The sequence below is a fragment of the Rousettus aegyptiacus genome, unplaced genomic scaffold (genome assembly GCF_014176215.1).
Source record: "Rousettus aegyptiacus isolate mRouAeg1 unplaced genomic scaffold, mRouAeg1.p scaffold_m13_p_9, whole genome shotgun sequence".
Lineage (NCBI taxonomy): Eukaryota > Metazoa > Chordata > Mammalia > Chiroptera > Pteropodidae > Rousettus > Rousettus aegyptiacus.
Window position 1 is genome coordinate 58,767,619 of NW_023416312.1, and position 144,179 is coordinate 58,911,797.

The 144,179-nt window shown below is 36.9% G+C and overlaps 3 protein-coding genes and 1 pseudogene across 6 annotated transcripts; 3 read left to right on the forward strand and 1 right to left on the reverse strand.

Moving 5' to 3' along the window:
- Positions 1-1,732: 1,732 nt before the first annotated feature.
- On the reverse strand, positions 1,733-37,321 carry TRMT2B (tRNA methyltransferase 2 homolog B). Its single transcript, XM_036226549.1, is given in 15 exon segments — positions 1,733-3,503; positions 10,501-10,600; positions 10,830-10,947; positions 11,722-11,809; positions 11,979-12,091; positions 12,093-12,198; positions 12,517-12,543; positions 12,545-12,744; positions 13,775-13,921; positions 32,833-32,899; positions 33,886-33,989; positions 34,793-34,862; positions 34,864-34,919; positions 35,544-35,598; positions 37,058-37,321. Coding segments are annotated over 15 exon segments (1,617 nt in total). The 5' UTR covers positions 37,297-37,321; the 3' UTR covers positions 1,733-3,376.
- Positions 22,620-22,738, forward strand: LOC118608549 (annotated as a pseudogene).
- Positions 37,322-53,737: 16,416 nt separating the features above from the next.
- TMEM35A (transmembrane protein 35A) lies at positions 53,738-63,594 on the forward strand. The gene is made up of 2 exons (XM_016132180.2): positions 53,738-53,995; positions 63,123-63,594. The coding sequence occupies exons 1-2, from the start codon at positions 53,876-53,878 to the stop codon at positions 63,525-63,527; spliced, it is 525 nt and encodes a 174-aa protein (XP_015987666.1). The 5' UTR covers positions 53,738-53,875; the 3' UTR covers positions 63,528-63,594.
- CENPI (centromere protein I) lies at positions 53,902-118,611 on the forward strand. 4 transcript variants are annotated; one of them, XM_016132179.2, is made up of 21 exons: positions 53,902-53,995; positions 68,590-68,825; positions 69,451-69,588; positions 72,616-72,734; positions 73,020-73,127; positions 81,985-82,033; positions 82,322-82,368; positions 84,911-85,000; positions 85,326-85,454; positions 85,675-85,842; positions 85,996-86,116; positions 87,249-87,340; positions 88,769-88,886; positions 88,979-89,043; positions 93,487-93,581; positions 102,194-102,329; positions 103,203-103,327; positions 104,333-104,381; positions 104,511-104,729; positions 116,655-116,696; positions 117,383-118,611. In XM_016132179.2, exons 2-21 carry the CDS (start codon positions 68,603-68,605, stop codon positions 117,482-117,484), a joined length of 2,235 nt encoding a protein of 744 aa, XP_015987665.2. In that variant the 5' UTR covers positions 53,902-53,995; positions 68,590-68,602; the 3' UTR covers positions 117,485-118,611. The 4 variants fall into 4 exon arrangements, with proteins under 4 accessions (XP_015987665.2, XP_015987663.2, XP_015987662.2 ...); XM_016132177.2 differs by lacking the exon at positions 53,902-53,995 and adding an exon at positions 63,497-63,594; XM_016132176.2 differs by lacking the exon at positions 53,902-53,995 and adding an exon at positions 66,816-66,930.
- The last annotated feature ends 25,568 nt before the right edge of the window (positions 118,612-144,179 follow it).

Below are 144,179 nucleotides of genomic sequence, written 5' to 3' on the forward strand. Positions count from 1 at the left end.
TACAGCACACAAACATAGTCAGTAATATTGTAATACTGTGTGTGGTGCCAGGTGAGTGTTAGACTAATCGGGGTGATCACTTCATAAGGTATATAAATATCTAATCATTATGTTGTACACCTGAAACTAATTAATGTCAACTATAAGTAAAGAGTAAAGAAATGAATAAACAAATAAAGGACTAAAGAGATACCACACCCAAATGCAGCATGTGAACTAACCATAAAAGACACGTAAGGGACAGCTGGGGAAATCTGAATATAGAGCAGGGCTACTCAGCCAACCCATAGATGTAAATGAACTTTGTCACTAAGCACACCATTTAATTCGCCTAACATTTCTGTGGTAGTAAGACTTTCTCAAAGAAGGATGTAGCACACTGATACACACTGATGCAAGCTCCCTATCACCCTGTGAACCATCGAGCAGTCTGCAGACCACACTTCAGGCAGGAAGCACAAGACTAGATATTAAATAATACTCGTGAAGATCAGTGAGGTACTGTTATTTAATTTTTAACCGGGTTTATGGTATTATGGTTATGTAGAAAAATGTCCTTATACTTAGAAGATGTATGCTGTGGTATTTAAAGGTGAAGTGCCATGATATCTAGGTCAGGGGGCTGCACAGCAGGAGGTGAGCAGTGGGTGGGCGAGCGAAGCTTCATCTGTATTTGCAGCCGCTCCCCAGCGCTAGCATCACCATTGCTTCAGCTCCACCTTGGAGCATCAGGCATTAGATTCTCATAGGAGCACCAGTCCCTGATGCCAAAAAGGTTGGGAACTGCTGGTCTAGAACTTACTTTCAAATGGTTTATCAAAGAATAGATACACACATAAATAAAGCAAATATGGCAAAATGTTACCATTTGTTGAACTTTGGTGGTGGATCCACTGGTGTTCATTGTTTGAAAACTGAGAATAAAGACATATAACATACATTGCCATATAGCATTCAAATTAGTCCAAAGTGAGATTTTCTTTTTTTTTTTATAGTAAATTGCCTTTTTTTTTTAATTGCGGTAACATTGGTTTACACCATTATGTAAGTTTCAGGTGGACAACATTATAATTTGATATACAAGTTTTCTGACAACCTAAAAGAGTGATTTAATACTGTTTGGATTTTGAATGAGTTTCTAAGTGTGTTGTGTCATTTTTAAAATAGAGAAAAGCAAGGAATACTTACAAGGCTTATCTGTATCAACTAATAGTTTACTAATTCAAATGGAAACATGCACATTAAAATGTCACTGTTGACAGCCAAAATAAATTACGGAAGCATGATTCTAAAACTATCTGACTTACAAGATATAATGCTAACAAAATTATCAGGAAGTTGATTATCTACAGGCAATCCAACATTTATTCTGTAGCTATTCCTTGGGGAATAACTAAGTTAAAAACAGAAAGATGAGTAGAGTTAGCCAAAAGAGGTAAGAAAAGCACATTAGATGCCGAGGAAGCCAAACGTGAAAAGGACCAGAATGGAAAAAAAATTGTCTTTTTCAGGGAAAGGAATTCAATGTGTATATGGAAATGAGGTTGCCCAGCTTATGGGAGGGTTTGAGGCTGCATTAAGAACAAAAAGACAACCAACTGAATGGGAGAAGATATTTGCTTATGATACATCTGATAAGAGGTGAGTATACAAAATACATAAAGAACTCATAAAACTCAACAACAACAACTAAACACAAGCAATCCAATTAAAAAATTGGCAGAAGACCTAAACAGGTATTTCTCCAAAGAGGAAATACAGATGACCAGTAGTTTAGCATTTTAGAAAATACTCTGGCTATAGAGAACAAAATGGATGGAGACAAGAGGAGATGCAGCAGCAATTGGGAAGATGGCCCTTTCAGTAATAATTCAGTGAGAGATGATGGTAACCTGCAGAGATTGGGACTCAGTGACACACTGGATGGGGGAGGGGTAGAGAAGAGGGACTCAGTATCCCCAGGCTTTTACCTTGGGTGATTGATTGGTATATTCATCAAGATTGGGAATATAGGAGCAAGAACAGGTTTCGGAGAAAGATGTGAAGCATTCGACATGAGATATGATGCGTTTGAAGTACCTAGAATATATCCAGGTGGAATCTACCTTGTAGGCAGCTGGATACAAGAATAAGAAAGATAACTCTGTTTCCAGCTTTGGTAAGTAATACAAGGGATTAACATTTACAGATATGGGGAATAAAGGAGGAGAAAATAAAAGTCACTTAACATTTAAATTTTTTTAAAGTTTTAATATAACCCCATTACATAAAATGAAATGTAGGGAAATGTAAATAAAACGTACATGGCTACCATAAATCAACACTTATCATTTTTAGATTATCTCCTGGTATTTTTAAATGGATATTTACATAGTAGCTTTAATAGACATATTTTTCTGAGATGGGGCCTTCTCTAGAGGTATTGAGGATTGATAAGAGTTAAAAATACTAGTCGACCTGATATCGTTGTCAATCAGACAATGCTTGCTAAGTTGCACGTCCCTAGGCTGTTAAAAATTCAAAACCTAATCTAACTTGTTGGGTAAGTATCCAAGAACAATTCCGGAGTTGAAGAAATCATGGACTTGAGAATATCAGTTTCAATAGCCAGTTTATTACAGGATATACTGGATCATTAGTGGATACTGAAGCTTTCTGCCTCCATACTACACAGCACAATTATAGGTATTCAGTCTCTTCTTTGAATATCTCCTTTCCCATAGGGTCTCTACTACAACCAATTCTCCCTCCACAGGTGCGAGCTAATTGGTGCTATCACTCTTAGGAATAACTGCATTTTTAAAGGGTATTCTAGAAGCCAGAAATCTGAGAAAACCCAAAGGAATGAAGGTCTACTGAGTTCACGCAGTCACCCTGCAATCACTCCATAGTTTACTCCACTTTTTAAAAAAAGCTAGACTTGTTTCTAGTTCTAATCCTTGGCTACCTCATGAAAGCAGAACATATCTAATAAAATCTCTGGACAAACACAGAGACCTGAGTCACTGTGAACTTATTACCAGCTGCTGAGAAAAGCTCAGTTGTCACCACACCACAGGCAGAGTTAGACAGAGACAAGCCTATAAACTAGGACCAAAGGAGCCATGACAGGCTGACAACAAGAGGAAGGAACAGTCCACATCCAGGACCAAGGAGTGGTCGCAACCAGACAAATATAGATGAAAGCAAGGGAACCTAAAAACTAGGGTTATAAATCCACCTCAGATAGGAGGCCTGCTATATTCTTCCTGCTCGCAATCCAAAGAGTGGTTTCCCAAGAATGATCTCATGGTCTGCAATGTAGCAACAAGCCAAACCTAGAAGGTTGCTGAAACTTCAGGCTTAACAAAGAGCCTGCCATCTTGTAGAGGGCTGCTTATCGAGTTAAGAGGAGCTCCAGCACACAGCTTGGGCTGTGGGGGAATATATGCACAGGCAAAGTTTGTCTCAGGAGGAAAGGCTCACCGAGGGGCTTCCTAGGAGAGTTTGGAGGACAATACAACCTGTAGAAATATATCATACCAGGTCCTAGAAACCGAGACCTTCCAGCCACACAATTTCTTAAACTTCAAGCCCTTATTCCCTGTTCTTGCAGCCCCATGTTTCTCTCTGTAACAGCATTTATCGTATTTAATGTTAACTACCTGTTCTTTTAAAGCACCTTCCTCAGTGGAGTATAATCTTTTGGAGGGTAGAAATGAGGCAAAATATACTTATTATTCATCTCTGTATTCCCAGTGTGTGACACACAGTAGGGGTTCAGTGATGAATAGAGCGAGAAGCCCAGGTCATATACTTTTCTGTATGATTAGCACAAAGCCCAGGTCATATACTTTTCTGTATGATTAGCACAAATTAATAAAAACTACTGCATTGAATTATTCTATTAAAAAATTTCAAAGAAGATTAATTTTCCCCTTATTTCAAAGGCAGTCAAGCAAAAATGAAAACAATTCAACTAGAAACTCACCATTCAGAGGATAACCACTGCTAACTTTTCAGAATGTATATTTCCAAAGAGATATATATATATATATATATATATATATATATATATATATATATATATATATATATATATTTAAATTGTATAATTAAATTGATTTCTTAAAATGGAGTCACACTGTATATATACACTGTACATACTGCTTTATGACAAGTTTCTTCAGTTAATAATATATCGCGAGCATCTCTCCACTATATTATATATAAAGCTACCTCACTTTTATTGTCTATATGGTAGTTCCTTAAGTAAATTGAACACAGTTTAGTTATCTAATTCCTTGCTATTGGAAATTTAAGCTGTTTCTAACTTTCGTCTATTTCGAAAAAGTCCCTCCATGAATCTTCTTATAGCTATATCTTTGCACACATTTTTAGTTATTTAGCGGAAATGATGAGTTGAAGGGCCTGTGTTTCTTAAGGACCTGAGATATGTACCACTAAACTATTCTAAAAAAAATCTGTAGCAATTTACACTCAAACGAACAGAGCAGAAGAGTTATTTCCTCAGCTAACCCTCCATAGTTTAGCACTGTCCCATTGAAAAAAGGAACAAGTTTGTTTTGTTCATTCATTGCTTTTATGTTATGAACCAGTGTTATCCCAATTAATTTATAAAAGTAAACAATAAATTTTTGACTTTAGTTAACAATAATGTATCAATATTAGTTTACATAATTTTATCAAATGTACAACACCACTGCAAGATATCAAAATGGGGCAAGTAAGTGCAGAGTGGGGAGAATATACATGAACTCTGTACTTTCTGCTTAGTTTTTCTGAAAATTTAAGACAGTTCTAAAAATAAAGCCTATTGATTTAAAAAAAATAAAAGTCGGGAACAAGACAATATTTTCACGATTATTCTTATGATGGAATATTTTCTTATCCAATGTAATAAGCAAAAAGTATTGGAAGGAAAGAAACAAAACTGTTTTCATATGGTGATTTTTATGGTATAAAATCTTTATACCAAGAAAATGCAAAAGAACCAACTGAAAAATGAAAAAAAAACTAATAAAAGAGTAAGGTAGCTGGACATAAAATTGGCAATAACCAGTTAGAAAATGTCATAAAAAATGTCCCATTCATAATAGCAATAAAAACTTTACAATATCTTGTATTAACCTTAATAACAAAGATCTATATTGGAAAAAAATTGTCATATAGCTTTAGAGAATTATACACATCTACAGTAACTGAAAAGATATACCATATACTCAGACAGAAACAATACTGTAAAGGGTTCCAGTCTTCCTTAATTAATTAATAAATTCAATGCATTTTCAATTATAATCACAAAAGGGCATTTTTGGTAAGTTTATTCTAGAGCTCTGTTAGAAATCACATGAAAATGTTAAAACCATATATCCTTTAACCCAGTGATTCCACATCGGGGATTTATCTAATACACACACACACACACATATATATACACATACACACACACACACAATCACATATACTTATTCATCACATATACATACACTGTGCACATATATGCAAAGGTATATATACAAGGATATTCGTTGTAACACTGTGGTAACCAGAGTAGAAACAACCTTAAAATTCATTAGCAAGGGACCAGTTAATTAACGTGCAAATATAAGTTAAAACTATATATAGCCTGTTTAAAAAATGAAATAGGTTTATAAGTCTTGATGCAGATTCTACATTATTGTGGAAAAATCTCCTCTCCAAAATCTATTGTTAAGTGAAAAGCAGGGTGCAGAACAGTGTTTATAGTCTGTTTCTATTTGTTAAAAAAAAAGAGAGAGAGAGGGATGGTAGGTACATATACATGTACATATGTACATGCATATAGTCACAGAATATCTTTGATAGGCCATAAAAGAAATTGGTAAGAGTAGTGACATCTGAAGGACTAGGGGTCAGGAGTAAAAAAGAGACCAATTTTTCACTGCAGACTCTTTTGTATTGTTTGATTTTTTTTCTACCATATGCATATACTGTTTTTTTCAAAATAAATATTTCTTGTTTTTGTAAGACCACATTTATTGTTTTACTCAGCATGAGCATTAGCAGAATCTTAGCTTAACTCTTAATCATTGCATTTTAAAACTTGCTTTTCACAATGAATATTTTCATTTTATCCAAAAATAAAACATGAAAAGGTATGTGGTGAAGTCTCCTTTCCATAACTCCCATCTCAGCAGTTCTCCCCTACAGTAGATAACAATTATCAGTTTCTTATATAACTTACCAGTTTCTCTGTATGTATGCAACCAAATACAAATCTATATTCTGCCCCTTGTTCTTTGTCCCTTTTTACAAAGCTAGTTTCTATTATATAAATAATTCTGTACATCTTGCTATTTCTACTTAATAACATACCTTAGAACCAAAATTGCAAGCCATTAAAGAAAATACAATCTGGACATATTCAAAATTAAGTATTCAGGGTTCAAAGGACACCATTAAGAAAGTGCCCAGAGAACCCACAGAATGGAAGAAAGTTTTTGCAAACTATGTATCTGATAAGAGATTTATATCTAGAAAATACAAATAAATCTTAAAACTCAATACTAAAGAGACAACCCAATTAAAAAATGGGCAAAGGATTGGAAGAGACATTTCTCCAAAGATATACAAATGGCCAATAAGCATATGAAAATTAAAACAAGGGAAATGCAAATGAAAACCACAAAGAGATACTACTTCTCACCCACTAGGATGGATATAATAAAAAAGACAGAAAATAACAAGAGTTGGTGAGGATGTGTAGGAATTGGAACCCTCGTACAGTGCTAGTGGGAATGTAAAATGGGACAGTAGCTTTGGAAAAAAGTCTGGCAGTTCCTCAAAGGGTTAACATAGAGTTATCATTCGATCCAGCAATTCCACCCAAGAAAAATGAAAACACATGAAATGAAAAGCTTGCAAACAAATGTTCAAAGCAGTATTATTCATAAGAGCCAAAAGGCAAAAACAACCCACATATCCATCAACTGATAAGTGAATAAATAAAATGTGCTATATCCATATAACGGAATGTTACTCATCCATAAGAGGAATGAAGTACGGATATGTGCTACAACATGGATGAACCTTGCAAACAGCATGCTCTCTGAAAGAAGCCAAATGCAAAGAATCACATATTTTATAATTTCATTTGTATGAAATAGTCATAATAGGTAAATCCATAGAGACAGAAAGCAGATTAGCGGTTGTGTAGGGCCAAGAGGTTGGAGAAAATTGGAGAGTAACTGGTGAGTGGTGCAGTTTCTTTTCGAAGTGATGAAAAAGTTCTGGAATCAAATGGGGTGATGGCTACACAAGTCTGCAAACATACCAAAAACCATTGAACTATACACTTTAAATGGATGAATTTGTGATATGTGAATTACATCTCAATAAAGCCATTATTAAAAAATAATATACCTTAGAGATAGTTCCGTATCAGTACAGACAGACTATCTTCACTCTTTTTGATAGCAGCACATTATTCCATTGTATGGATGCAGCATAGTTGATCTAACCAGTTCTCCACTGATGGACTTTTAGGAGATTTCACTGTTTACTCTTATAATATTGCGATGAATAACTTTGAATATATGTTATTTTACATGTGTGTCAGTCTATTCGTAGGATAAAGCCTCAGGAATGGAATTACTGAGTCAAAGGGTATATAAAGATTTATCATTTTAATCTGTTTTGTTAAATTTCCCTCCATAGGGATAGTACCAATTTACGCTCTAAGCAATGAATTTTTAGAATTCATGTTTCTCTTTAGTATTGCTAATGGTGCATTATCAAATTTTGAACTTTTGCCAATCTGACATGTATAAAGTGGTAACTCAGGGTACTTTTAAATGGTATTTTCATTATAGTGGAATAGACTGAGCATCCATTCATGGTTCATAAACATATTTATATTTTCTTTTCATCTCTTCTATTCATTTTTTTGGGCTGTTGTTCTTTTTCTTATTGATTTCCAGGAGTCTGTTATAAGTTAAGGAAAAAAGGATTTGTGATATGAACTGAACATTTTTTTCCTGTTTTTATGTTGTCTCCTGTCTTTGCTTTTAGTGCTTTTTATCAAGCAAGTTATTGATTTTTTTAAACTGTTTTATTGAAATAGATGTCACATATCATACAGCTCACCCCTTGATATAGTTCATTGGTTTTTAGTATATTCACAGAGTTGTGCATCATTCATAGCAATCAAACTTGAAATATTTTTCACTAACTTAAGAAGATATTATATACCTCATTTCTCCCCAACCCCCCATTCTCAGCCCTAGGTAACCACAAATCTACTTTCTGTCTCTAGAGATTTTCCTACTCTGGACATTTCCTATGAATGGAATCATAAAATATATGGCCTTTATGGCCTTTTGTACCTGGCTTCCGGATACTGGTCTCTTATCAGATAAATAATTTGTAATTATTTTCTCCCATTTTGTCTTTTCACATTCTTGATGGTATCATTTGAGCACAAAAACATTTTTAAACTTTGATGATGTCCAATTACACACATTATTTATTTATTTGTTTTTATTTGTTGTTGTTGTTGTCATATCTAAGAAATCTTTGCCTAACTCAAGGTGAAACTGATTTACTCCTATATTTTAAGCTCTTACATTTAGTTCTATGATCCATTCTGAGTTCACTTCTGTGCACAGTGTAATGAAGGGAGAAGTTATTTTTTATATAACCAAATTTAACAATCTTTTTTTATTATATGGCTTCTGAATTTTCATAGTTAAAAAGGGCTTTCACTCTCTAAGATTATACAGAAATTCTATGATTTCCTAGGGTACATGTATGGTTTTCTTTTTTATGTTTAAGTCTCTGACTCCTTTATAATATATCCTGGCATACAGTGTGAGATACAGATCCAACTTTTTTTTTCACCATAGCTAATGAGTTGTCCACAACCATTTATTGAATAGTCCATCTTTTCCCACTGATTTGAGGTGCCACCATTATCATATATTCAAAAACATTTTTAAACAGTATAATAAAAATAAAATAAAGTACAAATGGAAGAGTAAATATGCAAGAATAGACAAGAAAGTAAGATTCTGAAAACAAATGGGCCTCACACTATTATTTTGGGTAGAAGAAGCTCTTTGACAACTCTCAATTTTTTTCTGTGGTTACTGCTCTATTTAGGTTTACTATATCTTTGGGAATTAATATTAGCCATTTGCATTTTCCTAGAAAATCGCTCATCTAGGTCTTTGAATGTTTTGCAAGGGAGGTGTACAGTGTACTTCCTTACCATTTTTAAAACAAGTCAGACAGAAAAAGTTGAGAACCATACTGAAAGTAACAAACAGACTCATGGACACTGACAACAGTTTAGTGGTTACAAGAGGGAAGAGGGGGAAGTAGATAAGGGTAAAGGGTCAAATATTTAGTGACGAAAGGAAATTTAACTTTGGGTGGTGAACACACAATGTAATATAGATATGATGTATTATTGAATTGTATACTTGAAAACTATATGATTTTATTAACCAATGTCACCCCAATAAAATTAAATAAATAAAATATTTTCTTCACATTTGTAGTTATGCCCTTTTTCTCATTTAAGACTTCATATTTTTTTCATTCTATTCCTTTCTATTCTTGATTAGGTTTATTTATCTATTTTATTTTCTTCCAATAACACCTTCTTGTTCATTTGTCAATTCTACAGGCTTTTTGCTTTGTTCATAGTTGTCTGGATTTTTTTAATGCTACTAATTTCTTCCTTAAGTTTCCTTTAGATTTATCGTTCTTTTTCTAGCTTGTTGACTTGAAAGCTCAAGTCATTTACTTTTAAATCTCACTTGCTTTATCTAGGCATATCATCTATACTTTATATCCACCTATGTGGTTTGACTATTACAAATAAATTGTATTACTTATATAAAAAGAATAAGAGGAAGATGAGAGAGAGAGGTACTACAAGAAGAAAACAACATTTCAAAAATCAAAATAACTGACCAAGACTAGAACTGAAGTGAAGCAAGAAGCATTCACCTTGGGTGGAAAATTTAAGTGGGTGCCAAAAAACTCAATAATCAAGATGAATAACATTTTGATGCAATATTTTGGAAACTCAAATTGGAAAATTACAGGCTGGCTTCCTACTTTTATAAATAAAATTTTATTGGAACCAGGGCCAGGATTAGGGTAAGGTGAATAAAGCAGGGTTTACCAAGTACAAGAGTAGATCTCATCTTTCTAAAAATATTACTATTTTGTTTATCATGGATTTTCATACTAATTTTGATTTCTGAAAATACTGCATAAAAATATATCTTGATTACTAAGATTTAGAGCATCCCTTAAATTTTATATCCGAAGTGAGTTGCTTTACTTGCCTCATCTGAGACCCAGCCCTATAGTTGATCTTGGTAGCAGTATAATGCCTTTTTTCCTGTTTCTTTACATTTCTCTGCATTTTCCAAAGTCTGCACAATAAGTGTGGATTACTTTGATTATCAGGGAAAAAAATAATTTAAAAAAGAGGTCAAGACTCACGCAGTGATGTTCCTTGTGTTTTCACCATGGGGCTTACAGGAAACAAACACTAGTGTGTGGATGGCCCTGCTGTTTCGAATGGCCTGAACCACCTGGTAATCTGAAGGAAGAAATACAATGCTATTGATATAATTAAACTAACATGGTCCAGGTTATCGCAAACTCCAAACTGGCCAGCACCTAGGATTGGTGAGGAACAGAGGAGAAGCAGGTTCAGAGACAACCCACTGGGAGCACCCTTTGCATGGTGTAGGAATGAGGGACTAAAGCTGGTAGACATCATAGGAACACCCAACTAGTTCTGTAGCTGGAAGGCTATTCATCCTTACACAGTCCTGCCCGGGCTGGGTTCACCACAGCAACAATTAACTGTCCATCTCCCTTTGACTTTAGCAGCTGTGGCAAAATCTTCCCTGCTTAGCCAGCATGAAATTCAGTTGGTGATGCCTGCAGAACAGAGGCCCATTTAAGTTTTGACAGAACTCAAAAGTCAAGCCCAACAGTGGGCACAGGAGCTTCAGCTTTATAGAAATGTACAGGAGCCAGAGCTCTGCCATTTTCCTTTGGATCTAGCATACCTTTGCATAATGATGAAAAAAATGCTTTTGGACTTGCTTCATTTTTCCCAACATGCTTTCTCTTGAAATATCTCAGTAGGTCTTTCAGCATGAGAAACTAGACAGTGTTATTTTACAACTTTGTGACTTACACAGCACGTAAGTACCTGTACCAAGAAGAGAAACTTGACTTTTACTCAAGTGCTCTTTTGCCTACACTGAAGGTTTTCACACAGAGCCTCAAGAGCTGTGTGGAGGTGAGATAGAAGGGACAAGGGGATCAGCTTTCTACACTGCAGTTTGGCAAAGGATTATGTTCAAAGAAAAGGTTCTGTTGCTAAAAATAGTTTGAAACTCATTATATTATCCTATGATGTCTCATGAATCTAATGTCAAGAAGGCTCTTGTACATTATCCAAAGTTTTGCCAAGTTTCTTTCCTATCAGCTAGGCTTGTTCCTTCCCTCAGCCTCTGCTTCTGGATAGAAAAAAAGATACACTATTGGGATCTCTTTCAGAAAACTATCAGGACCCAACTCGGACCACTCTAGAACACCCTCCCTTTCTCTTCATAGGTCATGGATACAGTAGATGCCCTTTCCCACACAACCCTTTCCATAGCACAGAAATAGCTGCAGCTCTTAATTTCTCTCCAGACTGTGAGCAGTGTACCTGGCATTCTCTACTGCCTGCTCCACCAGCTCAATCCCAAGGACCTGAGAGGTATACTGAGCCAGAGAGAGGCCAATCATACTTGGGGAAGTAACAGAGAATAACAGGAGGGTATTTTAGGGCTTTAAATAAATGAGGTTATACCTACACCACTACCATCTCCTTCCCACATTGGCTGCAAGGATCCTGGGTGCTGGATGGACAGGGTTTGGGAGCTAAGCAGCATATAGATTGTGCCCTGGGTGGCCGCTTGCCAGTTTCACAGCAAATGTCAAGGAGGATGGTGTTAGGGTTCACTCTACTCAGATCCCCCATGGTCTGATACAGCATCTCTGCACCAGCAGTGTTAAACTGGAAAAAAGACATCTAGAAAGATATAGATCTTCAAGCCCAGGAGATCTTCAAATATATGAGGTTCCCCAAACGGGAGCTGGTAGAGGGACTGCTGATGACTGCAACAGGTCATGGTGCTGGAAAAGAATAAAAGAAGAAAGCATCTATCTCCAGTGGTTGGCTGAAGGAGGATGCCCCAGCATCTCGGCTAGGAGACACAGCCTTCATAGCATGGCCATGAAAGCTCTGGAGGAGTTCCCCTTTCAGGAGATGGAGGTACATGCAAACACTCTCATCTGCAATCTGGCCTGGGTTCCCAGGCCTGGCTGGTGTACGAGGGCCAGTACCACTTAGCCCAGACCCTCTGTGATCAGCAGCCTTGCCTCAGCAATCTACAACCCAGATTATGGCAAGACATCAGTATTCTGCTTGCTGTTTGGCTGTCCCCGGTTTACTTTTCTTGGAAGTAAAGTGATCGAGTCACAGAATGCTCCTGGCCCTCTGGTGAAAAACTCCTTTACAGTCCCCTGAACAGAGTTCCTCTTGCCCAGACCACAAAATCGGGAGTCAAGCAGATGCATCTCTGATAAATTTTCTCTCCTAGATCTACAGTTATCAGCCCTGCAGTATTCAGACAAGAGGGCACATTTCTCAAATCCTATTATAAATAACAACATAAAGCAATGTTATGTAGGACAAAAACATAAGCTATTTTCACATCTCAGTAGAAAAGAGACATTGCTTTGGTTAACGGCTTTTGACAAATCCTGTGTAACAGACACACACTTTGCCTGGTCTGAGCCCCTTTAATAGTTCTCTAGAGAAAGTGTGAATTGTTCTTGTTGTAAACTGGAGCTAAACTAAGGTTTTGCCCCGTCACGAAGAAGCAGTAACCTTTCAATTCCCTTCATACTTCTCCACTTCAAACATCCCAACCACCCACCCAAACACCACTTCAGAGGACATGCGTGCCAGGAGAAATAAAAGTGCTATGAAGAGAATGAGCATAGTAAATAAATCCTTTCTTTGAGTTCAGAACATTTTAAAGTTCTTGCAGCACTACAGAGAGCCTAAACATTTGCATGACACAGGATATATCACAATAAATTATGTTGGAGCTATAGAGTTAAAAGGCCAGGAATCAGTGACCTGAGGTCAAGCCCCAGCTTGGCTATTTTCTGGTTTTTTAACCTTGGGCATTTCTATGCCTCCATTTGCCCATCTGTGAAATGAGGATGACAACACACCTCCTCCCACCTACTTTATAAGTTGGTTGAGATAATCACATAAGTACAGGAACGTTTTAATATGGGAATGTTTAAAAGCTCTAAGTACGTTACAAATATAAAGTTATTATTTGGGTTATGAAGTTATGACTATAATCTAGTCTCTACTGAATTGGTTTCTGGATTCAATAGAGTATCTACTAACTTCCATGGGCAAAGTTCTTGTGAAAATACTGAGGGGTCCTCATATGATAATTAACTTGGTAACCTTGCCTCAGTCTCAGGGGTCTGATTGTGCCAGCAGCATGGTTAAAGAGTATCCTTGCCATCTCCTTCTCCTCACCCTAACCCCTCTGCCTGACCCACATAGATATTCTGTGGATGTGTAGTTTCTTCTATCTGCCCTGAAACACCCCAAAACCAACTGCAGCATAGTAATAGTAAGGGCTACTTCAGAAGCTACCCCTTATTATCCTGTGAATCTCACCTGCCTTAATTCCCGAGGATGGAAAGTGATGATGGCCATTGTGAGCCCTTGGCTATTGGTGTGGACTGTGAGCTCACGTCAGTGTCCACCTTCGTGAAACAGAAGGCAGGGTTTCACTGGGGACTGTCAAAGGAATACTTCGTAGTACTAGAGGGGAAAAAAACGGTATTATTACACAGACAAAACTAACAAGTTCCACAGCTGATTATTCACACTGGGTGACTGCTATGGGCTGAATTATATCCTCCCTCCAAAACTCATATGTTGAAGCCCTAACCCCAAGTACCTCAGAATGTGGCCATATTTTGAAGAGATAGTTATGTTCAAATGAGGTTATTAGGGTGGGCCCTAATCCAATCTGACTGGTGTCCTCATAAGAAAAAAATTTGGACACACAAAGAGACATCGGGATGCACATACAGAGGAAAGATCATGTGAAGACACAGTGAGAAAATGGCCACCTACAAGCCAAGGACAGAGGCCTCAGAAGAAATCAACTTGTCAACATCTTGGTCTTGAATGTCTACCTTTCAGAACTGTGAGAAAATAAATTTCTGTTGTTTAAGCCACCCAGTCTGTGGTATTTTGTTACAGCAGACCTAGCAAACTAATACAGTGACATATAGAAGAAACATGATCGCTGCCCTTTGACTTTACAAAGGGATACTATCCATTGTATTCTAAACAGTAAGCTCCATGAAGGCTTAGAGTTGTATCCTTTGTCTGGCACATAAGTTACTCAATAATTATTATTGAAAGAAGGTGTGAATGGATGAACAGGAAAGGTATTAATGTGTATTTAGAATCTCAGGTGATTATACATATAGTATGGAGTGCAATAATCATCCATTTCTGTTCATTTATCTTGGCAGAAATTCCTAATATACTACTAAGATACTATGATTACATTCTTACAACTTCCTGATATAAGCCCATCATTTATTTCTTCATATAACCAGGTGCCAACTATACCATAGCTTAGTTGGCTCCTTCATTTCCGCCTGGTGAATACAAGTCAAGTGCAATCCTGACTTAGCTGTTGAGGTATCAAACACCCTTAAAGACAATTTTTTTCAAACAGAAGCTTGTTGCTACCACAACAGGACACACTGTCTGATTTACTAGGTCCTTTTGTTTTTATAATACATGCATTCTAAGTCTACTGTATTTTCAAATAATACCAAAATTATGCATGGAAGGGGTAGTTATATGAGAAAATTGTGCTGCTTGAGAGGGTAAACTCAATTAAGGCTGCACTTGATCACTTTTGCTATAATTTCACATAAATACAATATAAGATATACTTAATTATGCTGAACATATTTTCCAAATTTTGAGGTTGGTGATTTAAAGAAATATTGGTTCAACTCTCGTTTACTGGCTAGTTGGAAAGGAATGATTTTTAGAAGCAAGATTCAAATGTCATTGAGGTCCTAGAAGGAAGGGAAATTGACCTAGTCTGACCTAGCCCATAATGGATAAGTAAATATGAAATACAGTTTTTCCACTGTATGAGCTCAGGCCTTGGTTTCTTCACTTATAAAAAAGAGACGGAAATTCCTATTCTTATATAGAAATGCCTAAGCATTAAAAGTAAAGGGGCTGGGAAGATGGCAGTCTAGGTAAAAGCAAGGTTTGTCTCCTCCTAGGTCCACATTGAAATTACAACCAAATTATAAAATAATCAATGTAGAGAATCACCCGAAGTCTGGCTGATTTTCAAACTTACATCTGATAATATAAAGAAGCCACATCGAAGGTGGTAGGAGGGGCAAAGTTGCGAATCAGGCTGGACCCACCCCTGTGGGTAGTAGAGGAACTCCAGGAGGGAGAGGGAGGCTGCAGAGGCTCTCCTGAAGGAGAAGTGGTCCTGGTCTCATCTAGGGGCTCCCTAGCCCCAGGGACCCAGCCCAGGGAAGAAGAGATTCTAATAACTGTGATTGTAAAAACCAGAAGGGATTCTGGCCTTCTGGGTGAGATGGAAGGAGACTGAAACCCTAGATGCCCTTTGAAGTGCTGTAGGAAGCAACACCTGATGGAGGAATTTGGACATTCAGGCAACTTTGTTAGAGGAAAGAGAATTTCTTGTCAGCAGAGCGCGTGAGGCTTAACAACACCAAAGCGCTGAGCTCCCCTTGGTTAGATTTCTTAAAGCTTATATACCTCTGCAGTGTCCATGCAAGGGGCATGTGATTCATTTGTCTGAGGTTCTCCATGCACCTCATGACTTAGGATGGGGAGGGGGAGTTTCAAGTGGGGGCTGCAAGTGAGATGGGGACATCACTTGTAAAATTCTTAATCTTTTAGCAGGAAATGAAATGGGACATCTCTTGCAGAGTTAACCATTTTAGTAAACCTAGTTAAGATTTCTTCCCTCCTTTCTTTGGAAAAAGGCCCTTTCCCTCAAATCCTGTTAATTGCCCTGGCGAATTGGATCCTCTGGCTATTGATAAGGGTCATCAGCCCCTTGCTAAGCAGAAATGGTGTTAAGCCAGGCAGGGCTTTTAGGGTCCCAGAGGGTAAGGGATTTTAGGCCAAAGGTCTTTTTACTCTTTAAGAAACATATTAACCAAGGCTGTTTCCCTTTACTCACTTAATAGGCAAATCAATAATAGAAATTAATAGATATATGATTTAAATAATAAGTTTGTATCTTCTTTTCCTTGTCTAGGGACTGAGGTGGCACTTCAGTAGGAAACCCAAGACCCCACCCTGGCTGAGGGAGAAAGGGAACAAACTCCATGAAACCCCCATAGGCAGGGACTACAGCCATTCTCAGCAGGAAGCAGATATGGAAGAAGAGACCTCCCGTCCCTCAACATCCATATTAATAATAAGGGGGTTCATGGCTCTTAGAAAAAAGGTAGGCAGGAAAGTTAGGGGGTTTCCAGTCTGCCTGCAAAGACATTGAGGTCATCCTATGCTAGAATGGTCTGCCCTAATCCTCCCACAATTAAGCAAGCCAGAAGGCATTTTTTAACTCACACAAACCGATAGGCAGAAAATTAGGTACTAGTTTAAGTCGGTCACTTGCAGCTGCACAATGAAGACCCCCAACGACCTTCAACTCACCTGAGCCTCATTATACCATCATTAGAATATGCTACATATGCCTAGAAGTTCATTAATATCATTAAAACAGACTGAATTCTGGAAACACACATGTGCAGAAAGCAAAATGATGAATCACTGAATCCTGTCAGTCTTAGTTGTCAATCAAGGAAGCCCACTCCTCTAAGAAAAGTAACCACCCACAACAAAAAGGGATAAAAACCCTGAAGTTTTTGTTACCAGGCCTTTTGAGCCACACTTCTCTTGCTCAGGTCCATTTCCATGTCTGCAAGTGTACTTTCCCTTCTAATAAAACTTTTCTTTTCTACTGTATTTCGGTGTCTTGCTCAGTTCTTTGTTCAAGACATCAAGAACCTGGACAACGGGCTGGGAGAGGATCCTGCTCTCCTCTCTCCAGTAATTCCCAGACCACCAGTCCTATCTATTTACAGATCCCTTCTCTTATAGGTGTGACACAAGTGTCCAGAAGGCCATTCAGAGATCTATAGGATGTGGTTCATCTATAACCAGCTGAGTCGGTCATTTCTGTAAGCTCTTCCCTTTGCATTTCTCAGATGCCTCCTCTCTTAGAAGGACCCACACACAGACTTTTTGACCTGCGGACACTCACTCAGAAAACCAGTAGTGGGTCAGAGGCTCACATGGAATTCATACTGAGAAAGTCTGCATTACTTGGCACCAGACCAAAGGCTGGAAGGGCAGCCACCATTGTGCCTTAGACCAGCCCCCCTACCAGGCAAGCTACAGACCATGCCAGCTAGACTATGCAGACCCCTCCCACAGGGCCATTAGGAAGCATTGGCCTGAGGGGATCAGTGCTTCCTCCCCTCCCCGCCACACACACACACCTAACCTGCAGATTGCTGGGGCTTTTGTTGCTGGACAGCTGCTATGCCAAACATTCCCAGTGGGCTGCCAGCACTGCTGTTAGCTGCATTTCTGAGACAGGGTCATGGAAAATCACAGGTGCCAATACAAACTTGGGTGGATCTTAGAGATCTGTGGACCAGTCGCAAACAGCAGCTGGTCTTGTTATGATTTTGAACTTCAGCAGGAATGCATGAACAGTTAACAAAGTTGCAGCAAGACTGAGGCTGTATTGATCTGACCGCCATTGTCTCTCTGAGACCCTGTCCCAACCTTCCCACAAATTGCCCCAGGGGGCCCATTGACAGTGAACTGCCACAGTCCTACCCCTTCCCAATCCACACAGGCAATAAACTTTGGCTCACACGAGGCTGGCACTGCACAGAAATCAGCAGCATGCAGACCTCTGCTGCCTGCAACAGTTGCAATATTGTGTACAGGGAGCACAGGAGTCTTTGGGACCACCCCAGACAGCAGCTGGTCTCACTGTGATCTGTGACTACAGCCAGAACACCCAGGCACAGAAGTTGCATCAAAAGTAAGGCTATATTGGACTGACTACCCTTGTCTCCCTGAGATCCCACTTTACCCAAGCCACAAAGTGCCTGCAGCCCATTGACAGGCAGCCTCCCGTGCCCTGCTTGGTTCTGTGGTTACACAGTCTGCTCAGGCAACAGGCCTTAGCTAGCACAGTGAGTGCATTTTGGGGAAAATAGTTGTGGGCAGACCACTGCTGCCTGTACAAGCTGCAATATCTCTTGAGGGGATCGCAGGGGTCTATATTGACCTGATGGCCCTTGACTCCCTGAACTCCTGCCCTATCGGATACACAAAGTGTCTGCTGCACATTGATAGACAGCTGCCCCTGCCCTGAGGTGACACATCGAGGCCCAAGGTGGGCAGTGACTAACCTTGCTACAATTGGAAACTTGTACAGGGAGCCACAAAGGCAGCGTTGGCATGTAAACAGACTGAAATGGCAGGGAGAAATTTTCTCAGTAGGTTCAGGAGACTCCCAGGGTCCCTGCACCACCCAACATGCATATCACCCAGAAGCTCTTCCAGTTTCAGAGACTTATAGGCAACTGACAGGCAGTGTCAAGCCTTGAGAAGCACTGGTTCCTCTGATAAACTGCTCTAGGTCAGGGACGAGGGATAACTGACCACTGCCTACAGCGTTATCTCATCTACTTACCTATAGATCCAGCATAGGCAACAACCATCTACGGACCACTTTCTAGTCCCCACAAGGTAGCCCTGAGCAATCAAAGGCAGCAGCTGACCTTGGCCTACTGTGGAGCCCCTCCCAAGGGGACACAAAACCAACACATCTGGAGGCTTGCACCAGACCACCATGAAGCAACTCCTGACTAGTTCTATTAATGGTACACCCAAAGGGTGGTTGCAACAAGTACACAAGCCAGCTAGGGTAAATCACCCTCAGTGGAGTCAGCCCAAACACAGCAACTCTTACCCTGTGGTTCCAGCCAATTCCCACAATTAGTCACCCTGAGTGTTAATCATATCCACTGATGTACTAACAACAATAGAGGCTTGGCGACAACAAAATATCACACGCAACCCACACAAAGATCACATCCAGAGCCCCCAGAATAGGGGATCAGGGAAAGTGCACAACTTGGCCACACAGGACACCTTCCACATTAGTCCATCTGGCCAAGGCTGAGAGATGAAATGAATATGCATATAAACAAACACAGAGAAGCTAATAAAATGAGAAAACAAAGAAACATGACATTAATGAAACAACAAGAGAAAACTCCAGAAAATGAGCTAAATGAAATGGAGGCAAACAATGTACCAGAGACAGAGTTCAGAATAATGGTTATAAGGATGCTCAACGAACTCATGGGGAGAATGGATGAGCACAATGAGAACCTCAAAAGAGAAATAATAAGCACAAAAAGGACATAGAAACCATAAAAAAGAACCAGACAGAAATGAAGAATACAATAACTGAAATGAAGAATACACCAGAAGGATTCACCAGTAGATTGGATGAAGCAGAAGACCGAATCAGCGAATTAGAAGACAAGGTAGCTGAATCCACCCAATCAGAACAACGAAAAGATAAAAGAATTTTAAAAATTGAGGACAGTTTAAGAGACCTCTGGGACAACATGAAGCATAAAAATATCTGGACCAAAGGAGTGCCTGAAGGGGATGAGAGAGAGCAAGGGATTGAGAATCTATTTGAAGAATGATGACAGAAAACTTCCCTAAACTGACAAAGGAATTAGACATACAAGTTCAGGGAGTACAAAGAGCCCCAAACAAGAGGAATTCAAACAGACCCACACAAAGACACATCATAATTAAAATGCTAAAGGTCAAAGACAAAGAGAATCTTAAAAGCAGCAAAAGGAAGACACCTAGTTACTTACAAGGGTACCCCCATAAGAAAGTCTGCTGATTTTTTCAATGGAAACTTTGCAGGCCAGAAAGGAACGGCAAGAAATATTCAAAGTTATGAAAAACAAGAATCTACAACCACTAATACTTTATTCAGCAAGACTTTCGTTTAAAATGGAAGGGGAGATAAAGAGCTTCCCAGACAGGAAAAAGCTTAAGGAATTCATCACCAACGAGCCAGTATTATAAGAAATGTTAAAGGGACTTCTGTTAAAAGAGAAGGAATAAAAAAGAAAATAGAAATAACAAATATAAATAATAAAATGACGGTAACTATGTACCTATTAGTAATAACTTTAAATGTAAATGGATTAAATGCTCCAATCAAAAGATACAGCGTAGCTGAATGGATAAGAAAACAAGCCCCATGCATATGCAGTCTACAAGAGACCCACTTCAGATCAAATGACACTCAAAGACTGAAAGTAAAGGAATGGAAAAAGATATTTCACACAAATGGAAATGAAAAAAAATAGCCAGTGTAGCGATACTATTATCAGATAAAACAGACTTTAAAACAAAGTCTATAATCTAATAAGAGACAAAAAAGGGCATTACATAATAATAAAGGGATAGAAAAATCAAGGGAACATGACCCTGGTAAATATATATGTACCCAACACAGGAGCACCTACACACATAAAGCAATTATTGAATGACATAAAAGGGGAGATCAATAGTAATACACTCATAGTAGGAGACTTTAACATCCCACTGACACCAATGGACAGATCTTTCAGGCAAAGAATCAACAAGGAAAAAATGAAATCATATCAACTGCCTTCTCTGATCACAGTGGTATAAAACTAGAATTCAACTACAAGAGAAAACTGGAAAATACACAAACACATAAGGGGTAAATAACATGCTACTAAATGATGAATGGGTTATTAATGAGATCAAGGAAGAAATCAAAAGATACCTAGAGACATATGAAAATGAAAATATGACTCAAAATCTATGGGACACAGTAAAAGCAGTCCTAAGAGGGAAATTCATAGCAATACACACCTACCTCGAGAAACGAGAAAAAGCTCAAATAAACAATATAACCTTACACTTAAAATAACTAGAAAAAGAATGGCAAACAAAGCCCAAAGTGAATAGAAGGAAATAAATAATAAAGATCAGAACAGAAATAAATGAAATAGAGCCAAGAAAGGTAATACAAAAATTAATGAAACAAAGAGCTAGTTCTTTGAAAGGATAAACAAAATTGACAGACCCTTAGCCAGACTCATCCAGAAAAAAAGAGGACTCTAATAAATAAAATCAGAAATAAAAGAGGAGAAATAACTAAGAACTCCACAAAAATGCAAAGGATCATAAGAAAATACTACGAGCAATATATGCCAACAAATTGGACAATCTGGAAGAAATGGACACATTCCTAGAAACATACAAATCTCCCAAGACTGAGTCAAGAAGAAACAGAAAATCTGAACCGATCGATTACTGCCAATGAAATAGAATCAGTAATCAAAAACCTCCGAAAAATGAAAAGTCCTGGACCAGTTGGCTTCATAGGGAAATTTTACCAAACATTCAAAGAAGAATTATCACCTACTCTTCTCAAACTATTTCCACAAACTCAAGAAGAGAGAAGGTTCCCTAACTCCTTTTATGAGGCCACCACTACCTTGATTCCAAAACCAGGCAAAGACATTACAAAAAAAAGAAAACTATGGGTCAATACCTCTTATGAATATTGATGCAAAAATCCTCAACAAAACATTAGCAAACAAAATTCGGCAATACATTAAGATATCATACACCATGATCAAGTTGGATTTATTCCTGGGATGCAAGGTTAGTTCAATATCTGCAAATCAATTAATGTGATACACCACATTAACAAATTGAAAAATAAAAACCATATGATCATATCAATAGACGCAGAAAAAGCATTCAACAAAGCCCAGCATCCATTTATAATAAAAAAAACTCTCAGCAAAGTGAAAATAGAGGGAATATATCTCAACATAATAAAGGTCATATATGACAAACCTACAGCTAACATCATACTCAATGGGGAAAGGCTAAAAGTATTTTCCAAAAGATCAGGAACAAGACAAGGATTCCCATTTTCATCACACCTCTTGAACACTGTATTGGAAGTTTTAGCTACAGCAATAAGACAAGAAAGAAATAAAAGGCATCCGAGTTGGAAAGGAAGAAGTAAAACTCCCATTATTTGCGGATGACTTGATACTAGATATAGAGAAACTTAAATATTCCACCAAAAAACTGTTATAAGTGATCAATGAATTCAGTAAAGTAGCAGGTTACAAAATAAATATTCAGAAGTCAGTGGCATTTTTATACACCAATGATGAACTTTCAGAAAGAGAAATTAAGAAAACAATCCCATTTACAATTGTATCTAAAACTATAAAATACCTGGGAATCAAATTAACTAAGGAAGTAAGAGTCCTGTTCTCAGAAAATTATGTCATTGAAAAAAGAAACTGAAGTCTTCGGCCATGCTACCCTGAACAAGCCTGATCCCGTCTGATCTCAAAAGCTAAGTATGGTTGGGCCTGGTTAGTACTTGGATGGGAGACCACACAGGAAGATCAGGTTCTGTATGCATAAAAAAATTTTTTAAAAATAAATAAAGGATTGTAAGCTGACAAGGTCCTTGCGATCTGTGAGGCCAACCAAGGGTTGTCTTGCCTAAAAAAAATTAAAAAGAAAGAAAAAGAAAAAAGAAATTGAAGAATACAAATAAATGGAAGTATATATCGTGCTTATGGGTAGGAAGAATCAATATTGTTAAGATGGCCATACTACCCAAAGCAATCTATAGATTCGATGCAATCCCTATCAAAAACCAATGGCATTTTTCAGAGAGCTAGAACAAATAATCCTAAAATTTATATGGAATCATTAAAGATCCCACATAGCCAAGGCAATCCTGAGAAGAAGAACAAAGTTGAAGGTATCACACTACCTGATATCAAACTATACTACAAGACTACAGCATGGTACTGGTATAAAAACAGATACAATGATCAATGGAAACAGAGAGCCCAGAAATAAATCCACACCTATACACTCACTCATGACAAAGGAGGTAAGGATATATAATGAGGTAAAGACAGTCTCTTCAATAAATGGTGTTGGGAAAAATTGGACAGATAACTGCAAAAAATAAAAATAAAAGAAGCTAGATCACCTTCTTATACCATATACAACAGACCTAAAAAGGATTAAAGACTTAAATGTAAGACCCAAAACCATAAAACTTCTAGAAGAAAACATAAGCAAATAAATTCTCTGATATTATTAACAGGAATTTCATTTCAGATATATCTCCTCGGGCAAGGGAAACAAAAGAAAAAATAAACAAACGGGACTACATTGAGCTAAAAAGTTTTTGTACAGCAAAGGAAACCATGAACAAAACAACCAGACAACCGACTGATTGGGAGTAGATATTTGCTAATGATACATCTGATAAGGGGTTAATATCCAAAATATAAAAAAAAACCACACAACTCAATAACAAAAAAACAAATAATCTAATTAAAAAATGGGCAGAAGACCTGAACAGACACTTCTCTAAAGAGTAAAAACAGATGGCTAACAGACATATGAAAAGATGCTCAAGGTCACTAATCATCAGAGAAATGCAAATTAAAACCACAATGAGACATCACCTCACACCTGTCAGAATGGCTATCATCCATAAATCAAAAAACAACAAGTGTTGGCGAGGATGCAGAGAAAAGGGAACCCTCATATATTGCTGGTGGGATTACAAATTGGTACCGCCACTATGGAAAACGGTATGGAGAATTCTCAAAAAATTAAAAGTGGATATACCTTTTGACCCAGCAATTGCACTTCTGGGTATTTATCCAAAGAAAACAAAAACAATAATTCATAAAGATCTATGCAATCCAATATTCATGGCAACACAATTTACAATAGGCAAAATATGGAAGCAACCTAAATGCTCAGCAACAGACAATTGGATAAATTATGGTTCATATATACAACGGAATATTACTCAGCCATTAAAAAAATGAAATCCTACCATTTGCAACAACATGGATGGACCTAGAGGTCATTATGCTGAGTGAAATAAGTCAGACAGAGAAAGATAAACGCCATATGATTTCACTGATATGTGGACTCTAAGGAACAAAAAGAACAAACTAATCAAAGACAGACTCACAAATATAGTGGACAATTTGGTGATGGACAGAGGGGAGGGTGTTGAGGGGCTGGGAGGATGGGGTGAAGGGTTAAAGAAGTACAAATTAATAGTTGATAGATGGTCACGAGGACGGGGAGCACGGTATGCAATTAGGGAATGCAATTAACACGAATATATTGGGTAGGTAGAAAACCAGAGGAGAGAAGGAGCAATTAGGGGGATCATTTTATAAACTATATAAATGTCTAATCAATGTAGTGTATACTTGAAACTAATTAAATAATTTTATAAATTCGTATAAGTGAAGGGGCCAGTAATCATACTGAAATATATAAATGTATCTGCACGCTGTACATTTTAAACTTATACAATGTTACAAACCAATTTTATCTCAAAAAATAAATTTAAAAAATGGAGCAAAGGGGTTTTCTGGATAAAATAACAGAATATTCATCCTAAAAATCTTACAAAAATGAAACGATGGAATAAAAAAGACAATCTTATTTAAGCTCATTGTTCCACCAGTTCTCCCTTCTCTCTCGCCTGCAGCATCATTTTTCTCCCTCACTACTGGATCAGTCCAATCAATATATAAGCATGCTCTTACCTGCCCATCTTTAAAAAGAAAGAGGCTGGGTGAAAATGGTAAAGGTATTAAGAAGTAGAAATTGCCAGTTGTAAAAATTCACAGGGATATAACATAGGGAATATAGTCAATAATATTGTAATAACTATGTATGATGTCAGGTGGTTGCTAGACTTATCAGAGGGGATTACTCCATAATTATATAAATGTCTAATCACTATGTTGTACACCTGAAACTAATATAATATTGCATGTTAACTTTAATTGAAAAATATTTTTTTAATAAAAAGAAAGGGAACTTTCTTGGCTTCACTTTCCCTACCAACCACTCTTCCATTTCCCTGCTCCTTTTTGTAGCAAAACTCTTCAAAAAAAAATTGTATATACAGTTGAACCTTGAACAAGGGTTTGAACTGTATGAGTCCCCTTAAATGCAGATTTGTTTCAATAAATATATACAGTACTGTTAATATATTTTCCCTTCCTTATGATTTGCTTAATAACATTTTTCTTCTCTAGATTGCTTTATTATAAGAATACAGTATATAATTCACATGGGAAACATGTTAGTCAACTGTTATTATTGGTAAGGTTTCTGGTCAACAGTAGGCAAGTTTTGGGAGTCAAAGTTATGTGCAGATTTTCAACTGCATGGGCGGGTGCCCCTACCCTCACACTGTTCAATGGTCAACTGTATTCACTGCCTCCCATTCCTCTCCTATTCATCTGCTCAAATCAGGTCCCCACCACTCCACTACAACAGTTCATATTAAGGTCACCAATGACCTTGTTATGTAGTTAACAGTCAATTCTCAGTCCTTGTCTTACTAGCCCTATCAGCAGCATTTGACACAGCTGATGAGCCCCTCCTACTCAGTTCACTGTTTTCACTTGTCTTCCAGGACCACAGCCACTCTCCTGATTGCCTCTGACTTCACTGGCTGCTCCTTTTCAGCCTCTTTTATACGCTCCCCATCTCCTCCAGACTGTTTAAAATAAGAGTGCCCCTAAACAAGATCCATGTTCCTGTTTTCTTTCCTATCTACTCTCACTACCTAGGTGACCCCTTTCATTCTTATAATTAAAAAAAACACATCTACATGTTAACAACTCTAGGATTTCTAAATCTTCAATTCCAGACTACTATTTCCAACTACGTATTTAATATATTCTGTTATCTAATAGGTATCTCAAATGCACCATTCCAAAATTGTACTAATCTCTGCCCATGCAAATCTGTTCTACCACAGTCTTTCCCTTTTCAGTTGATAGTAACTCCATCGTTCCATTTACTCCCCAAAACACCTGGAGCCATTTTTTGCTCTTCTCTCTCATACCTCTCATTCAATCCATCAGGAAATCCTGTTTTTGTTCTACCTTCAAGATATATCCACCTCACTGCTACTACCACTGATCTACATTCTCTCTCACCTGAATTTACTGCCAACAGCCTCCTAACTGGTCTCTCCCTGCTTCTATACTTCCCAAATAATCCATACACAATATAACAGCCAGAGTGAGCCTATTAAAAACCTATATCATATCATGACATTGCCCCCATCAAAACCTACAATGGCTCAGAGTAAGAGCCTCAGAGTAAAAGGCACTACATGATCTGGCCCCTATTAGCCATCTTACCTTATGTGCTACTACTCTTCGGGCGTATTTTTAATCCCTTCAAAAAGCCTGCCACACTCCTATCTTAGGGCCTTTGCCATGGCTGTTCTGTTGCCAAGAATGTTCTTCCCTCAGATCTCTGCATGGCTCACACCCTCACTTCCTTTAAGTCTTAATTTTAAGGTTTCTCAACCTTGGCACTATTGTCATTTTGGGGTGGATAATTCTTTGTTGTGATGGAGCTGTTCTGTGCATTGTAAGATGTTTAACAGCATCCCTAACATCTATCTACCCTTCTTCCACCACCGCGGTGCCTGTTATCTCCAAATTCAGAGCTTTTATGAGTTCATTTTCTACTGAGAAAAAAATACTCGTCTCCTCATTCTTGGTAGAATGAGGATGTTTACCAGTTTTATGTCCAGACTTTTCAACCAAACCTTGCTTTTTAACACTGTTCCCTGCCTCATCTCTGCCTCTTCTAGTACCTAGCACCTTCAAGTTTGAGTTTCCCCTAGGGTTGAGTGAACAGATAAGCCTTACATCTATCTCATCAGCTCTCCCTTTGTAGGTAATCCAGATATAGCTTCCTTCATCTTTGTAAGTCAGTTGTCACTCCAATCTGCTTTCCATCTTCTAAGACTTTACTTAGCTTGTCTTTTTTGTCTTTATCTTTGTTCTTTCATTTATTCATTCAACAGATACTATTGAGTACCCACAAGTGCCAGGCACTATTCTAGGTGCTTAGGATACAACAATGAAGAAAATATTCCTTTCCTTGTGAAACTTAAATTTTAGTAAGGGGAGATAGATTTTTTTTGAAAAATGCAGTAAAGTAAATTGTATGGTATGTTAGAAGTTGATAAGTATGCCTATCGTTAGGACTTAAAGTAGCATTTAGACTTATACAACAACACTGGTGGCCAGATGACAATGAAACCATGTCTTCATATTCGAAATCTATAAAAATCTCAGTCATATGTCAGGAAAGAAAAAAATATATTAATAGATATTCAAAGACCCTAAAATTTTACCTCCTCAGGAAGCTCATGGAAGCCATACACCAGCCAAATGAGGGTATATACCAGAAAAATAAAGACAGGGACCTAAGAAACAAGAGAGACAGACAGGAGAGCCACCAAAAGAGTCCCAAGATAACAGCCACACAGAAGTCCATGGAAGCCTAAGCTGCAAAACTCCAAGAAAAAGGTCTTCAGGGAAAAAAAATGAACTCAAGTGTTAAGCATATGGAGAATACTAATGAATGCTTGACAAAGCTCTTACAGCACCTAGAAAAAATTAGCATTAGGCTCATAGAAAACTAAGCTGATGGAAAAACAAGGTAATTATTCGTACCAATAAAAACAAAAAGTTGTAAAATCCATCATACCAAATAAGACTATGTAGCTATAAAAGATGAAGTATACTATTACATGAAAAAAAAAATAAAGTGCAGAACAGTGTCCATATTAAGCTACCTTTTAGCTAAGAAAATGGAGGTACAAATATCTTTTCATTTATTAAAATAAGCAAAAATGAATAAAGCCTGTTATCCATAGGAAGAAGAAGGAAACTGGCTAGAGGGAACAGAGGTGAAAGCTAGACCTCTCTAAATGCTCTTTTATTTTGTAGACTTGACTTTGAAACCATGGACTGGACTTCTTCTGGGCAGAAATGCCAGTGGCATACATCGTCCCTCTGTTGAAACCTCCCGCATCCCAGTGTGCGGACTCAGTGCCGCCATAGCCGTGCTGTCATCAAACCGGTCGCTGTGCCCAGAAGATTCCATGAAACTCCGCCTCCCCCAACTCGGGGCCCCACCCAAGCCACATGCAGATGTGTCCTTGGTGAGTCAGGTGCTCCTCGCAGAGCAACACCAAGACTCAACACTAATGGCAGCTGGCCTCGGTTTCTGATGTTGGCCTTTTGAGGCGACTACAAGCACAGCATCTGTGGATCACCTGCTGAATCTTAACAGGTGGCTCTGGAGGAACACAGGCTGGGGCTAAACTTGGCCTGCAGCTGAAACTTTCTCAGGACTGGGCCAATGGACACCTACTACACAAAGCCACGCTAATAAGACCGAGATATTTAGGAGCTTTTCTTAGTATACAGAAAGAGACACAGAAACGCAGCCAAAATGGGAAGACAAAGAAACAGAAACCATATGAGAGAACAGAACAGAGATCCAGGAATAATGGAATCAAACAATCTAACAGAAACAGAGTTCAAAACACTGGATATAAAGATGTTCAATGAACTCAAGGGAAGTATAGATGAATTCAGTGAGAACTTTAACAAAGAGATAAAAAAAACATAAAAATGGAAATGGAAATTATATAAGGGAACCAGTCAGAAATTAACAATACATAATCTGAAATGAAGAGTATATTAGATGGAAAAAAACAGTGGATAAAGAAAAGGATTGGACCACCGATACAGAGGATGGGGAAGATGAGCATACTCAATCAGAGAATGGCAAAGAAAAAAAAAGCCAAGGCTATAATAATAATATAAGGAGCCTATGGTACACTATTAAATGTAAAAATATCCATGTCATAGGGGTACCTGGAGGAAAACAAGACGTTCAAGAGCTATTTGAAGAAATAATGATGGAAAACTTCTCTCACCTGGTGAAGGAAATAGACACGCAACCCCAGGAAGCTCAGAGAGTCTGAAGAAATAGGTACCCAAAGAGGCTCAGACCAAGGCACATTGTAACTAAAATGCCAAAGGTTAACTACAAAGAGAGACTCTTAAAAGCACCAAGAGAAAAGCAGTTACTTACAAGTAACTGCTTATGGAGCACCCATAAGATTGGCAGCTGCTTTCTCAAAAGAAACCATGAGGGACAGAAGGGCTTGGCACAAAATGTTCAACATGATGAAAAGCCAGAATCTACAACCAAGAATACTTTATCCACCAAAGCTAGCGTTTAGAGTCCACGGACAGATAAAGAGCTTCCCAGACAAAAATAAGCTAAAGGCATTTATCACCACCAAGCCAGTATTACAGGAAATGTTGGAGGGGCTTCTTAAAGAAGGAAAAACATGTATCGAAAATAGAAATAAAAAATTGTAATAACTACATTCCTATTAATAAATATCTCAAATAGAAAAGAAGTGCTCCAACCAAAAGATAGAGTGGTTGAATAAGAAAACAAGACCCCTACATATGCTGCCTACAAGAGACTCACTTCAGATTAAAATACACACACAGACTAAAAAGAAGGAGATGGAGAAAGATATGCTTTGATCGACCTAGAGGGTACTGCACTTAATGAAATGGATCGGATAGGGAAAGGCATATCACATGATTACATGTATATGTGGAATCTAAAGAACAAATAAACAACAACAAAAGAATAAACTCATAGATACAGAGAATACTTTGAGGAACTTTTTAATGAGTGGATCAGGCTGATGACAACTGAATCCACTGTTCAATCTTAAGGTCACCAATAGAGAGCCCATCAGACATGTACACATAAAAAATATTCTTGCCAAAAATCAAACCCGAATCTAAGCAACACTCCAGATCTACCAGTTTGTAGGAAACATAGGGAACAGAGGCAGAATATTAAATGACATCATGGGGATTCAATCAGCAAAATCTGGAATGTGAGAATCTCCACAGGAAAACCAACTGGCTCCTTCAAAAAAATAAATTACAAGACAAAAAAAATTTAAGAGGGAGGGGTTACTTACAAATTAAAAGAGACTAGAGAGAGGTGTTAATTAAATGCAATGTGTTTACCTTGTTTGACTAGTGATTTGAATAAACCAACTATAAAAATCAAATCATTTATGCAATAAATTGGTGTCAAATCTAAACATCTGCTGGATATTTGATGATATTATGGGATAAATGTTTATTTCCAGGTGTAATAATAGTATGAAATTATGTTCTTTTAGAACTCACAGTGATGTATTCACATTTTTTATGATATAATGTCTGGAATTTGCCTCAAACTAATCCAAAGGAGTTGGTGGAGAGTAGGTGAGAGTATAGATAAAATAAGATTGGACAGGCATTGACATTTGTTGTAGCTGGGTAACTGGTACATGAGGTTTGTTATACCATTCTATACATTAATATGTTTGTCATTTTCCATGATATAAAATGAAATAACAAATGTATAATAAAGTAAAATAAAATCTTATGTACCTACTTGGCTCAAGAGTGAATATCTACACAGTCATAAAAATATAAACACTATATATTAATTTAACCAAAAATTGTGCCATAAAGATATAAGAGGAAGGATAATTTGTAGGGGGGACAAAATAAGAGAGAGAAATTCTTATATGCTGTAACTGGAAGTCAACATATAATATGTAAATTTGATAAATCAAGATAAATAGAATAATATACTATTTAGAAATATGGAATACCAGAATAAGTAGCTAAAATAACTGCTATTGTTTCTGCAGAACATGACTCAAGAATAAGGAGGGGTGAGACAGAGGAGCACCATTTTTCCTTACTAACCTATTAGTACTATTTGACTTTTAAAATTATGTACTTTGTATTTCTTTGATAGTATTTTATTTAAGGACCACTTCTTAGGTCTTGGTGCTCTGGCTGATCTCTCTCATAAAACTCACATTTGACTCAAGCCTTAAGAGTAGATATTTAAACCTCAAATCAGGACAGACTAGGGTTATTCTATCATCATAATGGACTGGAATGACACTATCAGTATCAAGGAAAGAAAAAAACAAAGGTATAAACATAGAACAGCCCAATGCATGCATGCTTGCTTGCTTGCTAGCTATCTAGCTATCTAGCTAGCTATCTAGCTAGCTAGCTATCTAGCTAGCTATCTAGCTAGCTAGCTATCTATCTATCTAGTACTATTACTATTACAATGGGCATCTGCCTTGTATTCGAGTACCTACTGGATTGGATCTTAAGTCCAGAACAAATTTTGCAGGGAAGAGGAATTCATCTGGATAGATGCAGAGGACAGAAGGTTGCCCAACAGAAGATAGAAGAGCGACTAACTTGGGTAAATATTTCAAAGAGGTATTCATTTACTAAAAACTTGATAAGTACCCACTATGTGTATGAATTTGTGTTAAATGCCAGGCTGTAAAGATAAACAACACACAACCTCTGCCTCCACAGTCCAGTGTAGAAAGCAGAAATGCATAACAATGCAATATGGTGTAACAAGTACTACAACAGGAGATATGCAATGGAAGATGCAATACAGAAGATGGGAATCCCTACTCAGATTGAGGAGTCAGATAAGCTTTTCCACAGGATCTGCTGCTTTGGAATGAATCTTTGAGCATAAGTACAAGCCAGGTGAAGAAGACTGAAGGCATTCTAGAGCAGGAGGGAGATAACCTGGCAGGATAACTCTAGTTCAACCTGAATGGAAAGAGGAAAGCATGTGAGAATGTGGCAGAAGAAGAGACTAGGGACTTATCAGGAAGATTCCTAAGTGCAAAGGTAAGGAATTTAAAGCTTATTTTAAAAGCTATTGGGCAATTACTGCAAAATCTTAAACAAGAGAGTGGTAAAATCTTATTTGCATTTTAAAGACAGTTCTGGCTACAGTGTGGAGAATAAGAAAGGTGACAATTTCTAGAGACCATCCTATGAAAGGAGCTGTGTCTTAGCAGGGAAATCATGGAGGTCAAGAGGTGTCCTATCAGAAGGCACCACCCAAGTGTTATAAGTCTGAATCATTAGGAAGGTGGGTGCTGGTAAGAATTGATAGGTAATAGAGTGTTAGTTGGGAGTCCTGTTCAGTCCTCACAAGTAAGGTTCTTGCCTTTTTTATTTAAAGTTCTAGGAGGATAGGCACCATGTCTATTTGAGTCACCACTGGATCCCCAGCACTTAGCAAAAGCCAGACACATAATAGGCACTCAATAAAAAGTGGGTGCGTGAAATAGGATATAAAAATGCCTCAGACGCCAGCTCTGTGATGTAGAAACCTTATCACCACTCTTACATCTCTCATATTTCTCAATTCTGTTCTGCTGAAAACATTAGCCTTCCAAATATTTCAGACACCTTCCACTTGATATACTGACCTCATCAGTATCTCTCTTTCCTAATACTTCTCTCTTATTAAAATTCCTTGGATGTCTGACATTTACAGTAATGGCCACAGTTTTCTCTCCTCTCCACCCTCCCTGAAACGAAACATTTACGTTTCCTCTACCTTAAGAGGTATGCTTTCAGAACAGAGTCCCTCCTCCCCAGTTGCACTAGAAGCAGCTCTATTATTAAAATGTCAGGGATGCTGCTGTTCCAGACTGCAACACCACACATCATCTTCGACCCACCCATGTTCCTTAATACCTGTGCCACTTGACTGTGTTTCTCGGAGATGTTTTTCAGATGCTCAGACTATACACAGACGATGTTCCTGTTTATGAAAAGAAAAAGATTTTGATTTATACAGTTTTTTTCTAAAGTATTATTTAGAAGAAAATGTCTGGCAACTCAAATTTCCTCCTTCAAAGAGGTATATGCAGAAATGCAGAAGCAAAGTACCTCCTTCAACCTCAAAGCCACTTTTTGGAGAAAACCCGTTTCCTAGTTTAGCCATTAAGAAGCTTATTCTTCATTGAGCTAAGTCCACAATATTCCCTCTCATTCCACAAAGGAGCAATATGACAATGTCTGCTTTCTGTTCAGATTTTAAAGAGGGAAGTAAAATGTAATGAGATTTGTTTTTCTGTTACTAAATAGAATGTTGACGTTATATACTCACTTAATTCTGCACATGGTGGTGGGGGGGGAGGTGGGGATGGGGAAGCCCAGTGCCTGCCCTAATGAACTGTAGTTTAAGGGCATATGGATATTAAACAGTGTGACTAATATGAAATGATGGTGTTTCAAGTGGATTAATTGAAAATGGGCAAATGAAAAGTTCAGGAATGGAACCTGGGAATGGATACCGGAATAAGTCTTACAAATATGCCAGCACTTACCTCCGCTACCAATTTTTTTAAGGTAGATTCATTACAGAAAGCTCTAGTTTTCAGGAATATGGGGATGTAAAATAGAAAAAGCAACTCTAATAAGGAGGAGACTGCTCCCAGTATGAAAGTAGCACAAAATGACGACGACGACCACGATGAAAGCAGCAGCATCAATATTAAGATTTACTAAGCACCTACTAGGTTTCAGGTTTATGGCTTTTAGAGGGAACACTCTTATGCTACCCACCAAAAAGTGTCCACAATTAACCTTGTGATTAAGTTTGGCGTCAAAGACTTCCAGTTCAGCCTTCTCCTTGAAGGCTACCATGTTTCCTACTCCTCTCCACTCCCACTGACACTGTTCCCTATGCCCTTCCCTAGCCTCTCAGTCCTTGGTTTGTTATTTCTACTAGTCATGGCCTTCAACAGACCTCTCCAAGTTCTTAGATAGTACCCTTCAGTCTTCGGATTGCCATCTGGGCCTTGGTTCACAGAGAAGGTAGATTTATTCTGGTAGCCATCGATGATAGGCTGGAGAACACAGAAGGAGAGGAGAGAGACAACAGGTCAAATGAAAACAAGGAGGACAACAACACAGGAAATGAAAGAATGTTCTCTGGGTGGGGACAAATAAGTGATGCTTAGAAGCTATGACATAGGTGAAAGTCCATGGCTGAGAAGGTCAAGACACTCTATAAACACTCCATAATATGAAGGAGCTCCAATTTTGCCATAAAGCAGGTGTCAGCAAACTATTTTCAGTAATGAGTCAAGTAACAAATAATTTTAGGCCTTGCAGGCCATATGGTCCCTGTTGCAACTACTCAACTGTGCCATTGTAGTATGAAAGCAGCCACAGACAATCCATTAACAAGTGAGTTTGGCTCTTCCAATAAAACCTTATTTACAAAATCAAGCAGCAAGACAGATATGGCCCATGGGCCATAGTTTGCCAACCTCTGCCATAAATTAAAATTTGCCTCTATGAGGCCTCATTATGTTTCCAATGTTGAAATCTTTCTAAGGAGGAAGTAGTGTAGTGGTTGAGAAAGTGGGCTTTGTATCAGATAGGCCCGAGTGTGAATCTCAACTCTGGCATGTTCTAGATGTGTGTCCTTGGGCAAATTACTTAATCTCTCTGAACCTCAATGTCTTCACCTATAAAATGATAGTGCCTACCCTTCAGAGTGATTATAAACAGTAAATGAGACAATAATGCATACTTATCATTTAGCATAAGGCCTGGTCCCCAGCAAGTAACCAGAAAGTACTGACAGATATTATTAGCTACTAAGGGTACTCGACAGATAAAAATGAGGGAGGTGAGGGCTTACAGAGGATATAATAGGATAGAGAAGACAACAGAGCCTGTCTGATTTGGGTGCAGTGTTCTCACTTTGACTCCATGGAGAGGTAAGACTCTAGTCTTTATAAAATGTTCTTCTGAGCTTCAAAATTCACCTGAAAAAAGAATATAAGCAATGAAACAAAAGACTTTTGCAATATTACCTCAAAGAATGGAAAATGAATAGGATAAGAAAAGGTTGTCTCACAGATTCTTGGATCATGGTCTCAGCAGATAAGGAATCCAGAATGATGGAACAGCAACAGATCTAATAAGGTATTGAGCTCTGTGTAAGCTTATCATTTTATCTGACCTTTCGGAATGAATACTCAAGCTATATGTCAGCACTGTCCAGTAGAACCTGCTGTGATAATGGAAATGTTCTATTTTGGTGTTACATTCTATGTAATATGGCAGATGCTAGCCATGTGTGACTACTGAACACTTGAAATGTGGCTTGTGTGACTAAGGAGCAAAATTTTTAACCTTAATTAATTTAATTTACTTAGTACAATCACCTCTGCCATAACATAAGAGTTCTTAAATCATACTATGCAAAATTACACAAAAGAAAACACAGGGCTCACGGGAAAATTAAAGTTGGGCACATTCCAAAACTGTATCAGTAATACACACAGAAAAGATAAGAACCTAATAAAATAGTATAGTTTTACATGTTTTACATGTTTAAAATGTTAAAAAATGTATAAATACTACAACAAGGATGGCACTTTGCCAACCTTGAGCTGTTCTTCATAGCTCAGCCTCCAGAGTGGCATCACAATATTAGCCATTCTTGGATAAAATAATTCAGGCACTTCGTTCATTACATAAATATGTACTGAGAACCTACTATGCAGAACTACTCCCTGCTGAAATTTGCTTGTGAAAGTAGCTGTCCACATGTGACTTATCATAAAGTGGTGAAAGGAGAGTCATGAGTGGGATGGAAAGTTCTAATGGGTGTGGCTCATCACACACTCAGAGAACTCAGAGAGCTGGTAGATGTCTGAGAGGTGTGTGTATGTGTTCATTCTGTGGATTCTCACACAGCTCAGTTCAGCTGGGTGTAGTTTCTTTCTTTCAGCTCATGTTTCCTGTGGAAGAAATCACTGCTAAGTGAATGTGAAATCTGCATTATATTCAAATTGTTCCTTAATACATCAATCCATTGGAACATATTTCTGTTTTCAAAATAAATATTATAGCAAAATTGACTATATTTAAATTTAAATAGCCACATGCAGCTAGTGGCTACTGTGTTAGAAAGTGCAGCTATATATAAAGCAGCAAGAGCACTCACTAGTCACACACCCAGAGCTATAATAAAAAAGCAAGGAAGAAAGGAAACAGGTATTTATATACATGGCTCTAAAGTTTGGAAAACATACTGACCTAAAGTTAAAATTTCAGAGTCATTAGCATATTGAGTTTAAAGACCCATTGGGGCATTCACTTGAGGAATGGAGTTGTGAAGACTTAAGCTGGGTACCAGCCTTGAGCTGTTCTTCATAGCTCAGCCTCCAGAGTGGCATCACAATATCAACCAGCCTTGAATAAAATAATTCAGGCACTTCATTCATTACATAAATATGTACTGAGAACCTACTATGCAGAAGTACTTCCTGCCACCATTTTCTCTGGCATTTTTCTTATTATTCAGAAGACCTAACTCTCATGCCCCTGGGGAAATAGAGTCTGGGAAAAGAGCCCATTTTGGTGCTGTCTACTTAACAAAGCAGAACAGATGGGCAAACTTAATATAAGAAAAATCCAGATTTATCAAGAGGTAATTAGTCATATTACAAAAGGCTTCACTGTTGGGTTCCTTTAAATAGCTAACCTCCCTAATGCTTTTAAAATATAATTTGATTTAGAAAATACATTTGTTGCATAAAATGAGGTATATTTGTGTTTGCATGGCTGCAATGGGACAATTCATTTCTAACCTATCTAATCTCTCTCGAGGTCCCTGGTTTTCAGTATACCTGCCCTGGACCTTTTTAGAAACAAGGTCCCAGTTCAACATCTCCTTTCTGAGAAATTACACCTAATAGCAAGGAGAATATTTTCTGCAAACCCAAAGCATTTCCTCAAACATTTCTAAGATGTCTCAAGTTTGCCCTGGGTAGTCTACTTGAGGCATCCTTTTGAATCCTTGCATTACCACATTGGTTACATCAGGAATACAGAATTTCAGCAGGCTCGGAGATTCAGAATCGCTAAGGGGAAAAGACATTGGCCTAGGCCTTACCTTTCCTGCCAGGAACCATGTAGTGGTCCAAGACAGCTTAGTTTCTTCTGACGTTTTCATACTCTTTGATATTTCTTGACGATCCTGTGAGTGAAGTTTCTCTTCCATGCTGAGCCCGAGAAGAGCTGTGGCTAACCTGGAGGTTTTCTGGAACACCGGGGGAGCAAACCTAGTTTGGAGAAGAGACCTACTCTGGAAAAGTAGCATCTCGGGCTGTACATTGGGACTATTCTCTTCATATGTGGCACCCACACAAACACTGAGACTCACCTGCATGAAAAGTAGACAAACAAAAGCTGGGAAGCAGAAGCATACCTCCCAAACCCCTTCATTCATTTATAAACCCTTATAAACCTAGCATGGTGCCTGGCAAAGAGACAACAATTGGTAAAAGCAGGCCTGCTGAGCAGAACGCAACTATTGCAGGTTAGACATTAGCTTAGGCTCCCAAAATAAAAAGATGAGGAAAATACAGTCTTTGTCCTCCAGGAAAGAGTTCAACTCTCTGGATATACTTCTATGGCCAGTCTTTTTCCATATTCTACCCTCCCACCCAACAATCAACCAATCGACTAATTTTCAGGAAGTGTTTACTATGTGCAAGGCACTGTGACACACTAGATACTGGAGGAGTTACAAGGGTTACAGTCTAATTGAAGAGATCATTTGTAGACACAGGAAAATATGATAATGACTAACATGATATGCTTGGTTCCTGATGAGTGCCAAGGAAAGGCTTCCTATGGCATGTAGGCCTTGCACTAGGTTTTAAAGGATAGCAGGAAGGTGAATCAGATGTTTGGAGGAGAGTGGCTTAGAATGATCTGACTAAAACAGTAGTTAATTTTAGGGAATAGAGAAAATAAAGATTAAAAGTTACATTAAAGTGATATCTGGAAGAACTTTAATGCCTGAATAAAATATCAACTCTATTGTGAAGGCAACAGTGAGTTGATGTAGGCTTTATGTAGAGAAATAAAGATGAAATAGGAAGGCTAATAAAAAGCAAGTTCATGTTTGAGGCACATATTTGAAATGGTAGGGAACTAAGCAAATGGAAACGTCTAACAAGTAGAGAAACAGTAATACATGTCAGGAGAAAAGTCAAGGCTAGAAATCTGGTCGAGCGTCTATAAGAAGTAAAAGCTGTAAGATGTTTTAAAAAGTTTTCAAGAGAAGAGCAAAAGGCCAATGACTAAATCTGAAAGAAAGGCAATATTTTGAGAAAAAGAAGAGATGCTGGTGACTCAGGGAAACCAGGAGAATGCTGAGGTTGGAGGCCAAGGAAGATGCCTTCCAGGAAGGCACCGACACATCCAGTAAGTCTGAAGTGAAAGAAATGGAAAATGGGCATTGAGAAGTAGCAGGCAGGAGGGACAAATGAAGGTTTAAAATCTCAGGCATGCAGACCCTAAATTCAGGCAGACTTGGGCAGTCCCGTGGCTCCTACTTACTAGCTAGGTGGCCTTTGCGAAGTTAATCATTCGTTCTTTTCTTTATCTGTAAAATGGAGATAACAATAGTAACTATCTCACATGGTTGTAAGAGTAACTATTTCACATGGTTGTAAGAGTAAAATAAAGGATAATAAAAAGTACTTAGATGATTAAATAGAGATGATGTTTGCAAAGCTCTGAGTACAGCATCCGGTACCTGGCAAAAACTCAATGTGTTAATTTTAACTGTCTTGATGTCTAAAGACGATATGGGACTGAGTAGGGGTAGCAATATTGAAGGAGGGGAGCAGGGGGAAGACAGGCATAATTCTAAGGAAAAAGCTAGAAGAGTTAGAACAGGGAATATTATTTTGGAAAGAGGAAGGAATCCCTCTTCCTCAAAAACAGGACTCTGTGTTGTTGCCCATTTACCTTATGTTGCCTGATCATTCGTTGCTATGGACCTTTTCTGAGTACCCAGGACACATGAATGAACTTGACCAGATACCTTACTAATCTGTTATGAAAGTGCCTTTTTGCCTTTGCTCTCTATCTTGGATCTCATCTAAATGTCAAGTCATACCTTAATTCAGAATGATATACATATATTTAAAAGTCCAAGGTATGTAATAGATTTATTAACTAAGATTCTTCCATGGCTCCCACTGTTACTGTGAAATCAGTATGCCATGATCACTAGGTCACTTAGAGGAAGCTGACATGGGTACTATAATATTTAGCCCATATATCAATTTGTATGTTTACAGAGTACTTTAAAAAAAGTAACTGTCACAATATGGAAGCATTTGGGTGGGGGAGGATTTCAAATTTCTAACAGAATAAATTTAAGCTGGCCCAGAGCTTAGTTGGGTGATAGCACCCTCCACCCAATTCCCAGGAAAAGGCAAATCATTAAGAATATGAAGTTTGGAGCCATGTTCTAATCCCAGCTCTACTTCTCATTAGCACTGTGACATTGTGCAAGTCATTTAAGCACTATGAATCTCAGTGTCACCATCTATAAAAATAGAACTGATGACATCTACCTTTGAGGGTTGTGGTGAGAATTATACGAGCTCATATATATAAAGTGCTCAGGACTGTGCCTAAGACAGCAAGTGTTCAACATGTGTCACTGCCCTTCCATAGGCTCTGATTTGAAACCTGCCATTTGACTTATTTGTGCCAACATATCCAATCTGAAAAACTGGAGAGATGTAATAGTGTACACATACAAGTGGTGTGAGGATAAGTACAATTATGTGGGAAACTTAAAAAACACACACACATAAGCTTTTTCTAACCTTCTGCATTATTATTGTCTGCTGGAACATAGTGAGCTTAAGGCCTTGGCTGGGCCACCTGTCAATACTACGAAAAGTATATGACCTGTGACAGGTATTTTTCCAAGCTGAGACAAATGTATGTACTTAATATTGTTTAAAAAGCAAACTCCGGTGAGAAAAGTGAGTGAAGAAGCAGGAGACAGAGTAAAGAATGTTTTTTTTTGGGGGGGAGGCCCAGTCTACAGGGGGAGGGAGTGGTGCTGCTCCAGATAGGCCCTGTCCCTCCAGCTGGCAGGAAAGGATAAAGTATGCTGCAGGTCCATTTGGAGGTTGGCAGAGGAGAGAAGGGGGAGCTTGGGAATTTTAAGACAGCTATCCCTACCCCACAATATTTAGAAGTTTTATGTGTGGGTCCTCTCACTGGTGACTGCCACCATGAGACCATGCTCCACTTGACCTGCATCCCAGCAGAAGTCCCCTTGTCCACGTAGGTTTCTTCCTCCAAATTATCCGATATGGTTTAAAATAGGATCTTACTATTTCAGGGTGCCAACCAGCCATCTCTCCTGGTAAAGAGCCTTTCGTCATATTTTGTAATCTCTGTAATGAAATATATTTTTCAAGGGAGCATTGTAATAGCAGTCAACGTGAGTTATTTTTCTGTTTCATACCAAAGAGGGCATTTGTTCACAGAAAAGAGTATTTTTATAGTTTTTCTTGCTTTAAATAAATACTTGAGTTTTAAGAAGTCTGTGACAATTGCTCTATTTCTGTCTTAGGAATTGATCAGAAAGGGATCCAGGGCCCAGAGCTGCTAGACGGGAAGGTAGACTAACTCTCTAGGGATGGAATGGCTAACCCTGCCTGAAATGTTCAGGGTTCAAATCAGAGACTAGGTGAGAGGTAGATTCACGCAGGACCAAAGATCTTCTTGGAGCAAACTGATCACCCACAGGAAAGTCCTGCTTACATTCTCTGTTCACCTTTAGTTGGCCTGGCCCCATAAATGGTTCCTGGCTAAATGAGACAGATGGGTTTACTGCTTGCCTTGACTGCAGCCCATCTTCAGTCAGGTGCTTCCTTCGACCAGCCCCTTCACAAGCCCCTCCATTCTCCTCGTCTTTGGGCAAGTTATGCCCACCGCGTCTGTTGGGAAGGGTTCACTGGGAAAGGTTACCACTGAAATTGGGCAGGCTGCAGGGCCAGGGGAGGCCTGAAAGGGGAGGGTGGAGGAGTTGGGGGGGGACAGGTCAGACCACAGATGGACTCACGGCTAGAGGTGACATTGTATAGCCAGCGTTGGGTCCGGTCGCGCCCCTGTCCCCTCCCCCGGACCCCGGGCAGGTTGGGGCAGTCACCAGTTTTCTGTATGGTAAAAGTTAAATCGTGTCTTCTGGGCTCTCCATTTAACCCCCTTTGTAACAAATAAATCCTCTTACAAACCTGAGGCGGCAAACGAAAAAGCCTGAATCGTTGCAGCTAGGGAGAGTCACTTCCTGGTGCACTGGGCGCCTGGATTTCCGACGCATACGCAGGCGGACTAGGGCGGGCGCAGCGGGACACGGGGCTCCTCCCAGGCGCCAGGCAGCCCACTTGGGGCCGCTAGTCTCGGGGAGACCCTCTCCCTACTCTGCAGGGGGTCCTTCTCTAGAGACCTTCCTCAAAAACACTCATCACCCCACTGCCCAGCGCCTTCCCTCCACAAGTTCTTCTCCCTCCCTTCTGCTCCCCACAGCTCCCCAAGTTCTCCGCCCTCCCCGAGACCCCGCCCATCGCCTGCTCTTCTCACTGTCCCATTGGTGGGTCTGGATAAACCTCAAAAATCACGTAGACATTCACACTACTGTGTCAATAGTGCTGCCCGTCTCTGCGCGGCTTGTGGCTTAATTCTTTCAGTGAAAAGAATGGTTTATAAATGGTAGAATTGCAGGCATCTGATCCATAATGGGTTGGAAGATTGGGAGATGAAGGAGGTTTTCTCAAATCGCAACCGTTTGTCAAAGTCAGCCCCAATTTGAAGCCATAGGCTTTTTCAGAAATTCGTTCTCCTTCTATTTTACATTGTATCCAAAAAGTATTATGTTATTATGACAAGGTAAACCTGGTTTCTCAACTGGATCCCAGGCAAGGCTACTAAATCCTAAAACCTCAGCGAAAGAATGTTTGTCTTCAACTACAGAACTCAGAAGGAGGCCAGAGACCACTAGTTCATTTACCAGCTCCTGGACTATATTCAATGATTCCGCTGATTTTTTGAGAGGTGACGAGCCCAGCCAAATGAGTAAGATAACGTTAAAGGATGTACACATGTGTGTGCTTTAAAAAATTGTTGCTTTAATGCTCTAAAATTTACAGCAAAGTGAACCTATATTTAATGACACTTTATTTGTCTGCCTAATAGTAATTTGGGTTTAAATGGAAAGCATTTTATAGTCAACATTTCAGTTATATTGCCTGTTTTGCCTGTTTTGTACTAGGCAATGCATTAGCCCTATTAAGTACAGCAGTATATTAAACATGGACCAATACCTCAAATAACAGTAAACGTTAAGTCAGGTGGACCAAGGCTCAAAACCCAGATCTGCTACTTATAAACTGTGTAAACTTGGGCAAGTTACTTAATTGCTCAATGCCTCAGTTTCTTCATTTGAAAAAATGTCCATAATAATTGCACCTACCTCACAGTCATGATAAAGATTAAATAATTTAATACATGCAAAGTGCTTAGAACAGAACAACCACACACAATAAATGTTAGCTATTATTATTCAAAAATAGTGTGTGCATGTGTGTGTGTGTGTGTGTGTGTTGTATACACATGCATGCAGACAAGTGCATACCATTTTAGAAAAGATATTTTACTTCCCATTCTAAAGGCTTGAGCTTGTAAATGCTTGACTCAAATTGTGGCTTCTTCCTAATTACTTTCATGGCCCTTATGCAAAATATGAGTTCAAACCATTGCTTTGAGTTTCTTAGCATACGCAGTTGTAACAAGTGAAACTAGGCTACAGAATGCACCTTTGGTGCTCTTTCCCCTTTCTCTTATTTTAATCCCCTGTTATTCAGATAGCCAGCTCTACTCCTTTCCTTACCTCTTCTTCCCCTTTCTTCTCCCGGTTCCTTTCTGCTCCTTTATCCTTTCTCTCTTTGACATCCTTCGTTGTGCCTTGCACAGAGCCAGGTTTCCAGTAGGGGCTCAATAAACATTTGATGAATTGAACTGAATCCCACCTTGTCACTCATTCTGAGCATCCAAGCAAACTCATTTAAAGCAAGTCTGTCATTGGAGAAGGCAGAACCAAGACGGTTAAAGAGGGAAAAGACCTATTAGAATAGTTATAATCAACAGAACAAGTAACAACAAATGTCGGAGAGGATGTGGAGAAAAATGAACCCTCATACATTGCTGGTGGGACTGAAAATTGGTACAGCCACTATGAAAAACAGTATGGAGGTTCCTCAAAAATTGATCTACCATATGATCCAGCAATCTCTCTACTGGGTATTTACCCCAAGGACTTGAAAACCCATATCTAAAAAGACATTTGCACACCGATGTTCATAGCAGCATTTTCACAGTGGCCAGGACATGGAAGCAACCGAAGTGTCCTATGACAGATGATTGGTTAAAGAAGCAGTGGTACCTATATACAATGGAATATTACTCAGCCATAAGAAGAGATGAAATACTGCCATTTGCGACAACATGGATGGACCTTGAGATAATCATGCTAAGCAAAATAAGCCAGACAGAAAATGTCGAAAATCATATGATATCACTTATATGTGGGATATAAACCTAAAAGCAACAAATGAACAGGACAAACAAACAGAAACTCATGGACATGGACTATAGACTAGTAGTTACCAGAAGGTAGAGGGTGGGGGCACAGGGGAGGTAGACGGGGTAAAGAGGGTCAAATATGTGGTGACAGAAAGAAATCTAACTATGGGAGGTGAACGCACAGTGGAAATATATATATGCCTTACTGTTAAAGTATACAGCTGAAACTTATTGAATTTCATTAACCAATGTCACCATAAAATAAATTAATTTAAAAAGAAAAATTAAAAAAAGAAAAGAGATAAAGAAAGCTATAATGTAATCATTTAGCCATTAATTTTATGTTTATTTAATCTGATAAAGTAGGTTCTTCTATAACAGAGAAATTATTGCATTCGTAAGAGGGAAAAGAAATATCCATATTATAGAAAAGGTTAAACTCTTCAACCAGAAAGTTAATAAACATGTCACAGGTGCTAATATTGTTAAATTAAACAAGAACTGAAAATTTTTTGTAACTTTGTTATTAGCAAACCAAATGACAACAAAGCGAAGTCTCTAGAAATTTGTCAAATATTCTCATTTTGGTCCAAGCAAAATATTTCTGAAAGACTACAGCACTAGCTCTCATAAATAACATGTATTAAAATCACTCGGCAGGTAGGGCTGGTTTAGTTCCATTAACTACAGTACTTTCTGCTTTGGCTGTGCTTTCCTTTCATTTAGGACTGTGTTAGAGGCTATGAGGGATAGATACACAGACCATGCCCTTGAGATTGTGTGACCTGATGTGGAGATAAGACACATAAAGTGAGAATACACAACAATGGGCTTTGGTAATTCTAGGATAGCATTGATCTTTTTGGTAGTCAGGGAAGGATGAGAAATGGGGAGTTGAATGCATAGTATTTGAATAACCTAAAAGGAGAAAGGGGCTGCAGCATGAAAACAGGAATCGGCAACAGGTGTCCAAGGCTCTTGAAGAGGCAGGTCTGGCTAGATGGGAAAGTGGTTCCAAAGTCATTGGAGATCCAGCTGATAAGATCGATAGATCTAGGAAGATAATAAAGGGCCTCGAGTGCTGGGATATGGGGTTTGGTCTAGTTTTCAGAGCAATGGGCAGCTAATGAGGTTTTCATGAACTATTTCTGGAAGAGAACTCTAGTAGCTCTGTGTAGGTTGTATTTTAGGGTGCAGTGACCTGGAAGCTGAGGCAGACTGCTGTAGTCATCCAGATTGGAGGTGCTAAATCTCTGTACTAAGGCAGGCCACACTACATGCTGCAAGTGTTTCTCAAAATGTGGACAGGGGCCCATCTGCAATGTAATCAGCTGAAGTGATTGTAATAAATGCAGGTTCCTTAACCCCACCCTACACCTATGGAATCAAAATCTCAGAGAGTTAGGCTCAGGCGTATCTGGGTTTGTAACAAGCACTTTGGGTGATACCCATTCAAATTTCAGCCTTACTACCATGCAACAACTGAAATTCCAGATGAATTAGTTAAAGGTCAAAAAATGAAATCATAAAAGTCCTAAAATAAAATATAGATGACTATGGTAAAATTTGGCTGTAGGAAGACTTTCCAAACTGAAAGACAGTAGGAAAAAACTACCATGTAGGTAAATTTTACTACATAACCCTTAAAAACTTTTATATGACAAAAATATAATTAAACAGAAACAACAAAGAGAAAAAGATATACAAGTATGGCAAAGGGTCATTATCATTATTATTTAAAGAGCTTATGTAAACTGATAAGGACAACATCACCTCAATAGAGGCAGATGCTCTCACACATTACTGACAGAATTCTGTCAGAAAGCATTTGGAATTAAGAGCCTTTAAAAGTTCAAACCATTTGCCCCAGAAATTCCATCTCTAGGAATCTATTCTAAAGAAATAGAAATGTGGACAAAGATATATGCCCTAAGGGTCTCCCTGTTGAAAATCGAAACAAACAAACAAACAAACAATAATTCATAAAGATCTATGCACCCCTATGTTCATGGCAGCACCATTTACAATAGCCTAGTTATGGAAGCAACCTAAGTGCCCATCAAGAGATGATTGGATAAAGAAGTTACGGTTCATATATACAATGGAATATTAGCCATTAAAAAAAAATGAAATCCTGCCATTTGCAATGACATGAATGGACCTAAAGGTTATTTTGCTGAGTGAAATAAGTCAGACGGAGAAAGATAAATATCATATGATTTCACTTATATGTGGAATCTAAGGAACAAAAAGAACAAACTAATCAAAAATAGACTCACAAATATAGAGGACAATCTGGTGATGGCCAGAGAGGAGGGGGGTTAAGGGTCTGGGAGAATGGACTGAAGGGTTAAAGAAGTACAAATTAGTAGTTGATAGATAGATGGTCATGGGAATGGGGAGCACAGTATAGTGAATGCAGTAAGCATTAATGTAAAGGCTAGATGGAGAGCCAGAGAAAGAACAATTAAGGGGATCATTTTATAAACGATGTAAATGTCTAACCAATGTACTATATACTTGAAACTAATAAAATAAAATTTATTTAAAAATAATAAAATAATTGAGTTTGTTTATAAAAAAAAGCACCCTCAAAGTCCAACATTAGGAAAATGGGGAATGGCTACATAAAACGTGATCTATAGACTAATCGTAAAGCCACTAAAAATTACATTTATAATATGGTGTTAGAAGTAGCATGTCATCACCTTTAGACTGTGGGGAGTGGCTGGCAGGAGGCATATGAGGGGGCTTCTGAGAGCTGATAATATTCTGTTTCTTCATCTGGGTTCTGGTTATACAGGTGTGTTCGCTTTGTGAAATTTTTTTGAGTTGTATTCTGGATGTGTGAACTTTTCTGGATGTATGTTATAGTTCTATATAAATTTATCTTAAAATTATGTCTTTGAAAGTTTTTAATGACATGGAAATATGTGTAGAAGGCAATCTTAATTGAAAAAGGCTGGATGAAGAATTGTGCATCAATATGATCTGAAATTTGTAAATAAAAGTGCATTGAAAGGTAATATACCAACTGTTTACTCTAGATGCCATTTACTCTAGATAGTAAGTTTGGGGGCGATTCATCTGTTGGCTTCTTTTCCATTTCTGTAATTTCCAATTTTTCCACAATGGACAGGCATTACATTCATAATAAGAAAAAAGTTAGATATCAGAGAAAAAAGTGAATTGATGAATCTTGGTGAAACCCCATGGTTCAGACTGTGAAACTGAGAACTAGATTTTATCTGTTCCCATGGAAGGGACTTAAAATCTGAGGGACTAATTTACGCTAAGCAGATTTATAGGAGACTTACAAGCCAAATGCCAATGAGGAATATAGTTTCTAGTGACTGAAATATTCTTATCTCCTATCTTGGATTATACCTACCAGCTATTAATGTACCTGAGAAACCAAAGTAGCAATCAGAAGGTCACTTGTAATTTGAACATGTGGGGCTGAATGGTTTTGAGAATTCTTTGTGACACATCTACCAGAACAGTGTTCCTGTTGCTTGAACAGTGCTGGATAAACTAACTCCAATGTTCTTTTTTCCACCATCTCTAACTAGTTACTAGAAAACTCTATCGTTACAATATTACCTGCCTCCTATCCTCATTACATGTCACAGTTGCCAAGGTAACAGCTCATCTTATATGGATTGCATTCTAGGTTGGTAGCTCCCAGGTGAGATATTGGGAAGCATCTTAATTTCATCTGCAGTATATCTACAAATTGTATTTACAAGAAGTCTCTTTGGGGAGAGTTACACATGGCTAGTTTCATCCACTGTGAGCTTTTAAATTAATTTTTCAGTTGGAGTGTCTATCATTTCCTGATTTATGTGTCTAAATTTTTTTTTATAAAATGTATCTCTTACGTTTGAAGATAGGTAATACTTTTGGGGCCCTTCGGTTCATGATAAACATCAAGGGTTTCGACAGCAGTACTTAGGAGAATGGCACTGGCAACTTAAAAAATAGAAAAGTCAGGGAAAGGGTCTTTTGGGAGAGGGAGATGACAGTGGATGTTTAGTAGATATATGGAGAAAGAGTTAACATAATAGGAAAGCTTAATGTTGTATATGGGAAGAATTACCCTGGAAACTGTCGCCAGACTACCTACCTACATTCATGTTCTGGTTTCTAGGATAACAGATATTTACTACCTCAGATTTACATGGCTGGTGCTGATGTTCATTTTCTCACTTAACAAGGTTCCCAACCTTTGCTTTTTATAGTGTTGAAGTTGTCAATTCGATGTTAATAGCATTTCAATCAAGGCAGCTTGTGCCTCAGAGCTAGATATAGAAAACTAACATGGGGACACCTATCCCACATCCTGCTCCATACTGAAATGCCACCAGTGCATGATCTTTGGCTTCACGCCTGGGACTTAGCACCAAGGGCATAAATTCTACAACTGACCGGAGGCTATAATTTAAATTCTCTCTAAATCATCATCCTTAGCTGCTCATCTCTAATTTGTTCCCTGATGCTATGCATCGGATTTCTTTTACAAGCTATTATTAGATTGAATAAACTGGTAGGACTAGATTGCTTTCAAGATACCCCTCCCTTTTTATATTCAATGATTCTGTGAAGAAATTGGTAGATGAAATACTTTCTGCCCCATCCCCATTGAGTTAAGACAGGCTATTTGGTTTCTGATCTTATAATTAGGATCTTTTTCAAAGGAATCCAATCACATTGGAAATGAAAGTGATTATCAAGAAGGTCCCTTATAATAATAATAACACAGTATTCAATATTTATTGAATCTGTATTCTGTGTCTTGCACTATGTGCATTATCCCATGTTAGTACTTATTTTACAGATAAGAAAATCAGTAGCTGTATTTTACAGATGAGGTAACTGAAAGATAGAGAAGGATCAATAACTTGCTCAAGGTCACATAGTAAGAGGTAGAACCAGAACTTGAATTTAGCTGTCTGATGCCTGCCTCTCCTCTTTTAACCTTTTAATTTTTAACCAACTGTTTTCAAATTTTAGTGTATATCAAAATTCCCTGGAGGGCTTGTTAGATTGCTGGGGCCCATCTCCAGAGTTTATGATTCGGTAGGTCTGGCCAGGGCCTGAGAATTTGCATTTCTAACAAATTTCCAGGTAATGCTGGTGTTGTTGGAGTAGAAGACCTGCACTCTGTATGCCATGGCCTCTGGTCAGGGCAAAAGAGCCAGAGCTGCAATGAAGTGCAGAGGGTTGTGCTCTCCTCCTAGCTCAGTGCTCAGGGATTCTGGGAATGTTCTTATGTGCAGATTCTAGTCACTGCCTCTGCCGCTCCTCATCTGGAAGACCAGATGACTGGCTAGAGACACCACCCTCGAAAGAATACAGTGCATAGGCTGTGCTCACAGAACATAATATGTCTAGAAAGTACTGAACATATCTGGGTTAGGCTCAGTTTCTTAGTCTTGATAGCTACAAAAAGCTGATGCATGTACAGTATGATCTTGGTTTTCTTTTCAAAGCAACTCAAAGAGTTAAAGAACGGTATTTGCTGAGTATAGCTACCTGTCAGTTGGGATTACAGTATAACCAACACATTCAGTCCGATGCTGTATAGGATCTTGATTAGCACTACTTGTGAAGCTGAGGCAAGAGCCATTAATTACTGCAGCGGTCCCCAACTCTTTTGTCACCAGGGACGGGTGCTCCTGTGAAAATCTAATGCCTGATGGTCTGAGGTGGAGCTGAGGCGGTGATTCTAGTGCTGGGGAACAGCTGCAAATACAGATGAAGCTTCACTTGCTGGCCTCCTGCTGTGCAGCCTAGTTCCTAACAGGCCACAGACCAGTATCAGTTCACAGCCCTGGGGTTGGGGACCCTCGTATTACTATACAAAGTCTCCTCAGAGCTTGCTCACACTTACCTTGTAAAGAACTTATGTTACCAACAGTAGACAGAGAGAGGCATAAGTTGAACATAACACTCACTCCACCAGAAACTTTGTTTCTCTTTTTACTTTTCATTCAGCTCCCACCATGTGCCTTGTATTTCCCTGAGATCAGCTGAGGTCACTATGTTTTGTGGCAAGGAAACAGGGTGCAGTGTTCATTAGTGTGGCTATAAATTAGAATCACTTAGATCTTTTTTCAAAAAAAACCGGCAGTGATGGGGACCTCTCCCAGACCAATTAAAACAGAATATCTGCAGATATGCCCTGCTTATATGCATTAAAAACAACTTTCCAGGTGATACTAATGCCAGCCGAAGTTAAGAGCCAATAACGGTCTAAAAATTCAGCTCTGCTGTTGGGCAGACTCCATTTCTAGTCTTGCCACTTATGAGAAGACGACCTTGGACAAATATCCTATTCTCCCTGAGCCTCAATTTCCACATCTATAAAAATGGGCATAATAATAGAACCCACTGGATTTGTTTCACAGGGCTGTCTCGAGGATCAAACGGGTTGGTATATGTAATAAACTGTAATTATATTATGGCTAGCAGAGAGTGCTTGCTCACTAGATGATAGCCAGTGATAAAATTAAGATAACTTACTTCAGCCTACAGAGCAAGTCACGAGACTGTGAAGATATGGTTGTTGTACCCACTCTGATGTGAATCTCACGGTCTTTCAATCAGGACCACTGTGACAAGGCAAACGAATTTGCAGAACATTTACCTTGCAAACCTCTTCCATGACAAATGAGGAAAATGATGCTTCTTTGGGTAAGTAAAAGTAAACCAGAAACAAAGTAATGCTAATACTCTAAGAGAGCAGGCCACAAATTACCTTGAGGAAATAATGGACCACTTAAGGTTCTCAGACCACACTTTGAGAACCACCGAAACAATGCACAATGGCCTGCGCTGTGTAACTGGTGGCCTCATTAGTAGTAATCCCAGAATTTCTAGAGTATTCAGGGGCACAAAACAAATCAAAACAAAATAAACGAAACAAACTGTAATACCTGTTGCCTAACATCATACTGGATTTACACATTTATACTCACTCTTCACCCCCTGTAGGCATGTGAGTTTGTGACCCCTGTACAGTCACCATCCAGAGATCCCTACAATTGAAGCAAAAACCTACAAATATCCAAAATGTAGGATGTAAGGAACTAGATATACCAAGAACAGAATTCATCATGTCCCAAGAGACAATAAAGAGGGCTGCCTCTTCATAGGGACCGGGTACTAGATCTCAGTTTAGTTTCAAGTTCAAGTTTAAAAAAATCTAGGTTTCTATCCCAATGCCAGAGCTAAATAAAGATAAAGAATATCCATTTCAAGCCAATAGCCAAAATTATGATAAATGATAAAATAAAAGTTAGTAAAATGTAGTAATTAATAAAAGGGGCTTTTGATTTCAGACCTACCTGAGTTTCAAATCTCACCTCAGGAATACACAGGCATGTAACTTTGAGCAAGTTACTTAATCGAAGCCTAATAATGATAGTTCTTACTTTGGGGGGTTATTGTAAGGAATGAATGAGATGATGTACGTAAAGCATTTATAATGACACTTGACAAATGGTAAGCCCTCAATAAATGATAGCTCTTTATTAACTAAAAGTATTTTTACTACCATCAAAGACAAAGCTAGGCTGTTGCCATTTAAAAGTGCTTAATAGTGTTCTGAGTAACCAGCATCATTCTTATACCTGAGCAAGGGGGGCTTCTGCTCTGGGACCCATACTTTTGGAGGATCCTTCATATTACAAATACACAAAAATAAATTTATTAAAGAAGATATGTGCATTTGTGTCACTCGGGATCCATCCAGTGCACAACACATAACCCTAAACCTCTGTTCTTGTGATTAACATCATTTCAATAGTAAGGGGAGTATTTCATATCTCTTGCCCTATGTACTTGACACAAAAGGTAAACACATCCGAATTCCATGAAGGTTTGTGAGTTATGCTGCTGCTGATGTCAGACACTGCTTTAGTGTGCAGGGAGAATTTCAGCAGCAGAAATGCTTAGTAAGGGGGAAAAAACAGGTTTATTCATCTTCCTCTCTCAATAGCGATAGATTCTTCCATGACAGTGATTGTTTCCCAATAGTAACCATTGGATTTCTTGCTTCTCTTTGTGTTCCAATTCATGGTTCCTTGAAATGTAGTAAGTGGGACTCCATTTGTACTCTTGCCCCAGGCCAGGAAAATGTTGGAAGCTGGTCTGTACCTAACACAGTAAGATGCGACAAAGAAATGCGGTGTAACTATTGGAAGGGAGACAAAATCACCATTATTTGCAGCTGATTCCATTGTCTAGCCAGAGAACACCGAAGGGAATCAATTGAAACACTCACAGATTTAACGAGAGAGTTCAGAAAAGAGATCAGCAAAGTGGCTGAATACCAATCAATAACTTTCCTGTAAGCCAGCAACAACCAGTTAGAAGATATAATGGAGAAAAAAAAATCCACTCGTGATGAAAAGAAAATAACATAAAATCCCCAGAAATAATTTTTTTTAAATGAATAGGCTATACACAAAGAAAACAAGGATATTTGTATATCTCTAAGCAACCACGATTTGAATAAATGGAAATTGATGCCATAGTTTTGGATGAGAAAGCTATAAATTAATTACATGTTTAATTCAATCTGGTCAAAATTCGAAGTTATTTTACCTTGCTAGGGTGATTATAAAGTTCACCTAAAAGAATATAAGGTAGAATGGCAAATAATTTTTTGAAAAAGAATAACAATGTCGCAAGACTTGGCTTTTAAGATATTAAAATGTATACATAAGTTATAATATTTAAAACATTATAGTACTATTACAAAAATCAACAAACAAATCAGTGGGACAGAACAGAAAGCCTTGAGACTGACCTAGTAAAAAGATAAGAACCTGATGTGCAATAAAGGAAGCGTCGTAAGCCAAAGAGGACTGAATTAATCATCAGTATTAAATGTAAAATAAACAAAGAAACATAAAACAGCTTTAAGAAAGTATAGGGCAAGCGTTTAATCTCGAGATTGGGAAGAAATTTCTAAGCATAAAACAACAGAAAGTATCATAAAAGTGTCGCTAGATTTGATTCCATCAATTTTATTGGCAAACACAAACTGGAAAAAAATATTTAAAACATGATTGATGTCAATATGATATAAAGTGTTTTTATGAATATATCAAAAATGGAAAAGGATGTAAACAGATGATACACATACAACCGATAATGTGAAAAAAAATGTTCTAACACACTAATATCCCATGAAATACAATTTTTTTTAATGAATGAAATCAGTGAAGATGAAAAACACACTGAAATTCTCAGTGTAGATTCGATGATGTGTACATAGTTCTGTACTGCTGATGGGAGGGTGGGGCTCACAGTGTTGCTGTAAAGATTAATTGAGCCAGTACAAGTAAAGGAAAGTGTCTAGCACTTAGTAAATGGTCAATAAATGTTGGTTATTATTACAGGAAATCAGAGGAGGAAGAAATCAAATCCAGCTGGGATGGATCAGAGAAGGCTTCATGGAGGAGGTGACATTGAAGAAAAGGTTGAATGTTAGTGAAGAGCGTTGGAATAGAGAAAGGGAATGTAGGGGAGGTGGGACAGCTCTGGTTGTATGGGGCTGTGAGCAGATAGGAAATGAGGGCTGGCACATGGCAGTGGAAGCTATTGGAAGATACACCTCCAAAGAGAGGCAGAGGTCAAAATGTGTAAGATTTTGAATGCCAAGTTTAAAACTCTGTCGTTAACAACTGGGCAATGGAAGCCATGGAAGTTTTTAGAAGACGAGGAAGAGAAAACCTTCCTTGGCAGGAATCAAACCTGAAAACTTTGCAGTTTTATCCTTGAGTGTTACCAACTGCAGAAAACAGCAATTCAGAGGACTAACGATTTGATTGAGGGAAAGGAAAGGGAAGAAAAAGAGAGAGGTTGAAAAGAGGGAGTAATAACTAGAGGACTGCAGAGATGAAAAGTGCACCTGCTGAGAAGGGGTAGAAAGGAGGTCTTCCCTAAAGTCCTCATCCCAGAGCCCGCTCAGAGACCAAGCTCAAAGCATAACCCACTTTTTCCCCATTTAAGACTTGACATTTCCATCTCAGTTAACGCCTTCTTTTAACTTCAAGACTGTGCTTTTGGCCAATGAGAAGCAAACGTAGGGCATTAGGACCCAGCGATTATTGTAGTGAGAGAGGGTGAATCTGGATCTCTCAATTTTTCTCTGGAGCTCCCTCCTCTCCCTTTGTCATTCTAGCTGCCTGCTGCCTCCGCAGCGTCCCTCTCATACTCTCTGTGCTAACTGCCTGCGCTTGAGACTGACAGGGTGCGCAAAGCAGAAGGATTAGTTGGGACCAGCCTTGGTGACCCCATGGCATCCCCCAGAACCATAACTGTCGTGGCCCTCTCAGTGGCCCTGGGACTCTTCTTTGTTTTCATGGGGACTATCAAGTTGACACCCAGGCTCAGCAAGGATGCCTACAATGAGATGGTAAGTGAAGCGAACGGGTGATGAGGAGCGCGCCCCCAAGGGATTGCGAATACCTCTCCCCTTCTTTCCTTTCCAGTACACAGTCCCATGCCCTTAACCCCCATCCCCACCCCGGATCCTCCCGTCTCCCCAACAACTTTGCAGCTTAGAAGGAGCAGCTGGACAAGAGCGATTTTATTTGTGGGCTATGCCGGGAGCAACTGCTTTGGAGCCACTGAATGCCAGTTGGGGGAGGGGTTGTCCAGCGAGTACCCCCCCCACACCCCCAAGTAATCCAGAAGGTTGAGACCTGAGTAACACCTGTCACTCACTGGCAGGAACACCTCCTTTCCTCCAGCACACCCAAAGTCCGGACGACCAGTCTGCAACTCTGATTCCTTTCCCTCAGGGCTAAGAGTTTAGCAAGCGGGAGAGTTTATTTATCTTCAGGAAGAACAAAAGGAAGGGAGGGGAAGAAAGGAAAGGGCTGGGAGAGAAAGGGCTACAAAAAAACAAGCAATTCTTAGGGGCGGAAAAGGTCTTCCTGATCCCAGGCGGAGAGCTGTTGGTATTCCCCTAGTAGCCTGGGAGCTTGTCGGTATCCTTGAGACAAAGCAGTCTTGGCCCAAATAAAGGTCACCCAGCGCTTGCTTCTTCCCCTTCTCTCAAGAGAGAGCTTGATGTTTTATTTCGTTTTGTTTGTGGACTAATCTGCACTAGCCGCAAAGTCTGCCTTTTCTTTCCTGAAAAATAGTCCATAATCCCTACTTTGCCTCCTGTGGATGGCCAGGGCCAGGCCCTCTGCAGGTTTTCCCCTCTGCAGAGTTAGAATCACTGAACGTGACTGGCCAAAACATCTCCTCTGCAAACCTGGGGGCTGGGCTGCTCTCCCCATTTGGGCATTAAATGGACTAGTTCCTTTGCTGTGGAGTACGACGAGGTGGCAGGGGGATGTTTCCAGCACTTTTGGTTTCTCGCCTCTCCCCTTGTCACTTTGCCTCATTTCCCCATTCCAGCTGAAGGGAACCTGTTTCTCACCATCTTTGCCAGACTGCCAGTACTAAGAGAGAGCCCATTACTGGTCTCTCAAGGTCAAGAAGGAAAGGAGCTTAGGGGAGGGACAGGGAGGGAGAGAGAGAAGAGGCAAGAGGGACACCTCATCAGAGCTGAGGCAAGGAAGGCTAGCCCCACAGGTTGACAGAAATACATAAGCAATCCTGTAGCCCACTGCAGAGCCTTCCAGGGCCCCTCAACTTGAGGTGCAGTGGATGGAGACTGGAAAATTGTAGATGCTCAGAAAATGTTTGCAGGTAGCTCTGGCTTCTGTATCAGGGTTTGAGCTGGTGCTTTCCTTGTCTCCCTCACCACAGGATCACCCTGTGGCTGGGACTCAAGGGCCTAGGTCTAGCCCCAGTGTCAAAACGGAATGTGCTTTTCCTCCATTCCCCTCCTCCCAGCATGTTTGACCAGATGGAATTGAAATCAGGTCAAAATGAGTATCCAAGGCAGCCTGCATTGGGGGAAGAAGGAGAGGTGGTGTAGCAGAAGCCATCAAAGTCAGAGGGACTGGGTGGAGGAGAAATACCGCTATATTTGTATCTTGGCAGTAGTAGTTTGGTGTTAAGATTATAAATAAATGAATATGCTCTTGCTTTACTTTTCACATACACATATATTTACATGTTTGTGTGTGCGCACTTTAGGTATCTTTAAGCCTTCCCTTTCCTTTGGGACATAGTAGCCTTCTTCAGTATACTTCCTGCCCCTCATACCCTGCTCAGCTGCTTTAGAGGACCCCACCAAGCTGCACCCTTAGTACAGTGTTAGGATCTGCAGGCAATCCAACTAAGATGGAGTCACCGGGAAGCTTTCTACTAGCTTTTTAGGAGCTCATGAGAAGGACCAGCCACAATTGGGTTTACAGTAGGTTTCTTCCTCTAGGGAGTGGAGCTATCTATTGCAGAATAAACAACTATGATGATTTCATATCGTACAAAAGAACATATTTAAATAAATATAATCAAATATGGCAGTATAGAACCATTGTGTGTGTCTGTGTGTGTTGAGTGTGTTTGTGTCTGTATGTCTGTGTCTGTGTGTATGCATGCATAATTCTATGCTTCTGTGCTCAGGGGCATCTAGAAAGAATGGACGAACTATATCAAGCCGGGAGGTAGATTTCACAGTAGTATAAAGGTTGAGGAGGATTTTCAAATTGCCCTTTTCTAGCTTCCCCTCCTGTATATTGAGCACTGGGCTCCAGGCTGGAGATGGCTGTCTGGGATAGGGCCCACTGCATAGTGCATGGGCTGGCCCAGCTTTATTCTTGAACCCATAGGAAATGGAGAAAATTCAGTTCTACTACAAAGAAGGTTCTCAATTTATATTTGTTGAATGGATGGGTGAATGAATGAGTCATTGTAGCGCTGTCCTGGCTGGTTACCACCCTTCAGATTCCTCTGGTTGGTTCTTAATTGTACAGTTCAGGAGCTATTTCTTGTTTCTTGGAAGGGAGATACAGCCTCTCAGGGCCCCAACTCCAGATCAGCTGAAATGATTATCTAGGATGTCCTGATTTTCTTAAGAATGATTCCTCTGCACTGATAGAGTTAGTCACGTATTAACTACAGTGATTTTTCTTATAATATCTCAAGGTGTTGTTGCTGTTGTTATTTTAAGATTATTCTTTAAAACGTCTCTGTGAGGAAGATTAATTTTATTATTTATTCTTATTTTACTAATGGATAAACTAATCCAAGATCAGAGGGTAAGCTATTGTTGAGCAGAGATTAGAAACCAAGTCATTGACTCAATACTCTTAGTAGAGGTGTCATTAATGGTTACAGCTGCTTTTTTTGGATGTCAGAACTTAAAACTGACTCTTGAGAAATGTGGCACGTTCTTTCCCCTCTTGTGTATCAATTCAACTGCCCCAACCCATATCCTGGGGTTTCATTTTACGCTGAAAATGAATTTTTCAAATTTAGATTTTTTTTTCCTTTTCTGCCAACTATTTTTTCTTGTTCTAAAATCATTAGGGCTAATCTTAGGTGTTATAGCCTGTCCATGAAGAATCACCACTAAAAACAAAACAGACAAATGACTATGAACTTCTTTGCCATCTCTACTGGGGAAGCCAGGAACCGTTAGTGGAAAGAGTACAGGCTTTGAGTAATGTAGGTTTGGGTTCGAATCCTGACACTCTTAGTGTTTCAGTTTCTTCAACTGTAAAATGAAGATACTACCTACCTCAGATGGTTGTTGTAAACATTAACTGAAATTACTTGTGGAAGCATCTGGTACAGTGTTTGCATATGATAGGTGTTCAAAAAATGCATCGGCTGAGATGGTAATGATAATTGATTCTATGTTATTCAGTGGATTCCTGACTAATCTTAATGGCCAGTTTAATGGCTTGAAGTCAGGCATTTAGAAGAGCAAGATGTTATTTTCATGTGCCCTAGTGAACAGACTTTATGCAATCAGCTAATATTGAAAACTCCACACTTGCTGCTGCATAACGCAGTGGATCCCATGCAGAATTTCCAGATGCCTTTCTCAAATAGCGCATTTGGTGTGTGTTGCCCCATACTCCTCCAGATTTGTCAAGTGTCATTATAGAGTACTCTAAATTCCACATGAATTCAACATGACCGATCACTCCTTTGACCAAAAGCCTTTATTAATTCACTTGAAATTGGGAGAGAACACTTGCAAATGCTGCTAAGCAGTTTCCTGTGCAGTGATGGGGAACATATGAACAATTGCTCTACGTTTGGTATTCAGCTCTTTATAGCAGTGGCTGCATCCTGCAAGGACAAGGGGCTACACATATGGAATGGTAATAAAACAACCAAAATCCTGTCACAATGAAATCAAGTGATTTTGGCCTTCAAGAAGACAAGGCAAGTCTCTGCTTCTTTGCATCCCCTCATAGGGAAGGTTTGTTGATTTGATTGATTCATTTATCTATAGTTAAGTGTCCTCTTGTTTGTGCAACCCTGGGGAAATGCTCCAGATATGGTTGGGCAGTTTCTTTAATGTCCATAGGTAATCCTTTATACTTCCAATCACTGCCATTAATTGCTTTCCAACTAAGTAATAAGATAGTAATTCACTGATACTTACTTAGATTGCTCTCTGAGGTGGTACAGTACGTTTATTCCCTCAGAGCAGAAGCTGACCCTGAGATATGAAGTGACTTAGTTCACACAGATAGCCATCCTAAAGTGAACTACATTGGAACTTATGCCAGGGAGCTTGGAGCTTTTCAGTGGCCAACAACTAACTGTGCTTGTTTCAGAGTGACCTTTGATTGACAATAGAAGTCAGACTCTTCTGCCTTACAATGCAATCAGAGAGGGGGCCACTTTTGTTAAGGACCAGGTATCCCAGCTTCCTCTTTAGGTAAGCATTATATGACAGTGAAAAGTAGAATTGTTTAAAAGGTGTTTATCATTCATGTGGATACTTTGTGATTAAACATGTGATGGCTCTTTATTGTATTTACAAAATGATTTGTGATTCACATGTGGTATTTTCTCCTATAGAGATTCGAGAAAATCATACTTGAGTCAGTAACTTTTACAGTACTTATGTAGCCTTCATGGTGTAAGATAACAACTAGGCTGAGATTTTTTGTCTGCACCCTCTTCTGTTTTCATATAGTTTTATAGTTTTTTCCCCTATAAATTTAAGTGTATAGTACAAGGAATTTACAGAATATTCTTGTGTAACCAGCACCCATATCAAGAAACAGAACATAACCGGCACATCAGAAACCCCCTCATGGCCCCTCTAGTTACTACCTTCCAAAGACTAATTAGTATTCTGACTTCTAATAATGTAAGTTAGTTTTACCTGCTTTTGAACATTACATAAATGGAATCATGCAGTATATCAGCCAAATTATTTTTTTCCTTTTACCTAATTTGCGTAAGTGAACTAAAGTGGACCAAACTATTTGCCTTCTGTTCCCATTTTGACCTTATAGTGGCCTTAGATTTGTTATTAATTATAATCAAAGATCAGCATTATTAGACAGTTTTGAGCTGTTCAAGTTTAAGGTCATCAATATGAGATCATGAACCCTGGGGTGTTGTGAAGAATAAATGACAAAAAAAAAGTATGACTAAAGAAAGGCTCCATATGCTTTGACTCATGTCTGAATCATATCTCCTCACACCAGAAGAATGGACCTGCTTGATTCATCATGATTATCATTAAAATAATTACTGTGGCTTGCAAACATATGGATTTCTAATTGTGTAGTTCATTAATGATAAAATGTGTGCGTGTGGCCTTTGGTTGATGGTATAACGCTGTGATTCTTTGACTAGATCTCCATAATGCTCATTTAAATTACAAAAAAGGAAACTGAGGTAATAAAATACTTAGTAATTTTCTCCAAGCAATTTAGGGACAAAACTGTGATTGGAATTTAGCTTATCTTAAGAGTCCCGGCCCAAGGATATTGCTAGATAATTGTCTTTCATTAAAGGGACTTGAAACATTCGCTTACCTGCAGAAGAGTGGAGAGTGGTCAGGTGGCATCCAGGTTAATAGTGAGAGGAGATGGGCAGGCTTCTCCCCACCACTAGGTGACCTAACCTTCAGCTCTGCTCTGCTCCACACTGGTCTGGCTCAGTTCAGCCCAAGGTTTTACTCTGCCTACTGGTCAACCTCTCTCCTTATTTCTCTCTGAAAATCCCTGATTTAACCTAAGATAGGAAGGAGGATGAACAACTACCATTTGGTATTTCCTTATATGTTCAGAAGCAAGGTAGTGCCTAGAGTGAGGTGAAATTTTAAATAAAGACAGGTCTGACAGGGATGGAATTTGGAAAAGGTGAGTGAGGTGGGATTGTGCAAGTGCAGAGTCAGATCCTGCCTTTATTTAAAATTTTGACATTTTGTTCATCATGGATATTATTTATCTTGATCAATGAATATTTTTGGTACCTTCTTAAATTTTGTACTCAAGGAAAATAGCCTCACTTCACCTTAGTCCTATCCCTGCTCAGGAAAATGAAGCTCAGATAAGTCGAATAATTTTCCCAGTGACACTCAACTAGAAAGTGGCAGAGATGGGATTTGAACCTAAGTCTGTTTGATTCCAAACCAATGTTTTTTCCACTAAACCATCAGTCTTTTAACAGTCCTTGTAAAGGATTATCTTGTAGCACTCATAATTAATTCATGCAATAAGGGTGCATTCACTTGTCCAGAAGTGAACGAAATGACTTAACCCTTGTTCCAAACCTAGAGAGTATGAAGACTATTCTAAGTGCCAGATACTTCTGAGAGGTCAAGTTGGCTTTCTGCCCAATTATTATTATACTCATCTTGCATCTGGTGCTTTTGATTATTCTCTTTCTATTTTAATTTTAAAAAATATTAAAGTATAGTTGGCGTACAATATTATATTAGTTTCAGTGTATAACATAATGATTCTACATTTATATACCTTAAGATGTGATCGCCACAATGTCTAGTAACCATCTGTCAATGTACAAAGTTATAAATGATATTATTGACTATATTCCCTGTTCTATACGCTATATCACCATAGCTTGCTTATTTTATAACTGAAGTTTGTACCTTTTATTCCCCATCACTTTTTTCATCCATTCCCCCAGCCCCTCCCCTTCGGCAACCATCAGTTTTTTCCCTGTATCTATGAGTCTGTTTCTGTTCCACATATAAGTGAAATCACATGGTATTTGTCTTTTCTGTCTGGCTTACTTCACTTAGCATAATGGACCCTCTAGGTCCATCCATGTTGTTGCAAATGACAAGATTTATTTATTTATTTTTGTTGCCGAGTAATATTCCTGTGTGTGTGTGCATGTGTGTGTGTATTATATCTTCTTTATACATTCATCTACCAATGGACATGTAGGTTGCTTCCATATCATGGCTATTGTAAATGAACATATGAGTGCATCTATCTTCTCAAATTAGTGTTACTGTTTTGCTGTCTAGGAGAAAAGGGAACCCTTGTGCACTGTTGGTGGGAATGTAAATTTGTTCAGCCACTATTGAAAACAATATGGAAGTTTCTCAAAATATTAAAAATAGAACTACCATATGACTCTTCGATTCCACTTCCGGGTATTTATTTGACTATTCTCTTCTTAAAACTCTTCTCGGTCCCCAACAGTTTGTCTCTCCTGGTTTTCCTTCTACTGTGGACTCTCTTTCTCTCCTCACTTCTTAAATGTCTATCACACAATTTTCTCCACTGTATACATTCTACCTGGGCACACTGATGACTATTCATTCTGTATATTTACCCCAGACCTTTCTTATTGATTACCTACAAGACATCCCCCTTAGATGTCTTAGAGGTACTTCAACTCAGAAAACCCCAAATTGAGTTCCTCACTCCTTTCTGCCCTCTTCCACCCTGATATGTTTCTCTATATGCATTCCTAAACTTTTATCCAGGCACCCAAGCCAGAGACCAGAGAATTTTTCTTGACTTCTCTCTTTCCCTCAGTGTCTACATCCAATAAGACATCAAATTCCATTGATTTTGCATTCAAAGTGTCCTTGACTCTGTCTGGTTCCCTCTATCCTTACTGTCATTACTGTAGTCCAGGTCCCTCACCTGGTCTTGCTTCCAGGCATACTTCTTCCAATCCATCCTCCACATTATTTCCAGAGGGAGCTTTCTTAAATGCAAATTATGTTGCTCCCATGGATTATAGGATAAAGTCCAGCTTCACAACACAATATATATAGTTTTCCATGATCTAATTCATATTTATCATCCTTATCTCATGTCTCCTCTCCATTTCCTCCCTCCCCCAACCTATGCTGAACTGGGACAGTTCACTAATCCATTTTGTTTTTCAGGGCCTTTGCTCATCCAGTTTCCTCTACCTGCAATGCCCTTCCCTTTTTAATCTTGCAAACACTTGTCCTTTTATTGCACTTATGAATTTGCATAACTGTTCTTCTTTTCATAAATTCAAGCTTCAAGAAGGCAATGCATTTGAATAATTGATATCTGTATCCAGAGTACCTAGTACAGTGTCTAGCATAAGTAGACACTTAATAAATATTGAATGAATTAATGGATACCTAATACAAACAAAGTAGTGGGCCTATCCAATAAGACATTTAATAAAAATCTCATCGATTTACTGCAAAATGAGAATCAAGCCACTCTGAATAGTGAAAAATATGATTATCTAGTCCTCTAAGGTACATATAATTTTATTAGTTTGTAATATATCCAGTGACTCCTTCCTCTGTCCTATGATGTCTCACTTTGGGCTACAATTAGACATTATACAGATCTCTATTATATACCACTAACCTTGCTGCTTTATAATGCTGTTTATGTATCTGTTTCCCCCCACTAGACCAAGAGCTTCTTGACCCTGTCTTATTCATCTGTATATCTCCATCGAATAATCCATAGTAGGTGTTCAACAAATATTTATTGAATTAAAATCAATGACTTCGAACCAGGCTAATCAGAGTCGTGTCTTGTAATGGCCTTGGATTTATCTCAATGACCATGAGAATGATTTTGTCTCACTATATTTTAAAGATATATAAGGGGATAATGTTTGCATACATTTTTAATTTTCTATTTGCTTAGCACATAATTTTTTTTACAGAGTCCACAAATATGAGCTCTAGATCAGCTGAAGTTTCTTAAGTATCACAGATTCCAAAATAGGAAAGTCCAAATTAGGGAGGCTTTACCGTACTGTGTCTTGCCTTCTTTCTTTTTTGTTGGTCTTCATATGCATCTGGGTTTGGACAAAGCAGGCACTAGAAAATGTGATGTGGCTAATCTGTACCACTTTTTATGGGCCTGATGAATTTCCTTTAAAATTTTTCATGTTATTTATGATTTATTATCATAAAAAAAATTAGACTATAGAGCCAAATTCTCTTACCTTTGGTGCTGATTAATAATGTTTAAAACACAGGAATCTCAGCAGATTCCTTGTTTTTTTTCCCCATAACTTAATTACAAGGCTTTTATTTAAGGGACATAGTAAAAAATGGGACACCTTTGACTGGTGCGGAAAAGGAATAGTGGGGAAGGACCTTGCTTGGTGTTTTCTTCATTCTAATGCTGAAATCATAGTTAATGCAGTGATTTCCTTATGGTATTCCACTCTAGAAACGTGCTTACAAGACGTATGTTCGAGCCCTTCCTCTGCTGAAGAAAATGGGGATCAATTCTATTCTCCTCCGCAAAAGCATTGGGACTCTTGAGGTGGCCTGTGGCATTGTCATGACCCTTGTGCCTGGACGTCCCAAAGATGTGGCCAACTTCTTCCTGCTCTTGCTGGTGTTGGTTGTGCTCTTCTTTCACCAGCTAGTCGGGGATCCTCTCAAACGCTACGCCCATGCCCTGGTGTTTGGAATCCTGCTCACCTGCCGCCTGCTGATTGCGCGCAAGCCTGAGGACCGGTCTTCTGAGAAGAAGTCCACGCCCCAGGGAAAGGCAGGAAATGCTGGGAAAGCCGAGGAGCAACCCTCTTTATATGAGAAAGCCCCTCAGGGCAAAATGAAGTTGTCATAGGAAAGCAGAAGTACAAAAAGTGGACCTTCCCAGCAGTTGTCTCCATGACACCCTTGAAGATATCAGTGTGTGTTTTACATTTGATTTATTTATCTTGGGGGAGCGGGAAAAATATAATCTTCAAATTAATGGCCCTATGGCTTGTGTACACCTGTACTCAAAATGACCTCCCCATGTAGACATATGTGCACCACCTTTAGTCATTTTGGGGCAACTCTCACATCTTGCTGCATGTACATGTATATGGCTAACTATTGAAGTGTTTTTTTTTTGAGATGGACTCCAGCAAGCATGTGACTGTGAGATTATATGTGTGGGAAAATGTATTTACTCTGTGTGTGTGTAAGCACATGTGGAGAAAACTCTGATCTTGAACTAACCCTGCATAAGTATCCTTCCCTTTATAGACTCATTCTAGTGAAGACAGAATAAACCTCCTATAAAGAGAACTCTACTTTTGGTATAAAATACGTGATGCTTTCTCATGGGATGTGGGAATCTCTCAATAGGTTAGGTTGAAAACTTAAACCTACCACTTTAGGAAAAAGTTCCTTTGATTCGGGACACTAAGTTATATGTAAAATTAATTAGCCTCTACTTTTAACAATTGTTTAAATTTTGAATACTCCATGAAGTTTAATTAAAATAAAGAATATATGCAGTGAATAGATAATCTAATTCTTCAAGTGGTAAAATTGGAAGTTTCACCTTGCCTTTGTCCAAAATCAACCTATAAGCTCCTTTACTCACAGTTGGAAACTGAAGCAGTAAACTTGTTATAAGACATCTTTCTTTAGATTTTCTTAAGCCAAAGCTGCCTCACTTCCACTCTTCTCAGCAGCTAACCAGGATTTGGCAGCTTCTCCACTGTTGTGTTTGAGGGAACAGGGATTCATCCTGTTCAAAGTCCGTGAATCTCTAGCTGTTCTCTTAGATTATCTGAAATTTGACAGTGTTTCCCTGCCAAATAGATTCACTACTTCTATTGAATCTTCACTGAACTTTGCTAGTGTGAGCAGAGATCCAAGTTACCTGCAAGGTTGTCTCTTCTACACTTCTTTATCATTCCTGTGGGTGGACTTTTGGCTGGGGGAAGGACATTTGATATGGGTTAGTTGGATTGAGCAGTATGAAAATTTGCTTTCTTCATTACATATTGCTGTTTCTCCTTGCTAGATGTGCTTTGACGGTTTTAATATTGTTGTGCCAAGGATGGGGAAAGGGGTGGTGGTGGGGGGGTGTTGTGAGTGTGGGAGTACAAATTATTGTATTTTCTTCAATGTCATTGTTCTTGTAATTGATACCTGTCTTTTTTCTCTCATTCTTTCAAAAATAAAAAAAATTAAAATTTGGAGGAAACTGGCTGGACAAATAATGAAAAATTGAATAGCAAGGGCCATGACAAGAAATTCAGGCTTTTTTTTAAAGTCTGGATGAAAGAGGAGAAGAAAAGGGGGAGTATAATCACTTAATATACTAATGAGGTTACCAAATTTTCAATCCCATTTATGTTCCCCCACACTCCTATGATGTCAGCACATAAAACAGAAGGCCATAGAATTAGGATCTCAGTACAATTTACAGGTTTTGGGAATTCTGCTTCATTAAGTGAAGACAAAGGAAGGTGGAAGAATGATTTCAGAGAAAATTGTAGTTTTATTAAATAAAGGTGAACTAGTGTCCCTCTCTATGTGTCCACAAAGTGGCACAAGTTCCAGGGCTGTAGTCTTGTCACATTAGTCAAATTATTGTACTACTCAAGGTCTCAGTTTTATCATCTACAAAAAAGAAAGGGATTGAGACTTAAAATCCCTTCCAATTTATATTTGAGTCTATGAAATGATTAATATCTATCCATCGATGTCAGTAAGGTGTTAAAGTTCCCTACTATGACTTTGTTATTGTCAATTTTTTCCTTATGTCGGTTAGCATTTGTTTTATGTATTTAGGGGTTCCTACATTGGGTGCATACGTGTTTATAAGGATTATATCCTCTCATTGGGTTGATTTATCATTATGAAACATCCTTTTTGTCTCATCATAGCCTTTGTTCTAAAGTCTATTTTGTTTAATATAAGCATTGCTACTCCAGCTTTTTTTTCATTTCCATTCCCATAAAATATCTTTTTCTATCCCTTTATGTTCAGTATCTGTGAGTCTTTCTATCTGAAGTAGGTCTCTTATAGACAGCACGTGTATGGCTCTTGTTTTCTTATCCATTCAGTTACCCTATGTCTTTTGATTGGAGCATTTAATCCATTTATATTTAAAGTGCTTATTGATAGGTACATAGTTGCTGCAATTTTTTATTTATACGAAATTATTTCAAGTATAAAAATGACTCTTGATATATGTTCAGTTTTACTAGATAAGGAGCAGCTATCACAGAAAATATTAAACACCCAATTCTCATGCATGATTAAATAAGAGTTCATGAAAGTGCTCTGAAAACCATATAAATAGAAAATGTGGTAAATAGTCATTTCTGCTGTAGTCTTTCCCAAATACAGCAACTTAATCTTCGATTTTTCATCTTTCCCTAAGATAGCGAAATTTCCGACTACCATTTTGTTTACGGTTTATAGGTATGTTTTTGCCTCAAAACAATCAGAATTGTTAAATTTATATCTTTCCTAATTTCTACTCTAGTAAGAGATTAAACTAGGACCTAATGTCAGGTCTCACTCTGAGCCCTTATTGCTGTTTTAGCCAATATCTTTAAGGTCCAACAATTTCTCAAAGTCAGGAATCTTTATGTGTGGACTGGCTGGTTACGTGCAAAAAAGTGCTACATCCGGCTCAGGCTACAGGTTTTTAGCAAACCCTGGAAGGTAAAACAGGGCAGATCCAGCCTTTCTTTCCTCCCACCTCCTAGTTTCACATGGGAAAAAATGGCAGCTTTAGAGGTCATAGACCCTTTAACTCAAGTCTCTTGCCCAACATGGGAGAGGCAGTCTTTATTGAGAAGTTTGCCATTTCATATTTTCCTACATATTCAAAGTCCCAACATTTGGGGTCGATTTGGGCAATGTGATCACTATAATTAATCTTGCTAATTTCAAGAATCAAGACTGCTCTGTTTTACGGCAGAATGACGAATGCGAACATTTTAGCACAGTGGGAACGCCAGCCAATCAGCTGGCTCTGGCAGCAACTGCCCACTTGCCGCGCGTCCCGCGGGACCCGGCGGGTGGGGCCAGCGGTAAGCCGGAATTGGGTATGAGTCAGTTTCGGCGTGCGCCTCAGCTCGCGCCGTAGATCCAAAACCCAACCAATCAGGTTACAGCAGAGAGCGCGGCCCCGCCTGGCCGCTGCTTGGATCTCCGCGGAAGCGCATGCGTAGGGCGGGGCCGGTTCATTTGAATCCTGGAGAAGTTTGGACTCCCGAGGTTCGGGGACTGAGGTGTGTATTAGGTGAGGAATCTGGCCAGTGGGTTAGTCTTAGCCAAATTTTTTCCTTGCTGGGGAAGGCTGTAAAAGCGGGGGCGCGGGGCGGGGCCTGGATTCCTGAGAAGCTTTGCGACCGGTCAGCCAGATGGGGTCAGAAGCTGCACCCCCTTCCTGCCCCCCCTCCGCCCTTCTTTCCTAGGAGCCTAGGAAACAACTCAGAACCTGGGACCTCCCACTGGGTTATACATATGTATTGCTCTCCTGATCTGTTCTAGGGAGGTGGGATTGAGTGTCATTCTAACCTTTCCCTTAGTTTTTCCCATTTGAAGTCCAAGACTTAGAAGTCATTCTGGGTTCCTCTCTCACCTTTTCCCTACATCCTGTATTTTTCATGGCCTTGCCCAGTTTACCTCCAAAACATCACGAATGCAATCATTTTCTACCTCTTTCACTGCTGTACCTCAGACCTAGTTCAGGCTACAGTTACATCTCTTTTGGACTTCTGTAAGACCCTTTTAATTGGTCTGTCTCCACTCCTTGACTCCTAGCAATCTGTCCCACACTGCAGCTAAAACGGTCTTAAAACATAAATCAGATGGTATCACTCCTTTAACATGCCTCCCTTCCCCCATAGTTGCCATGACACTTCAAATCCAAACTCTTTACCTTGGCCAAAAAGTCCCAATATGCTAGTCCCTGGCTGCCTTCCTGGCTTAATTTCTCACTGTCCTCTACCTCTGTCCTGTTAACTACTTCTCCCTGCCCCTACTGATGTTGCTGCTGTTTCTCTAACACCCAAAGCTCTTGCTTTAAGTTTGTAGCAAGTCTTGTTCTTCCCTCTCCACATAGCTCCACAGATCTTCACATACTGGTTCCTTCTTGGCATGCAAATTCAATTTAAAGGTCTATCAGTGAGGCTTTAAACACTTATTCCAAAGTAGCTTCTCACTCCTACCCCGTTTCTATTATATCACTGTGTATTATTTTCAATATTATTTACTTATTCATCGTATCTTCTCTCCACCCCCATAACTTTCATGAGAGCAGAAGCTTTGACTGTTTTATTATCTTATCCCTGGTAACTAGAACTGTGCTTGGCATATAGATGATGCTCAGTAATTATTTATCGAATGAGCGAATTAAGAGGGAATGTTTCTATTCTGAGAATCCTTAGTTTTTCCACCAGTTTGACTTTTGAACTATACAGTTTTAACTTAACACTCACAAAGTAGGGAACATAAAAGATCAAAAGCAAAATCAAGGTGGGGGTGGAGAAAAATACGAGTGATTGGAGAAAGTAAGAATGATTTTATGAAATGGCTTAGTTTTGCACTTGCTTCTGTGATATAGCCATTTTAAGAGAAGTTGCTATGTTACCCGTACTCTTAACTGTTGTATTTTTTTCCTACAAGAAGGCCAGTTCAGCTGGTGAATGTTACCTTGAAGAGTTGTTTCTCTCTATTCCTATTTAGGTCAAGGGCTTTCTGAGAACGTTAATCTGAAGGTTTTGTTGCCTAGATTGTTGTCAGTTTTTTTCTTTTATTGTGTACTCGTTGCATGCTAGCTACTGTGCACTAAGTGTTGGGAATATGAGCAGATGTGATCCCTGTCTTTGTGGAGTAAAAGGACAGTTTGGCTGATTCATGGTAACTTGATACTTGTTTCTGTATAGAACACGTGCAGTAATGTCACCTCAAAAGAGAGTTAAGAACTCTGAGACACCAAAGAGAACTTCACAAGGTAGTAATACTTATCAGACTAATCTCTTGGACTGGAAACTAAAAGAGGACCTCAGCAACTCAAGGAGCATCTCGAAACATGGACAAAAAAATCCAGTGGAAGATTACGTACATGCTGATGATCAAGCAGAAGATGCTCTGCAAGTAGCAGTGAGATACTTTGAGAAAGGTAAGACAGACTGTTTTCTTTATGAAAGTCCTATTTCTGTCAAAATAGTCTAGACTTTTTCTTGAAGAATTTTAAAGGAAAACATAGTTTTGCTCATTCATCCTTTTGTTTATTTAATAGACATTTATTGAGCACTTACTACATGTCAGTGTTCGAGGTACTAGGGATAGAACAGCAAAGCATGTTCCTGGCAGGGCAGTTTTCAAATTGCTACGCATAGAATGACCCGAGAATGTTTAAAAACCACAAGTGGCTGACATTCGCTCTTAAACCATCCGATTTTATTGGTATGGGATGCAACTTGGATGTCGGGGTTTTTTAAAGGTTCTCTAGGTGATTCCAATGTGCAGCAAAGTTTGGGAGCTGCTGCCCTAACATTGAACCAGCATATAGCTCAGTGCTTTTAGTTAGTTTAGAGCATAGATGCCAGGACATGGTTTAGTTTTCCTCACTGCAGGTGCTATTGCTGTTAAATATTCTAGAATTTTAAAGGCTTCGAAGGTTTTTTAGGAAGACATTTTATACATAAAGCCATTCCTTTAAAGTATCCCAAGTTGTAATTGTTGAGGCTGAGCACTGAAAGAATTTTAAACGTCTCACTATTTAATATGGTTCCTTTTTCCAGGTCCCTTTAAAACTTCACGGAGTAAAGATAAAACCTTGGAAAAACACTTGAAAACTGTGGAAAATGTGGCTTGGAAGAATGGATTAGCTCAGGAAGAAATTGACATTCTATTAAATGTGACACTCAGTGGCAAATTTGGTATGTCAAGAGGATATATTTATAGTCAGTTTGCTATTTTTGCCTTCCAGACTTTGAATTAGATTGTTCATTGGAACGAGTTGCAGTTCTTTATTTTTATTATTTTTTTTCAAACCAAAATAGGCCTTTTTAATATACAAACTACCTTATGAGCCAAAAGTCTCTGTGTGCATATGCTGAAAATGGCTAGTTATCACATATCTGCAAATAAATGTGTGGAGTCTTATCACTGAATATATGGGAGCTATTTTTAGTATTTCTCTTCAGAAGCATAGATAATGATTTAAATAATGCTGCTGGAAGGCATCTTAAGAGATCACTTAGTCTACTTCATTGCCTTTAGGTTCACTTATCTATGGCAAGTCCTTGTTGATGCTGTCTCCATTCTAGTGTCTATGACCTTAACATTCAAGACGCTTTTTCTTTTGTACAAATGCCTCCTTTACTGCTCTTAGTTCATTTGGAATGGGTGTGAAGTTCTTAGAATAATGACCAGTATTCCTTTTATCTGAGAAGAATGTTTTAACCTACTCTCATCCAAATTCAGACTTGAAAAGTGTTTTAGATCCCATACATCTTCATTTTAAAGGTGAGGAAACAGGCCACAGTGGTTAAAGTGTCAGAACTAGCACTGGAGAACACAGATCTCCTAACTTCTCTTCTAATGTTTATACTGCATCACGCTGGGTTTTCTACTTTTTTCTTTTTTTGAAAATTAAGACAACTATCAAAACTGGATGCTTTATGTACTGTTTCCTGGCCCTTGCATATTGGGTTCCTTTGTGTATACTCTAGATTCATGTTTTCAGGGGGGTATGTATCTGTGTTTTAAAGCAACAACAGATTACTAGCTGAATTCAAGATATAACTCCCAGATATTTTACTTCTCCACTTTTGCGTGATTAGTTCTGTGTTTTCTTAGAAAGTTCAATTTGACCTAATAAAATTGACTCTTCTTGTAAGTGGTTTCAGATTGGTTCTAATATCTCCAGGAATGTGTATTTAACTGATCAGTGTCTATTGAGAACAAGTCTCTCTTCCCTTCTCTGCCCCCCCTTAAAACATGTATAGAATGTACAGGTGTTTTCTATTTTGGAATTTCTCTTTTTTGATATGTCAGAATTAATGTTGAGAAGGTTTTCATGATTGTCCGGTCTTGTGGCAAATGCATGCCTCTTTTATGTGCATGCTTCAGATTTGAAAGCTTGTATATAACAATTTAAAAAACAATCTCTGGCTTTTTAGTCTAACTTTTCATTTTTCTGTTAAGTTGGAATTTAGTGATATTAAATGTGGCCTCCTTAATTGCTTTTTCCTCTTTCAGTTATTTCTATGATATTCCCCCTCACTACTACTAGATCTTTACATGTGGCTCTTTTGCCAAGTTGAAATGCATATTCAGGGGCAGGTGTGCTAGGAATGTCATCATAATTAGGTGCAAAGGGACTTTAGACTCTTTAGGAATTAATTAAAAAGTCGTCGGGAAATAATACAGTCTGTATTCATTCTCTCTTTGAATTTGGTACCTGTGTAAGGTGTTAGTGGTCAGACTGTGCCAGACTTTAGAAGGGTTAGGGGATGAGAGTGGGAGAAAAGAGATATAAAAACAAGGAACTACAAGAATGGAAAGCTCATTTTTATTCTTGTGATTCATTCCCTTCCTTTTTTCTTCTTTTCTTCATAGAATGATGGGATAGAAATTGATGAGATGCATTGTTGCAGTTGTGTAGGATGAATAAATCCCAAGATCTGATGTACAGCTTGATGGCTATAGTTAATAATACTGTAGTAAATACTGGAAATTTATTAAGAGTAGATTTCAGATGCTCTCATCACACACACACAAATGGTAGCTATGCGAGGTGCTAGTATGTTAATTAGCCTGACTGTAGTAGTCATTTCACTATGTATATGTATATCATATCATTATGTTGTACATCTTAAGTATATACAATTTTTTTATTTAAAAAAGTAAAGAGAAGTCTTCACCCTCAGGGTGGAAAAAAAGGGTGTATAAGATGTTTCTGAGAATGCTACTTGTGGGAGAAGCTGAGAACAGTGTTCTTATAGTGAATTGATGTGGCTGCCATACTGTAATGCATAAAACAGTGGTTAAAGACACATGCATCCATGATGTTTTGGAGAATTCTACTTGCATGAGAAATTGAGAACAGTGGGGTTTTTTTTCAGTGAATAGTTGTGATCACCACACTATAATGCAAATAACACAATGTTTAAATACAAAAAAAAGTTATCGAGATCCATATTTAATTCTTGAAGCCTTAATAAGGAGAAGTTGATAAAAGATGTATACAAAGCTATTTGCAGCATCACTTCTCTTACCATATGGGAGAATATCATGGATGCCAGAGAGTCTGCTGGAAAAATTGGACCAGTATAGAATATTACTGCCAGCTAATTCCAAGGATGGCTATTTGATTCTGCTATCTTCCCCACTTTTGGGGGGTGGGGCATCGAGGAGAATACAAATATATATTTGTGTATTCTTAAACATAGCGGCTCATGCAAGATGTTAGTCTGTAGCTTTAAATAAATCAGAATCTATTGTGTCTTTACAAATATTAACAAAATTTAAAAGGCCTTGAGATTTTTCTGTGAGTAAAAGACTATTTTTTTGAGGTTTAATTCACATAGCATAAAATTAGCCCTTCTGAAGAGTATCATTCAGGTGTGTTTTTTTAAAAACATTCAGAGATGTGTAACCATCACCACTATCTAATTCCCAAACATTTCATCACCCCAAAAAGAGACCCTGTTTGTACTTATTCTCCCTATTTAAATAGAAATATTGGAGCCAAAGAATTTGCTTTGTAGTTTATATTAGAAGTTAAAAGCACATTTTTGTTTTGAACTGTGTTTTGTAATGATAAAAGATGTCAAGTATCACTTGTTTTTTATTGCCTTTAATATAACGTGAGGTTTTTAGAAACAAGAGTGAATAATAATAGCAAGGAAACAATCAAGATACTAAAATGTAGTTTAATTTAGAGTTTTTCTGCTTTCCAGGGAGTGCTGTAAATGCCCGGATGTTGAAGAGCATGATTCCAACAACTCTAATATCAGAAGATTCTGTGGTTAAGGCGGTCTCCTGGCTTTGTGTTGGCAAGTGTTGTAGTAGCACCAAGGTAATCTTTTTAAACACTTTGATGACAAGCCCTTCAGAACTACTTAAGAGATGGCAAGGAAGAGCCACTTATGGAGTAATGGCATTGGCCTTTTGTGCAAAGCCTGTAGTTTTGGAACAATATTGCTTGATGCAAGGACTCTGTTCAAACATAAATTTTTACTGAGAAATAAAATCTATTAACCTCGTTTGTGCTAGAGGCTTCTAAAACCGCCCTGGGGGGCGGAATTAAGTTCTTATGTGCCAGTTGTATTTCTCTAAAGATGAGCATTTTGTCTCTCAATAGGTACTTTTTTATCGTTGGCTGGTTGCAATGTTTGACTTCATTGATCACAAGGAGAAGATTAACTTGCTCTATGGCTTTTTTTTTGCTTCGTTGCAAGATGATACACTGGTAGGTAAAGATTGGACAGCGTTATGCACTAATCAAATGGTATCTGCTTGTATATTGACACACCACATGTGATTCAAAGCACCACACATTGTTTTTCCTTATTTATTTTAAAAGATAGATAGCAAACATACAGATTAACAAATATAAAAATTTTTACCATATTTGCTTTTTATCTTCTTTCAAGGTAATAAAATGTTACAGGTAGGATTAACTTCCCATCAGAGTCTCTTTCCTGATGTAGAGCAGTGATTGCCATCTTATCCCTTTAAAACCACTTCCACAAGGTCCATTGGGTCACTTATTCTACATTTTCTTAACATTGCAAAATCCTCAGCAAAATTAATGAGGAGAGGATTACTTTTCATGAGATGCCAGTGGACTGATTTTGATTCAATGGCATAATTATCCCCATTGAAAACATTAATAATTCTAAGAAATCAATCTGCTGTCCACCTGGAAGACTCTAAAGGACCATCAGTACTTCACAGACCATGTGAATCATTCACCTAACAGATTTCCTCTTGCCTCTTGGGAAGGGAGTTCATTCATTGATTTTATGTTTAAAAATTGACATTTCCACTGTATTTGTTGCATTGTATGAGGCACTATAGAAGATTTGAAGTTTAGCAGAGAGGTTCAGGGGTTTATATCTTCCAGGGATTTATAATCCAGTTGGAGGATTAAGGAAAACACATAAAAGTTAGGTAACTCAGGAGTTAAATGATCAAATGTGAGGATAATAATTGCTATGATAGTTCCAGGAATGGGAGTATAAGATTGTAAACCAGAGTGATTGTGATTAGAAAAGTATCATAAAGTATGTGGGTATTGAGCTGGGCCTTGAAGGTTGAATGGGATTTGAGATTTGATAAAGGGAAATGATGTTTGACATGACTGAAGAGGAATAAATATTTCAAGCAAAGTGTGAGATGTATAAATTGTGTTTCAGGAGACCTTAAATAGACTTACAGTTGGTGTCCGGAGGTAGTAGGGGTAAGGCTGAAAAAGTTAGGTAAGGAGATTGTAGAAGTCTTTGAATGTGATGCTAAGGAATCGAACTTTATCCTCTATCCTGTGGGGGAAATAATTGAAAAAGGTTGGGCAGAACATGGTTAAAGCAACATTGTAAAAGTATTTAGTAGAGCCAAACAACATGACTTAGGAGGGAGGCATGAGTCAGGAAGACTGGTTAGGAAACTAACATGATAATCTAGGTATAACATAATGAAGTCCTATACCTGCAATTCTCATATATGATCTGTGGACCCCTTGAGGCTCACTGATATCCTTTCAGGAGGTCCGAGAGGTCAAAATTATTTTTACAGCAATATCAAGATGTTAGCTGCTATTTTCACTGTTGACATTTGCACTGATGGTGCTAAAGCAGTGGTGGATAAAACTGCTGGCACCTTAGCAAAAATTGGGGCAATGGAACCAAACTGTACCATTGGTCATTGTATTCATCACTGCAGTAAAAAACAAAAATGCTGGTTTTACTTAAGAATGTCCCAAATAAAGCAGTAAAAATTAATTCATTAGTTTTATGAAATTTCGACCTTTGAGACATGTCTTTACTATTCTGTGTGATGAAATGGGAAGCACAAAATACATCTCTTCTGCATACTAAAGTACAATAGTTGTCCAAAGGAAAAGCACTCATGTAATTGAGTTGTGAGCTAAACTATTTGCTTTTTTTCATGAAATACGATTTTTACTTGAAAGAATGACTGACATATAAACTATGGTTATTCAGACTTGGGTATTTGGCAGACAGTTTTTCAAAAATGAAGAAAGCAAGCCTGTCATTTCAAACTAAAATAACTGGCAAGATTTGTTGCCAATGATAAAATTTGAACTTTCAAGTGAAAATTATAAGTTTGGAAAATTTGTATCTGCCACTGTGAACTTGACAGCCTCCCAATACTTAAAGACTTTTCTGATGAAATTGGTAGTAGCAATGTTAATGAGTACAATTTTTAGATATTGTATAATGAAATATGTCGATTTTTGGAGACTCAGTATAACTCAGTAAACTAATGTTTTCCTGATGAACAAGTAAGATGTTATAAAATTATGCATAGATAAAAGATCCACTCAAAGAGCAAAATATATCAATGAATTTTGATGGAACAGAGTACAAAGAGAGTTCATTGATAAAGCTTCGTATTACACATTGCAGCTAACTCTTAAGAAACTACCACTTAATCAAGTTTTGGTGTAGTATCAAAGACTGATATCCATAATTTTCCGGAAAGGCTATTAAAATATTCCTTTCTTTTCCAACTACATATTTGTGTGAGTCTAGATTTACTTCATGTACTTCAGTCAGAACAATGTAACATGTTTAATGAAGAAGCAGAGAATCCAACTGTATTCTGTTGTCAGAAATGTTAAACAGATTTGTAGAAATGTAAAACTATGTCATTGTAGTCATTTTTTCATAAAATATATCATTTATTTTAGCATATAATAGGCTTCTTATTTGTTAATGAAATAATAAACATTTTTAAATTTCTAATGTGGTGAATATTGATAGTTACAATCCAGATAAACCAGAGCTCTTTGTGAGTTCTCTAATTTTTAAGAATGTAAAGGGTCCTAAGACCAGAAAGTTTGAGAATCAGAAATTCACTCAATAAGCATTTATTAACTGCGTACTGTGCCAGGCATTGAACTAGTATTTGGAATACAAATATGAATAAGACATACTGGTTAATTTATGTGAGGCTTCTGTGGCAGGCACTAGGTGCTTTATACAGTTTTTCATCAACTATTAAGATGCTATCAGTTGTAAGATGCATCATTATCTTATATATAAATCACTGTGAAAGAGTGCTGCCATTAAAACTGTCCCATGACATTGATTATAGAGTGTCATGTTTTCAGAGATGTTAAAATGTTAAACATATGTTAGACTGTTAAAGTATTTTTTTTCTGGTCCTCAGAGTCTGAAAGTTCTTTAAATTCTTGCATCAATATTCTAAACAAAAATAAGACAAAACATTTATTGAATGACTATTTTTTTATACTTGTGCTGTCCAGTATGGTAGCCACTAACGTCATGTGTCTAGTGAGCGAGCACTGGAAATGTGACTAGACCAAACAGGAATGTACTGTGTTAAATATATACCACATAAAATGTAGTTTTAACTCATTTAAACCTCTTGACAACCTTACAAGGAATATGCTTTTATCTCTATTTTAGAGATGAGTAATCTGAGGCATAGAAAAGTCAAATAATTACCTAGTGTCATGTGACTAGAGCCGGGATTTATGTAAAATGATATTCCCATTACAGAAGTGAGGCAACTGAGGCATGGAAAAGTTAAGTAGCGTTGCTAAAGTTAGCTACCTAGCAAGAGGCTTAGCCTCAATGATCTTTAAATATAGTAGGGGAAAAGGTAAGTACAGGATGATAAATTCTTTGATAGTATCCATAGGGTTCTATGGCAGGGTAGGAGAGAGGCATCAAAATAAGACTAGGAATCAGGGTTAGAGCTATAGCAATTTGTTTTCAACAGGATAAGAGATACCTATCCTGACAATAAGCAAAAAGGATAAGTGTTGATGCTAATTTGTGGATTAGCAAGGGACATGATTGAGGGAATTCCTGCCCAGTGGTCTTGGTGTTTTATATGTGTGTGTGTGTGTGTGTGTGTGTGTGTGTGTATTTTTTTTTAATTTTGCAATCAAGTAGTAGACAAGGTCTGCCAAAGTGAGGAGAAGAAAGAATGTTATGTTTGAGGAGAGAGTGAATTTTAATATAGCTTCTGATGGAAATGGGAATAGTAGATGATTAGAGGTACAGAGGTTTTGAAGGCCCAGATGATGTTGAAGAGCACAAATTTGTGATCTTACTAATATGCAAGGTTAGGTCATTTCTTTCAGGTTAGATAAGGAGGCAGGAGAGTGACTGAGCTGATGGACTAGGGTGTCTAGAGAGAAAAGGGAAGAAGGTAAAGACAGAAGAGGCCAGATGGGGAGCACGCTCAGCTGTGGTTCAGAATGCTCTGGTGGCATTCATGACAATGTAGTGGAATTAAAGGCTGGAATGATGGGAAGTTGTAGCATTGAAGTTGAAGATTTCAGGAAGGGATGGTTCAGTATGATGACCATGTTCAGAGTAACCAGGGGGTGAGTTGTCGAAGTAAAGTGAGGGAATAAAGGTTATTGTAATTGAAAATTTCTGTATCCTTATGGATTTTGTTGTTATTGCTACCCATCGATCAATTACTGAGTGAGATATATTGAAATTTTCCAACTATGAAAGCAAACTTGTCAGTTTTCCTTTAAGTTCTATCAGTTTTTGCTATGTATATTTTGAGTCTATTATTAGGTGTATGCACAATTATAGTTTTAATACTGTCCTGGTGAATCAAATCTTCCATCATGGTGTAACTGTTTGTTGTTAGAAGTGCTTTTTGTTTTGTCTGATATTGACATTGCTACTCTGGCTTTATATTGACTAGTAGTTGCTTTGTATAGTTCCACTTTCTGTTTTTTTAGAAACCTTTTTATTTTTTATATCCTCAGGTCTTAGATGCCTCTTTTAAATAGCATATAACTAGGTTTTATTTTTAAATCCTGTTTGATGATTTTTTGCTTTTACCCGGAGAATTAGTTTATTTACCTTTGTAGTGATTATTGATATAACAAGTAAATTCAAATATCTTGTTTTGAGCTTTTGAAATGATCTGCTTTTTTGATTCTTTCCCTTTATCTCTCTTATTTTGGATTGATTGTGGTTTGCCTTCTTACTTGAAGTTAACACACTTTCCCTGTGTGTTCCTTTAGGTGTTATTGAACCTATTTTAACATGCATATATAATGTAAAATGTCAAACAGTTCCATTTTACTTTTTTTCCCTTTTTTGGAAAATATAGTTATTTTTCATAAGATACGTTATTTATGTTAGCATGTAATAGGTTTGCTATTTTTTAATGAATTAATGAACATTTAAAATATTCTGTTTAATTTCTGTGCAGTTTTTCTTAAAAATCTAAAGGTAACCAGTATCTTTACCTTCACCTTAAATGATACAAGACCATGGAATGCTTTAACTCTGATCGCATCTCTCCCAGATTATATGCTATTGTTTGGTTTTAGTTCTAGCTCATTCTTCTCCATCCTCCTCCACATACACATAAAGGAGACATTATTGTCTTCACAGCTGGTGTTTGTTTAGATTTGCTGACATATTTACCAATATCTTTGCTCATCATTTGTTTTTGTATCTTAGACCTTCAGTCTGAGATCATTTTCCTTTGTCTAAAAGTGTATCCTTTCAAATATTTTTTCACTGAGAATGTTTTGATGCTCAGCTCTCTGTCTTCATCTGAAAATGTCTTTACTATGCTCTTGTTCTTGAAAGTTGGTTTTGTTATATGTAGAACTCTACGGGGACAGTTAAATTCTCTCTGAACATTGACAATATTATTCTACGGACCCTTTTCCATTGTTGAATCATTCTAATTGTAATCTGTCATTTCTTCTTTTCTCTCTGGATGCTTTTTTTAAAACAGCTTTATTGAGGTTGAATTCACATACAGTACAATCCACTCTCTTAAAGTATGTAGTTCATTCCATTTTAGTATGTTCACAGATATGTACAACTGTGAACAGAGTCAAGTTTAGAATATTTTCATCACTTCCAAAATCCTATGTGCTTTAGTTATCATCCCTCCATCTTCCTATTTAAGGGTTCCTAAGCAACTTTTAATGTATTTTTTGTGTGTGTGTAGAGATTTACCTCTTCTGGATATTTCATAAAAAAAATGGAATCATATAATATGTGATCTTTTATGACCAGCTTCTTTTACTTAGCATAATGTTTTCAAGGTTCATCCATATTATAACATGTATCAGTACTTCATTTTTAACCTGTTATATTTTTTCTATAACATAAAATTTACCATTTTAAGTATTTTTAATTGTACATTTCATTGGCATTCATTAGTTACATTCATAAAGTTGTATAATCATCATTATTGTCTATTTCCAAAACTTTTTCATTACCCTAAACAAAAACTCTCTATTCATTAAGCAGTAACCCTCCAGTCAGTCTCCCCCCAGCTCCTGGTAACCTCTTATCTACTTTCTGTCTCTATGAATTTGCCTATTCTAGGTACCTCTTATAAGTGGAATCATACAATATTTGTCCTTTTGTGTCTAGCTTCTTTTACTTAGCATAATGTCTTCAAGGTTCATCCATGTTTTAGCATGTAACAGAACTTCATTTTTGTGGCTAAATAATGTTCCATTGTGTTTATACACCACATTTTGTTTATCCATTCGTCTGTTGATAGATTCTTGGGTGGTTTCCACCTTTTGGCTACCACGAATAATAATGCAGTGAACATTGGTGTGCAAATATATGTGCAGGTCCCTGCTTTCAGTTCTTTTGAGTATATACCTAGGAGTGGAATTGCTGTATCATATTGTAATTCTATGTTTAGCAATTTGAGGAACCACCAAACTGTTTTCCACAATGACTGTACCATTTACCTTCTTACCAGTAGTGTAGGAGGGTTCCAAATTCATCACATCCTCACCAACACTTGTTATTTATCTTACTTTTTAATTATAGCCATCCTAGTGGGTAAAAAGTGGTATTTCATTGTGGTTTTGATTTACATTTCTTTAATGGTTAATAATATTTGACATCTTTTCATGTGTTAATTGGATATGTGTATGTCTTCTTTGGAGAAATATCTATTCAGATCCTTTGCCCACTTTTTAATTGGATTATTTGTCTTTTTATTATTGGGTCATAAGTGTTCTTGTTATATTCTAGATACAAGTCCTTTATCAGATGTTTGATTTGTCTGGGAGGTATAGGTAAGCTGGAACCACTTTAAATTCTTCACTTGAGGTTTTCTTGGTCATATCACTAGTATAAATTCAAACTGCAGATCTACATAGGGCCAACTTGTTATAAATTCCCGGGAGAGGCTTGTCCTGTGGTATGCAAGAGTAGATGAATGATGATGAGTATGTGATTGATGCTACCTTACCTTTGACATCTCTCTTAAGCTCATATTGGTTTTGTTCATCAACTGACCAAAGTGCAATATAAATGAATTCTGTGTTTAAGAACGGGGAATAATAAAACATGCTTTCCACTTTCTGGTAATAATTCTAGTCAGGGACTGAGTCTTTTGTATTTAATAACACTATTCATGGCACACAGAATATAAACTTCATAAGAACAGACCTTTTTGTCTGTTTTATTCACCACTCAGTAAATACTTGTTTCGTGAGTGAATGAATGAAAAGGAACTACTCAAAAATGTTTCTCAAATCAGTTGCAATAAACTTGCATAGTTTTCATGATGCTCACTAGAGAGTTTCTTGCTCAGCTTGGCAGGAGGGAAGAGGGCCTCCATTTTTTCTTTTTCTCTGTCTTTTAAAAAAAATATTTATTGAAGTATAATACACGTACAGAAAATTGCCCATGTCATAAGTGACTAGCTCAATTATTTTTTATAAACTAAACGTATTTGTTCAAATATCACCCAAATTAAGAAAGAGGGAGCCTAACTTAAAAACATTACTTCTTAAAAGTCATTTTCATATAATTTGGTGGGAGCCTGACTCTAATAACGCAGATATGGTGGTAAACTATTTGCCAGAAAGGCAGTTGTAAACTCTTAGGGGCACATATGAGTTTCTCTTTTCTAGATGTGTTTAAAGGAGAATGTCAGATTTCCTATACTGTTGGAGCCTAGGTCAAGAGATTGTGTGACACTCATTTCATACCCAATATAATAATATTGCTAATGGTTCATATTCCTAGGGATGTGAGTTTTTTACTGAAAGTTATTAGATTGTGTTGAATATGGCAGAAATGGTCATAATATGTATCCTTCCCTTAAAAAAAAGGATTCTATATTTAAATTCATAGTTCTTACAAGTATGTCCAGAGTCTTTCTGAAACTGTTGCTAAGTAGAGGAGAGACAATATGGAATGTTACTTTAGACTTTAAAATTTAGAGTCACGGCTGCCAAAATATGTTTTTTTAAAGAAAGCCTGCTTTTGTTACTTTCTGTAATCCCATTAAATAATTTGTTTTTCAATTTCCTAACATCTAGAGCAGATGCTGACAAATTTTTTTCTTAAAGGGCTATGTAGTAAATATTTAGGTTTGGGGGCCGTACTGTCTCTGTCACAACTATTCACTCTGCTGGTGTGGTGAAAACAGCTATAAACAATACATAAATGAATGAGTGTGACTGTGTTCCAATAAAACCTGACTTACTAAAACAGGTGAACCAGAATTTGCTAACCCTTGAACTAGAATAAAACCTCAATAAATGGATGCTCAAAATAAAATGGTATACGGGAACCAATCATTCAGTAATTTAAGTAACATATTTATTGAGTGTGTGCTATTTGCCAAACTGAGGGCTAAATGGTTAAATAAATTATGGTATATACACTCACTGGAATATTAAGATCATTGAAAATGATCATTTTGAAAACGAAACAACATGAGAAAATGCTTTTAAGTGGGAATTCAGGATAAAAGTTTTAATTTTCTATCTTAATAAATATGGACTACTAGAAGGGATACATGAATTTTTGTTAGGTAGAAGGATGTTTTTCTGTTTTTCAAACTTCAGTGTTGTTATATCCCAAAAATAATTTTTAAAATGACATAATAGGATGCCAATTAAAACTTTCTTTAATCACTACTATGTAGTATGAAAAGAGAAGTTTTATAAGACTATTGTCCAATGATGTCCAGAAGCACATTTACTTAATCATTATAAGATTGACATTTGAGGAAAACGTGTTTCTTCTGTTCAAGATGTATTATCATTTCTCTTTCTTTTTTAAATCTTTCTATTTTAACAGTGCCCTTATGTGTGCCATTTCTTGTATTTGCTCACCAAAAAAGAGAATGGTGAGTATTTTCATTCCAATTATATTACATTCACTCTATGGAATTAGCATTTGTATTGGCCTTTATAAAGTTAACTATTAGCATTAGTTCTAAGGATTTTGTGGGAATTGCTCTTCAGTACTTTTATCCAAGAGCATCTGCTTAATGGCTTGACTGAACAGGGTGTTTATATTCTTGATGTGTTGTAAAAAGGAGCTATATGAGCCATGGGCTTTCTTTTTATTTTGAACCAGATGCATAGTACTTTCTCTTTTCTTCTTCTTCTTCTTTTTTTTTAACCTTTGCTAGTCAAACCATTTCGAGTAAGAAAACTGCTTGATCTTCAGGCTAAAATGGTGAGTATCAAAAAGACCCCGAACTAGCCAGTGTACTACTCTAAAATAGGTACTGAGCTAGGCTTTGAGGATATAAGATAGTTCAAATGAGTCATTATTTTCAAAAAATTTATCGTTCAGGGAGCTCAGTCAACAAAATAAAAAATCAGAATCATACTGGTGTCAGGAGTGGTGATACTTGAGATAAATTTAGGGGAAGAGGGAAAGCGGGGCACTCCTGACAGAGTGAATAGCATGAGCAAAGACACGGAGATGTCAAACAGTAGAAACTGGGGAACTAGGTTGGTATGGCTGGGAAACAAGTGTAGGGGGTATTATTAAAACTATTAAAGTTATTAAAGTGACCAGTTTATTTATTTATTTTTGTTGATGTGATCTAGGAAAGCATTCTTTTCTGGATACTTAAACTTCAGTATATTTATTCCCTGATTATTATCTCTTGTCCTTACAGCTCTCTTGCATTGTTATTTCCACTATACCTGCCAGGTAACAGAGGTCTGTAATGCCTTGGGTATAAAACAGTAGGAAGTCGCAGTGCCTATGCCTAACTGCTGAAGCCTGCATGATCTACCCGAGGCATTTATATTTAATGAAAAACACAAATACACATTCATGCTTCTCCAGTGTGAGTTTTCCAGTTAGTACAATTCAGTGATTGTTCTTGTTTTGCGTTTTATGGATACCATATCTTCTCTTAGCTCCCTGAGGATATTAATGATAATTTTTTTGTTCAAATTGAATTTCACTTCACATTAATAGAAATTGTGAAAACGATACACATTTTTTCACGTTAACAGCAAAACATTTCAACAGAATAAGAAAATTCTTCTATAAACTCTTGCTGATTTGTGTTGATGAAAACAACAGTGTATATTCAAGTTTTAAAAAAATGATTTAGTACACGATTGTCTAGATATTTTAAACCCAGACATGAAATGTATGGCTTTATTAACATTCTATATAGTATGTTACTAAATAATCCCATCATCAATGCCATTTATAAATGTGCATTTATAAAATTTTTTTGCTTAGCTATATTTTGGTGAATTTGGTTAAGTCCAACAATATCAAACCAAGAAGCCACAGCCATGCTTACATATAACCAAACATATATAATGGTAACAGACATAATTGGCATGTAAACAAATATATTGGATATATGAATTTCTGGTACTCGCAAAGACATGTATCCCCTCCATACTCATTCATGCCCCATAACTCCTGATCCATGGAAGAAATATAACACAGAAATTGACTCTCAGGTGATAAGCATGAATGGTGGCAAGGGTTACATTATAAGCACCAGGCTCAGTTGAGAGCAGTCTTTGGAACTGGAAGCGGGAGGTAGGTTTCTTCTTAAGGGTTGGTGACTATGGTTTATGGGATTCTCATCTGCGATTTTGTTTTTCTCTTCCCAGCTTTGTCTCTGTTTCCTCAGAGTTCCTTTCTTTAGTTTGGTCTTTCACAGTAGAGGCTCTTCCCTAATACCTAGTAAACCGTATATAAATGATCCCTCATTTGCTGTTGCCTCCTTTCTTGTTCTCTTTGAACTTGTGATTTTGATACCTTTTCATTCATTTACTTTTTAGTGAGGCTTTGGGAGGACCCAGGGTTAAACATGTATGTTCAATATGCCATGTTTTAAAAGTGCCCCTTTTGATTAAGTGGACAGTAAGTTCTAAAGGTCTTTCCACTACTAAATATCTGCTTTATTAAAAAACATTGCAACTCCAAGCAAGCACTCTAATACTAATCGATACGAGTACAGAGATCAGAAGATATTTGGTCATAGAAAAACTGGGTCATTTTGGTTTTATTACAATAAACTTAATTTCAAGAAGCTGTTATAAGGATGCTGTATTGCTAAGCCCCATTTTCTGCCTTCCTTGTTTTGTATAGTAGTAAAATAAAACAATTTGGTAATATAATAAAACAATTTGGTTACTTCCTTGGACTTCATTTTAGTGATATGTTTTCTCTGGATAGCCAGATATATCAAACACATGTATCCAGCTGTAATGACTTCTGTCATTATAAAATTCATGTTTTGGTTAAGACTTGCAGTTATAGCAAGGAGCTTGGCTACTGCATACCCATTGTTAGATTTCCTAGTTAATTTTTCGTGAATTATGATTTTAAATTATTAATATTTCCTTTGCTCTGTTTTCTTGGCATCCCTTTTTGTCTTCCCACCTTCCTGTCTAAATCAAGAATTAGTAAACTTTGAGTGCTAAATATGTTACCAGTGAGAGTAAGCCATGCTAACAGATATGACTGGTAAGACTAAGGCATGGGCAGAGAAGAAGAGAGAAAATGTAAGGAAGAAGTAAAGCAGGGGAAAAGGTCATAAAAGAGAAGACAGGTTGGTGAGGGTTGTTTCATGGTAGCTGATTTAAATGGCTGCTTTGATTTTTCTATAGCATCTGCCTATAACTATATCACATAGTAAAATTAAGGTCCGAATATATGTTTAATCTTTTATTGTTATTTGTTTTCTTATTGACCACAGGATTGAAAACTGAAAACTCTTATTTTATTTCAGGGAAAGCAGCCTTATCTCCAGGCTTTGTTGTCACTGTATAAGTTCTTTATTCCTACTTTGATTTCTGTATCGTTGCCTATAAAGAAGAAGGTAAGGGATTAAGGAGCAATGAGTCATAGTGAGATTGAAATATGCTGTTCTTGATTAAAATAATTTACAGATTTGGACTGTAATGTTTACAGCAAGCTGTTTTAAGATCTACTTTGTGGCATTGTTTCTGGGAAGTATTTTTTAGAGATTGACACTATGTTTTGATTCCATTTGATTAATTGATTCCTGATCAGTAAGTCTTTAAATGGATTTGTGTGGGTACAAAATATTTCATAATATACATCCAATTAATGAAGAGTTTGGATTCTCTATTGCTTCAGCTTATCGGTACCTACTCTCATATACTTTATATTCAAATTTATAGATCTTCTTTAAGAATTCAGAGAATCTGTGGAAGACAGCTATATTTGCTGTGAGGCAAAGGAATCAGGGACCTTCTCCAGAACCTCTAAAGCTGATGTTAGGTCCAGCTAACGTCCGTCCTGGAAAAAGAGTAAGTATCTAAAACCCCAAATGACTTGAGAGGCCTTTTTAAAATAAAGCCAAACAATAACTGTTCAGATGTTGGAAGAGACTATAGATATTTAAATACACTTTTATGCAAACCACATTCAGGCTCCATTCATTGAACCACCTTAACGACTGCTTTTACATTTATATTTTGTGTAGTCTGTTCAGTCCATTAATAGAATGGTTTATTCTTTCTTCTTTAGAAATGGAATTCTCCCTCACTTATACCAGTGCTAGATTCCAGTAGCCACAGTAAAGAATATGGAAAAAGAGGAATGAGTCTTTCTGATTATCTTGGTAGGAATAGATCTTTTCCAGTTGAACAGCTTAAAAGCTTCCCTCAACTCTTACAGAACATTCATTGCTTAGAGGTATGTGACTGGACCATGTGCTGATTTGCATTTTCCATTTGTTCTTCATGACCTTTCTTTTTGTTATACTTTTCCTGTCTATTGATTTACTTGTTGCTCTCACCTACTTTTTACATAACTATGTAAAGTTAACCGATTGTTTTGTCTTTGCAGCTGCCTTCTCAGATGGGTGCAGTGCTGAACAATTCTCTGCTACTTCACTATATTAACTGTGTCAGAGATCAATCAGTCTTACTGAGGCTCTATCATTGGTTGAGTCAAACATTACAAGAAGGTAGAGAACTGATACTTAAAAGTTGGATGAATGAGTAAGGACCAAGATAGTGTATAAATGGGTTTCTTTTATAAAGAGTGCCAAATTCTAGACAGGAGGAGCCTTCATATGCTGTAATTTTTCTTGGGTAATCATATATTCAGAGCCTGAATGCTCCCCTTGTTATAATTTTAAAGGCAGTAAGAAAGTAGATGTGTTGTTAAGGAAATACTGCTAGATGGTCACCAAAGCTCACTGAGTGGCTCCACTTTGATGATCATCACAATCCAAGGACTCTATCTTGGATTGTATATCCAGAAACTTGCCATTAAGCCCCTAGAATCTTAAGATCAATGCTAACCAAACTCAGAGAGGACTATTGTATAAACCAGAATGTCACCTTATTATTTCATTATAGAAGTAATTCTGGTAACCAAACCGTTCATATCTGTCAACTAGAATAGCTCCTTTCTTAGGCTATTCAATATGTATGGGAGCCAAATTAGTCATTAGAAGATTTTTTAATTATAGAATTGAAGGAAGGGGTAGCGAGGGAGTTTTTCATCCAGGCCATAGTAAATCCTGATAATTTTATTCCTCCAAGGGGATCAATTTTTCTAGAGATAGTATTTTGTTCCCCTGATTGTTTCTGTCCTGAATAAGTAACTCCTGACTCCTCAGGTGTTTAAAAATTGGTTTTAGTAATTCTAGGTTAACTCTCCTTTTTCTGCTTAGAGACTTTCTTTAGGTAGGATATGATAGAGATAGATTTCCACTTACAAGAGTCCTGCCACCCTTAGATTACCCCCAGTTCACTGTAGTTTTAATTTCAGAGCATTGGCAAACTTAGAATTCATACATTCATAGTCTCTTGATTTACTGTGTGACATAAAGCAAATCACATTCATTATATGTGAATTTTAGCAGTTTATTTTTTCACTACGCACTTTCCTCCTGTATTACCAAGTTCTTAAGTAACTTCCCACTATCACTTCCACATACCTGTTGCAATCTAAACTGCGAGTTGACTAGGGTGTATGAGACTGATGGCTTGTTTATATTTGTCATTTTTCTGTCTCTTTAGAGTTATGGTAATTATGTTTTATGTAGTTATTGTACAACAGGATGCTAATGTTTAATATTTCTGCTTCAGAATGTATTTGGTACAAGGTGAATAATTATGAACATGGGAAAGAATTTACTAACTTCCTGGACACTGTCATCAGGGCAGAGTGCTTCTTACAAGTAAGATTCCACTTCTTACTCAAATTTATTTGGATAGCCATCGAAAACCTTTTCTTTAGTGCTCAACATCTTTTGTAAATAATATTTGCTCAATTCAGAATTCATAAATAGAACTGAGTTGAATTGACATTTGTCTTTGTACTGTTGGATTTAAAGAAAGAATTTGTTAAAGTATGCAGATAAGTGAGAATGGCCTGTAATTTATTAGCACCTACCGAAGATGTACTTGAATGTATTCAATTAATTGAATTAGCCAGTAAGATAAATCTCATAGGGTCACCCCTTGTGTTATTAAAATCAACATTGTTCAAATGTCAAATATGTTTTATTTGGCCTGGATAACCCTGGGTTAGATGTTTGTTCTATGTGCTCCCATGGCTTTCTATGTTTACCTGTATCATGGCACTTTTCAGCATCTGTTTCTCTATATATTATAACCTCCCAAAGGGTGGGAACCCTGTCTAAATTTTTTTTCATGTGCAGGCATCCAGCTTGGTACCTGGTACAAAAGAGATGCTCAGTTAATGTTGTTGAATAAATCTCAAGGATTTGGTGTGAAACCATTGAGTTGGAAGTTGGGTGTGAATGATGCTGGTGAGGATAAAGAGATGAATTTAGGTTGCTTTTTAGGTTTCCTGCTTGGGAAGATGATGATGGAATTCAGTGAGAAAGAGACTAGAGGAGGAGCAGGGTTGGAAAGAAAGATAAATTTGATTTAAAAGATGCCTGTGGGACATCTAAGAAGTCATATCCAGAAGGCAGTTAGATAAGGAGTCTAGAGCTCAGGAATGAGAATTAGGCTAGAGACAAAGATTGAAGACTCCTTTATTATATAGGTGGTGGTTTTAGCTATGTTATTGGTGAGATTGTCCAGAGAATTCATGGCATGAAAAAGTCCAGAATAGAGTCCTGGTGTGCACTACTATTTAAGGCTCAGGGTGACAAAGGGAAAAAGGAAGACTCTAGGTCCTTACTTTGGTGGAAATGTAAATAACCTAGATACTCAGTCCTCTACAGATGGAGTTGCCCAGAGTTTGAATTTGTTCTGCGGCCTCTAATGAAAGTCTAGCCTCACTGTCTAATGTTGTATACATTTAGTGACTGTTCAAGTGACTGCATGTTCTCCAAAATAGTACAATTTTATTTATCTTTAAAAAATATTCTGTAACTTGACTTTTTACCTTCTTTCTAATTGATGAAGTTTATGGTGTTTAGAAATTGTATTGATAAAGATGCTGATATATCCAAATATTAATCATTTGATAATTTTTATGAGGAAGTCTGGTACCTAACTCAAGACTTTGAATTATATTGATGAAAAATTAGTCTAAGAGTAAAACAACTAAAGCATAGAATAAACTGGTTGTTTAGAGAGCAATTAAAACCGAAGAGTTCCATATAAGGTTTTACCATTGACTTATATTACAGGAGGGGTTTTATTCCTGTGAAGCATTCCTGTATAAGAGCCTTCCTCTCTGGGATGGCTCCTGTTGTCGGTCACAGTTCCTTCAGCTTGTGTGCTGGATTCCTATTAGCAACTTCTCTGGTATGTATCATTGAAATTTTGGTGTGAGATGTAATTCAATGTAATATTAAATAAAAGTATTATGTATAATCTTTTTTATTATTATTTCCTAGAGGTGAAACCAGTTATTTTTGACCATCTAGCACAGCTCTTCTTTACATCAACCATTTATTTCAAGGTAAGAAAAAAAAACTATCTTGCTTAGATTCAGCAAGAACTGTTATTCTATAGCCAGTGGTCCATGATTCCAAACCCACGTTATGGCAGTGGTTTTCTAGCAGAATTCTCTTGGGCTTGAACTTGAGATGCTGCATCACTGAAATGAAAGTTAATGTATAGAGTTTTCTGTTTTCAAGGTTTTCATTGCATGTAGTTCTTCTAAACTGTTGTCACTTATAGCAGATGACAAAGCGAATGAGCAGGTGGCAAATGAGTATTAATAAAAACAGACTGGAGAATACTTAAGTATAGTTAGTTTGATCAAAGCGGTTGATATTTTTGTAAATACACTTATTCATTTCACCAACATTTATTGATTACCCATTATGTGCTAGATACCCTTTTTGACACTGGAAACAGTAATGACCAAAGCAAACAAAATTCCTGTGATATTCATATTGTATATTTATAATATAGTCATTTTCTACTAATAAAATTGTTCCAATCTTATATAGTAAATTGTGTTACTATTTTGAGGCATTCTCCTAAAGGACCACTGTGGCTTTCAGTTCTACCTGACTGAGTTTGAGAGCCACTTTCTTATAGAATGGTTATTTCTATTCCAAAAGAATGACAATATAAGTAATGTTTCTTTTATAACTTTTTTTCACAATAAATCACCTACTATTGGCCACATTTATAGGAAAAACATGTTGTCCTGGTAACTTACTATTAGACCAATATCATTTATATAATAATACACTCCACTTCTCCCAGTTAATATATTTTCAGGCCCTTCATTTTACAACTTTTCATGATTTTCTTCCTATCTTATAATTAGGTTATTCTTTATTTCTTCTCTTATTCCGTGAATCTAGAGAGCTACTTATCTGTCAGTTTTAGCTTAAACCATGTGACATTGCCATTTGTGTAGACCAGGGATGTTTAACAATTGGCAATTCCATATGGTCCAGCCTAATAAGTAAATAATAGATTTATACACACATACATATATTTATATTTGAGAGTGGGGATGGGGAGAGGAAAGGATGGAGGAAGGGAAATGGCCAAGGACAGAACTCGAGAATACTCATTTAATTTTTAGCTGAAAAGGAGAGTCTATGAAGGAACTTTTTCATGAAGTACAAAAATGTAATGTTATTAACCATCATTACCCCAATAAATTTAATTTTTAAAAAAGTATGAAAATAATCAGGAGAGCAACAGTGCCATGGAAACAGAGAGAATACAGGATATCAAAGAGTGAAGGAACAATATTGCCATGTATCTCAGGAAGGTCCAGAAAGATAAGGACCAAAAAAATTGTTTGGAATTGATAATACAGAGGTTTTAGGTACCTTTGTGAACAGTTTCTGTGGAGTATAGGGGTAAAAGCCAGATTGTGGATGTTGAGTCGAGAAGTGAAGACAAGACAATGAGTATAGAATATGTTTCAAAAAGTTTGGCTAAAAGGAAGAGGTAGAAAGATAGCTATAGTGGGATTTTGAATCAAGGGATGGTTGTGTGTGTGTGTGGGGGGGGGTGTTTTGTTTTTATTTGCCTCCAATATGAGAAAAACCTGAGTATATTTATAGGTAGACTAGAAGAAGCCAGTTGAGAAGAGGGAGAGGTTGGAAATGGAGGATAATTGACAGTGCAGGATTTCAGAAGAAGTATGAAGGTACTAGTTTAAGACAAGATTATTTGCTTGGATGGATGTCGAGAGATTGGGAGGTAGCACTTATTCTTAAGACTGGGAACAAGGACATATGGCTAGGGATATATATTCATACAGTTGGAAGAAAGGGCAAGATGTTGAAATACCTTGTGCCTAAAAATGTTAAATTTCTCAAAATAGAAAGTGTGTTGTAGAGGATAGAATTGAGTAGGGGGTTTAGGAGGGTGTTATGTGCTTAGGACAGCTGCTGAGAAAAATAGAACTGCTTAAAGACAAGTAAAAGGATTATTGAACTTCATTAAGGGCCCATATGAAGTTGGAGACCATAAATTTGGAGTGGTACTAACCCTTATAGTTGTGTTTTTCTTCAGCTCAGATGTAGGATCAGAGAACATAAGTTATGAGTTGGAAGGAATCATTTAAGGTTTTGCTGGCTAAATGGAGTGCAAGGGAGTTGTGAATGATTAACAATGTGGTCTAGTCTAGATAGGGAGGTGAGGCCAGGAGAAGGCTGAAAAGGGTAAAAAATGATATTAAAAATGAAGGAATCAAGGGATTGAATATATCTGAAGTTGAAGAGCAAGAATAAGTAGTTGGAGTTGAGGGTGTGTAAAAGCTGGAAGAACAGGAGGTCACAGTAAAGAAAAGATAATAGTAGATTTTGGTGGTGGTTCAGTTCAGGTTATAACAAAGTTTAGTGTGTGGCTGTGGGAGTGTATAACTAAGGTAGAGTGGAGATGAAAGTTATTTGGTTTGAGGTCAAGAAACAAGCTAAAGTAGTGGGTGGATCATCTTCATGGACACTGACATAACTCAGGGACTGATGGCAGGATGTGAGGCAGAGTGAGAAGGTTTTCAGTGAATGTATACAAGTTTCAAGGAGGTAGATCCAAATATATGGAAATAAAAAAATAAAAGGTAGTGTAGTTGGATTATGTAAACCTTAAAGAGAAAGGGTTGTTTATATAAGGAGGAGTAATAGTTTGGAAATAGTGTTAAAGATAGATAGCTTTTGTGTTGTGTTAGAAAAGCTAAGGATAGTCAAATTCATGAGAAAAACTGACTATAGCAAAGTGCAATCTGAAATGAAGGTCTTTGATCTTAGCCTAACACATTCAGCTAATGTTACTGCTAATGAGGTTCTGCAGCTCAGAAAATATTTGTAAATATTCGAAAACGGCAGATTTTTTTTCTATGGCACCTGATTAAATAGAACATCCATTTGATTTATTTATACTATCTTTTTAAAACTGACCCCTTCTTAAAGGGATATTTATTTCTCATTTTATATTTACCATCTCAAAGAGGCTTATATTCTGTTCCCATAGTAGGAGTGGGGAGCTAGGGAATTGTCCAAGTGGTGAAGTGTGGGCTATGGAAATGTTTTCAGAGGAAACAGTGTCCTGGCTGAGAGCTGAGGGAGAGCCAGGTATGATGAGAATAAGAAGACAGAGAAAGCATACTTTGAAGAATACGAAGGTGTAGGTTTAGATTGCTGTGGAACGGAAGTGCTGGAAACTACAATTGAAAGATTTGGGAAGGATGGGATCAGTGAAAGGGGGAAAGAAACACAGAGAAGTATAGAGTACAAGAACGAGTGGGGTGACTAAAGGGTCATTCATTCACACTTGAATGTGAGGTGTCAAGGTTTTGTCCAGGTCAGAAACATCCAAACCTTAAGAGAATTTTTATGAGTTTATTTGAGCCAAACTGACGACATGCTGGGAAGCAAGATCTCAGATGCTCTGGAAAATGATAGTTTTGCAGTGTCTTGTATACATATGGGATTAAGGAGTGAACATAAGGAAGATTGTATGAAGGTAGAAGAAAGCAAGGTCCAGGATAGTTAACATTATGTGCTCCCTAGGAGGTGGTTGTGCCTTCAGGGAGTCTGGAAAAGAGGATTACTTCTGACATTTCAAAAATTTGTTAACCTAGATGCACAAAAACATCGGACTCTGCTTGCTTAAAACCCTTTCACTAAAGAAGTTCTAGGCCTGGGCATTTCTACCCACTCAGGAATTTATGATCAAATCATACTGCAAGGTTACTTTCGGTCAGTGAACCTGTACATACCCCCTTTTTTGTTCACATTCTAAAAAATATTAATTGAGCTGTTTGTATGAAGAAGCACTGAGCACCCCATCACTGGAGATACTCAGGTAGTATCTCAGTCCTTATTTATTAAGGATGTTTCAGAAAGCTTTCATGTATTAGGTTTTGGAATGAATGGTATGGATTGCTTTCAAGTTTATAGATATTATGATTTATCCTCACAAATGCCCCAAGCACTCTTCTGTCAGGACTATTTATATATGTGAATGAGGAACTGGAAAATAAAGGCAAGGACTGAGAAAGGAAAAACTAGAATTGTTTGTTTTCCACAATCACAAAAGACAAGATAAATTTTATGACCATCAACAAGGGAGTAAATCTTAGGTGTAGATGCAAGGTGAAAAGAGTAGGAAACTCTTATCTGTAGCAACTACAAAGGGTCTCTGAGAAGAGACAGTAAGGGGTGAGTGTTAATGTATTTGGTGATGTAATAAATGTTATAAATGAATGTAATATAGAGAAACAAGAGTCTCTTCCTGGGCTGATAAGCTAGGGTGGAGAAAATAAACTTGTGCTTGTGTCCATCTGTGTCCTGGGGATTGATCAGGTTGGAGCAGCAGCTGTTGGGTATAGTTCCTTCTAAGCCTCTGATTTAGTTTCTTAGTTCTCAAAATTATGGTATGTCTGAATGATTTCATGAATACTTTTTTTTTGTTTCCACCCCCTCAGTGTAGTGTTCTTGAGTGCCTGAAAGAGCTACTGCAGAATTGGCTGTTGTGGCTTTCTGTGAACATCCACAGGAAAACTGTGCTGGACAGTCCTCTGTGAGTCATCTTACAAATCTTCAAGTTCTATTATATATATCAGAGAGCAAACCCTAAGTATATAAGTGACTTGAAAGAGTTAATACAGCAAAACATTAGAGAACTGACATTGGAACTTGCAACTTTGACCTCCATTCAGTTCAACTTACTTTATAAAATGTATTCTTATATGTAAAGTTAATTTTGATAATGGCTAGAAAATTTGTAATTTTACTGTATAGTTTTTTGTTTGTTTGTTTCTCTGATGTATTTTGGTTCTATATTAATTTATTTTCTCCTTGAAATTAAAAAAGAGGCCTGAATTTCCATTATGTTGATTATTGTTAAATGTATGCTTTATGCTTAAGGTGAAAGTGAAAGACTGAATTTGAAGGAACTACCTAATCAGGTTGTTTTGACTCTACCCAAAATCTTTGGTTTCTCCTATATTCTGTTATCAACCACGTTACTTTTAACGTTGATTTATAGACTTTGTATTGTAGAAGATTGCAAACACACTCAAAAGTAGAGAAAATAGTAGTGTTACCCCCATGTACACATCATCCCACTTCAATAGTTATCAATTCATGTTTAACATTTTTTCACCTATAATACCTCTTACTTTCTTCTCCTCCATACTAGATTTTTTCTAATAAATTTACTTTTAATTTATTTTTTTAGTGACATTGAAATCCAGTAAGTTTCAGGTGTACAATTTAACAGTAAGGCAGATATATATATATTGCATTGTGTGTTCCCCTCCCATAGTTATTTTTCTTTCTGTCAATGCATATTTGACTCCTTTTACCCCATCTCCCTTCCCCCTTCCCCTATCCTCAGGTAACCACTAGTCTATTATCCATGTTCATGAGTTTCTGTTTGTTTGTCCTGTTCATTTGTTGCTTTTAGGTTTATATCCCACATATAAGGGATATCATGTGGTTTTCAACTTTTTCTGTCTGGCTTATTTCACTTAGCATGATTACCTCAAGGTCCATCCATTATGTCGCAAATGGCAGTATTTCATCTCTTCTTATGACTAATATTCCTGTATACATGTACCACATATATATGTACCGTATAGACGTACCACAGCTTCTTTAGCCAATCATCTGTTGTAGGACACTTTGGTTGCTTCCGTGTCCTGGCCACTGTGAATAATGCTGTTATGAACATCGGTGTGCAAATATCTTTATGGATATGCGTTTTCAAGTCTTTGGGTAAATACCCAGTAGAGGGATGGCTGGATCATATGGTAAATCCATTCTTAGTTTTTTGAGGAACCTCCATAGTATTTTCCATAGTGGCTGTACCAACTTGTAGTCCCACCAGCAGTGTATGGGGGTTTCTTTTTCTCCACATCTTCTCTAACATTTGTTATTACTTGTCCTGTTAACAGCTCTTCTAACAGGTGTGAGATGCTATCTCATTGTGGTTTTGATTTGTTTTCCCTAATACTAGTGATGAGGAGCATCTTTTCATTTCTTTGCTGGCCATTTGTGTGTCTTCTAGGGAGAAGGGTCTGTTTAGGTCCTTTGCCAATTTTTTGATTGGATTGTTAGCTTTTTATTATTGAGTTGTATAAGTTCTTTGTATATTTTGGATATTAGATCCTTATAGAAGGTGTTGCTTGCAAGTGTATTTTCCCATTCAGATGGTTGTCTCTTTACATTGTTGACGATTTCTTTTGCTGAGCAGAAGTTTTTTTAGTTTGATGTAGTCCCATTCATTTACTTTTGCTTTTACATCCTTTGCCTTTGAGGTCAAATTTATAAAATCCTCTTTAATTCCAAGGTCCATGAGTTCATTTCCTTTGTTCTCTTCTTTGCAATTTATTGATTCAGGTCCTTAATCCATTTTGAGTTAATTTGGGTGTGTGGTGATAGACAACAGTCTAGTTTCATTCTTTTACAGGCAGCTTTCCAGTTTCCTCAGCACCATTGGTTGAAGAGGCTTTCCTTTCTCCACTGTATGTTTTTGGCTTTTTTTTGTCAAAAATTATTCACCCATATAAGCATAGGTTCATTTCTAGACTCTCGGTTCTGTTCCACTGGTCTGTGTGTCTATTTTTCTGCCAATTGTTCAATTACTGTCACTTTGTAGTATAATTCTGTGTCAGGCAGAGTGATGCCTCCAGTCTCGTTCTTTTTTCTCAGGATGGCTTTGGCAATTCTGGGTGTTTTGTTCTTCCATGCAAATCTGATAATATTTTGTTCTATTTCTTTCAAAAATGCCAATAGGATTTGGACAGATTGCATTAAATCTGTATAATGTTTTAGGTAATGTGTTAATTTTAACTATGTTGATTCTTCTAATCCAAGATAACAGAGTATCTTTCCATTTCTTTTTATCTTCTTCAATTTCTTTTAATAGGGTCTTATAGTTTTCATTTTATAGGTCCTTCACATGTTTCATTAGATTTAATCCTAGGCATTTTATTCTTTTTATTGCTATTGCAAAAGGAATTATTTTCACCACTTCTTTTTTTGACACTTCGTTATTGGAATAGAGGAATGCTATGGATTTTTGAACATTGATTTTGTATCCAGAAACGTCACTGTATTTGCTTATTGTTTCTAATAGTGTTCTTGTTGAGTCTTTAGGGTTTTCTATATAGAGAATCATGTCATCCTTAAATAATAACAGTTTGACTTCTTCGTTTCCTATTTGGATGCCTTTTATTTCTTTCTCTAGTCTGATTGCACTCGCTGGGACCTCCAATGTTATATTGAATAACAGTGGCGATAGTGGAAAGCCTTGTCTTGTTCCTTATCTTAGAGGGAAGGTTTTTAGTTTTTCACCATTGAGTATAATGTTGGCTGAGGGTTTGCCATATATGGCCTTTTTATGTTAATGTGCTTTTCTTCTGTACTGATTTTGTTAAGAGTTTTAATCATAAATGGATGCTGTATCTTGTCACAGGCTTCTATTGATATGATCTTATGATTCTTATTTTTTAATTTATTTATGTGCTGTATCACATAAATTGATTTGCGTATGTTGAACCATCCTTGTGCCCATGGGATGAAGCAACTTGATCGTGGAGTATAATCTTTTTTAATATGTTACTGTATTCGGTTCACTAGTAACTTATTTAGGATTTTTGCATTTGTATTCATGAGAAATATTGGTCTGTAGTTTTCTTTTTTTGTGTTATCTTTATTAGGTTATGTTGTCAATGTAATATTGGCATCATAAAATGTGTTGGGAAATATTGCCTCTTCTTCGATTTTTTGGAAGAATTTGAGAATAGGTATTAAATATTCTTTGAATGTTTGGTAGAATTCACTGGTGAAGCCATCTGGTACTGGACTTTTACATTTTGATAGGTTTTTGATGATTGTTTCAATTTCCATATTGCTCAATGGTCTATTTAGATGTTCTAGTTCTTCTTGATTCAGTCTAGGAAGGTTGTATTTTCTAAGTACTTGTCCATTTATTCTAAGTTATTAAATTTGGTGTTATATACTTTTTCATAGTATTCTTGTAAGATCCTTTGAATTTCTGCAGTGTCTGTCATAATTTTTCCTCTTTCATCCCTAATTTTATTTGTATCCTTTGTCCTTTTTCTTTAGTGAGTCTAGCCAAGGATTTCTCAATTTTAGTAACCTTCACAAAGAACCAGCTCTTTGTTGCAATTAATTCTTCTGTTTTGTTTTGTTTCAATTTCATTTATTTCTGCTCTAATTTTGATTATTTCTTTCCTTCTGCTGACTTTACACCTCATTTGTTCTTCCTTTTCTAAATTTTTAAGATGAAGTGTTAGGTTGTTTATTTGGGCTCGTTCTTATTTATGGAGATAGGCCTGTAATGATATGAACTTTCCTCTTATGTCCACTTTTGCCGTGTCCCAAAAGTTGTGGTATATTGTACTATCATTTGTTTTTATGTATCTTTTGATCTCTTTTCATTTCTTTTCTGACCCAGTATTCTTTAGTGTGATGTTTAATCTCCATGTATTTGTGGTTCTTTCCACTTTCTATTTACAGTTAATCTCAAGTTTCAAAGTATTATGATCAGAGAATATGGGTGGTATGATTTCAACCCTCTTATATTTGTTGCAGCTATCTCTGTGTTGCAGTATGTGGTCCATCCTTGAGAATGTTCCATGTGCATTAGGGAAGAATGTATAAACAACTCTTTTGGGATGCAAGGCTCTGTAAATGTCAATTACATCCAGTTGGTCTAATGTATCATTTAAGGATGTTATTTCCTTATTGATTTTCTTTTTGGATGATCCGGCCATATCTGACAAGTGGTGTATTTAGGTCCCCTACTACGATCATTTTTTGGTCTGTTTCTCCTTTTAGTTCTGTTAGTAACTGCTTTACATATTTTGGGTCTCCCTAATTGGGAGCATAAATATTAAGAGTTATGACTTCTTGGTGCATAATTCCCTTTATCATTTTGAAGTGTCCCTCAGTGTCTTTCTTTACCTTTTTTTATTTTGAAGTCTATTTTGTCTGATATTAGTACTACTACTTCTGTGTTTCTCTGAATGCCATTTGCTTGAAATATCATTTTTCACCCTTTCACTTTGAGCCTATATTTGTCTTTTGAACTGAAATGTGTTTCCTGGAGGCAGAGTATGTTTGAATTTTGTTTTTTGATCCATTCTGCAGCTCTGTGCCTTTTTATTCGTGAGTTCATTCCATTTACATTTGATTATTTAAATATGAGGTTTTTATGTAACCATTTTATGTTTTGGTATAGTGCTTGGTGTTTCTATTGCTTCTCTGTCCTTTTGTGCCTTTTCATTTTTTTCATTTTGGTTTGTTTTGTGGCTTTTCCCTCTGGTACTTCTTTTTGTTTTATGTAATATACTTCAGTTCTGAATCATTGGCTTGTGGTTACCATTACAAATATGTAGAGGATAGTTATTTATATATATATATAAATATATATATAAATAGGTCTTTATTTTTCCTTCCTATCTAAAGGAGAGCTTTGCTGGATACATTATCCTTAGCTGGTAGTTCCTTTCATTTAATAGTTTGAATATGTGAGTACACCCCTTCCTGGCTTGTAAGGTTTGTGCTGAGAAGTCCGACAATAATCTAATAGGTAACAAAGGTTACCATTCTCTTTTCCCTGGCTGCCCTGAGAATTCTGTCTTTGTCATTGATTTTTGATAATTGTAATACAGTGTGTCTTGAAGAAGGCTTTTTTAGATTGAGATAATTGGATGTTCTGTTGACTTCTTGAATTCAACACTCCAGCTCATTCCTTAGATTTGGGAAATTCTCATCTGCTATTTGTCTGAAAATGCTTTCTAGTCCCTTTTCCTTTTCCTCCCCTTCGATAATGTTTTCTCTCCTGATGGTATCAGCTAGTTCTTATATGTCTCTTTCATTATTTTTTCATTCTTCCTTCTGATTTATTTCTAGATTTCTGTCGTCAATATCACTGATACTTTCCTCCATTTGGTCAACTCTATTTCGCAAGCTTTCTGTTTCATTTTTCAACTCTTGCAGTGTGTTCTTCATCTCCAGAAGTTCTATTTGGTTCTTTTTCGGGGTTTTAGTCTCCTAGCTAAAGAACTCATTCTGCTCATCTAGTTGTTTTTTCAATTCCTGAAATTGTTGATTTGAGTTGTTTCAGATCTCATTGAGTTTTTTTAGAAGTACCATCCTGAATTGTCTGTCATTCAAGTTGCATAGTTCTATGTCTTTAAGCTTATTTTCTGGGGATTTTTCTCTTTCTTTATGAGCTGCCTTGTCACTTCTGTTGTTCATGATGTTTAATGGACTATTTTTCCACCTGGGCATTAATGGAAGTGTATTTTACTTTATTTCCAGAAAGATGTTTTTATAGAAATGTCTCTGTTTAGCTTGTTGCTAAGATAGCGTTTTTCTTTTGATTTCTAGTAGGTGGCATCTAAGCTTTTTGGATCCTTGCTTTATATAAAGTCTTAATAATGCCTCTTTTTTCTTATAGATATTCAGTCATACTCGCTACTCTAAGACTCAGTCCCTGTCACTGTTAGTGACAGTTTCAGCAGCATTTGCTGAGATTGCCCTTGGGTTCCCCGGTGTCCGATCTTGGAGGATATGAGGGGAGGGGTCCTTTGGGTTGGGTGGTGGGGGCTGCTTCTTATCCTGACATTTTGCATCTGCGACTGGTAATAATCAACTGTTGTTTCTCTGCCGTCCTGCTTCTCTGCTTTGTGCCCCGATGCCTGGGACCTGCCACTGGCCATGTGGAGCTCGCAGTACTCCCAGGCAGAGCTGTTCAGGGAATTCTCTGCAACTTCTCCCCTCCCCCTTCTCCTACAGGTTGCTCCAGGGGCTACAAGAGACTTCTTATTTCTCCCAGTCCACCACCAAACACCTGGGGTTCTGACCTGTGGTAGCTTTTAGGTGCTGATCCCATGCTCAGGTGTGCTGGTGTGCAGTTTGGGCGTTTTTTGTTGAGTTTTAGTTGTTAGCTTATTGTTGTTTCAAGGGCGGAGATCTGAGGACGTCTCTCACTCTCCCATGTTTCTGACATCCCCCATACTAGATTTTTTGTAGCAAAACCCAAGACATCATTTCAACTGTTGAAAAGTAATACCAATATAATACCTAAAGTAATTATTCTTAATATCTTCAAATATCTAATCAATATTCAAATACCCTATATTATCTTTCACATTCTTAATAAGATAAGGGTCCCTTAACTTCACTCGCAAATAGTTGGTTGTCAACTTGATTAAAAGATTAGCCCAGACCTACTTTTCTAAATGTTCTTATCTCTGTAATGATCTCCTACTTCGATAGGAGAATGGAGAATAGAAGCTTCTTAGGAGTAACCTAGAAAATTGTTTTTAATTCGTTGTATTCATTACTGCAATGTTTCCATATATCATGTGTTATCTAATAAGTTTCAGAAAGAAATGGAACATTTGTGGGTAGTGAAAGTATCTTTTAAAGCTGTGTTTCTGAAAGTGTGGTCCCAGGACCAGCAGCATCAGCATCACCTGGAAACTTGTTAGAGATGCAAAATCTCAGGCTCATTTTAGACCTCCTAAAGTAAACTCTGAAGGTAGGGCCCAGCAATCTGTGTTTTAATGAATGCTTCCATAATTTTAGTGCAAGCTAACATTTGAGAATTGCTATCGTAAAGAAATTTCATTTAAATGCTTAGCTTCTTTGAATACCTTAATTTTATTAAGAATAGTATGTTTACAACTATAATCTTTGGCCAACTTGCAAAGTTAGTATTAGGCATCCTGATATAGGTGCTTTACAATTTCTATTATTTTCTTTCCCAAAATTCTAGGATTCTTTTTTTTTTTTTTAAATCACTGTCATATATTTTGGGAGAGCATTTAAACAGGAGCTCTGCTTTCTAAAATTCTTAAATAGACATAAAATGTAGATAACTTTGTTTGTCATAATACTTCTTGTCATTATATAACATAACTCTTACAAGTTCTTAGGAATTCCTTCTGTTCTGGGAATATCAGTGGAATGCCTTGTCTCCGTTATATGACCATATGCCATATGACTGTCAAAAGGGAGTAAATTATAGTTGTAAATCACAAGGAGCAAAAGGCGAGAAACCATTTTCAGCAATGGTTCTCCAGGGGGGCATTTTTGGTTGGCATAGTGACTGGGAAGAGAGTATCCCATCAGTAGTAGGTAGGAGCCAGGGCTGTTAAACATTCTCTAGTGGGTGGGGAGTAGGAGGCAGTCCTGAACAGCAAATTATTTCCTCCAAAATACCAGCAATGTCCTGTGAAGAAACATTTCAAAGGAAACTATTCTGAGCACTTTCTATTGTTTGAATTATTTCAATCACATTTGCCAAGTGCTGACAAAAATCATGGTTAAAATATAGTTTTGCAAAATGGCCAGCTGACTATATGGATGCCTGCCTATTTGAGTGGTCTCCTACTCTTTCCCTTCTCGCTATGGGTTGGGGAATGGTAGAGTGTTATATTATCTTTCAAGCTCTAAGACTATATACTAGTCCTTTTTCCTTGTGTGTAACCATTGTTGGCTTCTTATATCAGAGGATAAAGCTATGGATTCACGTTTCTAGGTCTCTTCCTAATCCACTCAACAGCTGATTGAAGGACAGGAGTGAGTAGATGGATGAATTGAACCCATTATACCCATGATTTAAAAAGACACAGTCCATTGATTTAGGAAGAATATAAAATGTCCCCAAATAATTTTTACTAAAACAATGAACGATGCCAAAAAGTTTACTAATTCAGTTTTAGGATAAAATTGGATTCCAGGTAAAGTGAAAATATTTTTAACAGCATTTTAACTCAGGAATTCAGGCAAAACTGGATTTTTATTTGTGTGCTTAGAAACTAATTTGCTGACTACCATGGTCTTTGGACATTGGATAGTAACCAGGATTATCTAGAGTCTGTCCAGAGCGTAATCCTTTTCTTCTCTGGTATTTACTAATAGAGCGATTGCTGAGGATGTTCTATGAATTGATCTTAATGTTTCCCTAGAGAGCCGTTTACTTTTATGATCAGTCACTGTGGTTTAAAAAAAAAATGTTATGCATTGGAGCACTGACGATTTTCTGAAATCCCTAACAACTTTTTGCTATATACTATCCAGCTTTAGCTTGGAAGTTGTAAAGACATTTGCTAATATGGATCTGATTGTCATGGTTTCTTATTGCAGAGAGACAACTTTCGGTGAATCCATGAACTCTGTGTCTGAACTGATTCACTATGTAGGATGGCTGTCCACCAATGCAATGCGCTTGGAAAGCAACAGCACTTTCTTGCTGCATTTTGTTTTGGATTTCTATGAGAAGGTAGTACACATCTCATTTTTACCCTAATATTTAGATTTTTCTGATGGCTTTCTGCTTTACTGGTCTATTTTTTAAATTTTATTTATATTAATTAAGTTGGGCTATAACTTTATTAGCATACTTCAGTAAGCTTCATATTTTGAAGTTAATGATTGTATTCTCACTTGAATAACTGGCTTTCATAAAACAAAGTGGAAAAACAATGCCTTTTTTTGGAAAATTCCAGGTATCACTTTAATAGGCATTCTCCTGAATAATGTTGGCCCTAGACAGAAGTCTGTCTCAAGCATCAGTTTTTACTCGTTCCCAACCCCTGGCAAAAACCGAAAGTACCTTGTTTCTTCAGCTCTCCACTCTACCTTTCTACATTTCTCCCAGTACCTATGATTCTGGTCTTCTTCCATTGCTTTATAGTGTTTGATCTGGACAGAACTATTATCCAGGAAGTAACCACCAGTCTCAGTTTTCCTGGCTTCTTCCATTTCCCAGTACCTAGTTGTCTTGTGTTATATTAGCTTAGATGCATGCTTCTTTGTTTTCCAGGTTGACAGCTAGCTAATATGATAAATCAATACTTATGATACTTAAGGAGAAAGAAATGTTCCCTTTCCCTTTCTCCCCAAGTCTAAGATCTCTCTCAAGAAAAAAAGTTTTAATAATTTTCTAAAAATAATCCTCTATGATAATAAGGTTGATGTTTGGTGAGGTACATTTTAAGCAGGCTTGTGGCCATGTATTCTATTTACGAATCAGGCACACCCCAACTTGACGTTATATTTATTGTTTATTCTCTACTGATAATTCTTTGGGTGAACATGGTTGAAAGGTTCTGGGGAATAATCAGTATACTGATGTTATCATTCTTCCTGAAAGGTATGCGACATATACATAAACTATAACATTCCGTTAGTGGTGTTATTTCCTCCTGGGATCTTCTATCTCGCACTTCTCAGTCTGGATTCCAGTATCCTGAACCAGCTCTGTTACATTATGCACAGGTACAAAGTCTTTTTATTGTTTTATGATTTAATACATCATAATTTTATGTTCATTTTTCAACTATAAATTATAATTTATAAATACACTAAAATAAAGTTACTGTATATAATACAATGAAAGATTAAACAATAAAATTATTATCCATTTCTTGCCAGGGTCTTTGAAAATAGGAAACATGGCTTTTTTGAGGGGAATTACCTTCTAAGATAAGGCTATTTTAATTGTGTTTTGTGTTTTTTTTTAATGTCACAATGGGGGATATAGATTTTAAAAATTAATAGTTAAGGATATTTTGTTCTATGGTACTGCTGCACTCAGCATTGTTAATTCTCATCGCTTTGTCTTAAAGAAAAATTAGTCATTTACTGACAACTGGTTTAGGTCTATGTAGCTTCTCTTGTGAAAAGAATAGTTTCTGGAAGATTAGAGGATCTATTGCCAATTATATGAAATTATAAGTATAATTTCTGATACCATCTACTCCTTTCATTTAAAGACTGAAATTCTTCTTTTAAGTCCATAAGTATAGACTCTTGTGGCACAACTCGCAGGACTGTGCCAAGGTTAAAATGTTTAAAAATTAATTTGATATAATAGTTCAGGCAAGAAAAAAGGATTACATTTTTAAATTTCTTCCTTATCCTTTCTATTGCATCTTTTTTTCCACATTAAGAAAATATGTTCTGTATTAGTGACTGACTGCTTTTGAGCCTCTATTAATTACTTAACAATAAAATATTAAAAGCATTTTCTTCATTTTTTTCTTTTTTATTAAAGTATGTTTTACACACGGTTAAATGTACGACTCAATATTTGAGCCTCTAATGATTTTTATTCTTTGAGAATAATGGACCACAAAAGATTAAAAACCTTAACTAGACAGCTGGATATTTGCGTATGTGCACATCTGCATATATTTACATTTAAAATGTACACTTTTGTTTATGTTTACATTTCAGAGGCATTTAATGTTAAACGTTCATTCTATTTGTTCTCACTTTTAGATATCGTAAAAATTTGACAGCTGCAAAGAAAAATGAGTTGGTACTAAAGGTATGGACGACAAACCTCTACGTTAAGTCACCATTATTTAAAAATTGAGTGTAGATCATTATGATCTGTTAGAAATAAGGAGGAAAGGGAGGATAAGTGATAATGACAATTTTTGTTCTTTCCCAATAGACAAAGTCAGAGTTCATATTTAGCAGCAAGGCCTATCAAGAATATAATCGCTATTTGACAGCCATGGTTGGTTGCTTGTGGACATCCAAACCCTTCCAGAAAGGATCATATATTGACCCCGAAGTCTTTAAAAAAGTTGGAGTGGCAAAGTATAAAAAGAGTTTAAATCTAGTTCATCACCCTGCTCTATTGAGTTATGCTGTTTCCTTTTTGCTACAGGTAAGGATATTTAAAGGATTTTTAGATTTTATATAGGAATACTAGGATGGTAGAAGTAGGAAATGCCATAAATTCAGTGTGTCTCCATTGCAAAACATGTTTAGTCATTCTTTTTTTTTTGAGTACCCGCTAAATTTTGGGCGTTGTGGTAGAGTCAGTGACTCTAAGAAGAACTCGAATGGTGTGCATATCAAATGTGTGGATGACACAACAAGATGGGATTACAAATACATTGATAGATTCCGGATTTAGAATTCCCTTAACAGACTGAAACATTGAGATATCTAAAAAAAAAATGGGAGAAAACGTACAGAATGAGGAAGATATTCATTGAATAAATGTTTAGTACATATATGCAATGAACCAGACACTGTGATGAACAAGACACATCCCGGTATTGCCCTCATAGAGCTTACAGTCCAGTCAGGGAACAGTCATTAAACACATCTTAGAATGAAGAATGTGAGTAATAAAGGGAGGGTACAGAGACTGATGAAAAATATACAAGACTGCTGTCCCAGTTCAAGCTTTACAGGTGATGTTAACTGGAATTTCAAAGGCTGAACATGAGCTTGCCAAGACAGAGCAGTATTTGGCGAAAAGTGCAGATAGAAGAGGGGTCAGCAAACTATTTTTATAGAGGGCCAGACTGTAAATATTTTAGGCTTTCCAGGCCAATCTCTGTCAAGGCTATCCAATCTTGCCATTGTAGCATGAAAGTGGCCATCGACAGTGGGTAAACAAATGGGCATAGCTGTGTTCCAATAAAAGTTTCTTTCAAAAACAGGCATTGTCTGGATGTGGGCTGTGGACTGTGGTGTGCTGATGTCTGTGTTGGAGCTTGCAGTGTTGGAGGAACTTGAGTAGAATTGTAGGACTTGAGCAGCGATTCTACCCTGACTCAGCAGCAGCAGTACCCATGGTGCCTTCCCAAAGTATACATCCTCCATTGTTTCCCACTGAGATGCTGATTTAATAACTCTAGGGTGACATCCAGGATCTGCTTTTTTAATAGAATTATTTTGATCTACAACAGGGATTGAGCCATTGGGCTATAGGCAATTTAGCATGTTAGGAGTTGAGATTTTAAAATGTAGTCAAGGAGCAGATGGTGAAAAAAGTAATACATGGTCTTCAAAAATCTATTGATTAATTTTAATTTTTGAATAAAAATTATATTTTTAAGTACAGAAAGGAATTTCAGAGGCCTTGTATATAGTTTAGTGGTTTTCTGATATTCCTTCCTTTTCTCTTTTCTTGCCTTCATAATAACTTGCCTAATTTATCATATAACATATAAAAACTTGTTTCAAATGAATAGTATTAATATTACTATTAATGAGACTGCTACATAAAATTTGAAATAATTTTGTTTTTTTTGCCCCTGGTCTAAATCTTACTAAAAATGTACACTGCACATAATATATTTTACATACAGTTCAGTACATTTGTTTCAGTTTATTTTCATTTTTCATATATTGTTTTTTTTTCTTTTTAATTCAGTTTGAGCTCTAGGATATGTAAAAGATTTACACAGTTCCAAATTCTAAACTATAGAAATCTCACTTCTGGCCTCATCTTTTCTTTGTGTTTAGGTAGCCATTTTTATTGCTTTTCGTATTTTCCATTCAGTGTTGGTTACCTTTCTTTGAACTTAGTAAAACATTGTTTACTAATCTATGTTTGATGAATTCTAATATCAAAAGTTTCTGTTTGTCTGTCTCTGTTGCCTCATTTTTCTTCATCATGTTGCTGATTTCTTTGTCTGATTATCTTTGACCATGTGCTGTATGCCTGGAGTATTTTTGTAGAAAGAATCAGAAATTAGAATGATATTTCCCTGCAGAGAGAACTTCTATTTGTTTCTCATAGGTACCTAGGGTTGCTCTTTTTCTGGGACTAACCTAATCCAAGATCCATGCCCGAGATTCCCCAGACCTCAGGTGGACAGACTGCAAGTGAACTTTTGCCCTGAAAGGATAGCCCTTTAGGTTTCTAGTTTATAGTAGGGGTTGCTGTATGAGTTCCCACTTTTGGCCAACCCTGTGCTTTGACTTTAGTCACCTTAGTCCTTCAAGACTGTAGAAGTGCAGCTCAGTTTTGCAGCAAGAGTGATTCTGAGTATTAGGTTTACACCTCTGGGTTCCATATTCTACATTTTAGTTTACCTCACCGTAGATTTTGGCATTCTTTACCGTAGTGGTAACTCTTTGTTACATTTTTACAGAACTTTTTAAAAAATAAATTTCAAGCCTAGAAAAGTAGAGAGAATAGTATAATTAACTTCCATGTACCCATCACCCAGTTTGGTCTCTACTCCCACCCAGTTCTATACCCTCTAACACCCAATTTGGAAGCAAATACCAAATGTCACACAATTTAACTGTGAATATTTCTTTATACACCCTAAAAGATATGGGTGCTTTTAATTTTTTTTCTTTTTTTTAACAGTTTTATTAAGATATAATTCAAATACCATGCAATTCACCTATTTAAAGTGTATAGTTTGCTGACTTCTAGTATATTCATGGAGCTGTGCATCCATCACCACAATGTATTTTAGAATATTTGCATTATCCCAAAAAGAAACCCTGCGTCTCTTAGCCATCACTTTAGTCTCCTCCCCATCCATCCCCCCAGTTCTAGGCAAACACTGATCTATATCTATATAGATTTGCTTATTCTGGAAATATGTAAAAAGGAGCTCATACATATATATATATATATATATATATATATATATATATATATATATAGTGACTGGTTTCTTTCACTTAGCTTAATGTTTTCAGGGTTCATCTGTGTCATAGCATGTGTCAGTACTTCATATGTTTTTACTTACAAATATTTCTTTGTGTGGATATGCTCCATTTTCCTTTTCCATTCATCAGTTGATGGACATTTAGGTTATTTCCACTTTCGGACTGTTATGAATGATACTTCTATAGAGATTTGTGTGCATCATTTTATGTAGACCTCTGTTTTCATTTCTCTCGAGTATATACTTAGGAGGGGGAATGCTAGATCATACGGTATCTCTATGTTTAACTATTGAAGGAACATCCAGACTGTTTTCCTGAGTAGCGGCACCATTTTTCACTCCCACCAGCAGTGTACGAGGGTTCCATTTTCTCCATATCTTCCCCAAGAATTGTTGTTACCTGTTTTTCATATATATACATATATATATATATATATATACACATATATATATATATACATATATATGTATATATACATCTACATATATATTCTAGCCATCCTAGAGGATGCTAAGTAGTATATTGTCGTTTTGATTTGCATTTCCCTAATAGCTGTTGATGTTCAGCATCTTTTCATGTGTTTATTGACCATTTGTACATTTTCTTTGGAAAAATGTCTCTTCAGACCCTTTGCCCATTTTTAATGTGGCTATTTGTGTGTTATTGACTTATTAGAGTCATTTTGATATTCTAGATTCAAGTCGCTTATCAGATAAGCGATTTGCAGAAATCTATTCTGTGGGTTGTCTTTTTACTTTTTTGTTGGTTTCTTTTGAAGGACAAAAACTATTAATTTTGATGAACTCTAATTTATGAATTCTTTTCTTTTTTTCTCTTTAATGCCCTCTTTACGTTTATTGGGGTAACATTGGTTAATACAATTATATAATTTTCAGGTGTACATTATCATTTGACATCTGTATATTCTATTGTGTGTTTACCACCCAAAGTCTAGTTTCCTTCAACTATCATATATTTGATCATCTTTACCCACTTCACCCTCCCCCTACTCTCCTATATTTGACCCCCCTTTAACCGTAGGTAGACAGTTAAAGGGAATTTTTTTTTCTTTTATCACTTGTGCTTTTTTTAATGCCTCCCCATTTCTTCCTTTTCCCAGGCCCTAACAACCACTATTTTGTTCTCTGCTCCTATGAGCCTGATTATTTTAGTTTCATCAGATAAGTGGTATCATATAATATTTGTCCTTCTGTGTTTTGCTTATTTCACTTAGCAGGATTTCTTTCTTTTTAAAGGCTGCATAATATTCCATTGTGTATATAAACCACATTTTTTCTATTCATTCATCTGTTGATGGATATTTAGGTTGTTTTCACGTTTTAGATATTGCGAGTAATTCTACAGTGAACATGAGTGTGCAGATATCTCTTCAAGATGCTGATTTTTATTCCTTTGGATTTGAATCTGGACTATATGATCTGTTTTTAATTTTTTTAGATACCTCAGTACTGTTTTCCATGGCAATTCCACCAGTTTACATTTCCACTAACGGTACACAAGGTTGCCCTTCACATCCTGGCCAATATTTGTTATCTTTTTTTTTGATAAAAATTAACATGTATAAAGTGACACCTCATTGTGGTTTTGATGTGCAGTTCCCTGATGATTAGTGCTGTTTAGTATCTTTTCATTTATCTGTTAGTCATTTACATGTCTTCTTCAGAGAAATATCTCTTCACTTCTCTTGCCCATTTTTAAATCAGGTTTGTAGTTTTTTTGCTGCTGTTTTGTAAGTGTTCCTTATATATTCAGAATATTAACCCTTTATCAGATATATGGTTTGCAAATATTTTTTTCCCATTTAGTATGGCTGCCTTTTAATTTTTGTTGATTTTTTTCCTTTGCTATACAGTTGTTTAGCTTGATGTTATCCCACTTATTTAGTTTTACTTTTATTTATTTATTTTGTGTGTGTGTGTGTGTGTGTGTGTGTGTGTGTGTGCTTTTGGTGTCATGCCCAAGAAATCATTGCCAAGGCCAATGTCCAGAAACCTTTTCCCTTTGTATTCTTCTAGAAGTTTGACAGTTTTTGGTCTTATGTTAAAGTCTTTAGCCCATTTTTAGTTAATTTATGTGAGTGACATAAGGTAGAGGCTCAATTTCATCCTTTTGCATGTGGATACCTAGTTTTCCCAGCACCATTTATTGAAGAGACTGTCTTTTTGCAATTCTGTATTCGTGGCACCCTTGTAAAAATAAGTTGACCATACATGGAGGGGTATACTTCTGAGCGCTCTATTCTGTTCTTTGGATTTATATCTGTCTTTATACCAGTACTATACTGTTTTGATCACTGTGGCTTTGTTATATATTTTCAAATCAGGAAGCGTGATGCCTCCACCTTTGTCCTCCTTGTTCACAATTGCTTTGACAATTCAGGTTGTTTTGTGGTTACATATGACTTTTGCGATTTTTTTCTATTTCTGTAAAGAAGGCCATTGGGATTTTGATAGAGGTTGCATAGAATCTATACGTCGCTTTGACTAGTGTGGACATTTTAACAACATTAATTCTTCCCGTCTATGAACATGGATGTCTTTCTATTTATTTGTTTATACTTTAATTTTTTATCACTCTTTTATAGTTTTCAGTGTAAATGTCTTTCACCTCCTTGGTTAAGTTTATTCCTAAATATTTTTTTTATTTTTTAAAACTATTGGAAAAGATGTTGTTTTCTTAATTTCCTCTTTGGATAATTGGTTGTTAGTGTATCTCTTCTGTTTTTGGTGTCATAGCTAAGAAAACATTGTCCAACCTAAGATCGTGAAGATTTACTCATTTGTTTTGTGTGTTTTATAGTTTTAGCTCTTAGGTTTAGGTTTTTGATCCAGTTTGCATTAATTTTTGTGTAGGATGTGATATAGGTATTCAACTTCATTTTTTTGCATGTAGCTGTTCAGTTGTCCCAACACGATTTGTTGAAAAGACTGTTCATTCCCCCATTAAAATGTCTTGGCATGTTTGTCAAAAATCAGGTGACCATAGATGTGTGGATTTATTTGTGACTTTCGATTCCTTTCCATTGATCTTCATCTATCCTTGTGCCAGTACACTATCTTGATTTAGTATAGCTTTGTGATAAGCTTTGAAATCAGAAAGTATGAGACCTCCAAGGTTGTTTTCAAGGTTGTTTCGATTATTCTTGGTTCCTTGAAATTCCATATGAATTTTAGAATCAGCCTGTCAGTTTCTACAAAGAACCAGCTGGGATTCTGATAGGTAATGTCTTGAATCTGTAGATCAACTTGGATAGTATTACCATCTTAACAATGTTATGCCTTCTAATCTGTGAATATAGGATGGTATTATTTTTATTTAGATCCTCTTTCACTTTCTTCAATGTTTTGTGGTTTTCATAGTACAAATTTTACACTTTAAATTTATTCCTGAGTGATTTATTTTTTGATGTTATTATAAATGGGATTGTTTTATTAATTTTATTTTTGATCGCTTTATTGGTGCTGTATAGAAATGTAATTGATTTGTGCATATTGATCTTATATCCTGAATCCTTGTTGAACTCATTTATTAGCTGTTATAGCTTTTCAGTGGATTACTCGGGGTTTTCTATATGTAAGATTATAGCTTTTACAAACATAATTTTATTTCTTCTTTTCAAATCTGGATGCCTTTTATTCTTTTTCTTGTCGAATTGCATTCCCTAGAGCATCAGGTACAATGAACATTAAAGAACTGTGGCAAGAATGAACAAGTTTGTTTTTTCCTTGATCATGGGGGAAACAATTCAGTTTTTCACCAGTATGATGTTAGGAGTTTCCATGGGTGCCCTTTATTGAGTTGAGGAACTTCCCTTTTGTTTTTAGTTGAATGTTTTTATCATGAAAAGGTGTTGAATTTTGCGAAATGCTTTTACTGCTTCTACAAACATAACATGCGCTTTTTGCTTTTTATTCTACTGATATGGCGTATTACATTAATTGATGTTTGATGTTTAACCAACCCTACATTCCTGGGATAAACCCACTTGGTAATGGGAAATAATCGCTTTGCACATTGCCATATTTGGTTTCCTAGTAGTTTGTGGAGGATCAGGGATATCGATTTTTCTTTGTGATGTCTTTGGTTTTACTTTCGGATTAATTTTAGCCGCATAGAATAAGAATGTATTCTCTCTCTTACTCTTTGGAAAAGTTCATAAAGGACTAATTCTTCTTTAAATATTCGATAGATTTTATTAGTACAGCCATATGGTCATGAGCATTTTTTAGTGGGAAGGTTTTAAATGACTGTTTAATGTCTTTTCTTGTTAGAGATCTATTCAGATATTCTCTTTTATCTTGAGTCACTCTCAACATTTAGTTGTTTTTTCTAAAATTTGTCCATTTCACAAAATTTATTGGTCTACCTTAGAATCCTTTGTTTCTATAAAGTGCTTTCCCTCTTTTCATTTCTGGTAATTTGGATTTTTTTTTTTTTTTTTGCTTATTTAGTCTAGCTCAAGGTTTATCAATTTTGATCTTTTCAAAGTACCAAATTTTGGTGTATTGTTTCTTCTCTACTTAAATTTTTTTAAAATTGTAATTGTGGTTAAATACACATAATGTAAAATTTACTATCTTAACCATTTCAAGTATAGAGCTCAGTGACATTAAGTACGTTTATACTGTTGTGCCACTGTTAACATTATCCAGTCACAGAGCTCTTTTTATGTTATAAAACCGAAACTCTATATCTATTAAATAATATCTTCTTATTCCCTCCTCCTCATAGCCCTTTGCAACCTTAATTCTACTTTCAGTCTCTTTGAGTTTGACTACTCTTGGTACCTCATATATAGTAAGTCCTTTTGTAAATAGTTTACTTCACTTAGCATAATGCCTTTGAGGTCTGTCCACATCGTCGTAGCATGTCAGAATATCCTTCCTTTTTAAGACTGAATAATATTCAGTAATGTACTACATATTGTTTATCTGTTCATTCTTTGATGGACATTTTGGTTACTTCCAACTTTTGGCTATTGTAAATAATAGCTGCTGTGAACATGGTTATAAAATTATCTGTTCAGGTCCTTGCTTTCAGGTCCTGTGGTTATATACCCAGAAGTAGAATTGCTGAGTCATACAGTAATTCTCTTTTAACTTTTTCGATGAAACACCATACTGTTTTCCATAGGCATTTCCATATCAATTTTAGATTTATACCAGTAGTGCACGGGGGTTCCAGTTTTTCCATTTATTCACCAGCACTTATTATTTTGTTTTGTTATTGTTATTTGTTTGTTTGTTTGTTTTTTAATAGCTACCCTAATGGATATGAAGTGATATCTCATTGTGGTTTTTGTTTTCATTTCTGTAATGATTAATGGTGTAGAAAATATTTTCACATGCTCATTGGCCACCTGTATATCTTTTTTGGAGAAATGTCTTTTGAAGTCTTCTCCCTATTTTTTTAAATCAGGTTATTTGGGGTTTTGTTTTATGGTTGAATTGTAGGAGTTCTTTATATAAAAAGTTTGGATATTAACCTCTTATCAGATACAAGATTTACAGAAATTTTCTTCCATTCCGTAGGTTGCCTTTTCATTCTGTTGATTGCTTCCTTTGATACATAAAAGTTTTAAGTTTGATGTAGTCCTACTGGCTATTTTTTTGTTTCTTTTTGCTTTTGTTTCTTGTACTTTTTAAAGTCTTATATTTAGGTCTTTAATCCATTTTGAATTAATTTTTGTATGATGTAAAGTAAGGTTCTAACTTTATTTTTTTGCCTGTAGGTACCCAGTTTTTCCTGCACCATTCGTTGAAGAGACTATTCTTTTCCTTTTGCGTGGTCTTGACACCTTGTCAAAGATCATTTGATCATATACATGAGGGTTTATTTCTGAGCTCTTTATCCTCTTCTATGGGTCTGTATGTCTTCATGTTAATACCACATTGTTTTAATTAATGTAACTTTTTAGTAAGTTTTGAAATCAAATTGTGTGACTTTTCATATTCTTTACTTAATTTATTTCTGCTCTCATCTTTATAATTTACTTCCTTCTTGCTTTGGTTTTAGTTTGACCTCCTTTTTTAGTTTCTTTAAGGCAGTAGGTTAGATTATTGAATTGAGATCTTCCTTTATTTTTAATGTAGGTGTTTACAGCCCCGACTCCTTGGCCATACTCACTAGGAAGAAACAGGTCATGGCTTCCATGACCCACACACTCTCTGTTCCTATGAAATTTTAGTATTTTTTTTAAGAAATATTTTTATGTTTGCTGTATGTCCTTAGTATAATTTCTAGAGACATTAAGTGCTGGGTCTTAAAAATCGTTTTTGCCAGCTTTGCCCATTTTGCTGGGGAGTGGGTTCCCAGAATTCCTCATGATCTCATCCTGAGAGAGCAACTCCATGTGGACACTTTTTATGATAAGGCAAACACTCTCAATTTCTTAAATATCCTTCCAGGGACATACTGTTTATATGTCTGTGTAAATAATCTTTTTCAAAACTATATACCATACATACTTTTCTTCTTGATTTATTTGACTTAATATCTTGGCTTTCATTTCCTATTTGTTCATAAAGGTCTGCTTCATTCTTTTCGATGTCTGTAGTATTTCATTGTATGGCGCTAATATAAGTTAAACATATTATTTATAAGTTGAGCATTTAAATTGTGTCTAATCTTGCTATTAAATTATACTCTAGTAAATTTTCCTGAACCGTATGCATCATTTCAAACATATGCAGGTTTGTTTGCTGCATAAAACTGCTCCAAGTGGAATTGTTTTCAAGAGGATATATCTTTTAATTTTGTTAGGTACTGTCAAATTGCTTTCAGTAGAGGTTACACCAGTTTACATTACCGCTAACAATGAATGGGTGTCCATTTCTCCATACCCTGTCAGCACAGTTGCATCCAATTCTTATTTGGAAAAACATATAATGAATCAGAATAGAATTGATTTTCATAAGCCAATTTTTTTTCTCCTAGACAATATGTGTGTGTGTGTGTATGTGTGTGTGTGTAATGTGTTAGTTATAAGGCTCAGTCTCTATAAAGTAGTAAATATTAACAATTTGGACATAGGTAAGCAAATTTATTTTGCAGGATCAAGAATTTATATATTCTTTTAAATGACAAAATGGTTTTTAAAATGTTTAAGGATGGCTGGTTTTGGAAGGTTAAATTCTAGTGGCATAGAGCACATTTGGCAGAAGGTGAAACTGCCATTTTTGTAATCAATGATGTTTATATATGGTTCTGATACTACTCTTTCTTTTAAAAGAGTGCCTTTTGAGTTTGCCTTCATTATCACCAATATCTTACTGTCTAAGCAAATTACGTTTGAGGTGGTAAAAATAACCTCTGATACCATGTTAGTATGATTTAATTTTGGCAATTTTATTTTACTGAATTATCACATTAGAAATATTTCAAATTAGCCAGAATTTTGGAGATGATTCGGTAGTTTAATTTGGTCAATCAGTTCTCAGTATCAAAGAACTCATCTCTCTTAATGAGCTGAAATATTGTGAACATTTCTAGAGCCTACATTTTAGGAAATTCTGAAGCTGCAAGTTTTCTTATCATAAATTACCTTTGAATTAATAGCTAGTTGTTTTTTTTCATTCAACAAATATTTATTTAGTGTCCATTATGCATCTTGCACTAGGAATATAGTGCTTAAGAAGATGGATACCATCTCTACCCAAATGGAGTTTATATGTTAATGAGAGCAAGCAATAAGCAAGTAATGAAATAAGTAGACATGATAATTTTAAATTTTGAGAAAGACTGAGAGGGACATAAGCAGGGTGGGATGAAAGAGAGAGTGACTGGAGAGTTGTTGAGGATGAGTGTTCAAGAGGGCCTTTTTGCAGAGGTAATGTTTGATCTGAGATTTCTTCTAAAAGATGAGAATAAGCCAGCCTAGAGATAGCTGGAATAGTGTTCCAGGCATTGGGAACAGAACAATACTCAAGCGGTTCAAGGGGAAAAAGCAGGCCAGTTTGACTTAGTGGTTCAAGAACAAGAGGGAAATGGAATGAGGTAAGGTTAGAGAGATACAGGGGCCATCATCTATCTTACACATCTGTTAGGAGTGCCATGGGAAACAAAGGATTTTTAAGCAGGGTTGTAGTATCGTCTGAGTTGGTGTTTAATGGATATCACTTTGGCTTTTTCATGGAGGATAAGAGTAATAAAAGGAGGCCCACATGGAAGCAGGGCCACCAACCATGAGGCTATTGATAGAGTTTAAATAAGAGATACCGATATTGGTTTGTATTCGAGTGGTGGTAGTAGAGATGGATAGAAGTGGAATGATTTGAGATGTATTACAGAGGTAGAACAGACATGACCTAATGATAGCTTGATTAGAAGTGGGAATGAAAAAAAGAAAAGGACTTTTGAATCTTATGAATTGAGGAACTAAGTTGATGGTGGTTCCATTTCTTACTAAGAGGAATACCAATGAAAGAACAGGAGAGGTTATTTCGTTTATCTGGGGAAGGCAAGTTGAGAATCAAGTTCTGTTTTAACCTACTTATGTTTGAGGTGTCTGTTAGACATCTAAGAATAAATGTAAGTAAGTGGTTTGAAATGGGGACTTGGAGCTCAGTTGAGGGGTTGGAACTAGCAAAATATGTATGGACTTCATCAGCATGGACTGTATTTCATCAGTTTCAAAACACTTTTTAACTTCTCAGTAGGTGATAGGTAAGGCCAGGGAATAAATGGGGTCACTTAAGTCTGAGTTTTCATAAGGAATTACAGAGTTTTATAGAATCTGCTGTGTACACAGACTGCCTTACTAGACTTTCTCCTCATCCTTCAAGACTCAGTTTGGTGGGTATCTTATTCCTCAGAAAAAGCCTTTTCTCTGGTAATTCCATCTTCATCCCAGTGGCTGAACACAGAATTAAAAAAAATGAGGCCATAGATTAGCAAAATTGTGCCCACTTTAGCATATGTGATTTTATTTTCCTTCTCTTTGTGCTTCTAGGAAGAAATTTGGAAGGTTATAGTAGATGTTTATTTAGAAGAATCCAAGAGTGATGGTAGGAATAGAATGTAGCAAATGAATCAGACAGTAAATAGCCATCTTAATTTTCTGGTAATTTTTGCTAGCCAAATATTTCCATCTCCATATGATGCCACTTCCTTATTTTTTTTGTGTGTGTGTGTGTGTTTTAAGGAACAGCCAGAAGAAAGAACAGTACACGTGAGCTCTATTCGGGTAAATACATTTATTTTATCATGTTCAGGGATTTTATACAACTTTATATCATCAAAAGAATTTATACTTTCACTTTTATCCATATCTTAAGTCTAATGCCTCCAAAAAATCAAAGTAAAGTGTTTGCTTTTTGAATTAATTTATGTGAATTTACTGACACATAGTTTCTATAGTCTTATCTAAAGATGTAACTATTCATAGTTTAACTCTTATTGTGACCGTGTGTCTCATTTTAGAGTGCAGTTTCATGTATTCAAAATGTGTCTATAATAAGGCTAATTCAACAAAACCGAACACAGTTGTCTTGTTATTACAGAAACTCTGCTGTGTACATGTTTAACATAGGCAGTAATATAATAATGTCTGTTCCTATGTTATTTATTTTAGATGCTGAATTCCTAGAGAGTGGGAATGATGACCCATTTCCATTTCACAGTACTTACTCAGTTGAACAGCTAATTTTTTTGCCAGTGCGATAAAAAGAATGTTTAGCCCTTAAACATTGGGTGCTTTCTGGTTTGAATATTACTTAATGATTGAGTTCCAGTTGTGAACCTGTCTCCTCTGAGCTAACTCTTCATATGTGTACCCAGGGTACTGGGAACTCTTTCTAGGCAAAGAAGAGGAGGTAGAGAATAAACATAGTAAATATTTGATGAGTAATTTCCCCCTTTTTGTGCCTACAGGGAAAGAAATGGAACTGGTATTTGGACTATTTATTTTCAGAGGGGTTACAAGGCTTGAAGCTTTTCATAAGAAGTAGTATTCATCGTTCTTCTGTCCCCTGATCAGAGAACATAAATCCCATGATCAACATGAAATGAATGCTGACAGAAACAAACAGAGCATACTGGACTAATTTCCTTCCTTTTTGCTAGAGAGGCCAACTGGCTCAACTTGAGTTTCCAAATTCTTTTCACCAGCAGACTGACATTCTTAGTGAATGCTTAGGCTGGCTTTCTATCTATGGCTCAGGAGAACTTCAATGTGGTTAATTTTGTTTTTCAGGATCTAAATTCTTTACCCTACTAGTGAAAAATGATTTCATTATTAAGCTTTGCCTTTTAACACATTTTATATAAAGAGCTACATCGTCATGTGGTGGGATTTTTTACATTGTGGAGTATAAGCTGCCTTGATGAAAGAGAAGGGGTAAAACAGTGACAGTTAAATGATGGACATATTCATGCAAAATACTCTGTGCTGCCTCCATGAAAGGTCTGTGGATATTGCCACTTTTTTTCTGGCTTTATTGAAATACAATAGACAATTAGTTGCTTGTATTTACATTGTACAATTCAATGAGTTTTTTTTCAATTATAGTTGGCATACAATAATATACCAGTTTAAGGTGTACAGCATAGTGATTCCCCCCTTACATATTTATTACAACATTATTAACCATCTTCCCAAGCTATTCTCTGCCTCTCTATGTCAATTCTGCAATTATCCTTTTGTACCTCTTAGTCCCTTTGCCTTTTTTTGCCTCCCCCCCAACCTCCTCCCATTACTGCCACTGTTCTTACTGTGAACAACAGTACCAACACCAAGTTAGCAGGATACATTACTAACTCTAAAAGCCAGCTCTATGTAGTTGGTAGATTCGTTGGCCTTCACTGGTAGCAATTTGATGACAGAAGAAAGAGGAGAGAATTGTGGGATAATCGAGACATTCCTGTTTATCACTGGTTTGATTTCATGAAACTGCTCTATTTTGTGTGTCGTGTATATATCCCTTTTTAAGTCTTCAGACACAAATTAATTAATTGCAACTTTATTTTCAGGGATAATTATGAAGCTTAAAAAATTTGTATAATAGCTAAAATATGCTGGAAATTTACTGTAAAATTTTGCTTCAGTGCTACTAGATAACTCTCCCTTTTAATAAAATTCATATCATTTGAGAGAAATCAAACAATTTTTGATTTTAAGAACTACATTTTTGTAGTTCTTTTTTCTCTTTCAAAGCAAAACAAAACCCTAAACAATATTACTGGGTAAATTTTCAGAATAGAATCCCATTTATTCATTCATTTTTGGATTCAATACACATTTATTGAGCTTACTTTGTGCCAGATAGTCTTCTGCATGCTGTTACCAATACAAAGTACATGCTTTTGTGGAATTTACTATATTCCATTGGAGGAGACAGATGATAAAAATGTAAATAAATATATGATATCAGGTGCTATAAAGAAAAAGCAAGGAATAGTGACAGAATGTTGAGATGGTCGCTATTTTAGATAAATTGGTTAAAGAAGGCCTGTTTGAGCTGGCGACATATGCAGAGACCCTAATGAAATAAGTACATGGACCATGTGACTATTTGGAAAAAGAGCATTCTAGGCAGAGTTAAAGTCAATTGAAACGGCTTAAAAATATAAACTTATTTGGACTGTTTGGAGAATAGCAGAGAGGCCTGTAAGGATATAAAATAGTGATTAAGGGAGAGGAATGGTAAGAAATGAAACAAGAGGAAGCTGGAGAGCAGTTCATGAAGGCCCTTATAGCTCAGTATGGATATGTAATGGGAAGCCACTAGAAGGATTGAGTTCCAGAAGAATAACATAATTGGACTTACCTGTATTGAGCTACTGGGTGAAGTTTTGACTGAGGAGGATTTAGGGTGAAAACGAGACAAGTTAGATTATTACAGCATTCCGGACAAGAGTCTTAGGCTAGTGTGGTTGATGAGGAGGTGGTTAGATATTGGATTCAGACTCTACTTAAAGGAAGATAGAATCTGCTGATAACGGGTATAAGGAGAGCAAAAGAGGATGAAGGATGACTCCTAGCCTTTTGACTGAGCATCTGGGTGAATTCTAGGATGCAGAAGTGAGAAATACTGGAGGAGGAATGGATATGGTGAAGTATGGAATCAAGAGTTCTATTATGGCCATGTTAGGTTGGAGATACTGAGTAGGCAGTTGGATATCTAAGTCTAGAGTTCAAGGAACAAGTTGGGACCTGCCAGAATTAATTTGGGTGTCATTGGTGAATAACCATGACATTGGATGAGATCACAGTGCAGCTATGAAAGAGAAAGTGATAAAAGGACTGAGCCCTGGGGTATACTAACATTAAGAAGTAGAGAAGAGGAGGAACCAGCAAAAGACTGAGAAGAACCCTCCAGTGAGCTAGAAGAAAAGTCAGGAGACTGGTGTGCTGGAAGCCAAGTGATGAAAGTGTTTAAAAAGGAGTATTTAATGGTGTGGGATTTTGCCTGTATACCTGGAAAAAAGCTTTAGCTGCTTTAATATAAATGTGATAGCTTCCCCAATAGGTAACCTCATATAGAGAATTCTCCTTTTTTTTAAGTTTGTCCTCCTAATAACTGTTAATGTTGTTTTTCAGAATATGATAGTTTGATCTTTAAGATCACATAGAACTTTCCATTGTGAGAAGGGATTTGATTATTTAACTCCTAGCAATATTCAGATTATTTACTATTGAAGAAACTTTTCTAAACGTAAATTTATGTTACAGAAGAAAAAAATTTTCCCTTAGGTTTGCCATTTGTTTATTATTCCCTGAGATCTTTTTTGCCCCAATTGTTCTCTTGATCAGTGTTTTAATTCACTTAAGATTAAATATATGGCTATACAAATAAGCCAAACCTAATTATTTGAAAACTCTTGAAGAATCTTCATGGGAAAGTAAAACAAGATTTGTATAAGAATAGCTCTTTTCCTTCAGTGAAAAAATTTCTAGAAAAATATAGAAATTTTGGTTTACAATCCCAATTGTATAAAAAGAATAGTTTTTTAGTACTTGTGTAAAATTTTTGACATAAATATTGACTTACTGTTCAATGATAAAGTTATTAGATTTCTAGCATTTTATTTTCCTTTTTATCATAACTTCTTCCTCTAGGCCTTGGGCATAATCTAGAAAGAAACGTAGATAAGTCTGTGGTACTTCATATAACTTTTATCAACATAGTAGTAATTCTCTCTTTACCTTTTATATCACAAAATGATTTACTGTAAAGAAAAAAAAAGAATCTCTAAAATTGGTAATATATTTTTTAAGATTTCTTTTTACTTTTCACTTCATTTAAATTTTTAGGTTTTAAAATAGAGTCATAAGGAAATTCTATTTCTAATAGATATGGATGCTGTGGGCTGAATGTTTGTATGTCCTTCCCTGAAATTCATATGTTAACACCCTAACCCCAAATATGATGGTATATGGAGGTGGGGACTTTGGGAGGTATTTAGGTCATGAAGATGGAGTCCTCATGAATGGGATTAGTGCCTTTATCAGAAGAGACAAGAAAGATATGACCTTTCTCTCCACTATGTGAAGATATAGCAAGAAAGCAACTGTCTACAAGCTAAGAAGACTTTCACCAGAACCTGCCATGCAAGTACCCTGATGTTGGACTTCCAGCCTCCACAATTGTGAGAAATAAATTTCTGGGTTTTTTTTAAGCCACCTAGTCTGTGGCATTTTTGTTATAGAAGCCTGATCTGACTAAGACAGTGGGCAATAGTGTTTAACAGAATATATCATTAACCTGAATTACCAGTGCTTTATTTTCATAATATTCAGAAAAGGGTAGCTTTCCAAGGAGCATAATAGTACATGTGAATTAAAGTCCACTTTTAAGTATATAACAATAAAATCAATTTTTTTTTACAGCTTGCCAGGAAGAATATTAGTATATCTAATTAGATTTGGTACACAGAATTGAAGGCTGAATGTTGGGAAGTCCTTCCATTGCGTCTAGTTCTAGGTTTGTCATTAATGAATTGTGTGACCTTGAAAGCCACTTAAGTACTTTGTCTCTTGATTCCCTATTTGGTAAAATTTAGATTTTAATGTCTACTTTTCAAAGTTTTGACATATAAAATGGTAGAAAATCTATAAAGTTTCATTGAGAAGCCAAAAGGGAAAAACAATATAAAAGCATTTTCTACCTTTTGTATAGCCAAAGTATGACTTAAAGAAACGCAATGAGAGACTATCTATCCAAGAAGGCAGTAGCCTACTGAGGTAATGTGCATTTTCTATTCTTTACTCTCTGGGTGAACGGATGTTGCCTGAGTCTTTCTGTAAAAAGTGCTGAAAGTATGAATGAAAAAGGACCTATTTAATAGTTTGACATCCTGGGCAGTTATGAGTATCCCAGCCTTAGATACAAAAGCACAGTTATTATCATAAAATTTAACAATACTGAATTTTTCATATGCCGTATTTTCCCCTTGTATCTATTTGTAGGCAACTTTTTGTTACCAGGGGTAATGAGAGAATAAAGTATATAATTGTTTTAATTAGACATTTTTAACTTTTAAAATTTAGAAATTAATTTTTCTATTTATAATCAGCTTTGTGCACTATGTTAAATGCAGGAACTTGATCACCAGTTTCTGCATAGTCAGTTGAAAATTGTAATGCAAAGAACTTTCAGATGGTAATGTACAGCATTCAAAATAGGTCTCTGCAAAAAAATATCTGACTACTTGTTCAAAATTAGCAAAGATAATCATTTGAAGTCTCTGTTGAATGATAAAAGGATTTACAAGGAATTGAAAACCATTTTATTCAAAATCTGTAGAACCAGTAATAGTAGTAGGAGGCTACAACTACTAACTAGAGGCTACACCACCACCCCTTCCAGTTGGTGTTACAAAAGAGGTATTCCAGTGGGGTTGCCAAGCCAAATGGTAGCTCCCATCTCTCCCAGACACTGTTCCATAATACAGAGAGAGGTTCTGTGAAGGAGGGGGTCATAGAAAACCTCAAAGACTGGCAACACCATGTCCCTGATTGAGGTGCCTAACTTTATTTGGACTGTGGAACAATTTATGCCTTCAGTGAATTTTCCAAAATAAAAATCAACTAATAATTAGTGGAGGCCAAAAGCATGGTATGATACCAGTAGAGGCAGACTGTACCCGGAAGTTTAGCAGGAAGATCAGCGAAAGAGACAGCAAAGGAGGCCTGGTGATATGAAAGAATGTGCACATACCTAAGGCCACACTCTCAGGGACAACTGGAGAGGAAACTGCTTTGTTATTAGACCTTGACTAAATATGGGACAAACTTGTAAAAGTCCCTGAAGTGTGGAAGTAGTATCCAAGCCACACAGATCAAATAGCCAAAATGAAAACCTTATTGATTCAAGGGCTTAAGCACAACTCTGACCCAGGGAGGACCCTTAGGAAGCCAGGTTTAAAGATAAGAAAAAAATACTAACAGGAAAATTAGAGGCTGCACATTGGGGTGGGATGGGAATAGATTGAGTGTAGCTGAGTTATTAAACCTTGGAGCAACAAACCTTGGAGCGAGGCAGTCAGTTTCCATAGCTACTGCAATATATTACCTAAACTTCAGATTAGTAAAAAGTTATAAGATGTGCAAAGAAACAGGAAACATGTGACCCATAACAGGAAAAAAAAAGTAAAAGTTGCCTTTAAGGAGCATCATATGTTTTACTTCGTGGACAAGGACTTCAAAGTAGCTATTATAAATATATTCAAAGACCTTTAAAAAGCCATGTTTAAATAAAGGAATATATGATGACAATGACTCATCAAAAAAAAAAAGTCAGTAAAAGAGTACACACAGATACACACCCCAGGTGGAAATTCTGGACTTGAAAAGAGTGAAGAAAAATGAACAGAGCTTTAGAGAAATGTGGCACACAAACGTTCTTATAATGGCTATACCAGAGGAGGAGACAGAAGGACAGAAAAAACTTTGAAGGAATATGAAGGAATAATTTCTGATGTTGCCCCAAAGTTGAAAAACAGTGTGTATGTTGACGATACTCAAGAAAATACTGGAAAATTAAATTTAGCAACATACAAAAAGGATTATACTTAATGACCAACTGGTGTTTATCCCAGTAATGTAAAGTTGGTTTAACTTCAATGTGACACACCATATCAAAACACTGTGTAAAGGAAGTAAAATATATCTAATAAATGCAAAGACATTTCATAGATTAGAAGACTGAATATTGTTAAGATAGCAATACTCCCCAAATTTATCTTCAGTTTCAGTACATCCCTATCAAACCTCACCTAGCATTTTGTAGAAATATTCAAGCTGATCCTAAACTTCAAATGGAAATGCTAGGGGCCACGAATGATACTGAAAAAGAACAAAGCCAGAGACCTCACACTTCCTGATTTCAAAGCTTAATACAGAATGACACTAATCAAGACAGTGTTGTGCTGGCATAAGGATGCACACAGATCAACGGAACAGAATTGAGAGTCCAGAAATGAGCCTGTTTGTTAATCTGGGATCAATTTGATTTTTTTTAAGGACCAAGTTAAGTTTAATTTGATTTATTTGTTTGTTTTTGTGACTTTGGTTAACAAAATCCAGTAAGTTTCAGGTGTACAATTTAACAGTAAGGCATATATATATATATATATATATATATATATATATATATATATTAAGATATATATAATATATATAATATATATTGCATTGTGTGTTCCCTGCTCAGATTTCTTTTTATCACTACATATTTGACTCTTTTTACCCCATCTACCTCCCTCCTACCCGCTTCCTCCTACCCTCTGGTAACCACTAGTTTATAGTCCATGTCCATGAGTCTCTGTTTGTTTGTCCTGTTCGTTGGTTGCTTTTAGGTTTATACCCTACATATAAGTGATATCAATTTGATTTTTCACAAGGGTACCAAGACAGTTCAATGAAGGAAAGAACAGTCTTTTCAGAAAATGAGGCTGGAACAACTAGATATACACATGCAAAAGAATCTGGTAGGACTCCTATATCATGTCATATGTATAAGTTAACTCAAAATGAATCACAAACCTAAATAATATCTAAAACTTTAAAACTTCGACATAAAACGAATAAATCTTTGTGGCCTTGAGTTAGTGATTTTGTAGGTATGATAACAAAAGCACAAATGATGAATGAAAACATGATGAACTTCATCAAAATTAAAAATGTGCTTCAAAGACCACCAAGAAAGGGAACAGAAATTGCACAAAATTGGAGAAAATATTTACAAATCATATATTTGATAAGCATCTGTATCCAGAGTAAATAAAGAACTCTTACAATTCAATAATAAACAGGCAACCCAATTAAAACATAGGCAAAAGATCCAAATAGATATTTTCCCCAGAAACGTATGTGAATGGATAACAAAAACATGACTAGACACTCAACATCATTAGTCATTAAGTAAAATCAAATCAAAACCACAGTGTGTTACCACTTTACACCCATTATGATGGCTATAATAAAAAAAGATGAGTGAGGATATAGACAAATCGAAACATTCATTGCTGATTAAATTATAAATGGTGTAGCCACTTTGAAATATAATTTGACAGTTCCTCAAAAATCTAAAGATAGAAATACCATATGACTGAGCAATTCCACTCCTAGCTATATACCTAGGAGAAATGAAAACGTTTTCATAAAAACTTATACGCAAATATTCATAGCAGCATTATTCATTATAGCCAAAAGTGTAATCAACCCAAATATCCAACTGATGAATAAATAAATAAAATATGCTATTTCAGTATAATGAAACACTGGCACAAATAAAAGGAATGAAGAAGTGATACATGCTGTAATATGGACAAACCTCAAAAGCATTTGAAGTGAAATAATTCAGTCACAAATGAACACATTGTATGGTTCCATTTATATGAAAATATCTGCACTAGGCAAAACCGTAAAGACAAAGTTAAGTGGTTGTCTAGGGCTAATGGGGATAGGGTGGTAGATAATGGAGGTACAATAGATGGAAAGTTTGTGGCCTCCCTCACCCCCAATTCATGTGTTGAAACCTAATCTCCAGTGTGATAACATTTGAAGGCAGGGCCTTTGGGAGGTAATTAGGCCATGAGGGTAGAGTTCTTATGAATGGGACGAGTGCCCTTAAAAAGAGACCCTAGAGAGCTCCCTCATCCCATTCAACTGATAAGGTTATAACAAGAAGATGGCTGTCTATGAACCAAGAAGTGGGCCTTCAACAGACACTGAATCCACCAGCACCTTGATCTGGGACTTCCTAGCCTCCACAAACGTGAGAAATAATTTCTGTTGTTTATGTGTTTGGTATTCTGTTATAGCAGCCCCAAGGGACAAAGACGGAGTGACTGCTCATGGGTATGAGATTTCTTTTTAAGATGATGAAAGTGTTCTAAATACAATAAAAACCACTGAATTTTATTTAGTTTTAAATAGATGAATTTTATGTTTTTGAATTATCACTAAGCTCATTTAAAAATCTTGTAAGGACCATTCGAAGTCTTCTTTTGGAAAAGGATAAGATGAGTAATCCTAAAGATCTTGTGTTTACATAGTAATTATCTTTTGGATAATAACAAATTTAGAAGAATTATAGTCATAAAATCATGATTTCCTTCTCTTTTATTTCATACCTTGTCTCCTTCCGGTCTAGGAAATTATGAATACACAGAGAGAATTGTATGAGGTAATTGTGCAGCTATCAAGTACTTTTAAGAATCTGGGTTGTAGCCTGGTTAGGTGGTCTAAAGTGCTGGATTAAGGATTCTTAATGGTGAATATCAGATTTACATATTTATTTGAGATAATTTAGAGTCAGCAAGGAAAACAGATATACTGGAATTCTAAAATACAGATAAGTGGAAGTAGGTTTTGAAATTGTGGGTAAAAATCACTAATATTTCTTTTAAAAAAGTTTTTGAACAATTTTAGAGGCATTTGCATACTTTTCTACTGAGAATAAAATAATTAATATAGCTAGAATGGCTGTATTCAAGCAAATAAAGCACAACTAGATTTTTAACAAAATATTTAGTTAATTCTCCCTATTCTGAATTGAGGATATATCTAGAGTGAATATTTTAAATATAATTTGGAAACTTTTACGTTTTTAAATAAATGAATAATTGTTAAAAAAAAGTATTAATCTATTTAATTTCAGGTGAATTGTAAAAATTAGGCTTATTTCAAAAACTTAACCCAGTTTCTAAGGTGCTCTATGTCATTCTTAGTCATGTTTAGAATTCTATATTATTCCTGAATCTAGGATAACCTACCATCTCCCCCTGCTGGACATTTACCCCACTACACTGAAGTAAGTATTCCATCTCTGCAATTTAGCCTTTACAAGTGCATAGAAAGCTAGAGTAGGGAAAATGAGTGTGTTGAGCTGGATGGGGAGCTAGGAATAGTATGATTTTCTGCTCTCCCTGACTTCAAAGAGTCATTTCCCTTGTGTTTGGAAATGAACTGAGCTGAAGGACAGTACTCGAAGATTCTTGGCCTATGACAGGTTATAGGGTTGGACAGTAATTGAGGCTTGCTGGGATCTACACTTCTTGAAAAACCCTGCCACTATCAGCTACTTACATAAGAGTAGACATATTGGCTAATAACTAACTACATTAGCTCCCTTTAGTCTAGATCTCAGATTTTTCCTTGACAGTAATGAGCACTAGTTTTTTTTCTTAGCATTTTGTTTCTTATTCTAACACCAAAAGGGTTAACTTTGACTTCTTAAACATTTTATATTTTGTATTCTATATTAGATTTCTTTAAGTACTTTTGAAAACTAGTTTTAGTAAGAGGACTGTTTTACATTTTACTAATTATCCTGGTAATTGCACATAGCAAAATGTTTACCATTTTAACCATTGTAAAGTGTACAATTCAGTAGCATTAAGTACATTTATAATGTTCAACATCACCAATCTCTAGTTCCAGAACTTTTCACTACACCAAATGGGAGCCCCATACCCCTTATGCAGTCACTCTCCATTTCCCCTTCTACCCAGCCCCTGGCAACCACTAATCACTTCTGTCACTACGAATTTGACTATTTTGAATATGTCATATAAATGGAATCATACAGCATTGTGGCCTTTTGTGGCTGGCTTCTTTCACTTAGCATAATGATTTTAACATTAGGAAACATGTATCAGTACCTCATTCTGTTCTTATTTATTTATTTATTTAACTAATTCGTTATTTTTAATGGTGACATTGGTTAACAAAATCCAGTAAGTTGCAGGTGTGCATTTCAACTGTGAAGCACATATTGCATTGTGTTCACCACCCATAGTTAGATTCCCTTCTGTCACCACATGTTTGACCCATTTTACCCCATCTACATCCTTCCTCTTCCCCACCCTCTGGTAACCACAAGTCTATATGCAGTCCATGTCTCTGTTTGTTTGTCCTGCTTGTTGCTTTCAGTTTATATCCCGCATATAAGTGATATCATGTGGTTTTCCACTTTTTGTCTGTATAGCTTATTTCGCTTAGCATGGTTATCTCGAGGTCCATCCATGTTGTCGCAAATGGCAGTATTTCATCTCTCTTATGGCTAATATTCCATTGTGTGTGTATACATATTTTCCCATTTGGATGACTGTCTCTTTACCTTGTGGATGGTTTCTTTTGCTGTGCAGAAACTTTTTAGTTTGATTTAGTCTCATTCATTTATTTTTGCTTTTACTCCACTTACCATTCAGGTCAAATTCATAAAATCTTCTTTAAGTCCAAGGTCCATGAGTTCAGTTCCTATGTTCTCTTCTGCACAAATTATTATTTCAGGTCTAATATTCATGACCTTAATAATTTTGAGTTAATTTTGCTATGTGGTGATAGACAACAGTGTAGTTTCATTCTTTTGCAGGTGGCTTTCCAGTTTTCCCAGTACCATTTATTGAAGAGACTTTACTTTCTCCTCTGTATGTTTTTCGCACTTCTTTCAATATTTATTTGCCCATATAAACTTGGGTTTACTTCTGGACTCTTGATTCTGTTCCACTGCTCCATGTGTCTCTTTTCCTGCCAACACCATACTGTTTTGATTATTGTCCATTGTAGTATAGTTTGAAGTCTGGCAGAGTGATGCCTGCAGCATTGTTCTTTTTTCTCAGTATGGCTTTGGTGATTCGGAGTCTTTTGTGCTTCCATACTAATCAGACGATTTTTTAGTTCAATTTGTTTTTTAAATGCCAATGGAATTTTGATGGGGATTGCATTACATCTGTATAATGCTTTAAGTAATAAGGTCATTTTAACTATATTGATTCTTCTAATCCAAGAACATGAATATCTTTTCATTTCTTTGTATCTTCTTCAATTTCTTTTTATAGTGTCTTATAGTTTTCATTATATAGGGCTTTCACATGTTTTATTAGATTTATTCCTAGGCATTTTATTCTTTTTGTTGCAGTTGCAAAAGGAATTATTTTTTTCACTTCTTTTTATGACACTTCATTATTGGAATATAGGAATGCTATGGATTTTTGAACATTGATTTTGTATCCAGAAACTTTACTGTATTTGCTTATTGTTTCTAGTCATGTTCTTAGAGTTTTCTGTATAGAGAATCATGTTATCCGCAAATAGTAATAGTTTGACTTCTTCGTTTCCTATTCGGATGCCTATTATATACTTATCTTGCTTCACTGCACTTGCTAGGACTTTCAGTCTTATACTGAATAGCAGTGGCAACAGTGGGCAGCCTTGTATTCTTCCTGATCTTAGAGGGAAGGTTTTTATTTTTTCACCATGAAGTATAATGTTGGCTGAGGGTTTGTCATGTATGGCCTTTATTATGTTAAGGTGCTTTTTTTCTATACTGATTTTGTTGAGAATTTCGATCGTAAATGGCTGCTGTCTCTTGTCAAAGGCTTTTTTGGCATCTATTGATATGATCATATGATTTTTATTTTTTAATTTGTTTATGTGGTCTATCACATGAGTCGATTTCCATATGTTGAATTATCCCTGCGATGAAGTCCACTTGATCGTGGTTTATAATCTTTTTAATATGTTGCTGCATTCAGTTCGCTGTATCTTATTTAGGACTTTTACATTTGTGTTCATGAGAGATATCAGTCTGTAATTTTCTTTTTTTTATTTTTACCAAGTTTTGGTAAAAGAGTGACATTGGTCTCATAAAATGAGTTAGGAAGTACTGCCTCCTCTTCAATTTTTTGGAAGAGTTTGGGGAGAATCGGTGTTAAATATTCTTTGAATGTACTTTAGAATTCACTAGTGAAGCCATCTGGTCCTGGACTTATACTTTTAGTAGGTTTTTAATGATTGTTTCAATTTCCATACTGCTGATCAGTCTATTTAGATTTTCCAGTTCTTCTTGATTCAGTCTAGGAAGGTTGTATTTTTCTAAGTACTTGTCCATTTCTTCTAGGTTTTTAAATTAGGTGTTATATACTTTTCATAGCATTGTTTGATCCTTTGTATTTCTGTGATGTCAGTTGTGATTTCCCCTCTTTCATCCCTGATTTTATTTATTCGTGTCCTTTCTCCTTTTTCTTTAATGAGTCAAGCCAGGACTTTGTTAATTTTATTAACCTTCACAAAGAACTAGTTCTTTGTTGCATTTATTTTTTCTATTGTTTTTTTTGGGGGGAGGTGTTTTCAATTTCATTTGTTTCTGCTCTTAATTTTGATTATTGCTTTCCTTCTGCTGACTTTATGTCTCATTTGTTCTTCCTTTTCTACTTTTTTGAGATGAAGTATTAGGTTATTTATTTGGGATCGTTCTTGTTTTTGGAGGTAGGCCTGTAATGATATGAACTTTTCTCTTGTGACTGCTTTTGCCATGTCCCAAAAGTTTTGATATGTCATACTATCATTATCATTCATTTCTATGTATTTTTTGATCTCTCTTTTTACTTCTCCTTGGACCCAGTTATTCTTCAGTATTATGTTGTTTAATCTCCATGTATTTGTGGTTCTATCTGCTTTCTTTTTACAGTTAATCTCTATTTTCAAAGCATTATGATCAGAGAGTATGGTTGGTATGATTTCAACTCTTATATTTGTTGAGGCTACACCTGTGTCCCAGTATGTGGTTGGTCCTTGAGAATGTTCTATGTGCACTAGAGAAGAATATATGAGCAGCAGTTTGGGAATGGCAGGCTCTCTAAATGTCACTTACATCCAGTTGGTCGAATGCGTCATTTAAGGATATTATTTCCTTATCGATTTTGTTTTTGGATGATCTGTCCATATCTGACGGTGGGGTATTTAGGTTCCTTACTACAATAGTGGTTTGGTCTGTTTCTCCCTTTAGTTCTGTTAGTAATTGCTTTACATATTTCAGGGCTCCCTATTTCGGAACATAGATATTAATAAATTTTATGTCTTTTCGGTGCATGATTCCCTTTATCATTAGGAAGTGTCCCTCCATCTTTCTTTACCTTTTTTTTTTTTGAAGTTTATTCCGTCCAATATTAGTACCACCACTCCTGCTTTTCTCTGAATGTCATTTGCTTGAAATGTCATTTTTCACCCTTTCACTGTGAGTGTATATTTGTCTTTGGAGCTGAGATGTGTCTCTTGGAAGCAGCATATGGTTGGGTTTTGTTTTTTGATCCAATCTGCAACTCTGTGCCTTTTTATCGGTGAGTTCAGTCCATTTATATTTAGGGTGATTATTGAAATATAAAGTCTTATATCCATTTTATCTTTTGCTTTCTGGAAGCTCAGTGTTTCCATTGCTTCCTTGTCCTTTTGCTTCTGTTTTCTTTATTTTTGGTTGGGTTTGGGGGCTTTCCTTCCGGTTCTTCTTGTATTATATACTTTAGTTCTGAAACTTTGATGTCTGGTTACCATTACAAATATGTAAAGCATAATGTTATACAGACACACACACACACACACACACACACACACACACACACACACACGGTCATCCATTTTCTTCTGTGTATGCCTTATTTCTATTCCTCTTTGCAAATTTGGATCTTTGAATCCTCCCTCTCCTTTTCAGTCATTGTTAACTCAGTTTGTCCCTATATATGCTGAATGTTCATTATTATCTCGCTATAGCAATTCTCTTCTTATTGTTTAATCTTATAATGCCCTGTTCTTAGTAAATATTGCACTCCTCTGCTTCTATTTGCCTGATAGTCACTTTACTCCTAATTATGATTTTTTGTTTTGTTATTTTTTAAGTTACCATCCTTTATAAGTTACCATCCTATATTCTCTGGCTGCCCTGATAATTCTGTCTTTGTCATTGATTTTTGATAACTTTAATACAGTGTGTCTTGGTGAAGGCCTTTTTGGGTTGAGGTAATTGGGTGTTCTGCTGACTTCTTGATTTCCAAGCTCCAGATCATTTGGGAAATTCCTTACATTTGGGAAATTCTTCTCAACTATTTGGCCGAAAATGCTTTCTAATCCCTGCCCCTTTTCCTCACCTTCAGTAATGCCCATAATCCTTATGTTTCCTCTCTTGATGGTATTAGCTAGTTCTTGAATTTCTCTTTTATTATTTTTCATTCTTCAATTTCTCTCTTCTTCCTTCTGATCTTTTTCCAGATTTCTGTCTTCAGTATCACTGATCTTTTCCTCCATTTGGTCTACTCTCTTTCCCAAGCTTGCTATTTCATTTTTCAATTCTTGCAGTGTGTTCTTCATCTCCAGAAGTTCTATTTCGTTCTTTTTGAGGGTTTCAATTTCCTTGCTCTGTTCATCTAGTTGTATTTTCAATTCCTGAAGTTGTTGATTTGAGTTGTTTGGGAGGGATCTCACTCAGGTTTTTCAGAAGTCCCATCCTGAATTCTCTGTCATTTGTGTCATATTTCTATGTCTATAAGCTTGTTTTCTGGAGATTTTTCTCTTTCTTTCTGAGGGTCCTTGTCACCTTGGCTGTTCATGGTGTTTAATTGACTATTTCTTCACCTGGGCATTAATGGTGGTGTATTCTGCTGGTTTTCCAGAAAGAATATTTATTATATAAAGGTCTCTCTTTAGCCTGTTGCAAAGAAGGCACTTTTCTTTTGGTTTCCAGTAGGTGATGTCTAAGGCTCTTGGATCTCTGCCTTATATAAAGTCTTAATAATGTCTTTTTTTTTCTCTTATAGATGTTTCATTACACTCTCAGTTCCTGTCAGTGTTATCAACTGTTTTGGTACCATTTGCTCAGATTCCTTTGGGATTCCGTGTGATCAGTTTCAGGGTACGTGGGGAGGTGCCCTCTGGGTTTAGGTTTGGAGCATGGGCACTGCGTCTCAACCTCATTTTTGCAACAGCAGCTGGAAAGAAATCAACTGTTTCTTCTCTGCTGTCCACTTCTCTGCTTTCTGCCCTGATGAGTTGACCCTGCCTCTGGCCGCATGGAGCTCACATCATGCCCAGGCAAGGCTTTTCAGGGAAGTCACCACACATTCTACCTTCTCCCTCCTCCTACAGGGAGCTCCAGGGGCTATGAGAGGCTGCTTCTTTATTTCTTCCAGTCCACCACTGGACACCCGGGTTTTCACCTGTGGTAGTTCTTATGCACAGATCCCATGCTCAGACATGCTGGTGTGCAGTTTGGGTGTCTTTTGTTGAGTTTTAGATGTTCAACTTGTTGTTTCAAGGGGAGAGATTTGGGGATGTCTCTCACTCTGCCATGTTTAATCCAATAAAGAAGTCTTTAATATCATTTAAATGTAAAGTTTTCCTTTAGTATGGTGCTGGTGACAGAACCAAAGGTAAATGGGGCTGTAGCTGAGTCATCAGGAGTACAGAGCTATTTCTGGGCCTGTGGAGGCAAGTTAGCAGCCTGGGTTTAGGTCTGTCTTCTTAAAACAGCTCTCTTTGCATTCTTAAACTGTACCAGGGTTTTACAATCTCTTACTTGGAATCCACTGCTCCCACAAAAGCACTTAGTCTGTAGATGGATACATAATTGATGTTGAGAGGGGAATATGAGCAAGTGATGTCTTATGTGGACTTTTTGCTGATGTCACTCTTCTCATTGGTCTACTTGACTATCATTGCACAAACACCACATGGTCTCATTACTGTAGCATTATAATAATACAGTTATTGATATCTGATTACTATAGTTCTTGATATTTGATAGTATAAGCTTTCCAGCTTTATTTTTGTTTAAGATTTTGCGTTTCTATATAAATTTTAGAATTTTCTTGTTGATTTCCACGACAAAACTGTTGGCATTTCTTTTGAGATTGTATTGAATCTATATATCAATTTGAGTAAAGTTAACATACTAAAGTAATGAGTTTTCTTATTCATGAGCATAGTACAGCGATCTAGTTTTTTTTTTTTAATTTTGGCAATATTTTATAATTTTCTATATTCAGTTTTCTTTGAGACTCTGTTTGCCAATGAGGAGATATGTAGCTGTGTAATCTATAGGGGCTTTGGCTACAATAAAGTGTCCATGAACTCTTGCACCTCCATGATCTGTAATAGTTTCCACTCTTTGGACCATGGACCCCTGAAGAGGAGGGAAAGGTATTTAATGCAGGAGTCTACAGATCTTTAAATGAATAAGTGTTTTTCTCAGTCCGTAAGTACTAAAAGGACATCTATTGTAGGTATGAGTGGGTGAAGTGAGATTTTTATTTTAATCTTAAGAAGGGGCCTTTATACCTAAAGTGTTGGGAACCACTGAAACAGTGGTAGCTATTTAATCATCAGAATCAGGAGTCAGAGATGTTCACTTTCTACCCTTTGGATCAGGGTTTGCGTGTTTTTGCCTAGCACTAAAAGGTGTCACTTTTATTATTTGAAAGTGTTGTCTTTGCTTTCCATTCCCATCATACTTGTGTATATTCACTATGCCGTCGATTGGTTTGAAAATGTAACTTTTCACTCATATCTTCCTTTTAAGCTTAGCTCTTTATATCTAAAGCTATGTCTCCTGAAACAATAAAGTGCATAGAAAAAAAAACATAGGAACTAAACTCATGGACCTTGGACCTAAAGAGGATTTTATGAATTTGACCTCAAAGGCAAGGGGAGTAAAAGCAGAAATAAATGAATGGGACTACATCCAACTAAAAGGCTCTGCACGGTGAAAAAAACCATCAACAAGGTAGAGACAACCATCTGAAAGGGAGAATGTATTTGCAAGCAAAGCTTCCGATAAGCGCCTAATATCCAAAATATACAAAGAACTCATACAACTCAGTAACAACAAAAAAACAAACAATCCAATCAAAAAGCGGGCAGAGGATCTGAACAGACCCCTCTCCCAAGAAGACATACAAATGGCCAACAAACATATGAAAAGATGCTCATTGTTGCTAGCTATTAGGGAAATGCAATTCAAAACCACGATGAGATATCATCTCACACTTGTTAGAATAACGTTATCAACAGGACAAGTAAAAACGAGTGCTGGAGAGGATGCAGAGAAATAGGAACCCTCATACACTGCTGGTGAGAGTGCAAATTGGTATAGCCACTATAGAAAACAGTGTGGAGGTTCCTCAAAAAACTAAGAATTGATCTACCTCTACTGGGTATTTACCCCAAAGACTTGAAAACTCATATCTGGAAAGCTATCTGCACACTGATATTCATAGCAACATTATTCACCGTGGCCAGGAATGGAAGCAACTGAAGTGTCCTACGATAGACGATTGGCTAAAGAAGCTGTGGTGCATATATGCAATGGAATATTCCTCAGCCATAAGAAGAGATGAAAAACTACCATTTGCAACAACATGGATGGACCTCGAGATAATCATGCTAAGTGAAATGAGCCAGACAGAAAAAGTTGAAAATCAGATGATAACACTTACATGTGGGACATAAACCTAAAAGCAACCAACGAACAGGACAAACAAACAGAGAATCATGGACATGGACAATAGACTAGTGGTTACCAGAGGGTAGAGGGGAGGGGAGAGGTAGATGGGATAAAAGGAGTCAAATATGTGGTGACAGAAAGAAACCTGACTACAAGTGGTGAACACCCAATGAAATATATATATGTATGCCTTACTGTTGAATTGTGCACTTGGAACTTAATGGATTTTGTTAACCAATGTCACCATAATAAATAAAAATAAATAAAACTCACAAAATTGGTATGAGAATTTAAGGAAAATAAGGTATGTAAAATGTATAATAAAATTAATCTCTGAAGAATTTTGTATGATTCAATGTAAGATCTTATATAAAGTAATATGTTACCAAGTTCTGTAGTAGTAGTAGCTAACATATATGAAGCATTTTTTGAACTGGATCCTATATCAGGAGTTGGTTTACCAAAGATATGCTGATGCAGCCATTTAAATAATTTCTCACTATATAAATTTTATTGGGTATTACATTAAGATACATTTGGAGATGACTTTTAGTTAAAGAAAAATAATGAAAAAAATGAATGGCTGAATCTCAGAAATATGTTTAGTGGAAGAAACCAGACAGAAGAATGCATATTTGATTATATGTATGTGGCAGTTCAAAAAATAGAATAACTAAATGATTCAGGTTTGGGGATACATATTTTGGTGGTAAAGGTATAAAAAAAGAAATCAGGTTAATGGTTACCTTTGTTGAAGAGAGGCAGTAGGATTCTCGGGTGCTGGTAACATTCTCTTTCATGATCTGGTTACTGGTTATATGGCTGACTCTTGGTAAACCATTGAGTCATATGTTTCTGTTTGCTCACTTTTCTGTATGTGTTATTCTTTACAATACAAGCATTCTTTTAAATAGTACAATATTTTGCTGCTTTAAGTCTTTTGATGCTATTTCTATATCAGTTTCTTGAAGATCATCAGTGGGTCAGATAGTCTCATCTGTGAGTACTCTGTGGTCTTAGGGTCCAGCCAGATAAGGAGTAATTATTCTTGGGAATTTAATAAAAAGAATGTTACAAAGATTTTGAAAGGAATGGCAGGGGAAAGGGGAGTGGGCAAGAGAAGAAGAAATGATACCCAGAGATCAAAAACTAATATTCCTGGAATGAAGCTCACAAGATTGTACCTACCATTGCACTGTTAGAGATATCACTATCAATTGTAGATCTGTGAAAGTAGCATCACCTTAACCAGGAGTAGAAACTCTACTACTGCTGCTACTACAACTTCTGCCAACAACTTCCACTCATCAGAGCTGAAAGCAGGAAACATTTCTCTTCCTCTGGCTTTCTGTTCTGATCTGCCAGTGCCTTCTATTGGAAAACTCTAAGAGCAAGTTAAGTTGGCAAGAGAGCCTTGGAAATGTACAGAGCAAAGTATAGAATGATGGGAGTAGAGTTGAGGGGCAATGGGTAAATTATTGGCACAGGTCCCTAGAATTCATTTCTTACAGATTGTTGAGATGATGTCTTAAGAAATGGGAATGAGATGTCAGTGGTATACTGTTGTTAAATATCTTTCTAATGCAAAGAGAAGAGGGATTGGCTCCTGGAGACCAAGTGTAGGGATGAAGCTATCTATGGGTTTAATAGCTATCAATATAAGAGTTCTAGGATAGACATTCAGAGTACCCAAATTTCTGAATACTTCATCACGAGCCTGGAATTACTGAAATCCTATAATCAGTATTATCACTAATTTTTTTTAAAAAAATTAAATGAATATATTTAATCTTTTAAAGAGGAGCTCAGTACTGTTGAGATGTAGATTAATGCTGAATCATCTAGGTTAGCTTCTCTGAATGCTTGTCCTAAGAGGAAAAACTCGTTAGACTAGATGATAGTATGATGAGAAAAGAAAGTTAAATCCTATAACATGAGCAAGTTTACCTATGTGATTTTTTTTAGATGCACGATAGGATGAGGAAAAGTGTTCTGATGATCTCTTGTGTAACGAACCACCCCAAAGTTAAAACTATTTTTGTTTCTCACCCTTATGGGCTGACTAGGCTCATTTGGGCAATTCTTGGGCTCACTGAAAAGTTCGGGTTGAATGTTCAAGGTGGCTCATTCACATCACTAGTGGCTGATGCTGGCTGTGGGCTAGGAACTCAGCTGAATCTGTCAACTGGAGCAACATTTGCCTCCTCCATGTAGCTTAGATTTATCACAGCATAATGGCTGGTTTCATAGAGGGAGTGGTCCAAGTGGCCCAGGAAGAAGCTGAAAGGCTGCTTTTGACCTCGCCTGATAAAGTGTACATTTTGGTTTAGGGAAAAAAGTCAAAGTAACAAAGAAATAGAATGAAATAATGCCACTGAGGAATTACTGGGGCATATCCAACCTAGGAAAGAGTGAAGGGAATTAAATATCATGTGTCTACTATGAGTAGGCATTATGATTACAAAGATGAATAAAACAGAGTCTTCCCCTTCAAGAGTTAAGGTCTTTTGGAGGAATGTTTTGAAAATATCTCCTGCCTATTGGTTTGTACCATGTGTGTGTGGGCGAGTGGGGGGGTAGTTTCATGTTAACACAAAAACTAGTATTTTATTTTTTATTCAATAAGAATTGCGGAGAGGGTCTTAGTTATAAATTGTCTTTTGTGCTAAGTTAAGGAATTCAAACTCATCTTTAAAGGTGTGGGGAACCACAAAGTGTGTTAAATAGTGGAGTAACATTATCAGATTTGGGTTTTCAGAAAACATGTACCTCAGTATGAATATATTTGAAGGGACTAAACCAGAAGCAAAAAGACCAATTAAAAAGTTTTTGCTGCAATTAAGGCAAGACAAAAGCCTGAATTAAGGCAGTAGCAATAAGAATAGAGAGACAAATTAGAAAGATTTAAGAAGTAGAATCAATATCAGACTTTGTGACTGATGGTATAGGAGTACATTATCAGCCGAGCATTCTCGGGTTTCTAACCTACGTTACTAGGTAAATAAAATGGTACCAATTCACTGAGTTTGGTTTAACCAGAGTCCTTTAGCTGCAAACAGAAAATAAAAATAAAAAATAACAAGCTGACTTCAACAACAGCAACAATAACAACAAATATATAAAATTCATTAGAAGGACACAGGATAAGTCAACTGAAGGAAGAGGTGAGCTACCAGACTTTAGAAAGGACAGGATCAGAGCAACTGTGGATTTCTCTGCAACAGGAAATTGTGTATGTATCTAGGGTATTGTCATTAGATATCTAAACCCTAGCAAACTTCCATCTTCATATGCACTTGAAATTCATATTCCTAAGAGAGAGAATCTGACCTTGGTTGGGTCACATGCCCCCCACTGTGGCAGCGAGGTGGAGGTACTGCGATTCATAATTCCACAAGAACCAATGAAATGAGAGAGGGCCAGTTTCCTCAAAGAATGATGCATGCTTTTTTCCATAGACAGGGACAATAGGATGTTAGGCAGACGGATATGTCTACTCAGGAGAGCAGGATGTGTTAGGAGGAAGAGTGGTTGTATGGAAAGGAGCTATGAGGAAGAGGTACTCAGTTTTAAGCATTATAAATTTGAAATGCCTGTAAAACACCCAAAAAGTTATAATCAGTAGGTGTATTTAAAATATGGATAACGGTTGTTCCATTGCGTTGTTGTGGAAATTAAATGAGTTAATGCATATAAAGTATTTAGAATGGATGCTGACCCATAGAAGACTCAATAAATGTTAGTTGCTATTATTAGTACAGTCATCCCTCCAGAAAGTATTTATTGAGTATTTACCATGAGTTAGCTACTGCACTAGATGTATAGGGTTGCCATGAGAATGAAATAAAAGAATGCAAATAGAGCCATTAGCACAGTATCCCCATACAGAAATAAGCAGAAGCCGAGAGGTAAAGAAAAGATCTTGAACTGAAGAGGCACTCTACTGGTTGGTAGGGGTAAGGAATGGGAGAAATTAATTTATTTAAAAGTCAAACAGGAGCTTAAATGTGTGATTCCACTTATAAGATGACCTTGAGCAAATCACTTAGCCTCTACCAACCTCAATTTTTTCATTGGCAAAATGGGATAATATGAACTATCTCTCTGGCTCATGGTAAAAATAATATTATAATGGATATATTGTATAGCACAGATTCAATAGATATTTGTTAAGTTAATGCCTACTTTTGTAATTCTCTCATTGCATTCCTAAAGTCCTAAATCAGAAATGGAGGAAGTGGAATATGATGACCCTCAGGAAAAGGTATTTCTAAGGCTCAGTGATATTGTTGTAAATCCTGGCAAGAAACCCCTCAGTCGTCCCACAGAGAAAATCCACCACCCAATATCTATCATGTGGAGCCTCTCTTTACTCCTGTTTCTTCTTGATGTCCTACTAGAGTTGCAGAAAAGTTGCAAAAATCAGACCAGCGAGAAAGCAAACAACACTCAGAGAGTTGGAGAATTCAGGTTTATTACATGTAGTCCCAGAGGAGCTAGTGCTCTGAAGATCTGGGCCCAGAGCTCAGTTGCAACATTCCTTATATAGAACTTATTTGGAATGGGCTGATTGGTTAATTTGTCCTCAGATGGTTACACAGTGGGGGAGTTGCTATGGGTTGCAGGCAATTTACAGAGAGTGACAAAGCTTGGGAGTTGCTAGGGGTACAGGTAGTTACATTTGTTGCTTAGAACAAGCAAAATGGAAGATGAGTCTTTAGTTGATTTTGAATACGGCCTATGCAGCAAGCATATCTACAGAAGCAGAACAAAGAGCTGATTAGCCTTTTGAGTAAAAATTCCTCTTCATTAGATCTTATTTCTGAAAAATAGTAATTCCAATATAAATGTTAGGCTCAGTCCTCATTCATTCAACAAATATTTAATGATCTTGTACTATGTGGACTAGTTTGCTTGGGCTACCACAAAAAAAAATACTATAGGCTGGATGGCTTCAACAACAGACATTTATTTTTTCACTGTTCTAGATGCTGGAAAGCCCCAAATCAAGGTGCTAGCCAATTTGGCTTCTGGTGAGAGTTCTCTCCCTGGCTTGCAGATGGCTGTCTTCTCACTCTGTCCTTGCTTAGCCTTTCCTGGGTGCATGCACATGGAGAGAGAGAGCTCTGGTGTCTTTTCATTTTCTTACAAGGATGCTAATCCCATTGAATCAGGGCCCTACTCTTATGATGTGGAAAAATCCCAAACCCAGTCCAGCAAAAAAACAAGCAGTAACGCAGAGAAAAGGAGAACTCAGGTTTATTACACACAGTCTCAGAGGAGTTAGTGCTCTGAACATCTGGGCAGTGTGCTCAGTTGCAGCATTCCTTATATACAAGAATTTTACACAAGCTGATTGGTCTGTTTGAACTCAAACCACTATGCAGAATTCAAGTAGTAACATTGGAGAAGGGCGAGAGTTGCCAAGGGTTACCGACAGTTGTAAATTGTTACAGGAAGTGGGATCTGCCAGGGTACTAGGTGCTACAAGAGGCAGGGGCTGCCGTGGGTACAAACAGTTGCAAGTTGAGCAAGGTACAAGCAAGCTCTTGCATGAGCTCCTGCATACAGCAAGCATATTTACAGAAGCAGAACAAAGGGCTGATTAGCTTTTTGATGTAAATTTCTCAAATTTCCTCTTCAATGATACTGTCTAACCCTAATGACCTCAAAAGCTCTATCTCTAAATACAGCCACATTGGAAGATAAGGCTTCATTCATCATATGGATTTGGGAGTGGTCAGTCCATAACACTGTGTAGTAGGCAATGTGGTGGAGTTAGACTTTTTTAAAAAAGGTCCCCACCGTGGTTTGTCTCCATCACATATATAGTATGCAGAATGATTTTGGAATCACTTTGAGTTTGAGTCCCAGCTGTGTACCCTGTGCAAGTTATTTAACCAATTTGTCTCATCTCTTATCTGTAAAGTGAAGAAAACAATACCTAATTCATTCATTTAATAGATGCATGTTGAGCAACTGCTATGTGCCAGCTATTTTGTTAGATTCAAGGTTGCTGTGAAGCTGAAAGAACATATACATACATACATATATATATATATATGTCGTCTAAATTAGACACATCTATCATCTTTAATTTCACTCTCTCTTTCCCCACATCTAAGCAGTCACTTTGCAGCAGTATGCTGGCTTGCACTGCTGCTTGAGCACATTTCTTCCCAACTCCATATCCCACAATGTCCAGTTGGTAGCTTGAAATCAGCTATGGGAAAATATTTACACCATGGAAATTAACAAATACCATAAACCAGGGCTTTTTTTTCTTTTCTGGAAAGCCAGTCTTTTATCGGCACACCACTGCTTCTCAGCATTGTTCAAGTCTATCACCTTTCAGTCCATGTTACCACTACCCTAGATATTGGGTCTCATTTCTAATCTAGCCCTTTGCTAGAGCCTCCTAAATGGTCTCCTTACCTCTGCCTATCAAGTCTGCATCTTCCCACCAGAGCTCTGTTTGTAAATATGGATTAGATTGTGTTTCATCTGCTTAGAACACCCCATTGCCTAGGAGTCCGTCCACCACCCTCCATCATGGCATTCTTCACAGTCTGCCCCACCCTACCTTCTTCCAGTCTTTTGGGCATCACTCTCACTGTTCTAATACCTTCCACTGTAGCCTCACTCTGCTGTTCACTTTCTCAAACCTGCCATGCACTTATATACCGCTGTGTCCTTTCTCATGCTGCTCTCTCAGCCTGGAATGCCCTTTTCTGCCTAGTGACCAGTTTAAATATCAGCTCCCTTTGGAAGTCTCATAGACTCTCTCCCCTTGAGGTCAGTATTAATTTCTTAGTCACTGTGCAATCAGGCTGAGCGAGCTTCCCCAAAAGGATGAAACGGTGTTAAAGGTAGTAGTAATATTTACTTTGTAATGGGAAATTTTACCTCTAGTCCCTTAGCACAGGAAATATAGATAATAATGTAATAACTTTGCATGGTGACAGGTGGTTTACTGGACTTATTGGGGTGATCACATTTTAAGTTATATAAATGTCAAGTCACTGTGTTGTGCACCTGAAACTAAAATATTATATGCCAACTTAGTTCAATAAAAATGTTTTTAAAAAGTAGTAGTAATAGCAGTAACAGTAAGCTTTCAATAAACAGAGATCTTTTAGATAGTTTGGCCCTTGGTAGGTTTGAACAACAACAAAAAAGACTAGACAGCATGGGCACTAAACCTGCTGCATCTCTGTGGGAGCCAGGAAGTATAACTAGGGATTTACGAGGCTAGAAGAACTTGTCTCTTTGCTTTCATCAGAACTAAGAACTACAGCTACCCCTGATCAGCAAAGGAGAACTTTTTGAGACTGTCTTATAGAAGAAAAAATAATCATATAACATGACTTGCCTCGCTTGGTTCTTCCCCCTCACTGCGAGCCTTCTTACCCTAAGTGGGAGGTGCGAGAAACTCAGACGGGAATCTGGAGAGAGTACCAGTGTGTGGGTTGGTAGTTCGACAGTGCTGAGTTCATTCTGTGCAGTCTTCCTTTGCCCTGGTTCCTTCACAATTAGATTGTTCACAAATGGTTGCCCGCCAGCCTACTGTTTCTGAGGTTCAGCCCATCAGGAGTGGAAAACAAAAACAAGGCCTCCAAATGGCAAAGGGACTTGAGAGAAAACAGCAGAGCTAGCAAAGGAATACCCAATGATGTGAAACTATTCTGTGTATGCCCCTGAGGCCCGCCAACCCTTCCCTGGAGGACCAGAGATGCTTCACTGGGTTAGGTATTGTTTAAAGATTATGGAATGCCAGTTCAGTGAGAGACTGCAACAGAGAAGACAAACAGAATTTTATACAATTCTGGCTGCAACTCTATAACAGACAGAAGTGCCCACACATGGTTTTATGTCACTTTGTGAATTGAGTTCAATAGGCCCTGACTCTAAGTGCTGTATGTAAAGTAAAAGCAATTAGTGCAGCTGTTACCATTGTACTCTCTAATCTGGAATTAATTTGCAGGCAGAAAATGAAGAATATTTTTCTCACTTCAGTTTAATCACAATTTAGAAGCAGGAAGCTCATTTGTTGTCTCTTCTGTGTCTCTGGCAATGCTTAGCACCCTCTGCTCAGAGTAGATACCTGATAAGCATGAAAGCCGGGAATGGGGTTAAAGATTCCTGCTTGACAACCAGTAGCATGATCAAAACAGTATTTTTATCTTCACTCCCCACCCTCCCTCCCTAGTTCCTTTTGAGCCTTGTCCCAACAAAAGGCCCCTCCAGCCTCTGACAGTGCTAAATCAGTCCTCTCCTCAGTTAGCTCATTGGTTGGATTTCCACTCTGCCACATTTTGCCTTTTCTTAGAGTCAGTTGGGGTACCCCAACTTGCAGGACTAATTCTAGGAAACATGGTACCAGGAGAAAGTTGAAAAAATTTGTTAGGTTCCAGGCTTTGCACCAAGGAATCACTGTCCTGAGTCTGCACTGTGCTCTTAGTCATGTGATGGAAAACAGGACTGTTAGTGGCTCAGCTGTGTTAGCAGGAATCATTTACCCTAGAACAGAATGTACTATAGGCAATCATTTCCTCTTTGGTGTTAATATTCTTCTGAAACTTTAGTAGTGCACCAAATAGTTATCTGGCGTCTTAAGTGTCATTCCTACTTTATCTTCTACAATCAGGGCACATTTCTTACCACCGTTCTCAGCATGTGTTGCTTCTCCAGAGTGGTTCCAGCAATGGACTCATGAAACTAGCTAAAGGGCTGTAAAATTTCACTTTGTTGATCCCTAAGAGGTTTTCTCTGATTCGGCAAGAATAACAATAATAACTAACACTTATTGACTACTTCCAATGAGCCAGGCAATATGCTAGGCACTTCACATATGGATCTGATTTTATCCTCACACCTACCCTATGGTGTGAGTAATTTTGTTATTTTGATTTTACCAAGGGAGAAACTAAAGTCAATAAGCAGGTATCAGA

What these genes read in the sequence shown, in the direction of transcription:
- TMEM35A (XM_016132180.2), top strand. Translation starts at nt 53,876, where the DNA reads ATGGCATCCCCCAGAACCATAACTGTCGTGGCCCTCTCAGTGGCCCTG. An exon ending in AGGATGCCTACAATGAGATG is followed by an intron (nt 53,996 to 63,122) that starts GTAAGTGAAGCG and finishes ATTCCACTCTAG; the next exon opens with AAACGTGCTTACAAGACGTA.
- CENPI (XM_016132176.2), top strand. Translation starts at nt 66,863, where the DNA reads ATGCGTAGGGCGGGGCCGGTTCATTTGAATCCTGGAGAAGTTTGGACT. An exon ending in AAAATGAGTTGGTACTAAAG is followed by an intron (nt 104,382 to 104,510) that starts GTATGGACGACA and finishes CTTTCCCAATAG; the next exon opens with ACAAAGTCAGAGTTCATATT. An exon ending in CTGTTTCCTTTTTGCTACAG is followed by an intron (nt 104,730 to 116,654) that starts GTAAGGATATTT and finishes GTGTGTTTTAAG; the next exon opens with GAACAGCCAGAAGAAAGAAC.